General features: G+C 43.8%; 2 protein-coding genes across 2 annotated transcripts; both read left to right on the top strand.

Annotated features, from left to right (window-relative positions):
- Positions 1 to 59,925: 59,925 nt before the first annotated feature.
- On the top strand, positions 59,926 to 77,901 carry LOC310789188 (extracellular calcium-sensing receptor-like; the record flags this gene model as incomplete). Its single annotated transcript, XM_083650775.1, has 5 exons — positions 59,926 to 60,154; positions 60,381 to 60,664; positions 60,913 to 61,707; positions 62,907 to 63,030; positions 76,988 to 77,901. 5 exons carry the CDS (start codon positions 59,926 to 59,928, stop codon positions 77,899 to 77,901), a joined length of 2,346 nt encoding a protein of 781 aa, XP_083506901.1.
- Positions 77,902 to 81,464: 3,563 nt separating this feature from the next.
- LOC310789189 (extracellular calcium-sensing receptor-like) lies at positions 81,465 to 105,285 on the top strand (the record flags this gene model as incomplete). Its single annotated transcript, XM_083650776.1, has 6 exons — positions 81,465 to 81,694; positions 81,902 to 82,199; positions 82,453 to 83,247; positions 83,435 to 83,662; positions 87,124 to 87,247; positions 104,372 to 105,285. 6 exons carry the CDS (start codon positions 81,465 to 81,467, stop codon positions 105,283 to 105,285), a joined length of 2,589 nt encoding a protein of 862 aa, XP_083506902.1.
- Between the last annotated feature and the right edge of the window lie 17,001 nt (positions 105,286 to 122,286).

Consider the following 122,286-nt stretch of genomic DNA (forward strand, 5'->3'; position numbering starts at 1 on the left):
CTGTTCATGTCACACAGGATTCCAAACGAACTGGAACGAATCCTAAATGCAGAGCTTGCAAATGTAAACACTTGGTTTGCATGCAATAAACTCTCTCTGAACATCAGTAAAACAAACTACATTGTGTTTCGTTCAGGTAAAAAGAAAAATTATGCTGAACAGGTTCGTCCTAAAATAAATGGATTGAATATTGCGAGAGTTAGCTCCACCAAATTTCTGGGGGTCCTCATAGATGAATTCCTAAACTTCAAATGTCACATTGATGGTTTAACTAAACGGTTATCTAAATATGTTGGCTTGTTCTTTAAACTACGACATTATCTTCCTCATTATGCACTTCTTACCTTATATAAAACCTTATTTGAGCCACACCTTAACTACTGTAATGTCATATGGTGTAACACATTTCCCAGTCACCTAAAAAAACTACAGGTTCTCCAAAAGAAGGTCATCCGTGCCTTGTCATGGTCTGACTACAACTCTCCCACTAGTCCACTTTTCTGCCGCTATGGTCTTTTGAGGCTCACAGAGTATAATTATCTTCAAAATGCGTGTATGATGTTCCAGGCTGTGCACAAGTTAAATCTTAGACTGTGTGAACTCATTCCAATTCACCTTCCTACACACTCATATGACACCAGAGAAAAGTACCTAATCAGTGGGAAAAAACGAAAATTAAAATGTACTAGTTTCAGTGTAGTGTGTAGAGGTCCGCAAATTTGGAATGAGCTTGATGTATCATTAAAAATGTCATATTCTGTCTCCTCTTTCAAGAAAAAGTAAAAAAAATGTCTACTGTCAAATTATGTTTGATCGTAAGTATGGAACGTTAAATGCACATATATAATATTTGGGATTGTTTTGTTTATTGTTTTGTCTTGTTTGCTGTTGTGTCTGCCGGTTATGTCTTTTGTTCTGGTGGGTATATGACCAGTACCCTACCCTCTGGAAATTATTTTCTTGTCTTATTTGTGGGCCCCCTCTAATAAGCTTTTAGTTGCTTCCTTGGGGTACCCTTTCGTACACACTGATCATTGTTGTATATGAAGCATATTGTATTGTGAATTTTTTTTGTGTGTATGAATAAACAAAACAAAATCAAATCAAAAATCAATACTGCTTCCGGGGGAAAATATATACTCGTCGATATGACATCACTGCCCCAGCTAACATACAACTCATCGCCCTCCATGACAGCCAGTAATTTATGAACTAGGGGAGGTCCGGGACGAATGAAGCACTTTTTGGTTTTTTTGTCATTGTGTAAAGATTGTTTCAGCTGGAGTTATAATATTTTCATGTAAGCAACCTACACATGTCCTCTGGCAATACCAACCGTAGTTTCGTTCCATGGGTCAATACATCAGACGTCATCAGATGGCAACCAGAAGCTGCGCAATGCTTAATTTGTCCCACAGTGCAACCCGTTCTCACTCTGAGCGCGTCGCATATTGACGCTTTGTCCTGTCCCTTGTGCGTCGCGTGTTACTAACATGGTACCCTTGAGCGACACATGAAACGACTTGGGCTTTCCGACTAAACTCAATGCAAACCCATGGAAGTCATCTTTGACGCTTATGGCAACTGCTCCCCTATTAGCCTAACTGCTCCACCATTAGTCAACTGCTCGCCCATTAGGGTCTGGAGGAGCTAACCTCTCCCAGACCCTAACCCTAAACCTAACCTCTCCCACCCCATGCCTAAACCTAACCTCTCCCAGACCCTAACCCTAACCCTAACCTCTCCCACCCCATGCCTAAACCTAACCTCCCCCAGACCCTAAACCTAACCTCTCCCACCTCCCACGCCTAAACCTAACCTCCCCCCAGACGCTAATGGTGAGCAATTGACTAATGGGCGAGCAGTTAGGCTGATGGGGGAGCAGTTGCCATAAGCGTCAAAGTTGACTTCTATGGGTTTGCATTGAGTTTAGTCGGAAAGCCCAAGTCGTTTCATGGGTCGCTCAAGGGTACCATGTTAGTAACAAGTGGCACATAAGGGACGGGACAAAGCGTCAATATGCTACGTGGTCGGAGTAAGAACGTGTTGCACAGTGAAGGGACAAATAAAGCACAGGCGGGGGACTAATGTAGCGGTTGTGAAAAAGGCACAAAAACAGCCAGGTAACAATTTTTTTCTGGCATTAATTCCTTCATCTTTTGGTCATCTAAGAAACTAAGTATTATGAAATACATTTTAACTCATTCAGTGCCAGCCACTTTTGGAGAACGGATGCTCCCAGTGCCAGAGTTTTCAGAGCGTTTTCAGTGATTTCTCGAGGCCCACAGAATATTGTGTGATATTACTATGTAAACACCGAACACGCACAAGAACGAGCTGGCTCTATTGTATCATCAGCAAAAAAAAGTTTATTGATACCATTTTCCGTTCTTTAGTTATGAGCCGGAGAAGATAGGTTGTTTTCAGCGTTTTCAGGCTTTTCAAATTATTAGCTGAGATAATCCGCCTTTTGTGAAATGCAGCATTTCAAGCACATTCACTGAGTCTGAAGATAATATTTTCTGATGTAGTGACGTAGTTGTTGTGTGATGCCCTGCGTGCACCACCCCCCTCCCCCCCTCCCCCCGTAAACTCCTCCCCACACTGCACACAGCCTCACGCAACCATTATATTTTCGGAGTGCTGCGTTTGTGTGCTGCTGTCGGCTCTCAGCGCCACAGCAGGGAAGAGCCAACCCGGATTGCTGAATGGTTTGGCGTCAGGGGCTGCTTTCCTGGCTGCTAATCGGTTGGAGAAACTATACAGACAGACAGACAGACAGACAGGGACAGAGGGGCTCAGTTGTGAGCGCGGATTGACTCCTGTTCGGAGCCAATGTCAGCTCCCGCGACAGAGCAAATGGCTCTGGGAGCATGCATCGGGTTGTCTTTGATCCACGGCTTTTAGGCTGTTTCTCGGACCTGTCTCTAATCTGGACTGCACCGAGCAAGCACTGTCGCCACCTAATGAGTCCGTAAAATAGGTTATACACCTCCAATAGCTACTATAGTTGTACAGGAGCTGCGGAAGGCTTTGATCGACGTCCCACCGTCAAAAAACGCATTGGACGTCGAAGGACGTCCGTGGCATTCTACGTCACTATTTAATTGGACGTCGAAGGACGTCCATGGCATTCAATGAGTTAATATGTTATATGTTGCAAATTAATATAATTATAACGTCTATCTGTATATTTTGCTGATGTGATCAATATTTTACCTCCCTTAAATGGCTTATCCAAAGAAATATTTGAATGTGTGCATTTTTTTGCCCTCTGTCCGTGGTCCTCTTCCTTATGCGAGGCATTGTCCTGCAAGCACAGATAAATGCATAGCCTATTCAAGGCAATTGGAGCAAAGTGCTTTATTTGTCCCCCGTGCGTTTCCCTGGATGAAAGCTAAGCTAGCACAAAGGATATGCTAACATTACACACAAAACAATCATTGAGCTGTAGTCTACCGATAGGTCTAACAGATGAATAGCGTTAGCAGCATTAAATAAATAAATTCCAACACGCTAATAGAAAAATACACAGTTTGCAATATTTTACTCGCGTCTGAAAATAAGACGAAAAGGCAACGTTTTTGCGGATATCTCCGCCATCCACTGACTGGCCGAGCTGAAACTTCACAGGAAGTGAGGTACCAGGAAGTGTAACATGGGGGGAAAGAATCGTCTTCCTGGGTTTTGTCAAAGATAGTATATGAGGACAAGCTAATTCCGTCCCCCTGCTTAATTCGTCCCGGACCTCCCCTACATAATACAATTACACACATCTCGCGTTTATATGAGAGAGGCACCGTAACACGTAATTGCCGAATTTATATTTAGATAGATAGATAGATAGATAGATAGATAGATAGATAGAGTGTGCTTGGAAACAGTCCCTGTTCCCTAATGTGAACCCACCCTAAAATAGATATTGGTATGAATATAATATAATCTAAATTCTGCTCATAGCCTCGGCCTCATGTGTCTTTTTGTCTTTTTCAAATCCTTGATATTTACGTTTTCCTCGATATTTTCTTATATTTTGCACGTTATTTCCATTTGTGATTTGTGGTGATATACTGTATCTCGTTTATTCTTGTTTTGACTTAATGCCCCGTGTTAAGCCATGCTCCTTTTGTTTCTTTCTTTCCTGCCTACTGTTGTTTATTTTTTTAATGACTGGATAGTTAGATGCAGCTTTTATGTTTAACCTCCTTTATTTAATTTTATTTGTTTTTTATTTCTCTTTATATAACTTGACAACATTCAGGTTGTCTCAGTAATGTATTCTCTTACCAGACTAGAGTACGTTATTATAGGTTTGTATGTTCTTTGGATATGAATAACTCATCATGTGAGAATTTGTGCTGTATATGACTTGAGCTTGAAACAAAACCGTTTTTGAAGAAAAATATATATCATTTCCATTTTAGAAACATTTCTTTAATATTAATTAATATTCTAATCCATTCTAAATAGATATTGTGAAAATAATAAAAGATTGATTCGTTTTGAAGAAATGAACATCCTTCTATTACAGTATTCAGTACAGAAAAACAAAGGACGTGTGAGGAATGGGAGGAGTGTTTGTGTGTGTGTGTGTGTGTGTGTGTGCGTGCGTGCGTGCGTGCGTGTGTGTGTGTGTTTGGGGGGGGTGCATGGAAAAGTACCTGTGTGCCTGAAGCGTTGTTTCAATCAGTCATCATGATTAACAACAGGCATCTGAGCGTAACAGTTAAGCGGTTAAACTTGCTGTTATTGTTTAGGCACCCGGGAGATGTCGTCACCATAAACCTGCCAATTAACTTTTTGACCTATAGGGCCAAGCTTGGCAAGCAAAGGCAGCTAAGTGTTTTCAACACAATGATGACATCTGAGCCTGGGGCTGTGAAATACAGGCTCAACAGGTGTTGTGTATAGGAAATTAATTAAGCTTGTTCAATTAAATTAATTGAGTTTAATGGCAGGGGATCTTGCACTTTGAAAACATGCTAATATTAATTGGCAACACATTGGGCAGGGTTATTATTCACCACATGCTTAATTTGATACCAAGTTTGAAAAACATAATTACATCAAATTAATAGATGGGAATAAGCAGAGTTTAAGTGACCAAATGCGGCAAACCACAATTCAGATACTTATCTGAAATAATTTCTTATTGTGATAAAATGTAAACTTTTAATAGGTTAAACCTGCCAAATTTCACATTCTCAACTTCCATAACTGTTCCACACTCAGTTTAGTCAAATCTTACATGTAGACTCAGTGCAACGTGAGGTTTGTCTACTCAACTGCTAAAACAACAGTTCTGTATAGTGGCTACTACTGGGATTTATTTTGGCTTGTACCGTTTGTCTTTTAATAAGCCTTTTTGTATAACCATGACCAAAGCTTACAATAGTATATAACAAACATTACAATTAACTGCAATGTCTACAACATCATCACCATCGGCCAAATCAACTGCTGTAATGTTTGTAATGAAAACGTGCAGACTCTTAAGGCTTTTGCACACCAAGTCCGTATATTTCGTCCTAAATTGTCGCACGTTTTAAAATAAATAAAACCTGTCACTCACGTTTACACACTGACTCAGAAACCTTCGTCCGTCATTAAAGTTTTCTGAACAGGTTGGATTTTCTGCATTTTTGCGACCCGTGTGTTTTCAGATGACGGATTAAAAAAATGCATACGAAAACAAAACGTGTGTGAAAAGAGGTTTAGGCCTCATGGCATGGCTGAAAACCACGGAAACAGTATCATCACCTATTCACCTTATGTAGCCCCACCCACTTGACCCATTGTGTCACGACACCTCAAACTAACCTGGTAAAATCTAGTTTGACTCACATATGAGTCAGACTAGGTTTATGAGTCACAGGAAGTGTAAATGCAATCAGAACTTCCGATTGTGTTTACACTTGCTGTTAGTCCCTCAAGCCAGACTGTCGCTTCTACATAAGGTGAATATCTATTTGCAAGTTCCTTCTTGCAATGTAATTAGCTTCATTAAAAGGACCTTTAGGGATTTAATATGCTGGAGACTGACCAGCTCATTGGAAGAATGATGTTTAGACAGCATCTGACAAATAAAGCTATTTTCATATGTTTCTAGTTTGCTGTCAAAGTGAAAATCAACAAAGAATTCCTTATTTTTTAACTCATTCCTGCGATTGATGTTTTTACGTCAATCCGTGTTTTCACCACCATGTGATAGATCAGGGGTGGGCAATTCTTTTTTTCCTGAGGGCCATACTGACTTATATCAAGTAAGCAAAGGGCCACACATTGGAGATCTCCTGATTTTCGTGGGAGTCTCCCTATTTAACCCTCTCTCCCATTGTGATTGGTAATTTCTTGTTCATCTCCTGATATAATAGTGATAGAAATCCAATGGCTGTAGCAGATGAGATTTATTAACATAATTCTGCCTTTTATTGGGTTTTTGGGGGCGTTTTGTTTTTCTTTGAGTCCAGCATTTTGCCACAGGCCCCCAGGACTGCAAGAAATAACAGTCAATCCTTACACATGAGATTACTTTTTACCTTTTAGTCATAAAGATTATTGAAAGATAGCTTATTCCATATTCCAGACTGAAGTGTTATAGAAGTGGAGTATTGGCCAGAATGACATGAACATTTGGAGACTTATTCAGACTTATTATTATCTTGCATGTTGCGGTCAGGTGCACTGTAAAAGAAAAAAAATATTGCAATTCCACCGTGGGCCACACAGTTTGCGGGGGTAAAAATGTTGCGGGGGCTAAATGCAGCCCGTGGGCCGCATCTCCCTTCAGGAAGAAGCTCCCTAAAACACCTCCAGTCTGGTGCCTCAAAGCACTGCAATGAGGAGCTTCCCCCGAGCTTCACGCGCTGTCAGACGGACTTGCGACAGTCACTCAAAGCTGAAGAATTTTTTTTCACCAGATGCTCGTAAACGCACACAAATCATGTCTCCTTTCAGGTAGATTAGTAATCCTCTGTGTGAACCCTCACATCGTGTAAATTTCAGCAGTCAAATATGCCCCCAGACCTCCACACATCAAGCTCCAGGAAGCACCAGCCCCCCGGGCAAGAAGAGAGTGTGACCCACCATGTCCACTCTCTGAGTGCGGGGTGAATCTCTCACTCGCTCTGCTGCAGAAAAATACATTTTTCTCAGCTGTTTGGGGACAGACGGCCGTTTTCGGTAAAAACGGCCTACATTCAAGTGTCAGTAACTAAAGGCAGAAACAAACTTTTTTCCCATGAAAGTAGAGGTTCTCTTCTTTCTTTTGAGATATTCAGTGTTTACATCGTCACAGAATAAAATATTCCGTGGGTCCCAGAATATCACTGAAAATGGTCAGAAACCCTGGCGGGGAATGAGGTAATGGGACCAACATTGTGCTGTATGGAACCATCAGTGGTTAGCCTAAATGAAGCAGAATCCAGCTACTATCATTATGTATGTGTGTGTGTGTGTGTGTGTGTGTGTGTGTGTGTGTGTGTGTGTGTGTGTGTGTGTTTGTGTTGTGTGTGTGTGTGTGTGTGTGTGTGTGTGTGTGTGTGTGTGTGTGTGTGTGTGTGTGTGTGTGTGTGTGTGTGTGTGTATGTATAGTATGTATTTTTACAGATCGCGCCCAGTCATTTCTCAATATTCAATTCAGGATTGTCTTCTATCGTGTCTAGGTGTTGACTGGCATTATGATCCAATAACATGCGAAAAGAAAAAAATGAATATGGCCGTTTATCGATTGAGGCAGGCCACTCACCAGGCTGGGAATTCTGTCATTTTAGGGGCAAGGCCATCTGGCCTTCGGCATCGCAAATAAAGTAAAAACGAATCAATCTGGTGCACTTTGAGAGCAAAATGAAGGGGCTAGATCTCTGAAGAACTACACACATCACATTAATATCCTCTTTACTGTTCTGCTGCTTTACAATGATGATGAAAAAATAATAGTCTTGCTATATAAAATTATATTCTGCATACCGGTAGAATGGTAGGTAGAATACTGCTTGCTTAAATACAATGGTGGCCCATATACCAAAATCACTTCCAGGGAAGAACTCAAGTACAAAGTAACATTTGCTTTGTAGGCATACCAAAAGTATAAACAATAAAATAAAGTAACAAAAGGCAAATTTCCTAACTTTGTTTGGAATGATGTTCAGGATGTGATTATCCTAGATCTCACAATAGGTCATTTTATACAGTATAAGGTCAAGTAAAAGAAAATCATTTTGAAATGGTTACTATAAGGCCATATTGCATCACCCATTCATGTGATTGGGCTCTTTGGAATCACAGGAGTCTCAGCTTTGCAGCCATACCCAAATTAAACAATTGACTTATATTGAATTGAATTATACAATTGACCATGACTGTTTTGGCCTTCTACGAAGGCTGAGGCACTTGAACGTAGCCCCTCCCATCCTCCGCAGCTTTTATATTTGCCACATAGAGAGCCTCCTCACCTTCTCTTTTCTGGCCTGGTACGAGGGTCTCTCAGAGGCCAATAAGGCCAAACTGAGGAGGGTGATTAGCCTGGTGTCCAAGCTCTCCGGGGCACAATGCTCACCCCTCCAACGGCTTTATGACCAGAGGGCGGTGAAGAAAGCAAGTCAGATCGCGAGGGACTCAAGTCATAACCTCAGCACCTGCTTTCAGATCCTGCCCTCTGGTAGGAGATATGCTGCCCCTATATTTAAAACTAACAGGGGGAGGGCCAGCTTCATCCCCTCTGCTATTAGGCTCCTTAACAAACATAGCCCCCGCTAACCCCCCACCCCCCTCCTCTGTCAGGAAAACCTGGCCCTGTTGTGTGCTACCCCCCCCCCCTTTTTTCTTGCTAGGCATACAGGTGCACAGAACTTTTAGAACTTTTAGAGTCATATATGTATTTTTTTTTGTGATATTTTGTATGCTGTGATCCTATCCACTTTTTTATATATTGTCTTGTTTCGCTGTATTGACCTTAACAAAGTGAATTTCCCTTGTGGACAATAAAGTACAACTTGACTTGACTTGACTGACTTGACTACAGTGTGCAGAAATAGGGAAAAACAAAAAAGGCAAGAATAACATATTTTCCATGCAGGACACTGTCTTTAGGACTTTCATACCCTATGTAGCTGACATATGTCAGACATGGCTGTAAAGCTAAGACTCATGTGGTTCTAATTAGCCCAATTTCATCCAGATATCTTGATGTGAGAGGTCAAGGGACCCAATTGAGTAGTCAAATGGGCATAATTTACATTTGTCAAAAACTTTGCCGAATTTGGAGCTATGTTACACCCGCTTCCAAGGGAGCTAGCATAACAAGGCTGGTACCTATGGATTGGTCTGCATGTCTAGTATTTTTGGGTAGGCTTAGAGGATTTCTGGGTGGGCTCAAGCCCCCCAAAAAGGATCTAAAATAACCAGCAATGGCCTTTGTGCCAGGGCACAAAGGCCATTGCCAAATGTGTGTTAAAATGTAGGGCTGTCCTCGACTCAGAATTCTTCTAGTCAAATCAAATTCCACTGTCCAATACGAATAATTGACTATTCTATAAAATAAATATAATAATAAAGAATATCTTCAATAATTATTTCAACCATATCAACAATCAATGCAACAGAGTGATGTGGTGTGATATATATTTTGAGCAATAAGAGACTGTATATGGTCATGCAAGATTTGAATTGCCAACATTTTTTTTTAATTAGGCTCTTAAAGGAGAATTTCGGTTTTTTACACCACGGTCCTTATTTCCAGCTTAAAATATGATGTTTAATCACCCAAATAACTTTGGTTTCATTCGGATGTCCACAAGGGGCAAGGTCCATGCGCTCTGTAAATAACACATTTTCTGTCACATCGCGGTTCATTATGGTTGTTTCAGATCATATCTATATGCCAAGATAGGCTGTTAAGCTAACAACAACATAACAGACGAGATGCAGACGAGTCAACTCTGACCTGCCCCGGATGTGCTTCAGAAGAAGCAGTGAGAAGCGCTTCTGTTCGATAAACCACAGAAGAAGAACATAAGCACTGTAAGCCCTAGCTGACGTGGCCTTCAGGAGCGTCCCGGCACTGGGCGTGGGCAAGCTCCGACGGTTGGATGCGTCCCGTCCCATAAACACAGGACAGGACGAAAATCACAAACAATGCAAAATAAAACATACACTAAGCTATCAACAACCTGCGTTGCCGGCCGCAGCCCCATCTTCTGTGACAGGACTGAGCTCTAGAGGGCAGGCCGCGGCAGCCATCTTATAGACAGGTATGGCAGCCCGAATATCCAAAAAGGCAGACCACAGATCAAATCGACAAACAGCCAAAGAAAATCCAGATAAATATTTATCATATCTAAGCTGGCAGGGGTGATCCGTAAGAGTAGCCTATGTATGCGTGCCTGTATGTCTGTCTGTCTGTCTGGAGTTGCAAAGCACACCATTGCTCCGATCGCTGTCTGTGTCCACAGTATCTACTGTGTCCACAGTACATATTGATCAGTATCTACTGTGTCCACAGTACATTCTGATCAGTATTTACTGTGTCTACAGTAGCCTAGCTGGTTTCAGCTACAACCATACTGTAGGCTACAACAGAGAAGGTGCGTTTTTATGTTTCTTTTTTCCTGTGCAGTTTCTTTATTGAGGTCAAAAGGTGACACCATGGTCAAATAGAAGTGTCATCGTAAGTTCTGGGGTGAAGAGCAAAAACACAGGCTGCACTCTTAGAAAAAGGCCTCCTCCGTTCAGTGAAAGTGTTAGGGAGCATGATGCAACAGGAGCAGGGACGTTTCCAGTGGAAGCTAAGGGGAAAGGTGTGGAGGAGTGGAGGGAGGCATGGGCTACAGGGAGCTTGTTAGCTCGTTAGAGTGGCTGTGTAGAGCTTGAGGTGTGAGGGGACTCAGGGTTTTAGCCTGGGGCAGCTTCCACCTGATGTGTTCCTATATGGAAAACAACAACAGCAAATTAAATACCACACGGTCCAACACCTTGCTAAATCAGGTGTGGTGATTTAACACATTGAATGCCAGCCATGTTTTCATTCCTGTAGGTAAGTTGTGCCAGGGGTGTTTTTGACGATTCTGGCTCATTTTAGAAACAGCCGAGGATTCTTTTCTGTTAAGAATTCATGAACACCAATCATCTAAAAATAACTAATAGAATGTGTGCTTTCCCTGTCTAAAAGAGTTAGTTTGCAGAGTTAGTAGTTATGTAGATATTAGCCGTTGAGTACAGCATGGTTTCAGCGTCTGGAAATTTATTCAGAGATAAATGGCTTTTTGTGAAACAGTCACTTTAACCATTCATTTTTGGCATCAGTAAGACCGTCAGACATTCTAAACAATAGTTTTGAACAGTAATTTCCTCCATAACAACAGGAAACACCCCTCTCATTCAAACTCCTCCCTCCGTGTGTCTTCTCCTCCTTCCTCCTGGCTGTACAGCGGGCGTGTCAGAAGCGCTTTTGCTGCTGCCTGCCTGTGTGCCTGCCTGCCTGCTTGCCTGCGTGCAGACGCTCCTTGTGCGAGTCAAGATGGGCCGGGGAATGCGTGGGCGATGGGCAGATGTTGATTCTGGCCTTTCTGAGGTGTTTCAAAGTGTGTTTCACCTATGATCTATTTTGCAAATCGCTCTCCGCTCTCTGTGTGCTGCTGCCGGTGCGCGGCCGCTCTCAGGCAAGACAAGTCTTGAATGTAAAATCGCCACGGCATTTCCTTGAACGGCTTGGTCCCGCGGCAGTTTTTTCTTTGATTTCGGTCGTCTGGGGGAGCACTGTCAACACTTAGTGGGTCGGTAAAATAGATTATACACATTATCTTGCTCCAATAGTGATCTCGAAGATGTAAAAGTTGTTGATTGATGTCCCACCGTCAAAAAAAAAAAAATGTTTATGTAAGACGAGTAAACTCGGCTCTGGCACTTAAGCGTTGGATTATGTAAGACGAATTATTTCGGCTATGGCACTTAAGGTGTTAATTGTTTATTTGGAGTGACTCTCAAAAAATGTGTAACTTTAATCACAGGCAGGTTGCCCGTCTGTGTGCATTTTAGTCTAGGGAATCTGGGAGAAAAAATGACCCAACCTTAAACTAATTGCAACAGAAATTATTTTTGTTATATTCAGCTCTTGAAACCTTTCAAATTAACATACTAAAAATCCCAGAAAATCCCAGTAGTGGAACATTGTCAAAATTGGCATTGTCTCCACGAAGGAGATGGGCCTCTATCTTCCGACAGGCGTTATCCCTAAATAGCGCTTTGCGCACTGTTTGCACGTGCCTTAAGGCACGGAAGATAACATTCCGCCTTGCGCCGTCCGCCAGGTGTTCTGCCGAGTTTTGCTCCCCCGCCAATCAGCAAAAAAAAACATCCCCACCTCACGGGAGCTACTTGTAATGATTTATACAGAAATGTAACTTTTTCAAGGTGATATAATTGTCTGGTAGACGTGACCTCCCTGATTTCTAAGTTAAAACAGCCCCGAAATATGTTGGGGATGCAATTCTCGGCAGGCATGCGGAAACGTTCACGGCACCTGTCGCAAGGGCAAATTAGAGCCGTGCCAATTCTGCCAAAAATCATCTGCGCCCCAAAATGCCTGCGCAAACGGGATTTGGGCGGTCTTAACTACCAGAATTATTCACAGGCGTGGCCAGACAAGGCTGGGCATTACGTCAATCAAAACCAATCAGATTCCCATCTCGCAATGGTTGTTTGCGCGAGGTTGCCTCGCCGAGGCATGCAATATGCTGTAATTCTCTCCATAGCCCTTTTCCCACATGCGCTTTGTACCGCAAAATGACCGGAACGTGGTCTAATGCCTGCATGTGAGAAAGGCGCCGTGCCGGTATAAGCGCGACCCCGTCATCGCCGACATTTCACCAGTTTCGAGCCAGTCAGAAAAGTGGTATGCTCTTAAGGGGACGCAAGTGGAAACGGGTCCAGTCATTTTCCGCGACAGCGGTCCTTCAATCATGGGCGAGGAGTAGCCTACACACGTTGCTTAATGTTCCAGCGGGCATAATCTAATCATTCGCGCACATTAAAGCAAACTGGCGAAATGATCTTGTGATAGCCTAATAAGAGCAGTATGTCAGCTTGCTGATTTCCGAAGGCAACCCCGGACACATCAAACGAAGCCAGTCTGTAAAAAGTGCTTCAACGCGACGCAGGTGAACGGATAAACATCGAACCAGCAACTATTTCTCTCAGACACGGATCCCAACTTCTTCAAAGTGCATCATCTAATCATTCACGCACATCAAAGCAAACTACTTCCACATTTCGCTTCGTGCATTTGCTTTCTCTACATACATACAAGCGTTGAGCAGCTTGCAAGCCTTTCTCGCTGTGTCTGTCCGTGGCTGCTGCTGTCGAGCAGAGAGGGGAGCGGGTAAATCGGCTGTGTTTATTACGCTGGCGGCTTGACGCTGCTCTTAAGTCAAACGAGTGTGATTTATTGTGTGACAACTGACAAGGGAACTTATTTCGAGTTTTGCCGACCCCCCAAATAAGCTCCCCCCTCCCCCCGCCCCCCCAACATACAGGCAAATTCGCTGATAGATTCCCACATGCGCGAGCCGAAGTGTGAAGGGAAATGTCCGATATTGAATTACAGGTAATTTTCCGGTACGCATGTGGGAAAACGGCTCATGCGTAATAGAGTGTACTCACTCGTGCGAGGACAGAGGGAGCTTATTGACAGATCGTCTGTGGTGCCAATGACCCTTCGGGTTATGAAGGTAAATAGCCTATGTCCATTGTCCCACAAGTTTTCTCAATTAATTTCCCTCTTTGCAATGTGATAAAAGTTTCTCAGTGAGTTATAGTTGATTGCCTCACTGAATTATCTGCTAATACCCAATTTTAGCAGCATAATTTGATGTCTTGGCATGGCAAGGCTGTGCTTAATCAATGACATATCCAAAAGGAATTCCACTCCACAAATACCTCTGCGCTGGGAGCGCAGCCGTAATCTCTGTGCAGAGCGCCCAGCGCAGAGAGGTATTTGCGCGTAAGAGGTCCTTTTCAAAGCTCTTAGCGCAAAGTAATTGCGCGCTGCTGACGATAGGGTAACGCCATCTATCCCACATTTTAGCGCTGAAACGCCTGCTTTGGCTTGGGGCAGCCAATGCCCAGTACAATTATCACAGGCATGCGCTTGTGTCCGCCCCCAACTTGCATTGCACATGGCGTTAAACGAGCGCAAACACAAAATTAGCGCTTTTGGGAAGATAGAGCCCGTGATGTTTTTTCGGTGCCGTTTGTCTGACCATTTGTCTGTTAGAGGATTACAGCAAAACTACTGCTGGGCCGATTTTCATGAAACTTGGTGAAAGGGTGTAGCATAAGCCAACGAAGAACCCATTACATTTTGGGGCAGATCTGATCCGGGTCGGCTCAATGGAGGGGGCGGGGCTAGGGAAAAGGGTCCGTTGTTAGGGATAGGAAGGTCGTAGAGAGTCTGGATTGGAGAGGTGGGTAGGGGGCATGGACAGGTGTATCGGGGGGGAGTGTATGTGGGAGGTGGGAGGGAATGTGGTCAGGAAAGGGGCGGGGATAGGGAAAAGCCCTACCAAACATACTGTAACATTCTAATGTTACAGTTAGTGGAAAAGGGTGAGTTTTCATACACATCTTGTTCCCTCAGACAGCCATCGCAAACCATAACTTCATAGTCATGTCATTCACGAGTCTCGCATTGGAGGCAATTTGATTTCGGCAAGGCACAGCGCAAGTTGTAGCTCAAACATGCATATGAGTGGACAGGCTAAGTGTTCTTCATATCCGAAGGTTATGGATAAGTTGACCGCCATTTATCGTCTGTTACCAATAACAGTCATTGTCTGTTACCATTCAAAGTAGGCTAGCTTAATAAGCACTTACTAGTTAGCTAATAGCTTACTAATAAGTATAGCTTAATAATAGCTTATTAAGATACTTGTACTATCTGTTGTTATTCATGTTCTTTGTGCAAATAAACAATAAACAAAAATAAATAAACAATAAACACATGTACCACTTGTGCTCTTCTCCCTACTTATAAACTTATAACACTTATAAAGCCTCAGCCAGGCGGTAATGCAACATAAAGGATGCCAACTGCCATAAAACACACACAGAAGAAGGATTTATTACATCACTGATGACATCACAATTGCTCAAGTGACATCACTGATGACATCATGATTGCTCAAGTGACATCACTGATGACATCACTGATACATGACAATCGTGACATCACAATCAAGGCACACACGCCACCCGCCCACTTATGTTTCCTGTTAGGACCACTGCAAGGCATCAGTCTGCCAGAAAGCCATTAGAAGAAGAAGAAGACTTTCAGGAAAGACCCCGTGCCCCCTAAGGGTTTCCTTCATATAGGAACCCCTTCACCAAAACATGCAATATCCTGGTCGCTGAAGTGGTGCCTCCTCTGGGGCGTTAGGGAGGGGAACTGGTTGGAATAGCGTGATCCTCCCACGTGCTATGTCCTACCGGTGAAGCGGATTTACAGTTTGTGTCAGACCGCAATGCAGTGCTACCACCAGCCTTGCAAGTGCTAATTGCTCTTCGTTTCTATGGGAATGGCTCTTTCCAGAACACCGTTGGGGACATGATAAGGGTCCACAAGTCCACTGCCTGTCGGGTCATCTGCAGAGTTTCCCTGGCACTGAAACGCCACCTTGCTGTCCATGTTCACCTCCCTACTGAACCAGAGGCTGCGGTGATGAAACAGCGTTTCCTTCAGGCCTCCGGCTTCGCGGGCATCGTGGGCTGCATTGATGGGACCCATGTCAAGATCCAGGCACCGTCTGAGCACGAATACCTATTTGTCAACCGCAAAGGATATCATTCCATCAACGTGCAGATTGCTCGCGATGCCACTTATACAATCTTTAATTTGGTGGCAAGATGGCCTGGAAGCACCAACGACTCTCGCATCCTCAGGGAGAGTGCCCTGTACCGGGACTTCGAGGCTTGCAGAGTGAATGGGCTGCTCCTTGGCGACCCACTGAAACGCTAGCTGAAGACACCGATCATTGCTCCTATGACTGACCAAGAATGGCGGGATAACACCATCCACTCTGCAACTAGGACAGTTGTGGAGAGATGCATCAGTGTCCTCAAGCGCAGGTAAGCTGCATAATAGGCTATAAAGGCTGTCTTAAAAAAAATCCCTTGCACAGAAACTATAGGCCAATTTCTATATAGGCTACTATTTCTCAATTAGGCCTACGCCCACTTGAACTTCAATAACTGCCTTTATATGGTCTTTATTTAGACGGTATTTATAGGCTATTACCTCCATGCACAAGTAGGCTATGAATAACTAAACAAATATGTAAAGATGGAGATGGCACATCATTTGGAAAATTAAAGCTGGAGAGAGAGAGAGAAAGGGGGGAGGAGGAGAGAGTGACACATTGATAAAATTAAATTTATTTTAGCCTGGCAGCACCCTAATATTATCTGTATTTTAGGTTGCACTGCACCCTGAACGAGTATGCACCGTGATACGGTCCTCCACAACATCTGTGTCGCCAAGAGGATCCCTCTCCCCAGGCAAGATCATCAGCCGGTGCAGGAGGACGAGGGAGATCTGCAGGCCGTGGCCCCAGCAGCACATGGTGGCCGACTAGCCCGCACACAAATTGTCAACACCTTATAAGTTATATTATAGGCTAAAAGATTCAGACCTCTCTTGTTTCAAAAGGCTGGTGGTAGCGCTGCATTGGTGTCTGGCACAAACTGTAAATCCGACAGCTCTTCAATAAGTTCAAACAGCTCTCTCCTACATAATCGAAACCTCTTATCAGCTCCTTGTCATTTGACCATTTCCAATGTATTGCTTCTTTCCCAATTGCATAATTCCCGTCTAAATGTCTGCTCGTTGCCTTGAAAACAAATGGACAGAAAGGAACAGGCTTCAACAAGTCCATTACTGTAAATTCAATTAAATACTTATGTGACACACCCCAGAGGAAGGCACCACATATAGGCCAATTATAATTCCCAGAAAATGAGAAAATAGTTTCTTTTTTTTAACAAATGTTTTTTTTTCATTAATACAAAAGTTTAGGTTTTGAACTATCCATTCCACATAAAATGCAGCCATTTTAGAATTAGTAAATAAGTGTATCTTGTTAAATAAAAGTCCTTGTTGTCCAGTCCCCCCTTACCTGGCTGCCTAGGTGTGAAAAGCTTCTCCAACTTTGAGGAACGTTATCTCTGAATGTGGCTTTTACTGTAGGAGTGTGAACATTCAAATAAACATATCTCGTTCATTTCCTTTCAGATTACAATGTGTGACACATCATTTGAAAGTTTACAATCTGGCCTTTCATTATCTGTAAAAAACTGAAAAATGACCTCCGCCTACATGTGGGCCAAAATACCAGCAGCTGCTGGTATTTTGACCCACATGTAGGCAGGGCCGTAACCAGGGTCCCGAAATAGGGGAGGTCCAGCAAGGGGAGGCGGATTCGGTGGCGGGCGCCGCCGGAAAAAATTTGAGGGTTTTTTTCCCCCTTTTTTATCATCCCCCAAATCAAATGCCTGCCCATTCACTTCAATAGGAGTCCTCCCAATGCCAAATTTGTTACAGCTTTGCCAGTAACATGACAGTAAGAAAGGCAGATGTAGTGAGCAAAGATGGATGATTTAACTAATATTCCAGAGCTCTGACCTAACCAAATCTAACTGACATCACTATTGTGAACACAAAACAAAGAAGTTCTGATATAATATCATGAGTTTTGCCCCCACAAACCAGGCAAATAACCTATTTAAATTCTTTAGACGCCTGCACCTCAAAGCCTGGTACCAGCAAAACCCTCTAAATGTTGTGTCAAGCTCATCACAAAACCCTGACACCAATGCTGGTTCTGTAAACATGTTTAGACCCAAGTCCACATTTTGTCCTACAAGTAATAGCCTAACGCTTGTCTGACAGCTTTTACAAAAAAGGTTCTATATGAAGTTGAGTCTCTCCTTCAAACGACCACATATCCCTCTAAGTTCAATTTGACCATGCAGGAGAATGCAGCTTTAAGTTGGGTCTCTGGGAATGAAGACTTACTGATAAAAAGAGCGGATAAAGGTGGAGCTGTGGTTATCTGGGGCAGAGATCAATATGTTCTACCTTAAGAGACTACACACAACACCAACCAAGATTTAACAATATTTATTGAATGTAAGATTGTCTTTGGCGGAGAGCTCCTTGGCCAAAAGGGGGATCAGCCACGTGACCGGGAATCGGCCACGTGACGGATGATCAGCCACGTGACGGTGGACCTGCCATGGATTGGCAGGGGCGTCGGAACCTTCCCCCTTTAGGAAAGGAGCCTTCACCTGGTGGTACTGGGGTGGAAGCCGGGGAGGTGGTGGGTTGTCGCTGCAATGCATAGGAGACAAGAGCAATAGACAGGTAGGAGGGGCACTCCTTTTAAACAGACCGCTTGGACGAATGGCAGGCTGTTATTGGATAATTGAATGTGATGACGTAACTAGTTCCGTCTCTTGGTAGAACTTCCGTAAACTCCAATTTCTACCTTAAGAGACTACACACAACACCAACCAAGATTTAACAATATTTATTGAATGTAAGATTGTCTTTGGCGGAGAGCTCCTTGGCCAAAAGGGGGATCAGCCACGTGACCGGGAATCGGCCACGTGACGGATGATCAGCCACGTGACGGCGGACCTGCCATGGATTGGCAGGGACGTCGGAACCCTCCCCCAAAAATGTAATTGACAAGACTCAAAGAAATGTAATTATGGACTTACCAGGGCGGTGCTGAAGGGAGCCTGATAGTTAAGTGGACACAGGCTACTTTAGTAGACAGAAATGAGAGTGAGATTAAGGTACAATGCATGGAGTGAACAGGCCACCACCAGACCACCAGTAATTGCAAATGAAGTTTAACGATGAATTTTACCTTTTAAAGAGTCATGGATTTCTGGGCCTTGAGCCCGGAGGTAGGATCGGGCCTCACGTAAGAGGCATGAGCGCCAGAGGACCGCCTTCCCAGGAGTTTGGGGATCCCGGTACCCCTGCATGATGGATATGGTTGCTGCTCCTATTCTTAGGGAGTAAGAAGAGTAACAGTGGGGAGGAAGGCCACAGTGTTTCAGCAGGGAGGGCAAGTGAGAGAACCAGGGGTTTGAGGAAGACCTGGGAAAAGGGGGTACATGGTTAGAGGAAACGAGACCCAGAGGTGCAGGATCTCTAAGGTGATGGAAGAGTAGGTGAGCCTTTGAACCTTTGAGAAGTAGGCAAACCGAAGGGTTAGAGCATTGACTGGGGAAAGAAGGGTCAAAACAGCGGGTGAAGCTAGGCCTAGGATGAAGGGGGTTGCAGTTTGCTAGATTCAACAGACAAACACTATGACGACAGAGACAGACGAGGGGAGCACTGGCAACAGAAAATGTGATGAGTGACATGGAACTGGAAAACTGGATTCACCCTGGAAAGCTCTGAATTGAGGCAGGAACTATGGCGACTCGTGTACTGTTTGGATGAGGCAAGGTGGTGCTCTGCTGAAGCCACTGTGCTGTGACCGGGGATATGCTTTGCTGAAGCCACTGTGCTGTGACCTGGAATATACTTTGCTGAAGCCACTGTGCTGTGACCGGGGATAAGCTTTGCTGAAGCCACTGTGCTGTGACCGGGGATATGCTTTGCTGAAGCCACTGTGCTGTGACCGGGGATATGCTCTGCTGAAGCCACTGTGCTGTGACCAGGGATATGCTCTGCTGAGCCACTGCTGTGACCGGGATATGCTCTGCTGAAGCCACTGTGCTGTGACCAGGGATGTGCTCTGCTGAATCTACTGCGATGTGACCGGGGAATGAGCTCTGCTGACCTGACAAGTTATGCATAACAGAAAGCCGGGTGATGCTGCACTGCACATTAAAGCCATGGTGGACTGGGAGGAGCACCTTTTGTTTATGATCGAGACTGTAGCTTCGTATACATTTGCAATACCAGAGTAAATCTCGTAGAGGAAGATTGATTCCCTACTGGGAGAAAGTAGGGAACTTGTGGTGCCTCTTTTCTGCAACCATTCACCTCTAGAATACCCCCCAAAAACCACTGATGGAGCCACATCAGTGAATAACTCAAGTGATTATTTGTTGACCTTCTCAAGCAATGCAGTGACAGTGTCGGGCTCTAACCTCTTTTATTGATCTCCTCCAATAATGCGGTTACAGTGACCGCTCTTTCAAATGCGGATAGAAATTCAGTAGCTACTTGAGAGCCAGTGAGCTCGGAAAGGACGCCCACCCGGAAACCCTGTGACAAGCCGTTTAGAGATAAACTACGAACTGGGTCGGGATGGTCAGAGAGGGCTTCACAACGGCAGGTGAATAGGGGTGGAGCGATGTTTCCTCAAAAAGGCTTGGAAAGGCGAGGGAATTTCCCCTGCTGGGCCCCTCTGCCAGCTGGGCGCATGAGGCGAGGGCACACGGATTTGGGGTGGGGGTCCCTGCAGAAGCCACAAACATGTGAAAATGTACATTTAGCGAAACTGCACGAATGTTCATTATAATTGTTACAGATTGCAATGTTATTGTGAAATAGGACCTCTCTTCCTCTGGCATCATAAGAGAAAGGTTTCTCTCCAACCCCCGAGCTCGAGGATGGCATAGGGAACCCCTGAGATGTGAAGAAGGAGCGGGGCGGGGCAGCAGGTGCGTTAGATGGGAATGTCATGCTGGGGCACGTGTCGGCTGTGTGGCCGACTGCCTGGCAGGAGTAGCAGGACACTGCGCGATGGCCACCGACGTGAAGGATGAGCAGCTCAGTGTCGATGCATGACCAGTCGAGCAGGGAGTTGTAGCGGGAGATGAAGAGGGCGGCTTTTGCTGAAAACTCACGGTGATATTCGTAGAAAATGTTCCCAGCATACCGGCGCTTCAGCTCGCAGATCAGGGCAATGTATGAGTCGAGCTCTTGCCTACGGGCCGGATACATTTCACATATTGTGTCTCTAAAGACACTGAACGCCGTAACAAACTCGCAGATTCAAGATTCAAGATTCAAGATTCAAGATTTTTATTGTCACTCCACGGTACAAGTATCACGTGTGAAATTCTTGTGCTGTGGACTCCGTTTACGACATAGTACAAATAGGCAACAAGCAATGAGCAATAGGCAATAAGAAATAGGCATCAATAAGCAATACTAAGCAGCAATAGGCAATAAGGCAGAATAGCGATAAGACAAGTCAGTGGCATATTCATTGCTCATAGGTGCACATGTCATGTGCATACGTTAGACGTGTTCACACATTTTAATTCGACGTGTTTGACATACAGTGCAAATAGCATGTACCTTATTAAACATACAATTAAACATTAGGCATTGTGCATACGTTAGACGTGTTCAGACATTTTAAATTCAACGTAATTGACATACAGGTGCAAATAGCATGTACCTTGTTAGACATACAATTAAACATTAGGCATACATAATGGTAGCAGCTGCAGTACGGTACGGTACGACTACTACACTATTTGTGTATGTTAAGGAGTCTCGTGGCCTGGGATGGGATCAATAAACTTTTTTTTGCAGGTGATAGAAGAGAGTCTCATCGTTATTTGTGCGTGTTCAGTGTTTACATAGTAATTATTAAAGAAATTATATGACTTTTAAAATGCATTGCGGCCTATGTGGCACAGTACAGCACCTTTTGCCCAAGGGCCGTGGCACTCAAAGTGTTAAGGGTTAAGATGTTAAGATGTTAAGGGGCCTGTACAGACGGGGATCAGATGCTTTGATGGAAACCGCCACGTCACCCTCGCAAATTGTGCGGCTGATGGACTCAGGAGAGGGGAGGAGTATGGGCTGATTTATGTGCCACCTCAAATTGAATTCGAATTGCTCAACTTGAATTCGAAATTTTTTATTTTTTATTTGAATTGCTCTATTTGAATTCAAATTTTTTCATTTTGAAATTGAATTGCTGTTTTTTATTTTGAAATTTTTATTTTTTAATGTGAGTTGAAAAACTGAATCTGAATAGCATAATTTTAAACTGAATTTATTTGCACCATGCGATGTTTTTTCTTTCTTTATTAGTTAGCCTGGCCTAGCCAGTGACTCATAGGAATAGACTACGTGACAACCAGGAAAGACTGGTGACTACTGGAGAGTCAGTTGACAGCCGGAACAGGGACGGCACCCGGGTAGCAGTATGGGTTAGCTCCCCAGCCTGCGTCTTCCGTGAGGAAGAAGCCCAAAAACCCATGAGAGGCCTTTTAGGAGGGCCATTCAAGCCGCAAGTGGAGACTGCAGTGCCACCAAGTACTGGTACTGCATGGTGTCCACTAAGATACCATCACCTCGGAATGAGATGTTTGGAGCGGGGGAGTCTGGTGCAGCGCACAGGTCGTAGACCTGGTGAGACGAGGGAGGAACCCGGCCGGGTGGCAACCCACAGAGCCCGGTCCCTCTACGTACCAGAGCCCTCTCCCTCCCCCGGTCCCGGCAGAGTAGTTCCGGAGCAGCGGATTGAGTGGCCCTGACCGCATGACCACCTTCGACCCTCCCTATAGGGCTGACCGTGGGTAGCTACTGGGACGTAAGTTGGGGCTTGGCCAGCCCCAGCTGGGTCACCTGGGCGAGGGTGTATGATGTTGCGAGACCCGAAACATCCTATGACCCCAGGGTACATCACTGAGGATACGTCCCAGTTATGCATCCATGCGATGTTTTTTCTTTCTTTATTAGTTAGCCTGGCCTAGCCAGTGACTCATAGGAATAGACTATGTGACAACCAGGAAAGACTGGTGACTACTGGAGAGTCAGTTGACAGCCGGAACAGGGACGGCACCCGGGTAGCAGTATGGGTTAGCTCCCCAGCCTGCGTCTTCCGTGAGGAAGAAGCCCAAAAACCCACGAGAAACCTTTTAGGAGGGCCATTCAAGCCGCAAGTGGAGACTGCAGTGCCACCAAGTACTGGTACTACATGGTGTCCACTAAGATACCATCACCTCGGAATGAGATGTTTGGAGCGGGGGAGTCTGGTGCAGCGCACAGGTCGTAGACCTGGTGAGACGAGGGAGGAACCCGGCCGGGTGGCAACCCACAGAGCCCGGTCCCTCTACGTACCAGAGCCCTCTCCCTCCCCCGGTCCCGGCAGAGTAGTTCCGGAGCAGCGGATTGAGTGGCCCTGACCGCATGACCACCTTCGACCCTCCCTATAGGGCTGACCGTGGGTAGCTACTGGGACGTAAGTTGGGGCTTGGCCAGCCCCGGCTGGGTCACCTGGGCGAGGGTGTATGATGTTGCGAGACCCGAAACATCCTATGACCCCAGGGTACATCACTGAGGATACGTCCCAGTTATGCATCCATGCAATGTTTTTTCTTTCTTTATTTGCTTTGAAATTATTCAGTTTCCACATTCCTATTTCAAAATTCAATTCAAAATTTTGAGAATCTTGTGTTCAAAAATTTCAACATGTGTGTGCGCCATCCGGGTCCTCAAGGAGGAAGAGGAGGAAGGAGGAAGAGCAATCGAGCGGAGGAGGCATAGCGCCTGCCTGTATAACAGAGATCTCCGTGTCTTATCAGCGGAGACCGTTTTGAGTCCTTACCCTCATCGTCGTAACACAGCCAGTTCTCCATCTTTTGAAGCATGATGTTAGATTACAACGAGCTAGTTGTGTGGCTTAGCCTTCCAAAATGTTGCCGTTAATTTTTTAGAATTTAATACATAGAATTGGGAACGTTACATTCAATTTCATTCAGACTGTCTTTCTGGCTCAATCGCCGCCATTTTTCCCCCGGAGCGAGGGAGGGTGGGAGGAGGGAGGGTGTTTTACAGTAGTGGCTGAGAGAGCGTAGTGGCACAGTGCTCCAAGCAGGTCGCGAGGCACATTTTTTGCAACATCATCCAATCAGGGTGCATTCCCTGGCAATTCACATGGACGTGCATTGCTATGACCAGCATAGTTAAGACCAGACGTAAGCCGTGTTGGTGCAACAGGCGTAAATCCACTCTAAAGACTGGTCTTAACTAAGACCGACGTAGGAGTTAAGACCAGGCATAGTTAAGACCAGTTGGTGCAACCGGCCCCTGTGGTGTAATCTCAGTACATGATGTTGACCTGTTGATGATGTCACGGGGTCGGGGGAGGATCAGTTCCGGGTTCACGAGATTCGCTGTCATGTACTGTTCAATGATATATACTGTATAAACATCCTTGTTCAACTCAAAGTGGTCTTCTATGATTGTAGCGAACCTGAATACAACAAGACCAAATAGTTCTAGCAGGAGTGGGTGTGTGGTGCCTCGGCCAAAAAGGAGTTAGGTCAATCAGCGCTCGATTGCTCTTCCTCCTTCCTCCTCGAGGACCCGGATGGCGCACACACATGTTGAAATTTCTGAAAATTTTGAATTGAATTTTGAAATAGGAATGTGGAAACGGAATAATTTCAAAGCAAATAAATTCAGTTTGAAATTATGCTATTCAGATTCAGTTTTTCAACTCACATTAAAAAATAAAAATTTCAAAATAAAAAACAGCAATTCAATTTCAAAATGAAAGAATTCTAATTCAAATAGAGCAATTCAAATTCAAATAGAGCAATTCAATTTCAAAATGAAAAAATTCGAATTCAAATAGAGCAATTCAATTTCAAAATGAAAAATTTCGAATTCAAAAAGAGCAATTCAAATTCAAAATTCAAAATTTCGAATTCAAGTTGAGCAATTCGAATTCAATTTGAGGTGGCACATAAATCAGACCATAGAGGAGGAGAGATGCTAGATTAATATCCCTGCCCAGGAGAATATCAGATTTATTTTTGGGGGAGATTGCAGCGATGGGAGAAATGAATGGCTTACCGGAGGGGGCAACAGGGATTGCTGTAGCTAACGAGAAGGCTTGGTTCCGCTGGCCTTGGGCCGGAAGGGCTGGAAGTGGAGGGGCGGGCTGTGAGCTGGGCCCGGCGGACCCTCCACCTTCGATGAGACTGAGGCGGGTATTGATGTCCCCCACTGAGTTGGCTAGGGAGGTGACAGCGGACAAGAGGATTGACATAGCTGCAGGGTCGGGGACGAGGACGGCAGCGTTAGGGGCAGCGCTTCCCTCTGCAGATGTTGAGGGGGCAGAGGGTGCTGATGCAGGAGTAACCAGGGGAAAAGGTAGGGGGGTTGGGAATGGCGGGGGAATGGGCAGGGAGGAGGAGAGGGTGAAGGGGGTTTGGCCGAAGGGAGATGGGCTGGGTAGCTGGACTGGGATGCCATGATACTGCCCTGACGGGTCTCCGACCACTCCTGGTGGGCCGACAACTTGGCCTTGGTTGAAGTAAATCATAGGGGGTTTTTGGGCAGGAACGGCTTTCGCCTTCCTGCGTTTGCCCTTTCCTTTGCTGGCAGGTTCGGGGGTTACCGCTGGAGCTTGATCCATGGAAGCAGTTAGAAGATTCACAAGGTCTGCTCGATTTAGACTGAGATCTGGTGCTATAAGAAAATAAAGAAGTTAGGATTTAAGCATGCTGGATGTTAAATAAAGTAAACAACGGATGTTACTGAGATTATTTTATTTTTACTTTATTTATTTATTTATTTATTTATTTATTTATTTATTTATTTTTTATATAACATTAAATAAAACCATTTTTAATTTATCTATTTTATTATTATCTCTAGCACTAAGCCTATTGGATCTAATATTTATTACAAATATAATGAATTAATTCAAGCATATGCTGAAGCCAGAACCACATGCAGCTGTGACAGATAGAAAGAGCATTGAATTAAATTGAACAAGAAGCCATTTTTTGGCCTGAAGGACAGGCAACAGCAGAACTGATGATTATCGCCATTTTGCCTGAAAGCATGCAACGGGAGACGGACCGACCTAATAGTGTCGCATCTTGCATTTGCAATGCACATCTTTGGCAACACTAAACCAGCCACGCGCATGCACAGTATAGCATGGAAGGCCGGTGGCTAGCCAGGTAGCTAGTGCGCTACTCAGCATAGGCTGGAAAAAGTTTACAAGGGTTATACTTTATCTAAATGACTGGGATTGGATCGATGGATTGGATGCGTAAGAGAGGAAACATGCTATGAAAAAGAAAAGGTTGACTGGAAACTGGGACTAGAGAGGCATGTTGTTAAAAACCCGATTGGACACGGGAGAGGGATGCGGCCGCAGGCAACAGGGACAGAGTTGCTCAGGGATTGGCACCCGGCCTGAAATGAGTGCAGCAGCATTGCCGCAATGTTGACTGAAACCAGAGACTACATGCATGTTTGATAATACCCGATTGGACACGGGACCCGATTGGACACGGGCATATTTGATAATCCCCGATTGGACACGGGACCCGATTGGACACGGGCATATTTGATAATCCCCGATTGGACACGGGACCCGATTGGACAGGGGCATATTTGATAATCCCCGATTGGACACGGGACCCGATTGGACACGGGCATATTTGATAATCCCCGATTGGACACGGGACCCGATTCGACACGGGCATATTTGATAATCCCCGATTGGACACAGGAGGGAAGCGGCCACTGTTGGCAGGGACAGATTGCTCTAGGATTACACACCCAACATGAATGAGCGCTTCTCTGCAGCGCGATGAAAACATTAGCGTTAGCAATAGCTACCCACGATTTGGGCTCGCTACATTTGTGAATGAGGAAAACAGCGACTGAATGCTTGAGGGGGATCAAGCTCAAGACCGACTCACGTATGCCCAGACCGATCAGAGCTGATCTGACTTGGAAATCAGACCAAGCGGAGAAGTCGACAGGAGAGGAGATTTTGTACTCAAATGAAAAATGGAAAAAACGGATTATTTAATTTAAACGTTTCATTAAATTTTAATAAAGCAAGTTGAGTGACCCGGAAGTATTGCAAGTCACGTGACGCCATGCAGTAGGGATGTCGAAAATCATAATTGTTCTTGACCGACAACCGACACTCATTAGCCGACAACTGTCGGTTAACCGAGAAGATTAAAATGCGCTATTTTACTGTCTGTGCCCCATTAAACCATTAGGCTACCAAATGCTTGATCTTTTTTTCAGTAGAAAGCGTTTATTTTTACATCTACAAGCAGAAAAAAACACATTAACAAAACGAGAAGACAAGTTGAACCCTCCAGCCATCTAAACAAAAACATTCCTCCGATAGGCTATACTGCTTAGAGCTGCACGCATTGCATATTAAGGACACATCAATTGACACGCAGCCGCCCCGTGAAGTAGTGTTTGAGCGGACGACAGCCCAGGCTGCAGGGCGCACTGACAAAGTGCGCAGCATCACTACAGTATCTTCTCTTTTAGCAATAGTCTCACTAATCCCACAGTGGTTTACCTGCTTTTGAGATCTGCAAAAAATAGTTTGCTTCTGTCTCACCCGTTCGCTCTCTCTCTTCACACACGCGGCGAGGGCTGTGCTCTCTGTGTCTGGCAGGGCTCCACAACATTATAAAAACGAGTCCGCACTCCGCACGCAGTCTCTTGTGAAACAATTTATCCGAACTGCCATGTGTTGGACAGTAACGTTAACGTTAATTGATACTTTTCAATCGTCAATTTTTGTAACACGGTAAAAACTACTGTTTCATCATTGAGTGCGAGCGTATGCATGCGTGTGCCTGAACATGCACTGCAGAGAGGGAGGGAGAGAGTTGCCAGCTGCAGCAAGCACGCCACGCACATGCACACGCCACGCACATGCAAGATGTGTGTCCCGGCCGTTAGACCGAATGAGACAGTGAAGAAAAAGTAGGCTAATGACAGCACACACGGAGTTAACAAAACTATAGAACATGTATGAGCTGATTGTTTCGCTGGGTGTATTAATCATTCTGAAATGGTCACAGAGCACATCTGAGCTGTGTGCTCAGACAGGAGCAGCAGAGGGGCGTGGCAGTCAGTGCGCTCACTTCACTTCTGTGGCTGCAGCAGGTGTTCAGCTGTGTGTGTGCTTCGCTGCGGAATGCGTTTGATCAGACATCAGGTAGATAAAATCAACATGAACCATGGGTTTATTTCCAAATCTAGCTTGATTAATACTTGCCCCATCATTTAATATACTTATGTTACATTGCTGACCACGAAGGAGGGGGGGGAATCGCCACATTGGCAACACTGTTATATGCAAATTAACATGGTTAACCGTCGACATCCCTACCATGCAGCCCAGAAAGGAAAATTCTCATCCACTTGCATGGGGACCCCGGCAGCTGTTAAACCCAGGGGAATGTTTTCCGGGTGTCCCTCAAAGTATAAAATTACTCTTTTAATTATCAACTAATTTTGTATGAGGCATTTTTTCTTCAGAAGCCACTAAGAGCCGGACACGGGTGTATTTTCTGGGGCTTCATGAACGCGCATTTGGCCACGGGAACGTGGATCGTCAGCGTCATCACTTCCTTGTTGTGAACTGAGCTAATCCTCCGTTAGCTGTACTATACAGTCCGATTTTGGATTTGATTAAGATATGAAGTAGTTATTTTACACGAGTAGCCCACCGGAACATGTGTAGAGATGAGTAGGCTACTGACCGAAAACGGAGGTTTGGGATTAGGTGTGTTTTCTGTGGTTATTATGACATGGAGATAGAGACAGTAAGCTAACACTATTAGCGTGCCACTATTAGCTTGCCTTGGTTTATAAGGTAGTGTGCTGTTGTGATTGTCTATTGTCTAATAAACTATTTTAAATGGTTTGCCCTGTCCTTGATTCCAATTCAATTCCCTTGACAGTATTGCCAGTGGCTGCTGTAAGCATAAGGGGGGCAGACAGTGATAACTGATTGCTGTTTAACACATTGACTGCCAGCCCTTTTTTCAATGCTGTAGGTAGCTTCTGCCAGGCCGTTTTTTGAGGATTCTGGCTCATTTTAAAAGAGCCGAGGATTCTTTTCTGCTTGGAGTTTGTGAACACAAAGTTCACAAAAGTACTAATAGAATGTGTGCTTTCTCTGTCTAAAAGAGTTAGTTTGTAGAGTTAGTAGTTATGTAGATATTAGCCGTTGAGTACAGCATGGTTTCAGCTGTCTGAGAGTGAAAGCTGAGATAATCGCAGTTTTGTGAAATTCAATCAAACAGGCAGAACAGTCACTTTAACCATTTATTTTTGGCATCAGTGAGAGATCAGACATCCAAACAATATAGTTCCGAACGCCCTCTCCTTCAACTCCTCCCTCCGTGGGCGTGTGGCTTTCAGCCTGCGTTTGTCACAAGCGAGTGGTCGCTGCAGCCTCGCTCCCTGGCAGCGAGTTTGAGCAGCCTCCCTCCCTGGCAGCGAGTGTATGAGAATGAGGCTCGTTCGTTTCTGGGTTTTCGGAATGCGTGCGATTCTGGCCTTTCTGCGGGCGTTTCAAAGTGTGTTTTACCCATAATATATTATGCAAATTTGCAATCCCCCGTGTGCTGCTGCTGGCGCGGCCCGAGAGCGGCGAGTCTGGTGACTGATGACTGTAAAATCGGCAAGCCATTGAGAAGCCTTCAATGCCTTCAAGCCTTGAGAATGGAGGAAGCAGCCACGGGAGGCGGCTGCTTTTGGTTGACTTTCTCTCTGTCGGGAGGGCACCGTCGCCACCTAGCTGGTCGGTAAAATAGATTATACACATTCTCTTCCTCCAATTCTGCTATAGGAGACGTAAAAGGGGTTGATCGATGTCCCACCGTCAAAAAAAAAAAATGTTTATGTAAGCCGAGATATCTCGTCCTTGGCACTTAACGGTTGGATCATGTAAGCCGAGATATCTCGTCCATGGCACTCAACGTGTTAACAGACTTGAGTTGAGTATGATATGACATCTCTGTCAAAGTGCTGTAATGCTAAACATTTTACCAGCTATAGGTCCTTGTCAGGCAATCATTCAATTATTGCTTTTATATTATTTTGGTTGTGACCAAGTCAAGGGAACTGGCATCCATGTGCAGACGTTCTACATTCAATTGCTCCATTTAAAAAATACATTACCATGATCCCTTTTCCATAAACCTTGATGTGTACATCACTGATATTAACCTTTTTCATATCAAGGACCCCTCACTTTTATGGCATCAACAACATCTAAGCAAAACAGTCAGTTGAACTATGCTGGTCTGTACCCTCTCTAATCTGTTAATCCTGCCTCCATTGGCTCTGTTAAACAGATCTATAATATTTCAGTTGAACTCAAAGATAATAGTAATATGTACTTACATTTAATCAAACAATAGATAGCCACATAATGTCATTAGCAATAATTGCACAGTAAGAGCAGATTTAGAAGTGGGTATACTCAATGATGACTGAAAAATAAGTGCTAACATCTTTGAAATGAATAACAGATAGTCAGTAGCAGGTAAGGCATATCTATGATACATTAACGGACTACATCAACTTCTGTATTGACAATGTTGTTGAGAAAAAAGTAATTCGCCACTATCCCAACAATAAGTCGTACATCACAAAGGAGGTAAAAACCATCATCAACAAAAATAAACTGGCTTTCAAAAATAAGGACAGGGTTGGGGTGGCAGCTGCCCAAAAAGAACTTAATAGGATGCTGAAGAAGGCCAGAGAGAAGCATCGGGCGGCACTGGAGGAAAGTGTCAGCTCAATGGACAGCAAAGGGCTTTGGGACTTCATGAAAAGTATCACTAATATGAAGCCTAGCAGGAAGCAGATTGTTACGTTGAATGATGTGGAAAAAGCTAATGATTTAAATGATTACTTCCTCAGATTCAATACAGACTCCTCCCAGGCAGCTGGAGAGGGATTCAATATTGACACTATCACATGTCATTCCTCTGATCGTCTTATCATTGATCCTAATCAGGTTCAATCTATTTTTAGCAAAGTGAGCATGAAGAAATCTAAGGGGCCCGACGGTCTGCCAACCGTCATTCTAAAAAAATGTTCTGCTGAGCTTGCCGACGCATTGTGTCCTTTATTTCAGAGGTCAATTGATAGTCACACTGTTCCTGATCTCTGGAAAAAGTCTATTGTAATTCCAATTCCTAAGGTCTCTTGCCCATCCTCTAACAAAGATTATAGACCCATCGCTTTGACTAGCTGTGTCATGAAATGTTTTGAGAAAGTCATAGTCAACTCTCTCAGGCTGGATGTGGCACCTTACATTGCCCCTTGCCAGTATGCGTACAGGGCTGGGCGCAGTACTGAGGATGCTATCGTCAGTGTGACACATCTTATAAGTAAGCACTTAGAGAGGCCTGCGGCATACGCCCGGGTCCTATTTGCTGATTTTAGCTCAGCGTTCGACACGCTTAGACCTCATGTGCTTGCTCAGAAGCTGTTAACCATGCACGTTAACCCGTTCATTGTTAAATGGTTTTACTCGCTTCTATCTATGAGACCGCAACAGGTCACGGTTAATGGTTCTCTTTCTAGCACCAAATTTAGCAGTATGGGGGTGCCTCAAGGGGGCGTGAGCTCTCCCTTCCTTTTCACTGCCTACACAAATGACTGTAGGAGAAGTCATTCAAATAATACTGTCATTAAATTCTCAGATGACACAATAATCTTGAGCCTGCTGTGTGCAGATGACTGTCCCTCAGTGTATCACAGGGAGATTTCAGCTTTTGAGGCCTGGTGTGAGGAAAACAATTTAATCCTAAACACATCTAAAACAAAAGAAATGATCTTTGATCCCAAAGCGGTCAAAGTCCACGACCCAGTGGTCATAGGGGGGAGCTGCATTGAACAAGTTAGCTCCTACAAATACTTGGGTGTAAATATCGACAACTTGTTCAAATGGAATATACACGTTGATTATTTGTGTGGCAAATTAGCACAAAGACTCCACTTTCTCCGAAGGCTGAGACTGTTTGGAGTAAGTTCCAAGATCATGCTAACTTTCTACAATGGAGTGTTGGGTAGCCTAATAAGGTATGGCATGGAGGCATGGTTCGGCACCCTCTCTATCCAGTACAAGTCTAAAATCAACAAAATGATAAAAACTGCTATGAAGATCATAGGGCAGAGGGACTTCCCCCCCCTCCAGACCATTTACGATAAGAAAGCAGTGAATCTGGCTCTTAAAATTTTGGATGACCCCACCCACATTCTATATCTTGACTATGAGCTACTACCTTCTGGAAGGCGCTTCAGAGCCTGTAGCTTTAAGAGTAACCGCTATAAGCGCTCCTTCCTCCCAACATCTATAGCCTTATTAAATAAACTGCCTGTCCTCCCACTAGGGGGTAGAGCTCTGTCCTCTGTGAGGTCAGAGCCCGGCTACCCAGGAACCCTCCATTAAGAGCCTGACGACCCAGGAAACCTCTGGATTAACGTTTCCTGGTCGTGAGAGGACAGAGCTCGGTGATTCTGGAACCCTCCTTAAAGAGCCGGATGATCCGAGAAATCTCTGATGGTATTGGTGTGGCATAACATGGTAGCTCACTCTGAGCTCGGCTGTCCCTGCAGCCTGTCTGGTCATGTGATATTTATCTTGCCTTAGTCAGTTTTATATTCATTTTATTTCATTTTATTTCTCTTATCATTTTATCTTTTTATTTCTTTTACCCTTTACTGTGGTTTTAATGTTTTTAGTTTTAAGTAACCATGGTTTTATGATGGTTTTGGTTTGATATGCGGTTTTGGAATTGTGCAATACTTGAAGTGCAATATTTGAATACTGAAGTGCAATATTTGGTTAGGTAGAGTTGTTAACTCGTAGCCCAGGCTGTATCATGTACTATGTTGTCCTCTTGTTTACACGCTGTTTGTCTTCAGATGTACTGTACTGTCTGTTACGTTTGTCATTGCCCTATTGCTGCTGTACAAATGCCTAAGACAAATTTCCCTATGGGACAATAAAGTTAAACTCAAAAAAAAAACTCTATATAAGGCCTGTCCAGCAAAGTCATGGCATGAAGTCAGACCAGTTACCACAACTTCAATAATACTTAGTCAATTATCGTGTCATTATCAGATTGGTGGCTGTGCAACAGCTAAATGCTACTTTCTGTGGTTAACACAGACACACACACACACACACACACACCGTTTGTATTTTAACTAAGATACCAAGGTGTTATTGGAAGTTTTGATAACACTAGCCCGTCTGGTGACAGAACTAAACAAGTCAACTCGATGCAACGTGACACTGCACGTTTTTAGACTATCATAGACATTGCATCAAACTCAATCACAATAAAACCTCTCAATAAAACTCGGTGGCATCTAACAATTAAAAAGTATTGTAACGTATCCGTTATCTCAGGAGGCAGAGGCTTCTTGATGGTACAAGGGTCTTTATTCACAGTTAGTTATATTACAACTCTCAGCGGTTGTCACGCTCCAAGCTAGCAGCTTTCCCTCCAAGTAGTGTGTGTAGACTGACGCGCATGCTCAGTTCACTCCGGAAGTATCCCCACAGCATAGTGTTCCCCAATACAACACTCCCACACATCAGTTCCTATCTGCAGTCGAGACACTACCAATGCTCACCCCTGTATGTGTACTGCTGATTCGCTACATACTCCCCGCCCAACAATAAGGTCAACGCCCACGTTGATAACACATCACACACCCCCTTGTACCAAAACATCTTTTTTTTTTTTCCTTTAACAGCTTCTTTGTTTTTTCAATCACAGCATGTTGCACTCTCAGACTTCCCCACATCATCTCCCCCACAATATCTCATGCCATGCACATCATTTACTTTCGGTTACAACATTTCCAACCACCATCTCCTCCTCTTTTTTTTTTTTTTTTTTTTTTCAAAGTCCCCCAAGTGTCCCATTAAACACAGTCCTCACACTCCCTGTGGTATCTCCACACGTCCTCCTCGTATCCGGCCCAGTAGAAAAGTGCACTAACATTGCGGAGCATCTTCTCAGGCTCGTCATGTCCCGTACGGCCCCTGTGCGCCCACCGCACAACCAACCCCTGCAAGTATCTGGGCACAATCGTCTGCCTCCCCTCAAACCCTTGCCCTGTTCTCCCCAACAGCCCATCTTCATCCAGCAGCAGGTCGGAAAACATGCTCCACAGTTCTTTCTTGGCACCGGAAAACATGTGAGTTTCCCCCACGGGGGGCCGGCGTCCGGCCGCCACCCACGCAAGCACCGGACCGATCTCCGCGTCCTCCGCCTGCCTGCGTTTAAACTCCCCCGCGTCAACATCCATGATGGTCATGTCGTCGTCCTCCAGGTCCACATCTGCACAGCCCCCCTCGTCTTGCCCTCGCTCGTCCTCCCGTCCCCCTCCCCCAGGGGGCGGCGTGTTCAGGACCACAGGGGGAACACAACCGGCCTCGCTCTCCACCTCGGCTTTCCGCACAGCAACCGTGGGGGGCGCAGTGCAGTTTCTGGCTAAGTGCCCAGGCGAACGGCAAGTCCAGCAGAGTCTCACCTGTCCGCCGCCTGCACGTCTCTCTTCTCCCGCTGCCCTCCGGTCCCCGACAGCCTTTTGACACTCTCTAGCCAGGTGTCCAATCTCGCCGCATGCCCAGCAGGCTCCCTGCTGTCCATGTCGTTGTCCCGCATACCCGGTCCGTCTCCCGGGACCGCTTCTGCACCACCTCGCCACGTGGCCCGGCTCTCCACATGTCCAACACAGTCTCTTTTGCGGCTCCGCGTGGGGCCCGTGCTCAACTGTGACGCGGTATACAGTGATGTTATTGACGTTTGGTTGCTCCCCTGGAGCGGTGGGAGGGTGACCCATCTGGACTACCGGCCCCCCTGCAAACGTCAGTGTGCTCTTCCCTAGGTCTACTGTGCATTGATTTAGCGTTAAGTAGTCCTCCCCCAAGATACAGGGCCCCGCCATCTCTACTACCCATACCGGAAAGTTCACTGTCTGTCCCCCCACAGTTATCATCACGGACCCCCTTCCCCTCATCGGCATCAACTCACCGGATACTGTCCTCAGCAGCTGGTCCGCTGGCTGCTCCAGAAGCGCTCCCTCTGGCATCATGTTGTAGTTCACCAGCGTTGCCGTACACCCCGTGTCCACCAGGGCGACACAGGGCTTCCCTTGCAGGCGGACCTGAACATGGCAGCCGTTCATCGTGTGCGGCCCGTTCTGCATGTTGACAGCGCCGGCGATGTCGTCTGCTTCGGGGGAAGGCGACGCCCCACCTCCCCGTCTGTACCGCTGGGCCCCCTCCAACGGTGACGTGGCCATAGGGAATATGACGTAGGGGGCCCGTCTCGCCCCTCTTAGACGGGCCCCGCGCCGTTTCCCTGGTTCCACGCTCCTCCGCGGCACTCTCTGGCCCGATGCCCGGGGCGTCCACAGGTCCAGCAGCGCATGGCCCCAGGCCCCCTGGCCCCGGTATTGTCTCGTGGGGTGGGCTGCAGGGTCGCTCTTTGGAGCAGTTGTTCTGTTAACTGGCGCACCGACTCAGATAGCTCTTTCACCATGTTGCCTTGCTCTGCCAAGGCCGTCTTCCACGCTGGCTCTTCTTGTAGCTGGCTCTCCGCTGCCATTCTCACCACTGGGGCGGCCTCCATTATGCTGCTGCTCTTGTCCCAGCCTTCCACTGTCTCTATCTCCAGTGCCAGCCCCAGCGCTGCTCCCAATGTTTTCGGGTGTCCCAGCGTTACCTTCTGGCTTAGGCTCCGTGGCTCGATGGCCTGGACAAAGTAGCTTAGGGCTAGTCCATCCAGCGTCTCCGTCGGTAGCTGGCTGTATGCGCGCCGGCTGAGAGTCTCAATGTCCGTTGCCAGTGCACGTAGTGACTCACCCTGTCGTCTGCGTCTGTTACACAGTTCTGCGGCTACGATGGCCTGCTCCTCGCATCGGCCGAAACGTCTCTGCAGGGCCGCCATCACAATGTCTAAGTCTTTTGTGTCTGCCATTGCTGCCACACATGTTATAGCTTCGCCCTCGAGCGACATCACCAAGTGACTGGCTCTCTCTTCCCTCGACCAGCCATTCATGTCCGCTGCTACGTTAAACATTGTGCAATATGGCTCCCACTCGCCTTTACCGTTGAATTTTGGCGGGGTGATTTCCTTTCTTCCCCGCCGCTCGCCGTCTTTTGCCGCCTCGACCCGTGTCCCGTCTTTGTCCTCGGGCCGTAGGCTGGCTCCGCTGGTCTGTGGCACAGTCTCCATGGCTACAGCGGCAGTGTCAACCCGCTCGATCTCCACTCTCACCGGTCCCGGTTCTTCCGCTCCTTCTCCCGCCTCGCTAGCTTGCCTGCTAGCTCCCTTGGGCTGCGGGCTAGCTTCCGTGGCTACGGTGCTAGCTCTGTCTGGCTCGGATTTTATTTTCACCAAACCCCAGGCTTTCTGTTGTTTTTCTTTCTTGGACCCCTGTGGTAGCAGCTGCGTCTACCCAGACATCATCCTCCTCGGCCGGCTGGTAGTCTGCCCCGGCTCTCGCCTCTCCCGCCTCTCGATTGAGCCGCTTGCGCTCTTTCTTCAGGAACTTGTTAACCATTTCGCTAATCTGGAGGCAATATTCACCGTTTAAACTTCTGACGCCAGTGTAACGTATCCGTTATCTCAGGAGGCAGAGGCTTCTTGATGGTACAAGGGTCTTTATTCACAGTTAGTTATATTACAACTCTCAGCGGTTGTCACGCTCCAAGCTAGCAGCTTTCCCTCCAAGTAGTGTGTGTAGACTGACGCGCATGCTCAGTTCACTCCGGAAGTATCCCCACAGCATAGTGTTCCCCAATACAACACTCCCACACATCAGTTCCTATCTGCAGTCGAGACACTACCAATGCTCACCCCTGTATGTGTACTGCTGATTCGCTACAGTATCGTTAAATACTGGGTAAAAACAATTAGCACATTATCACGTTTTAGTCAGCTCTCTAAATCCCAGTACTGTATATTAATGTGATGTCAACAACTCAATCAATCTATATTTATATAGCACCAAATCATAATGACCACTCAACAGGTAGAAGACTATGGACTCAAACAATTGAAACAATATATCGGCTATTAGATTAGAGAAAAGACAACATGTAAGCGATGGTGTTGAAGAAGAGACACATCTTTCAAAGCTATCTTTCAAGTTTATTATGAAGACACTAATAAAAACAAAATCCTCCGATCAATCCTGATCCTGACCCATATAGCTGGGCATCAGCAGCTGGCCTAGAGAGCAGTCCTATAGTCCTCTCGGTCGTCAGTCACCCTGCGGAAACAAAAACGTTTTATTAGTCACGGTTGATGTAAATATTTAGAGCTCATTAGCCTATTATGCTAACGTAAAATTTCCATGGAGTTATAGCCTAAAAGGGCTTGTTAGCCGTTTGACATAGCCTACAATTCCAACAGCAATAAAGATGTGTTCAAATATGCATATAACCCCGTAATTCTTGTATCATCTGGCCACATACAAGCTAGGTCTGTGAGAAGACTAGTCGGCTAGCCTACTTACTCAGCTGTACCCAGGAATGTAGACCTATTTCCCCTCAGACGAAACCCTGCTAGCGACCCCGTTCGTTATTGTTCAACAAACATGCATTTTATCCCAGATGTCTGAAATGTTCTCCTCGCTTCTTCATCCCGCAATGAATGAGTGCACCGGCTTTCTACTGCGTTGATTGTTGATCGCGTTGACTGTTCATATTGAACAAATATATACAACGAATATACAAACACCCGGCAACCCCCCGGAAAGTTTCCTAACATCTGTGGCTATGAGGTGAGTAGCCTACATTACATGTTTGATTTGAACGTTTATGAGACGTAAATCTCTCTAGACCCGTAACCCCCACAGGAAAAAGGGGGTTCATTTTCAAGACATTCATGCAATGAACGTCTTGGTCCAAGGCTACATTTCCATAAAATAATTAATAATATGAAAAGAGTATATGTACAGTTTGTAAATGTTAAAAAAAATGTGAACACTTTATCTATTGATGATAGGATTGCTGTTTCCAGTTCTGCGTCTGACACATCTTTTTCGCCTGAGTTGGTGTTGAGCACAGAATCTTCTCACCGACATTTCCGAGCATCTCACTCTGAGCACCTGACTGCTGCAACGCCGTGGAAATCTCGGCATGCGTTTTACAAGCCTCAAAAAGATGCCCGAATATCATAATGATCCTCCAGTCCGGCCATGTTACCTGTTTGTTTTGCGGGCCCTCCTAGTAAAGCTCACGTCTCTTCCCGCCAGGTGACTTCCGGGTCATGCAACTTGCTTTATTAAAATTGAATGAAACAGGAAACGATCATTTTCCGTTTGTTCCATTTTTCATTTGAGTACAAAATCGTAAATTGAAAAAACAAGTCGTTATCCGTTTTTTTATTTTGGTTTTGGAAACAAATAGGCTACTGATAAAAATAGTCGTTTTTTCATTTTTTTTATTTTTTATTTTATTTTGAAAAACGAATGAACGAATGATACACGGATTGTCCCAAAATGCCTATAGCATTTTTATGTAATTTTGGTAGTATATAAAATGTATACATTTTATACCGAAATTACATAAAAATGCATCCAAACCTCCAGGTTGACCCATTATCAGTGGCATAGACTCAATTTCTGAACCTGCTTCACAATATATTGATTATTTCATAAAACCATTTGTCTCCTCTCTCCCATCCTATATCCAGGATACTACACCTGTCCTCACCAATGAGATCAAAAACATTGGTGATGCTTTCATGGTCACTATGGATGTTACAACCCTATACAGCAACATGAAGCATGAGGAAGATGTTACAACCCTATACAGCAACATGAGGCATGAGGAAGATGTTGCAAACATATACAGCAACATGAAGCATGAGGAAGATGTTACAACCCTATACAGCAACATGAAGCATGAGGAAGATGTTACAACCCTATACAGCAACATGAAGCATGAGGAAGATGTTACAACCCTATACAGCAACATGAGGCATGAGGAAGATGTTACAACCCTATACAGCAACATGAAGCATGAGGAAGATGTTACAACCCTATACAGCAACATGAAGCATAAGGAAGATGTTACAACCCTATACAGCAACATGAGGCATGAGGAAGATGTTACAACCCTATACAGCAACATGAAGCATGAGGAAGATGTTACAACCCTATACAGCAACATGAAGCATGAGGAAGATGTTACAACCCTATACAGCAACATGAAGCATGAGAAAGCCTTGAAGCAGTAACACATTTCCTACAAGCCAGAACAGAGGGCCCAATGAATTCATATTGATGCTAATAGAGTGAACCCTTAACTCATTGAGTGCCAGCAACTTTTGGAAAACGGATGCTCCCAGTGCCAGCCCTTTCAGAGCGTTTTCAGTGATTTCTCGAGGCCCACAGAATATTGTGTGATATTACTATGTAAACACCGAACACGCACAAATAACGACGAGACTCTATTGTATCATCAGCAAAAAAAAGTTTATTGATATCATTTTCCGTTCTTTAGTTATCAGCCGGAGAAGATAGGTTGATTTCACCAAAAACAGACGTTTCAAATTAGAAGCTGAGATAATGAGCCTTTTGTGAAATGAAGCATTTCAAGCACATCACTGACTCTGAAGCTAATATTTTCTGATGTAGTGACGTGGTGTAGTTGTGTGGTGCCCTGCGTGCCCCACCCCCCTCAACTACAAACTCCTCCTCCGTGGGAGTGTCTCTGGTGGCTCTGCTCGAATCTCTGCTACCTGCGTCAGGCGACGAATCTCTGCATGGAGCTGGGATAAACTCATCCCCACACCAACACACAGCCTGCATGCCGGCGGAGCTGGGAGAAACTCATCCCCACACTAACACACAGCCTAACACGCACCCAGCGTCTATTTTCGGAGCGCTCCGTTTTTGTGCGCCGGCTCCCAGCGCGACACCGAAAAGCCAAACCGGACTGCTGAGAATGGTTTGGCCCTTCGGCGTCAGGTGCTGCTTTTCTGGCGGCTAATCGTGTGGAGAAACTATGCAGCAGAGACAGAGGGACTCAGTTGTGGGAGCGGATTGACTGCTGTTCGCAGCTAACGTTAGCTCCAGCCAGAGCAATCTATACGGCTCTGGCTCCAGCATCGGTTTCCGTTTCATCACGGGGGTTCTTCTGCTGTTTTTCCTCACCTTTCTCTAATCTGGAGAGCACTGTCGCCACCTAATGGGTCCGTAAACTAGCTTGTACACGTTCAACATCCATACTTTCACAGGAGATGCATCAGGTTTGATCCATTAGACGTCATTGGCACTCTACGTTACTATTTGAATTGACGTCTTTAGACGTCATTGGCACTCAATGAGTTAAAAACAATGTGTTTGTGTTCCAGGACAAACTGTTTAGGCAAAAACGTGGCACAGCTACGGGCGCCAGCTTTGCCCCCAACTATGCCTGCCTTTTCCTGGGACTCTGGGAGGATAAGTTCATCCTGGGCCCTTCCAACCCACATCGGGACAAGATTATCTGGTATGGAAGGTATATAGATGACTTAATATTTTTCTACAATGGTGAGAAGACCTCAAGGAATTTCATAGTCTTCTCAACTCTAACAGTGTGGAACCCTCTTTAGATTACAGTCAAACGGAAATCAATTTTTTTTACCTCAAAATTACAAAGACACCTTCAGGAGAATTACACACTACAATTTTTCATAAGGAGACAGATAGTAATATCATATTGCATGCTGATAGCTTCCATCCCCCTCACCTCATTTAAAATATCCAATTTGGACAGATCCAACGTCTTCTGTGATCAAGAGGATGATTTCCATTCAAAAGCTGCAGAAATTGAGCATAGGTTTACGGAGCGGGCATACAAACATAAGGGGCTCTATTCTCCCACAGGCCATCGGCGCTATTACGGGCCTTAACCGCAAAAAAACGTGCCTTGCGCCTGTTTCGGCAAGATAGCAATAGGCTTTAGGCTGCCAAATGCGCTTTAGGCCGAATGGGCGTGGCGCAGTCCCAAAGTGGGCGTGTCGGCGCTAAATACCAGCCTAGTGATATCTTGGGACCTGGCGTACATTTAGCGCTTTGCGCTTTTGAAAAGCAGGCCTATTCTGTGCCTTCACTGCCTCTTCTCTGTCACCCTTCTCTCTCTCTCTCTCTGAGTTCCCAGCATGCATTGTGTTTCTCCATTTCGCTACTAAATAGCAACCAAATGAGCCAAAATAGATATAAAAGGTAGTTCTAAATTAATGTGTAATGGTAACACAGCCTGCCATTGTCAACATTTCAATATTGGACCAAATAAAACATCGAAATGAAAACACCACCCTATGTGAAACATATATGTCCTCCTGGGCCTATATATACCCCTTGTCGAGTTAACGTGATTTAGAGAAGTAACAGCGGAACGCGCTTCGGAACGCGCTTCTAATGGCATCTGCTATACTGTGATGTCCCTCCAATAACTTGGTCCTATTTCACATTTAGTTTTACAATAAAAACACATTTATGCAATGACTTGACATAATGTAGGCTATATTTATGTGCATCATCCTTCCTGCAGCAGGCGAGAGAAAATGATATCTTTCTGGACAAACTTTCACCAATCTAATAGGCTATATTTTTCTAGCTGATGCATAGAACATTATTTTCACTTTGATATTGCTATAGTGTAGCGTATTTACATGCTTGCAGTATTTAAACTGCAGTTAGATTGGTTTGAGAAGCATCATAATATGGAATAATAGCCGATATATGGAGACAGACGGGATGAAGGGAGGTGGGGGGGGGGGGGGGGGGATCAGAGGCTTGGGTTTCGTCTGGTTTTGCGGGACCAGTGGAATTGGAGCTAAAAAGGCAAGCGTGCCATTCGTTTATTGCACTTATCCAATGAGCATGACAGTGCATAATTTTACGCCTAAAAGGCGTGGTTGTAATGCTTTGGGCTGCATCTAGCGCCAGCACGACGATATCAAGTGCGCCTGTCCACGCCCACTGCTTTGATCTGCGCCTGCCGCTCGGCCTAGAAACTGCGCCGATGCAACGATAGGGCCCAAGGATTTGGAAATGTCATACCTAAAAGGATCTCATGTGTAAAAGACACACACCATCAAACAGTTCAGTTTTTTTTGTGCCCACTTACAGCACAGCCTACCCAGATCCACAGCATCATCAAACAGAACTGGAAAATACTACAGAGTGACCCATCTCTTCAAGTTCGCTGAACTTCCCTCCTTTGCCACTAGAAGGGCTCCTACCCTACAGGACAGATTGGTCCACAGCCACCTTTCACCAAAAACCTCTTGGCTTCACAAACCTGTGGGCAACTTCCCTTGTGGCCATTGTTGCCATTGAGACAATGGGCTCTATTCTCCCACAGGCCATCGGCGCTAATACGGGCCTTAACCGCAAAAAAACGTGCCTTGCGCCTGTTTCAGGAAGATAGCAATAGGCTTTAGGCTGCCAAATGCGCTTTAGGCCGAATGGGCGTGGCGCAGTCCCAAAGTGGGCGTGTCGGCGCTAAATACCAGCCTAGTGATATCTTCGGACCTGGCCTACATTTAGCGCTTTGCGCTTTTGAAAAGCAGGCCTATTCTGTGCCTTCACTGCCTCTTCTCTGTCACCCTTCTCTCTCTCTCTCTCTGAGTTCCCAGCATGCATTGTGTTTCTCCATTTCCTACTAAATAGCAACCAAATGAGCCCAAATAGATATAAAAGGTAGTTCTAAATTAATGTGTAATGGTAACACAGCCTGCCATTGTCAACATTTCAATATTGGACCAAATAAAACATCGAAATGAAAACACCACCCTATGTGAAACATATATGTCCTCCTGGGGCCTATATATACCCCTTGTCGAGTTAACGTGATTTAGAGAAGTAACAGCGGAACGCGCTTCAGAACGGCTTCTACTGGCATCTGCTATACTGTGATGTCTGCTCCAATAACTTAGCCCCATTTCACATTTAGTTTTACAATAAAAACACATTTATGCAATGACTTTCATAATGTAGGCTATATTTATGTGCATCATCCTTCCTGCAGCAGGCGAGAGAAAATGATATCTTTCTGGACAAACTTTCACCAATCTAATAGGCTATATATTTCTATCTGATGCATTTAGAACATTATTTTCACTTTGATCTTGCTATAGTGTAGCATATTTACATGCTTGCAGTATTTCAACTGCAGTTAGATTGGTTTGAGAAGCATAATAATATGGAATAATATAGCCTATAATGGAGACAGCAGACTGGATGAAGGGAGGGGGGGGGGGGGGGGGCAGAGCGCTTGGCTTTCGTCAGGTTTTGCGGGATCAGTGGAATTGGAGCTAAAAAGGCAAGCATGCGATTCGTTTATTGCACTTATCCAATGAGCATGACGGTGCATAATTTTACGCTTAAAAGGCGTGGTTGTAATGCTTTGGGCTGCATCTAGCGCCAGCAGGACGATATCAAGTGCGCCTGTCCACGCCCACTGCTTTGCGCTGCGGCTGGCGCTCGGCCTAGAAACTGCGCAGCTGCAACGATAGGGCCCAGTATTTCTAAAACAGACAGATTTGTAGATGTGTTCACTAATAGGACATATAAAATAAATCAGTTTGCCAATTGTAACACTACCTTCCTGGTGTATCGTCTTGAATGTTCATGCGGGTTCTTTTATGTGGGGAGAACGAAAAGGAGATTCGAAGACAGACTTGGGGAACACAAAACTGCTATTCGCACAAAAAATCCAAAATACCCTATGGCCATTCATTATAATGATGCAGGACATGGAAACCCCTCCTCTCTGAAAGCTGTTGCCCTTGAGGTTATCCCCTCTAACATAAGAGACAGACTAAAGAAACTCCTCCAACAGGAAACCTTTTGGATGTTGACCTTACAGGCAGTGTTGGGGTTAACTCATTACAAAAGTAATATATTACATGTAATATATTACCAAACCACTACATGGTTTGGTAACCTGTCCGTTAAACTTAAATCACAACTCCAAAACCTAATTAAGAGGGCTGGTAAAATTATCGGTATGCAGCCCCCATCTCCTCTCCAAGAGATCTTTGAGGAGACGGCGAGGAAGCAGGGCCTCAAAATTACCTGCGACCCCAATCACATCCTCCATAAAGAGTATGAGATGCTGCCGTCAGGCAGAAGGTACAGGTTACCAAACTGTAAATTGAACAGGTATAAATTTTCCTTTGTCCCACTGTCCATTAAAGCACTCAATAGTAAGAGATAACGCAGACCAACTTAGTACAGCTCATCATGTTCTATTTTTAGGGAAGCGGTGCAATATTTAATAATTTTTCATTTCAACATTTTTCTCTTTTTTTGTGGAGGGCTGGTGCAATACTTTACCACTGCGTACGCTTGATGTATATGTACACTGTAGGAATTTAATGTTAATTGTCGTCTGATTGCACTGTCTATATGTCAATATGTATATGTCTAACGCTGTGTCTCTTGATGCCCAAAAAGAATTTCTCCCAAGGAAGACAATAAAGGCTAATTCAATTCAATTCAATTCAATTCAATTCAATTCAATTCATATTACTTTTAGCAGTAACTCAGTAATATGACTTATTATTTATAGGATTTCAGTAATATTATATCAGTTGCTTTGTCAAGTAAATTGAGTTACTTTGTTTTTTAAATCAAAACACATATTTCAAAAAGATACAATCATTTCCTAATCAAACTGTGTTTTTATGCAAATAACCACTATAGATGACAATAACAAAGGAAAAGGATAACATTTAGAATTTTGGATTGTTTACACTGACTTCAAGGGGGTTGAAATTATTTTTTGGGATGGTTCCGGGGCGGCGATGTCATTCTGCTGCTGCTGTTGTTTTGGTGAAAGTAATCTAATAAGTAACGAGTTACTCTACACAGACAGTAATATTGTAAAGTATTACTTTCAAATGAAAGTAACTAGTAATATTTAGTATATCACATTTTGAAAGTAACTTGGCTGCTTACAGGCCACAACATCTCCAGGCCTAAATGATGAAAATGATTTTCTGCCATTCCTCTGAGTCCCAATTCAGTAAATATGCATTTACCCACTAATTGATCTATATACTTTTTACTGTTTTCTGCCTCGAGCACATTGCAAGTTAACCTGACATACTTTGGCTGTACTTGTCTTTCTGATTGCTTGCTCTATTTTTCGTCACTGCACAGGTAACTAGATAGATAATTTGGCCTTTTTGGATACTACAAATTTTATTGGGCCCTATCGTTGCAATCGGCGTAGAAACTGCGTTTAAGGCCTGGCGCAGCCACAGTGGGTGTGGACCAGCGCACTCGATATCTTGGTATCGGCGCTACACGCAGCCTCAACCATTATAACCACGCCTTTTAAGCGTAAAATGATGCACAGTCCGCTCATTGGAGAAGTGCAGTAAAGAGTCACACGCTTGCCTTTTAAGCTCCAATTCCAGGAGAAATCCAGTAAAACCAGACAAAGCCAAGCCTCTGCTCCCCCCCCCTCCCTTCATCCCGTCTCTCTGTCTCCATATATAGGCTATTATTCCATATTATTATGCTTCTCAAACCAATCTAACTGCAGTTTAAATACTGCAAGCATGTAAATACGCTACACTATAGCAAGATCAAAGTGAAAAGAATGTTCTAAACGCATCAGCTAGAAAATATAGCATATCCCTATATGATGAGATTAATTAGATTGGTGAAAGTTTGTCCAGAAAGATATCATTTTCTCTCCCCTGCTGCAGGTAGGATGATGCACATAAATATAGCCTACATTATGTAAAGTCATTGCAGAAATGTGTTTTTATTGTAAAACTAAATGTGAAGTAGAGCCAAGTTATTGGAGCAGACATCACAGTATAGCACATGACAGTAGAAGCGCGTTCCGCTGTCACTTATCTAAATCACGTTAAATCGACAAGGGATATATATAGGCCCAGGATGACATATATGTTTCACATAGGGTGGTGTTTTCATTTCGATGTTTTATTTGGTCCAATATTGAAATGTTCTACAATTGCAGGTTGTGTTACCATTACACATTATTTAGATCTACCTTTATATCTATTTCGGCTCATTTGGTTGCTATTTAGTAGCGAAATGGAGTAGCGCAATGCATGCTGGGACATTTCACAGGCAGTGAACTTACAACTTCTTTTTCCTATGGGAGTGTGTTGTGTCTGTCTGAGTGAGGGAGTCAGAGAGAGACAGAGAAGAGGCAGAGGAGCGCTCCTCGCAACTGGCGCACTGAATAGGCCTGGTTTCAGAGAGAGACAGAGAAGGGTGACAGGGGAGAGGCAGAGGAGCGCCCCGCTCAAATGGCGCACTGAATAGGCCTGGTTTTCAAAAGCGCAAAGCGCTAAATTTACGCCAGGTGGGAAGATATCATTAGGCCGGCATTTAAGGCCGAAATGCCCATTCTGGCCCATTCAGGGAGTGCGCCACGCCCATTCAGCGTAAAGCGCATTTGCCAGCCTAAAGCCATGTTGATATCTTCCCGAGACAGGCGCAAGGCACGTTTTTTTCCGTTTAAGGCCCATTTTAGCGCCGAAGGCCTGCGGGAGAATAGGGGCCATAGTATGCACCTAATCCTTTTTTCATGTTACTTTTGTCTTCCTTGAGACTAATTGAAATTGCATTAGTTGGACATCTTCGGCATCTGATTTAGTTCCCCTTTTCAGTAATCACTGAATGTACCTAAAATATATCACTTTTTGTTATTGTATTTGTACTTTTTTGTTCACATCTTTGATGATATGCTTGTATGTAACCTTTAACCCAGGCTCTTTGGCACCACCTTTTGGCCCCAAGGCCTCATGTGCTGGGTGGAGTGTCACAACAGCTGGTATATATTCCAGACTGATTATGTGTTAACCAGACCCTGATGAAGACCTAGCAGGTCGATACACGTTGGTCTGTCTATTTGCCTATGCTCGATTCAAATATATATTTTTACTTGAAGACGCTGGGCCCTATCTGCCCAAAAGCGCTAATTTAGCGTTTGCGCTCGTTTAACGCTGTGCACAATGCAAATTGGCGGCGGGCACAAGCGCATGCTTGTTATGCCTCCGCCGGCGATAGCCAGGCCGGAGGCATTATGGATCCGGGTTGTCCGTACGAGGTTCGTTAACGCGATATCTGAGGAACGACTGGACGGAATTTCATCAAATTTGCCTCAAACATCTACTTAGACTCAAGGATGAACTGATTACATTTTGGTGGTCAAAAGTCAAAGGTCAAGGTCACTGTGACCTCTCAAACGCCATTTTCAAGCTTGTTAACGTGATATCTCAGGAATGCCTTGACGGAATTTAATCAAACTTGTCTCAAACATCGACTTGGACTCAAGGATGAACTGATTAGATTTTGGTGGTCAAAGGTCAAAGGTCAAGGTGAGCTCTCGAACGCCATTTTCAAGCTTGTTAACGCGATATCTCAGGAATGCCTTGACGGAATTTAATCAAACTTGTCTCAAACATCGACTTGGACTCAAGGATGAACTGATTACATTTTGGTGGTCAAAGTTCAAGCTCACTGTGACCTCTCACACACCCAATTTCCAAGCTCTGTAACGCAACATCACAGGAGCGCCTTGACGGAATCTCTTCCAATTTGCCTCAATGGCGATTTGGACTCCAGAATGAACTAATGCGGAGGCATAAATCCGCATTGCGGTCGTTCTAGTTATAATTGTAATGGCGTGCCACATGCAAAAGCAGGCGTTTCAGCGCTAAAATGTGGGTATAGATGGCATTATCCTATCGTCAGCAGCGCACAATTATTTTGCACTAAGAGCTTTGAAAAGGACCTCTTATGCGCTAAATACCTTGCTGTGGTGGGAGCGCACTGTAATCTCCGTGCAGCGCAATGTCATTATGCACAGCCTTGCCACGCCAGGACATCAAATGATGGTGCTAAAATTGGGTATTAGCAGATAATTCAGTGAGGCAATCAACTATAACTCACTGAGAAACTTTTATCACATCGCAAAGAGGGAAAATAATTCAGAAAACTTGTTGGACAATGGACATAGGCTATTTACCTTCATAACCCGTAGGGTCGTTGGCACCACAGACGATCTGTCAATAAGCTCTCTCCATCTCTCTCTGTCCTCGCACGAGTGAGTACACTCTATTACGCATGGAGGGAATTACAGCATGTTGCATGCCTCGCGCAAACAGCCATTGCGAGATGGGAATCTGATTGGTTTTGATTGATTGCCTGGCCACACCCGTGAATAATTCTGGTAGGTAAGACCGCCCAAATCCCGTTTGCGCAGGCATTTTGGGGCGCAGATGATTTTGGCACGGGCTCTAATTTGCGCCTGTGACACGTGCCATGAACGTTTATTGCATCCCCAACATATTTCGGTGCTGTTTTAACTTAGAAATCAGGGAGGTCATGTCTACCAGACAATTATATCACTTTTAAACAGTTACATTTCTGTATAAATCATTACAATTATGCTCCCGTGAGGTGGGGATGCTTTTTTTAATGCTGGGCGGGGGTGCAAAACTCAGCATAACACCTGGACAGCGAACTGCAATCTTCCCTGCTTTAAGGCACGCACAAACAGGTGCGCAAGCAGTTAGGCGATAGCGCCTGTACGAAGATAGGGCCCGGAGTGCCTTAGTTTTATTCCATGGTAGTTTGCATCAAAACCTGGGGACTGACATCAAGCAAGACCTCCTGGATTCTGTTTGTCTAATACTATTACCTGCCCCACTAATGAGCACCTGTCGGATGAGCCATCAGATCCATGCTGCGCTTCCCTCTTCTGCTGTATACTATAATATGATGAGTGTTTTATTAAAGTGTATCACTCAATACAAACATAAAGGCTTTGATAGAACCAAAAGCCTATGGCTCCTAGTCTGCAGATAAAACACATTGACAAAAGCCATAGTAATTTAGGTCGCTTTCACATATAAACTGGTGGACTCGGTGCGATTCGGCGGGTGAAGTTGCAACATTGTTTCATTTTTCATTTGGTCCCGGTTAGCTTCCACGCATGCAATTTACCAAGCGCACCAAACTTGCTGAACAATGTCGTGTTAGAAACGGTCACTCGTCTATTGGACAGAATATAGAGGGGAAATCTCTCCTCTTCTGTTGCCTTGCTTGCTGAGGGCTGGCTGCACACAAGTGAATCCGTGAAACACAACCCATAGAGAAACCACCTTTATGCAATCTTGGGATTTTTTTTTTTTTTTCCAAAATGTTTTTATTTACAGTTTGTTATCTTTACAATACATAGACAAAACAACACCAACAACACAACAACAACACCAACACCCACACCTCTGCTCCTCCAATTTGTACATGGGTAATCTTAAACCATTTTTTTTTAAGTTTAATACCATACAAGTAAAGAAAAATAAAAATAAAAACAATGTATCAAAAAGACATTCTGGGCCCTATTCTCCCACAAGCCTTCGGCGCTAAAACGGGCCTTAAACGCAAAAAAACGTGCCTTGCGCCTGTTTTGGGACGATATCAATATGGCTTTAGGCTGCCAAATGCGCTTTAGGCCGAATGGGCGTGGCGCAGCCCCAGAATGGGCCAAAGTGGGCGTGTCGGCCTTAAATCTCGGCGTACTGATATCTTGGCACCTGCCTTAAATTTAGCGCTTTGCGCCTTTGAAAACCAGGCCTATTCACTGCGCCAGTGCACTTGTGCCTCTCCCCTGTCACCCTTCTCTGTCTCTCTCTGAAACCAGGCGTATTCAGTGCGCCAGTGCTCTTCTGCCTCTGAGTCACCCTTCTCTCTCTCTCTCTGACTCCCTCGCTCAAACAGACACAACACATAGCAGCCACGCAGCACCCAGCTTCCCATAGGAAATAGCAGTTGTAAGTTTACTGCCTGTGAATGTCCACTCCCAGCATGCAATTGGGTCCTCCATTTCGCTACTAAATAGAGCCGAAATAGATATAAAAGGTAGATCTAAAATAATGTGTAATGGTAAGACAACCTGCAATTGTCGAACATTTCAATATTGGACCAAATAAAACATGAAATGAAACACCACCCTATGTGAAACATATATGTCCTCTTGAGCCTATATATACCCTGTGTGGATTTAACGTGATTTAGGTAAGTGACAGCGGAACGCGCTTCGGAAGCTTCTACTGTCATCTGCTATACTGTGATGTGCGCTCCAATAACTTCGCCCTACTCCACATTTAGTTTTACAATAAAAAAAACACATTTATGCAATGACTTTACATAATGTAGGGTATATTTATGTGCATCATTCTACCTGCAGCAGGGGAGAGAAAACGATATCTTTCTGGACAAACTTTCACCAATCTAATAGGCTATATTTTTCTAGCTGATGCGTTTAGTACATTATTTTCACTTTGATCTTGCTATAGTGTAGCGTATTTACATGCTTGCAGTATTGAAACTGCAGTTAGATTGGTTTGAGAAGCATAATAATATGGAATAATAGCCTATAATGCAGACAGACAGGCTGGATGAAGAGAGGGGGGGGGGGGGCAGAGCGTTTGGCTTTCGTCTGGTTTTGCGGGATCACTGGAATTGGAGCTAAAAAGGCAAGCGTGCGATTCGTTTATTGCACTTATCCAATGAGCATGACGGTGCATAATTTTACGCCTAAAAGGCGTGGTTGTAATGCTTTGGGCTGCATCTAGCGCCAGCACGACGATATCAAGTGCGCCTTTCCACGCCCACTGCTTTGATCTGCGCCTGCCGCTCGGCCTAGAAACTGCGCCGATGCAACGATAGGGGCCAGCATCTTCTGGAACTGCACTGCCATCACAAAACCTAATTATGCTTCGTCTTCTGCTAACTTTACATTACCAACATAACTTATGAAAGGCATCCAAATATCTTCAAATATATGTTGTTTAGCTTTCAATATGTAGGTAATCTTTTCAAGTGGAAGATTTGTCAGCATCTGTCTAATCCATTGAGTTGAGCTTGGTCTGTGAACCATTTTCCACAACAGTGCAATAAATTTTTTAGCATTGAGCAAACCGAGATCTATAAATTTAATTTCACTTTTACTATAACTGTGATTCTCTGGGTATAAACCTAACAGAAAATGCTTAGGGTCCAGTGAGACTGGTTTTGAAATAATCTCCTCGATCATGCTTCTTACCTCTTCCCAAAATAACTGAATTTTCCTACATTGCCACATGCAATGAAAGAGAGTTCCTCTTTCCTCTGTACATTTTGTACATGTGTCAGGTATGTTTTTGTTATATCGATTTAGATCCATTGGGGTCACATACATCCGCATTAACCATTTGTATTGTATCAATTTAAGTCGTGAATTTATAGATAGAGTATGAACTTCCTCACAAGCTGTTTCCCAATCTTCCTCTGAAATTTAAAGTTCTAAGTTTTCCTTCCACGCATTCAGCTTATATCGTGAGTTCTCAGGTGAGCGAGATGTAAGTAGACAATAAAAACCTGATATGATTCCCTTTCTCAGACTGTCGCCTGTCATCCTTTCTTCTAAATTTGTTTGTAGAGGTTTGGTCAATATATTGTTTTGCTTTGTTCTAACAAAATTCCTAATCTGAAGATATTTGTAAAAATGCCTTCTATTAAGATCAAATTTACTCTCCAGCTCTTCAAAAGACATCATATCATCTGAATCGGGCATATAAATGTCTTTGATAGTTTTAAGTCCCTTAGAGTCCCATATTTTGAACGTTGCATCTGCCCTTCCTGGTATAAAAAATTGATTCCCCCATATTGGACTAAATTGAGACAACACTTGTGGTTCATTTAGATATTTTTTAACATCATACCATACCTTTATCATATGTTTTACAATTGGATTTTTAGTTCGTTTTTTTAATTTTTTAACTGTATCTGAATATATATATGAGGGAAGAGGTAACTCCAGACCGTGAGATTCCATCTCAACCCAATGTGGAGAATCATTTGTGGAAAAATAAAACATAATAGATCTCAGCTGCACAGCCCAATAATACCACAGAATGTTTGGACATTTTAGCCCCCCCCTATCGTACGGAAGATATAATAAAGTCAAGCGAATTCTTGCCCTCCTATTGTTCCATATAAATTTAACAAACAACTTCTTTATAATTGAAAACAGGTCTGAAGGCGGTGGCAATGGAATGTTTTGGAACAGATAAAGTAGCTTTGGCAATACGTTCATTTTTAAAACATTAATCCTCCCAATCAAGGATATTGGTAATGACATCCATCTTTCAATTGATTCTTTAATTCCTGCTAATATGGGTTCGTAATTAGCTTCAACAACATGCTCTAACTCAGGCAAGATTTGTACACCCAAATACTTAAACTGCTCCACTACATTGAATTGAATTACTTCTGGAAATGGGTTCCTTCTTTCATTTTCATTTAGAAGCAGTATAGAAGACTTGGTATTATTCACCTTATACCCTGACACTTCACCAAATGTTTTTATCAGCTTTGACACGGTTGGAATTGATTGCTTTAAATTTGACATGAATAAGATTACATCATCAGCGTACAAGGCAATTCTATGTTCTGTCGGCCCTACCGAAATTCCACAAAATTGTGGATGTGAACGTATTGCTATTGCTAAAATTTCAATGGCTAACGTAAACAATAAAGGTGAAAGTGGACACCCTTGACGGCAACCTTTACTGATCTTTATTGGTTTTGAAATATTCCTGTTGGTTAAGATTTCAGCTGTAGAATTTTTATATATTATTTGAACCCATTTTTTGAAGTTATTCCCACATCCAAATCTCTCTAATATTTTGAAAAGATAGGGCCAATGTACTCTATCAAATGCCTTTTCGGCGTCCAATGATAGTAGTGCTGTGTCTGGTGTTCCTCTGTTACAATGAATAATATTCAATACTCTCCTCACATTGTGAAAACCTTGCCTTCCCATTATAAATCCATTTTGATCTTTATTGATAACAATTGGTAGTACTAGTTGTAAACGTCTAGCTAAAACTTTGCATATTATCTTGAGATCAGAATTTAACAAACTTATGGGCCTCATGTTCTCACATTTATTAGATGGCTTGCCTGGCTTTGGCAATAAAGTAATTAGGGCGCTATTCATAGAAGATGGTAAGCTATCATTCTCAAATGCCTCCAGAAACATTTCCAAGAGTGGTGCTAGCAGCTTATTCTTAAATTTCTTATACAAATCAATTGGAAGTCCGTCAGGGCCTGCACTTTTGCCAGACTTCATATTATCAATGGCCCCCCCAAGTTCTTCTACATTAATTTCTAGTTCCATGCTTTCTTTATATTCATTTGGGATCTTTGGTATAACTTGTCCATCTAAAAACGCATTAAGACTTTGTGAATTAACTTCATTCTCTACCCCATATAATTCACCATAATATCCTCTAAAGGCATTATTAATTTCGATTGGATCTACAATATTATGCCCATTGGATATAATGGTTGAAATCGACGTTTTAGTTTCTAATTGTTTAATCTGCCACGCTAATAATTTTCCCGATTTATCACCTTGTTCATAAAATGCCTGATTGAATCGTAATAGACTAGCTGCAGCTCTAGAGGTAGATAGCTTATCATATTCAGCCCTTAAAATAAGTAATTCTTTTTCTAATTGCGGGTTTCTGTTCTCATAAACTCTCTCTTGAAAGGCCTTTATCTTATTTTCCAACTTTAATCTCTCTTCTCGTGCCTTTTTTGATTTTGAACCAGTATAGCTAATAATATGTCCTCTAAGGAAAGCCTTAAATGCTTCCCATTTTATACCTGCAGACGTTTGCGTAGTATTCATTACAAAAAACTCATCAATATGTTTTCCTATATATTCCACAAATTGTTCATCTTGTAACCATCTATGCTGAAAGTGCCATCTACTAGGGTCTTTGGTCAATTTTGCATCCACATATACTAAACAACTAGGTGCATGATCTGAAATCACAATAGCATCATAGAAACAGTTATGTATTTTGGATCGTGACTCTGAAGAAATTAAAAAATAGTCAATTCTGGAAAATGTCTTGAATACACTAGAATAACAAGAAAATGACTTATCTTGTGGTTTCATTTCTCTCCATATATCCATCAACCTTAGTTCTTTAATAAAATTATGAATAACTGCTCTACTCCTATTATGTGATTGATCTATTCCTGTTGATCTGTCCATACTTGGCTTCAGTGTGCAATTAAAGTCACCTGCTATTATATATTGTCCTGCCAATGTTGAGAGAGTAAGGAACAGATCCTCAAAAAACCTAGGCTCATCGGTATTGGGGCCATACAAGTTTACTAAATTTAAATTTTCTGAAAGCATAGAACCCTGGACTATTAAATATCTTCCCAATCTGTCTTTAATTACGTTTTTTACCTGAAATGGCACTGTCTTATGGATAAGTGTCATCACTCCCCTGGCCCGAGATGAACATGATGCCATGTATACGCTACCCTGCCACCTCCTCATAATCTTTTTATTATCCTCCTCTAAAAGATGAGTTTCCTGTAAGCACACTATTTTGGAATCCATATCACTTAATTTATTCATGACCTGTTTAACTTTCCTAAGCTGTTGAAGACCTCTGCAGTTCCAAGAAACAAAATTAAGTTTTACTCCCTGAGACATTTATAACAAAAAACATTAGATTACCTAGTAATATGAAAATAATAGTAAGATAGAGCAGCCTAACACACATGAATGTTACAACCCACATCCAACACCAACACAAACTCCCCGTTTCCCACCTTCGTGAGAACCCTTCCAAACACTTAAACATGTCGACTTCCGTTATTATCAAAAAAAAAAAAAAAAAAAAAAAAAAAAAAAAATGGGCCAGGTGACGCGTTTCGACGCGAAACGCGTCACCTGGCCCAATATTTTTTTTTTTTTTTTTTTTTTTTTTTTTCATTTATTTTTTTCTCTGGCTGTGAACAAGCAATTTCAAAAATTTCAACGGATTCGAAATTTAAGATTTTTTAAGAATTAATATATATTCATATTCCCCATCGGTAAACCCATCCTTTAAATACCTTATGCTTAGATTTGTTTAGATAAATGGAACTATAAAATGTCATTTGTGTGTATTTATGCACACTCCCATGTGAATTATATCAACGTAAATTGTGAGTCAGCTCAAAGTGCATACACTTCCAAAAACAAAGCAGTTTAAATTATAATAATTATGTCGTAATATTGATGATACCAACAGCTATCTGCATTCCTTCAACCAAGTGCCAGATTTCGCGCTCTTAAAAAATAAAATAAAAAATAAACTTAAATTCCACTCTATTTAACAACCTGTGCCTTTTTCTTTCTTTTTTACCGTGTTTAACACTCTTTTGCTTTTAAATGTCATATTTTCCCTTCTTAGAAACTCAAATTACACTCTTTTTACAACCTTTTTTTTTTTTTTAGTATATATATATTTACTGTACTTTTACTTTCTTGTGACACATTTCTCTTTGGAATGCCCAACATCCCCAAATAGTTATTGGTCCCCTTCAACCACGTGAGAGATTTTAACACTTACAGAGAAAAAAGAAGAGAAAAAATAAAATAAGATAATAAAAATCAAATTACACTTTTTTTTTTTTTTTTTTTTTTTTTTAAACCATGTGTTATTTTGTTCCTTATTTTTTACAGTACTTAAACACACTTTTACTTCAAAATGATATACTCCTTCTTAGAGTGCCAAACAATAACATTCTCAAAGAAAATAATACAAACAGAAAAATTAGAAAAATAAGCCTCTCTCTAGTGCCAACACCTTTTTTTTTTTTTACAGTGTAATTTACTTTACTTTTTTTTTTTTTTTTTTGAGTGTAGTGTGTCCGTTTTGTATGTCCGTATACCTATGCATAGATGTATATACGAGTGATAGTAACCTACGTTATATAAACCTCCCCAAAAGTGTAAACAACAACTGTAATTCAACTTAAATTTCAAGGCACAGTGTTACTGAGTTCTGTTGCTAAATAGCCATTAACGTTACCCCTCCTCATTCCGGTGCACCGTCACTTCAGCAGGCTGTCTCCCATGGCCACCGGCGTCCCCCTGAATCTTCTTGACAAAGTCCTCTACCTCGGCTGGGGTGTTGAAAGTGTGGGTCCGCTCCTTGTGTGTCACCAACATTCTCGCTGGATGGATCACTCCGTGTCGGATCCCCATGTTGCGCAGCTCCTGGCGAATCGGGTCGAATCGCTTCCTCAGTTGGATTACTCCTGCAGCCAGGTCCGGGTAGAGCCACACTCGCTGGTCTTTGTACCGAATGTCCCCTTTAGCTTTTGCCGCTTTGACAACCGCATCCTTGTTCTTGCTATTAAGAAACTTCATTATTAGCGTTCTTGGTGGCGCCGTGGCGTCTCTCATCGGGCCGATCCGATGTGCCCTCTCCAACATAACTGCGGTACAGCCCAAAGTTTCTGGGATCCACTTTTCCAGGAAAGCACACGTCTCCCGTCCCTCGGCACCTTCGGGTAAGCCTACCAATCTCAAATTGTTCATACGGGATCTAGACTCCAAGTGTAAGAGCTTGTCTTCCATTGTTTTGGATTTTGACTCGAGTGTGAGTACTTTAGCCTGCAGGCTCGTTAGCTCGTCTTCAGTGCTTGATACCCGTATTTCTGCCTGTGCCACTCGCTCCATACAGTCACTAATCTCCTTCCTCATGCTGTTTATCGCCGTACCAATTCCATCAAATCTTAATGAAAAGTCAGCCTTCATGGAGTTTATTGCTGCCAGTATAGCATCGGCCTTTTCGCCAGCTAGCCCTTCTTCTCCAACCCCCGCCATTGCTTCTTTAGCCGTCTGAGCTTCTCCGCTAAATGTAAACTCAGTTAACTTCGGCTGCCTCGTCGTTGGTGGCGATGAGCGTCTATTTCTAGCCCTATTCCTGCCCCTTCTTGTTGACATTACCTTCACGCCAGCTTTTTGATCCTCTTTGTCGCAAATGAGAGTGTTTTCAGTAGTTTTATATTTAGTTAGCAGCAGAGCAGTCTGAGACACGTCCTCTTACGTGGCCGCCATAACCGGAAGTCCATCTTGGGATTTCTGGTTTTACTTCTGTGTTACTATCAAATAAATATTTTACAAGAATGCGCCCAATATGAGCAGCAGATGACGAGGCAGCGAGCTGTTGGGTCCAACATCATTCTGCAGATGAGAAGAGGGAGGCAGCGCAGTGCGCACCGACCCGTGTGCGCGCCGCAGTGTTTTGCTTCCTTCTACCGCCTTCTACTCATGATGCGCTGCCTTATTTGTTCTTGTGCTTGGCTCGGTTTGCTTTCACACCACAAATGAACCGCGCTAGAGTTCACTTGCAAACAAACCGAGACCCACGTTTTCAAGCGGACCAGAGTTTGCTTGTTTGTTCCGCAACAGAGTTCGTTTGCGCCTTCACACCACCCCAAACGAAGCGCACTATCCGAGGAAACAAACTCTGGCATGGTTAAAGCGGACCAAACAGCTTATATGTGAAAGCGACCTTAGACTCAGGTGTGCAAAAACTACTAGGTTAAGAAATTATCGCTTATCAGACATGAGAAGCAGATATTTGTTGGTTATAGTATCAGCTGAAAAAAGCCCCCCAAAAGTCTATACATCCCCCGAAATCTATAAATCCCCCCTATCTGAAGAACATGAGGGGGGAATTCCCCCCAGTTTGCAAAGTGAATTTTAAGCCCTGAATCCCTCAAAAGGAAGACTAAAAATTTGGAGATCCCGGGCTTCCGTGCTTTTAGGGACTTACGAAAACCATCCACCGGTTCCGCCTCAGCGCATGGCGGGCGCTGGATGTGAAATTTTAGAGACTCCGGGCTTTCCGAGACTTACAAAAACCACTGATCGGCTTGGTCCAGCACCACTGCGGGCACTGGATAGAACTCTTGTTCAGCCAAACGCTTACTTCGGCGTGCTCAGTCTCTTCAGCGACTTACGAAACCGACCGGGCTTAGCCTCGCGGCACAGCGGCCACTGGACAACCGGCTTACTTTGGCGTGCTGTACTCACATTTGGCCTAATTACTTCGGGCCTCGGCGCTACAGCGGGCACAACCGGTTTTAGAGCCCCCGTGCACAACCGGATTTAGAGGGCCGCCGGGCCAGGGAGAGGGTGATGACGCGCTGACCATGGCAATATATACTGCCACGTCATAGGCTCAGCAGCGACGTCATAACGGACGTCATATTGACAGGGGCTGATTGACTATTGAGGATGGGGTGATGAGTCAGGAGACACACGTCATGACAGACATCACGCTTGAGAGCTGACTGCTATTGTGATATGTGGTAACATGACAGGTCTCCATATTGAAACTAGGTTGAGACCCTCATTTGTGAATTCTTTTTGGAATTACTCTTTTTCATTGTACAATTAGATAATAATTAAGGAAACACTTTATTACATTCCAAATGAGTATTCTGGTCCTTCAAATAGGGATTTCAAATACATGTCTAATTTGCATTGTTTTGCACAGTTTTGCCAGGCCAAGGCCAAAAGAGTCATGCAATGGTTAAATGTCATTTCAAATTGCGATTTGAAAATGGATTTCAGATTGCGATTTGGAATCTTAATTTCAAATCCATTTTCAAATCGCAATTTCAAATCGCAATTTGAAAAGCAATTCCAAATAGCAATTTCAAATAGGAATAAGGAATTGACCTTTTAAAATGCCCAATTAAAATATGTATTCGTAATTTCATTTTTAAATTGACTGTTTAAAGCAGCTACGAGCAAGATTTTCAATTGTTATTAAACAGTCTCAATTTAATATGGATGCCTCACATCTTACCTCTAATAGCAGACGAGACCAACGCAGAGTAGTCTCGCTTGAACGCCGGGTGAATCGGCCAGTGTTGTCTTCGATGATTAGTCTGTCTGCGGCCGGGGCAGATCAGGAAGTGAAATTAAACGGTTTGCGGCAGCCACTTCGGCCATAACCACAAAATAACTTCCAAACAAACTGTTAGAATATAACGAGAGATGTTCGTGAGAGTAGCAAGCCCCTGGATGTAGCGAGCATGGCGTTCTCCTTGTTTACGGTCTGTTGCTAGGCAGAGCGAAACGGTTGGAGGCAGGCAGCTGCCGTAAACCGTTTCATTTCACTTCCTGGTCTATCCGGCGCTGGAAGACAGACACAGACTCTATAATCATCAAGAGAGCAATCTCCGATTCACACGGCTTTGGTCTCAGCTACTATTATAGGTAAGATGTGATGCATCAATATTACATTTAGACTGTTTAATAACAATCGAAAATCTTGTTCGTAGCTGCTTTAATGGGTGATTTTGAAAATCCCTTTTCAAATTGAAGTATTTATTGATGGATTAATACTTCATTTGTGAATTATTTTTGGAATTACTCTTTTTAATTGTACAATTAGATAATAATTAAGCAAACACTTTATTACATTCCAAATGACCCTTCTGGTGCTCCATATACAGTATGACCCTTTCAAGGTACATCACAAATAGTCCATTTTGCTGCAACTCGACAGCGCTGCTTAATCCAGAACCTTACTGCCGGGAACTCTTGAGAGTAAAAAACTGGTCCATTGGAGTGAATGGAGATGTCGCGACTCTTCTATATATACAGATCTGGGACAAACATGTCACTCTCAAAGAGAAAGGCGCCGGTAAAGATGAAAATAATAAATAAAAATACTATCTAACTATTTTCAACTTTCTATAATAAAATTTGATCTTGATAATAAAAACAATTATTCGAAAAAACGAAATTCATTGCCCATCCCTAAATTGTATGCGACTGAATAGGCTACTACTCATAAGATACAGCCAAAAACTCTTTGGCTGTATGTAAATTAAGAACTTTCCAGTTTTGCACCTCCCTCCTCTGTCCTGGCCTCCCTGTGGAGCTATGGAACATCACTGTCCATTACTATGTGTCATGCTTTAATATCTATAAATACTGATGCAAGCTCTGTTCTGCTCCTGTTAGGGCACATCTGCTGCTGCCCTGCCGTTTGTCTCTTAAGGTCCTTATACACATCCTTTTTTTTCTTCTTGTGCGATTCATTTGCAGCGTTTATTTTTTCGGACCAGGGATGATGTTTCAGAAATTTGCTTCTGACGTGTACACATCTGCTGTGATTGACAGGTGGGTAAAAATGTGCATCACAATTTTGTGCTGAATAGTCATATCACTCTTGGCCTTGAGTATGATGTCGACCCAAAGGTGGACAGAGCAGGGTTGGGCCCTTCTGCAGCTGCTGCTGGTGGCATCTCTCTCTGGGGCTGAGGAGCCGGTGTGTCGGCAGATAGGGGAGCCGGAGATCCCCCAACTGTCTAAGAATGGGGACATTATTTTAGGTGGAATCTTTGGTTTCCATGCAGCTGGAAAGGCAGACAGGACACCTACACGTACAGACCACCACCACTGCAGTGCACAAGGTAAATAATACTGTAGCAAGCTGTTTGACATAAGTAAGATAGAAGATTAGAAGAACTGAGTGGGTACATAGATATACAAAATGAATAAAAAAAAAGGTATCACGCTGAGTTGTGAAATAAATGTTTACTCATATAATTTTCACTTTTAATTTTGTTTCATTTCCAAGACATACTGGCTATAACACCAACTGCTTATAACTGTTTGGGTCAAGTTTGTTTCTCCCAGCGTTCCAGATTACTCAGGCTATGCTCTTTGCCATTGAGGAGATTAACAACAGCACAGACTTGCTGCCTGGCATCTTTCTGGGCTACAAGATCTATGATTCATGTCACTCCTCTCCAAGGGGAGTAAGGGTGGCACTGGCCTTGGCTAATAGTAATGAGGATATATCCACAGCCTCCATGGCACCCTGCACCAGACCAGCCCAAGTGCAGGCCATTATAGGAGTGGACTACTCCTCTACTTCCATGGCTATATCCACTGTGATTGGACCTTTTCATATCCCATTGGTGGGTGTGTGTTTTTTTACACTTAATGTACAATCATGTAATGATCTGGGCCACAGTTTGATCTATTTATTTTGTTTAATTTCCTTGGTGATAATAAAGTAATTATACTGCAAATTGTCTGACTGCTCAGAGTTTTAGGCAGTTTTAAGAGCATTACTGCTAATGTGATGTGGTCGATGTTTTCCTGTGTACATTGTTTTATAATTTGCATCCTCATCTTGGCAATATCATTCCTTTCCACTCCCTAGATCAGCCACTGGGCCACCTGTGCTTGTCTCAGTGACAAAGTCCGGTACCCATCCTTCCTCAGAACAAATCCCAGTGACTTCCACCAGAGCAGAGGTCTGGCCCAGTTGGTCAAGCACTTTGGCTGGACTTGGGTCGGGGCAATTAGAAGCAATGATGATTATGGCAACAAAGGCATGGTCATATTCACAGAGACGGCCCAAAAGCTGGGCATCTGTCTAGAGTACTCTCTATCCTTCTTTAGAACAGATCCACGAGAGAAAATACAGATAATAATTGACATTATCAAAGCTTCCACTTCCCAGGTGATTGTTGCATTCCTCCACTATGCTGATTTGCAAATACTAATACATGAGATGGCCTCCCACAACCTGACTGGGTACCAGTGGGTAGGCAGTGAGGCCTGGATCGGTGATCCCGACACTGTAACTAAGAATGGACACCACATCCTGGATGGTGCTATAGGGCTGAACAACCCCAAGGCCCATGTCACAGGCATGAGAGAGTTCATTTTGGATGTAAAGTCACTCAATTCATCTAGTCATGAATTGTTCACAGAATTCTGGGAGACGATGTTTGATTGTAAGTTCAAGCAGAGGAAGGGCTCAGGAGGGAATCAGAGATACTGTACAGGGTCTGAAGATCTGTCTGTGCAGCAAAACAGTTTCACTGATATGACATACATGCCCATCTTTAACAATGTCTATAAAGCAGTGTATGCTGTGGCTCACGCACTGCATAGTGTTCTTGGCTGTAAAGAAATATGTGGCAACAAGGTACAGCCAGATCCATTCACGGTGAGTTGATCACTGAAGGCTGAATGATAGTTACATCATGTGCTTCTCTTTTTTTGCTATACTTTTAATTTTTAATGGTATTGTTTAATAAATTCTTGCATGTTAATCATTCTGCAGAGCTTACAAGGTGGTTTACATTTAATGGAATACGTAAAGTAATATCTATCTGCTTAGATTTTGCAGCACATAAAAAAGGTTCAGTTCAAGACGAAGGAGGGGGAGAATGTTTACTTTGATGAGAATGGAGACCCAGCAGCAAAGTATGCAATCATAAACTGGCAGCCGGACGAAAATGGGAGTGTGGAGTTTGTGACTGTTGGTCTTTACGACACATCTCTACCTGCAGAAAAACAGCTAAATCTGCACACTAAGTCCTTAATTTGGGCACAGAACTCAGAACAGGTTAAAGGAGAATTCTGTTTTTTTTTACACCCTGGACCTTATTTCCAGCTTTAAATATGATCTTTAAGTCACCCTGACAACTTTGATTTGCATCAGCAGAAACGATAATCAGTGCTTCTCTTCTTCATCTGTGGTTTTCTCTTCTTCTGTTACCAAACAGAAGCACTTCTCTTCTTCTTCTGAAGCACATCCGGGGCAGGTCAGAGTTGACTCAGTCTGTTGTGTAGCAGCCAGCCTAGCATAGCCTATAGATATGATCTGATTTCAAGATTATGGACGATTAATTTCGATTCAATTGCCGCTCGTATGGAATAAGACCATATGGATTACAAATAGCAGAGGGAGATACAGTAAAGCGGGAGGTGCTATCTATGTGATGGACAGCAAACAGAGCAGGCTGTCGGCAGCACGGGGGTACGTTACATCACTAATTCATGTTCTCTCTATTATATAATAAGCATAATGAGCCGCTGTGTGTCGGAATAAGCTTTTGACTAGACATAAATACAATCATTTCAGATGCCCCATTTTCCTCGTTTTCAGGTTGCAGTTCAAACTGATTATCGTTTCTGCTGCTGCTAATCAATCTGAAGTTGTCAGGGTGACTTAAACATCATATTAAAGCTGGAAATAAGGTCCAGGGTGTAATTTTCTTTTATTCTCCTTTAATACCGTATGATCACTCATGGAATGGGATTATTGTATCGTAATGTCAATTTCATCAGAATTCCAAATGGTGACCTATAAAGACAACAGCACATCAAAGTGTCTCTCATACTGCTTTTTTGTTCATGCAGGTGCCTGTGTCAGTGTGCAGTGAGAGCTGTCCCCCAGGAACCCGTAAGGTCCTCCAGAAAGGAAAGCCAGTCTGCTGCTATGACTGTATACCATGTGCAGAGGGAGAAGTCAGCAACACCACAGGTACTCTAGTATTATTTAATGGATCAAGTAAATTCAATATCAGCAATCAAATAAATATTCAAATGTAATACCAGTATTTATATCTTTATATACAATACAATTATAGTAATAAAGGAGTTAATCATCAGTGCACTTGAATATAAAATTTGGGAGTACTGTGAAGTCTTGTTCTGATTCATAGAAAATGGTTGAGTTGCATTATGTGATTATGATGTAAACACCATGGAAATTAGTTGTAGATAATGAATAACTAACATCCATCATACATTTTTATGCCCCCGCTGGCGATATCTCATGAACACCTTGACAGAATTTCGTCACATTTGGTTCAAACGTCCACTTGGACTCAAGGATGAAGTGATTACATTTTGATGGTCAAAGGTCAAAGTTCAAGGTCACTGTGACCTCACGGATGCCTTTTCTAGCTTGTTAACACGATATCTCAGGAACTCCTTGACTTAATTTCATCACATTTGGCTCAAACGTCCACTTGGACTCAAGGATTAACTGGTGAGATTTTGGTGGTCAAAGTTCAAGGTCACTGTGACCTAGGGCTGTCCTTGACTCAGGATTCAGCCAGTCGACTCAGATTCGACTGTCCAATACGAATATTGGACAGTCTATATATATATCAGGATATATATATATATATATATATATATATATATATATATATATATATATATATATATATATATATATATATATATATATATATATATATATATATATAATTTTAGAATATCTTCTGTGATTATTTGACCACATTAACAGTCAATTGTGGCAACTCGACGTCGGGATAATGGAGTCTGAATGAGACATATTTATTTTTTAAATTAGGCTTAGCCTATTTTTTTATGTCACCCTTTAAACATTAAAACAACAACATGTAGCCTACATGAATAAACAAATGAAAGTGTAAAGGACATTGCCACTGCTTTCAAATGACATGTCCATAGGCTACAGTTCTTCTGAAGACTAATAAGACCTAAATAAGTCTAAACAAGAAATAACATCAATTTAGATGGGGGGAGAGACAAAGCATCGTGTCATGAATCAATGCCACTGGTCACCCTTCACGCAACTTTTCAAGGAACCACAGCTTGTCAAAATAAATACTCGTCCCATTGGCTCATTGGCTCACGGAGCATGGGCGCCTGGCCAATCCCGGCGCTTAACTGCTGTGTAGGCGGGCACAGGGCATGGCCTGCCCAAAACCGCGATGGGTTCCGTAATAACGCTTCACGTCTCTGACTGTGTGGGTTTTACAAAATGCAACCCATGGAAAAGCATTAAAACAAGCTTGTGAGTAATTCTCGTAATGCCATTCACCCTCAATCTGTCACTCAAACCTAGCTTTATCCTGCTCTCCGTCTGTACCTCCCCAGCGAGGAGGACACTATACCTGGAAAAGACACATGGGCGGACGCACTGTGTATTCTGATATCGTTCTGGCTGTGACGTGAATAGATCAATAAAATGTTTTCGAGTTATACCTAGGCTGCAAACTTGTTTAAACATGCAAATCGAAGTGGTTTCTGACGAGAATAAAGTAACGTTAACATGACATTATCTCACCCTCTTCTCATCCCCTCTCTGGGCAATGGGAGACAGTGGGAATCCCACTGCTCGGCCAGCAGAGAGTGCTTGCAAGTCGGACTGATAACATAAACAACATACAGTAATTATCCAGGTAAGATATTAATAATGTAATGACACATCCAGCGAGAAACTAATTATAATTAAGACGTGCCAACTTTGACAACGTTGTGTTCAGTATTTTAAGAGCACAGCACACCACTCTGACTGGAGGGGAGGGAGAGAAAAAAAACATGACGATGTTCGATGCTCGACTTGAGGAAAATCCACAAGACTTGAGGAAAATCCGTCCACTCAGGGGTCTCTCGACTGATGATCATATCGTCGACTTTTAGAAGACAGCCCTACTGTGACCTTACAAATGTCATTTTCTAGCTCATTAATGTGATATATCAGGAACGCCTTGACAGAATTTCATCACATTTGGCTCAAGCGTCCACTTGGACTTAAGGATGAACTGATTACATTTTGGTGGTCAAAGGTCAAGGTCACTTTGACTTCACGAACGGCATTTTCAAACTCGTTAACGCGATGGCCCCTATCGTTATAGCAGCCTATAAACTGCGCTGAACGCCCAGCGCAGTGGGCGTGGACCAGCCCACTCGATATCTTGGTGTCGGCGCTACACGCAGCCTTAAGCATTACAACCACGCCTTTTAAGCGTAAAATTATGCACAGTCTGCTCATTGGTGAAGTGCAGTAAAGAGTCACAAGCTTGCCTTTTAAGCTCCAATTCCACGGAGAAATCCAGTAAAACCAGACAAGCCAAGCGCTCTGCTCCCCCCCCCCTCCCTTCATCCCGTCTGTCTGTCTCCATATATAGGCTACTATTCCATATTATTATGCTTCTCAAACCAATCTAACTGCAGTTTAAATACTGCAAGCATGTAAATACACTACACTATAGCAAGATCAAAGTGAAAAGAATGTTCTAAAGGCATCAGCTAGAAAAATATAGCCTATCCCTATATGATGAGATTAATTAGATTGGTGAAAGTTTGTCCAGAAAGATATAATTTTCTCTCCCCTGCTGCACAGGTAGGATGATGCACATAAATAAAGCCTACATTATGTAAAGTCATTGCAGAAATGTGTTTTGATTGTAAAACTAAATGTGAAGTAGGGCCAAGTTATTGGAGCAGACATCACAGTATAGCACATGACAGTAGAATCGCGTTACGCTGTCACTTATCTAAATCACGTTAAATCGACGAGGGATATATATAGGCCCAGGATGACATATATGTTTCAAATAGGGTTGTGTTTGGATTTCGCATTTTATTTTGTCCAATATTGAAATGTTCTACAATAGCATGTTGTGGGAACATGACACATTATTTAGATCTATTTCCATGTACCTTTCTATCTATTTAGGCTAATTTCAATGCAATTTATTATCAAAATGGATAAGCCCAATGCATGCTGGGAGATTTCATGTCTGAATGTTGCAGGGAAGGCAGGCAGTGAATGTTTGCCCACAATGATCTCGTTCCTTCACTGCACAGGTAGGATGATGCAATAGCCTCTGAATGTCACGGGCTCAGTCAAAACTGTCATGTTAGAAAAAATTGTCATGTTGTTAAAATATGTACCTACGGTAGAACAACTTATTTTTTCTGAGAGAGAGAGAGAACCGGCAAACTTTTTTTCAAGCAGTCCGTATTGTGCTTGTCAGACTGATGAGTAAGAGAGAGGGAGTGACACAGAGAGAAGGGACAGAGGAAAGGGCAGAGGAGCGCTCTGCGCAACCAGCGCATTGAATAGGCCTGGTTTTCAAAAGCGCAAAGCGCAAAATTTACGCCAGGTGGGAAGATATCATTAGGCCGGTATTTAAGGCCGAAACGCCCATTCTCGCCCATTCAGGGAGTGCGCCACGCCCATTCCGCCTAAAGCGCATTTGGCGGCCTAGAGCCATGTTGATATCTTCCCGAGGCAGGCGCAAGGCACGTTTTTTTGCGTGTAAGGCCAGTTTTTGCGCCGAAGGCCTGTGGGAGAATAGGGCCCGATATCTCAGTAACGCCTTGACCGAATTTCTTCACATTTTGCTCAAACGTCAAAGTCTGGACAGACATGGATGTGGACTGCTCACTTGTTGGCAGTGTTGGGGGTCGCTACTCAAAAAAGTAATATATTACACATTACTCGTTACTTTAAAAAAAGTAATGGCTTACTTTACTAAATTACTCCTTGGAGCAAGTAATCCGTTACACTACTAATTACATTTTGCATTACTCGTAAACATCACCTGAGATGCATTGTCAGTTAACAAATCCCTATCCTAATGAGGAGTCCATACACAAAATCTTTGTTTCTGAAAGACGGAGACAACTCCAACTTTGGACGAGTCCACACGAGACGCCAGGGTTTATTATTCACCCCAGGTGTGCGTTAGGCGCTCTGCCATCAACACAACACAACACTTACATAGCCAGCCTTCAAAATAAAAGCTATCTGTACACTATCTACAAAATAATGTGAATCACAGACTTCACCATAGCAATAGCTTACACTGGTAAAAAATGTCATCTGACAATGCAGCAAGCCTGTTTATCTCTGCTTTTCATCTTACCTGCTGCTACACAGATCGACTCAGCATGGGTCCCGTTAGCTGCTAGGTTTGTGTCATTAGCAACATGTTGCCTTGCGGTGCTTGGAAATATTTCATGTCCAGCGGTGGATAAATTGCTTCTGGCCTGGGCAATGTTTCCACTTTACCATCACAGTCATGTCCTTTCGTGTAATATATTAGAAGTATGTGCATAATCCACTCGTCAAAAGTAGTAGACTGCGCGCTTCCGCACACTGTCACTATGTTTATGCAACCATTTGTAGTTTGTCGTCTTAAGTAATGGACCGACACTCTTCAGCTTCGTTTGTGTGGACTTGTATTGCCTGTCAACGCACATGGATTTCTCATTGGTCATGGACATACAGCAGTGTTCGGTTACATGCTGCCACTCCGACGTGCTGCCACTCCGACGTTCTGCCACTCCGAAATATCGGCACTCAGAAAGGGATCATGTCTATGTTCCCCGGGTTCTATATTCCCCGTTTTTCACGCCAAACCTAACCTCCCCCCATGCCTAAACCTAACCTCCCCCAGACCCTAACCCAAAACCTAACCTCTCCCACCCCCACGCCTAAACCTAAGGTCGGCATTGCAGCTTCTAAGGTGAACGACCGCCAGTCCGAATAATGGAAGTTAACGTTCGGAGTGGCAGGGCTTCGGAAAGGCAGTCAGTAGCCAGCAGTGTTCGGCAGAGCAGACACAGCTCTACAGAAAAACCAGGAAGTGTTAGCTTAGCGTACAAGCTAATGAGGCTATCGATAGCCACCACGTTGACAAGATATAACCCATACAGCACGTTCAGGTAAGTACAATGCGATCGCTACATACTGTCATACAATCCAAAATAATACCATGATAGCTGTATCATTAGAGTACATAGTTTTAACCTGTTTAACATAACGCCGTGTTCCATGCAACCTACCCTGGCAGTAATCATCTCTTTCTGGCGCTTTGGTGACGTAGCAGCTATAAATGACTGGTCAGTGCCCTGGCACAAAAATAACCAAAATAACTCTGTTACACTCCCCCCTGCTGAATTCCACTGGCTCACACTCTTTCCGGAAAAGATACAGTAAATTAAAGAAACAAACAAATTACTGACCAGTTAGTAAACAGGTACTCAGCATAGGCACACTAGAGAGATCAGAGAGAGAGAGGGGAAACAAAATCACATAAATACAATATACAGAAAACTAATGGAGGAAGTAGACCCTGTGTAGCCACACGAAACCCAGCCAGGAGACTATTCTTTGCAAGAATTAGAGGAGAAGAAGGCCGGCCAAACCCCCTCAACCATCTCATGCAGGTAAACAAGCCTGTTACATGTCTAATGCACAATGTGATTACACAAACCCTCCTTCAATAGCAACACCCAGACAACCATCCCCCATGTGCACCATATCTGAGCCCAAACCTCGTTACACAGGAGTATAAAAATAAACATTCTACATCTCATGAAAAATAATTAAAATATAAGACCCATTATACACATTGATGGCACAACACACAAGAAAAGTGATTTTATTTCTCTCTCCACATTCTCCAATAGAAACAAAACATTCATAATCAACATTCTCAACAGAGAAACAATTTACATCCCCACTTCATTTGTCCCATCATTTCAATCAGCCTCGACACAGGTTTAAACAACCTCCCCGTTCTAGACTGGACGCTTTGTGACCGGGTCAGTGGGACTGGAACAGCAGCACTGGGTAGTGTGGGAACGTGTTCACTCGGCCTGGCAGCATCAGCCAGGGCAGTGCAAGATCTGACACTCCGATTGGACTCCACACCGTCCGACTCAGACACCAGCCGATCAAATTCTGTTTACAGTCAGCTGTTGTTGCGCAATCGATTGAATGAAACACGTGTGATGTTTTCTCCATAATTCTGCAGATTCAAACCCGATCCTGATGAAAATTGAAGAACTTATGTAACACAAGACTTAAGTGTTTGATTAGTAACTGTAATGTGATTACTGGATTTAGGAACCATACACTACTCGTTACCAACACCACTTACACTACTCGTTACCGACAAATGTAACGTGATTACAGTAACGCATTACTGTACAAAACGCAACACTGCTTGTTGGTGGAGGCATTTATCCGCGGTGTGGTCGTTCTAATTTATTACATAATTAATCTGAATCCTTTTCGGGTTCAAAAGGGGCTGGAACCTATCCAAGCAAACATTGTCTGTAAAATTATGAATCAATTAAAAGCAGCTTTCATTCTCCCTCATATATTTTCTCTAGTCAAATACAATATTTCTCACATGGCCAAGATGATCAAACTTGGCCCACCACCAGGACTTTAAATGATATGTTCATATGTGCTGTAACGAGTACATTTCCCCACTGTGGGATTAATAAAGGCAATCAATCAAAACCCAAAAATGAAAATGCAGTCATTATCTACCCACCCCCATCAATCACTAGAATACCATCCTACTACTATAATTGGGGAGCTGTATGTATGTCTGTCCGTCTGTCCAGAGTTGCTCCGATCGCCTGCAATCGTTGCCAAAACACTTTTCAGGGGTCTGGCATGTAAATGGCATGGAAAAACGTGAAAGAATTGCAAACATAGGGGGCGCTATTGCAATGTTTTAGGTTTTAAGTGGCCATAACACACACACCATTGCACCTGACGGATCGCAGTGTCGAATTTTGTGAAATTCTGACAGTGCCACCTACTGGCAACAAAAAAGTGTTTTTATCTTGAGAACCATTCATCTGATTGACTTAAAACTTGGGGATTGTGCTGCTGGGAACCCAATGGAGTGCGCTACCCAATTTCATAGTCATAGTGCCACCTACTGGTAACACAAAAAGCGGTTTATCTCCAGAACCGTTCATCCGATCGACTTCAAACTTGTAGAGTGCGCTACCGGGAACCTGAAGGAGTGTGGTGCCCAATTTCGGACACATGCAGGGTTTGAGTTGTGTGGGGCTTGGCTCCCATTTAGAGAGTCTGAGCCTGCATGAATAAGAACACCTGTAGGGGTCCCACAAATTGAGATGTCCTGCATTTTGCGCAAGAGAGACTGACAGAGAGAGGGAGTGCACACGCGTGAGAGAGAGCATGTGAGAGAGAGAAAGAGAGCACACCTCGCCATCTAGGCAGCTGCTCCTGTTTGTGCATAAAGATGGCACCACACGCACACTGAGGCTCCGGGTGAGAGATATGCATGATTAGCGCGGTTAAAGGGATACGTCAAAATTGTTGGAGATTCGCCTATTTGACATATTGCCGATATTGTAGAATGTGGATGCTATTATCTACAATGTGTGTGCATTACAAACAGTGGTAGAGCCCTCACAGCTAGCACTACAATGGCAGTCTATGGTGCTTTTGCCTACTCCTGTTTAGTCGCCCAAAATACACAATCCAGCAGCACCAGAAACACTCACATGTACAGTACATGTTGTGACTCGTGTACTCAAACTCCCTGAATGCGAGCACACTCACAACTCGAGTTCCATTAGGGTGACAAAGTCACAAGACTAATAGAAGAACCAGGCCAGCACTCCAAAATATCATTTCAGAAATTTAATAAGTCACCTGGGACGGCACACAACGAATGTTTCAGCGTCAAGCCTTCATCAGCGTTGTGTTGTGTAAGGCGGAAATGACGACTAAATACATACAGACCGGAAGTAGAATCTATAATTCAATAAAGGTCTATACAGGAAATGCGTACATGTGTAAGCCCACGTGTTAGAGAAGGACATGAAAATACTGTTACAAAATACATGTCATGTATACATAATATGACACTTAAAGAATATACAAAATCTTACCATAGAAATACATACAATTATAGAAACCACACAAAAAATAAAAGGTTAAAAAAGCAACCTAGGTCTCTATCGTTGCATCAGCCTATAAACTGCACCCGGCGCAGCGCAGATTAGTGGACGTGGATCGGCCCACTCAATATTTTGGTGTCGGCACTACACGCCTTAAGCATTATAACCACGCCTTTTAAGCGTAACATTATGCACTACCTGCTCAATGGAGAAGTGCAGTAAACGCATCACAAGCTTCCCTTTTAAGCTCCAATTCCACAGAGCGATCCAGTCCGGTCAGAAAAGCCGATTGAAGCACTCTGAGCTCCCCCCCTCCCTGTTTCATTCCCGTCTGTCTCATATATAATATTCCATATTATTATGCTTCTCAAACCAATCTAACTGCAGTTTAAATACTGCAAGCATGTAAATACGCTACACTATAGCCAGATCAAAGTGAAAAGAATGTTCTAAACGCATTGGCTAGAAAAATATAGCCTATCCCTATGTGGCCTGTCATGATGAGATTAGATTGGTGAAAGTTTGTCCAGATTAGAATGATATCGTTTTCTCTTGCTACCTTTTCTTCTCCAGTGCTACAGATGATGGACATAAATATAGCATACATTATGTAAAGTCATTGCGTAAATGTGTTTTTATTGTAAAAGTAAATGTGAAGTAAGCCAAGTCTTGTTGGAGCGGAGCGGACATCACAGTACAGCCCTGTTGCAGCTGTCTCTCATCTAAATCACGTTATATCTGCGTGGGATATATATACCACCTAGGTTACATATCGTCGCTGTCGTTCCAGGACCTCGAATCTCCAAAACAGCAACTTTTCAGGAAATAAAAAAAACCTGTTTGCTCTTAAAATACTGAACCAAACATTGTCAAAGTTGGCACATGTCTTAATTATAGTTAGTTTCCCGCTGAATGTGTCATTACTTTATTAATATCTTACCTGGATAAGCTCAAATGATGTTGTTTATATTATCAGTCCGAGTCTGAAGCACTCTCTCCCGCCCAGTCAGGCGGGAGAGAGTCGTATGCTCATGCACGAGCCCCAAGCTCCGGGCCGCGGGGGCGCGCGCAGCAGCAGCAGCAGCCCTCCTCGCCTCTCATGGCCGGGGCATTGGGATGAGAACAGTCTGACATAACGTAGCATTAACGTTACTTTATTCTCGTCAGAAAACACTCCGATTTGTATGTTAAAACAAGTTTGCAGCCTAGGAATAACTGGAAAACATTTGATTGATCTATTAACGTCAGAGGAAGCCAGGATTAGTCAAAACGATATGAGAAATATACAGCACGTCTGCCCTGTGACTTTTCCGGGTTTACTATCCTGCATGGGGGGGTACAGACGGAGGTAGGGGACAAATTTTGAGGTTTGACTGACAGATTGAGGGTGAATGGCGTTACAAGATTTACTCACAAGCTCGTTTTAATGCTTTTCCATTGGTTGCATTTGTTAAAAACCACACAGAGACGTGAAGGGTGACCAATGGCACTGATTTATGACAAAAAGTAAAAAAGTGAAAAAAGGGACATTCAAGGTCCTGGCACAACAGCAACGATGTTTCACAGAGGGTTGTGTTTGGATGTCTATGTTTTATTTTGGCCAATATTGAAATGTTCGAGAATTGCATGTTGTGTGAACAGAAACATTATTTCTATCTACCACTTTAGGCAATTTAGGCTGATTTGGTTGATATTTCTTCTCGAAATGTATTAGCCTCAATGCATGCTGGGAGATTTGAGGGAGTGAGAGAGAGAGAGGGGGGGAGAGAACAGCCTCTGAATGACAGGGGCTCAAAACTACGATATAACCACTTTTTTGGTTCATTGGTCTTTGTGCCTGTCTGATGCGCGAGAGAGAGGGAGTGAGAGAGAGAGAGAGGGGGAGAGAGTGTGAGATGGCAGAGGAGAGCTCCGCGCAATTACAATATCACCGGCGCACTGAATAAGGCCTGGTTTTGAAAAGCGCTAAGCGCTAAAGTAACGCCAGGGGGGAAGATATCGTTAGGCTGGTATTCAAGGCCGAAACGCCCATTCTGGCCTATTATGGCACTGCGCCACGCCTCTTCGACGTAAAGCGCATTTCGGGGCCTAAAACCATGTTGCTATCTTCCCGAGGCAGGCGCAAGGCGTGTTTTTTTTGCGTTGAAGGCCAGTTTTTGCGCCTAAGGCCACTGCAAAGATAGGGCCCCTAGTGCCTGCCAAGGAAAACAATCTGACAAAAAACTGCCAGGGAAGCTGGCCAACCTAACCTGCAGCTATTTAGACCAATAGAATCAAGGTATAGGCCCTGTGTCTGTAATCCTACTGTGACAGGTATGACCCACAAGGTCAAAAGTATACACACTAAGGGCCATGTAGAAAAAGTACAAAATAGAAATATTTAGAAAAATGATAAAAATAACTAGAGGAAACAACCTAGCAGTAATTCCTCTAAGGCCTTTAGGATGTTTCATCTGCAGAGTTTGAATCCAAAAAGCTTCTCTCTGTAACAGATCTCTGTCCCTATCACCACCTATTTTTAAATGTGCTACAGTTTCAATGCCCTGGAACCTAAGAGAAGACACATAATGGCCAGCAGAATTAAAGTGCCTTGCTACTGGGGACAAAGAGGGCATTCCAGAATTGATGTATACCTTGAATTCCTCAAGCTGAGCAAGTGACCCAGTGAAAATGAAAATATATCATCAATAAAACGTAACCAGCATTTTAACAAGGAACAAAAAGGGTTGTTGTGATAGACAAAGTCTTCTTCAAACCTACCCATAAAGAGGTTAGCATAATTAGGAGAGCAGGTACTCCCCATACTTACACCTTGACATTGTAAATAATAAGCATTTTCAAGGATGTTGAGGATCAGCTTACCCATTTCTACTAAAAAGCTTGTGGGGGGCGAAGGATCTGTCAGGATGAATACGTTTATGCTGCAGAAACACCCTGTTTGTTATACTCTTCCAAAGATTCATAAGAGCTGTGTGGAACCTGTACCAGGCAGGCCCATTGTGGCAGGTCTGGAAAGTTAGGAATAAATAAATGCAAGGTCAACAGTGTTGGGCAAGTTACTCTGGAAAAGTAATTAGTTACTGATTACTGATTACTCCTTAAAAAAGTAATAAAAGTTACTTTACTGATTACTTTTTCAAAAAGTAACTAGGTACGTTACTAGTTACTTTACTAGTTACTTTTATTTTTATTTTTACCCCAAATACCGTCTAGCATGTCACTCTATTAATTATTTTCGCTTTGGTATTATATAGGCTATGTTAAACGAAAAGCCAAAGGCATTTTACTTTGAAATTCGGTTAGAAAGAACAGGAAGTGGTGTATTAAGACTGGCTAGCTTCACACGAAATGAAAGTCAGACAGTCACACAGATAACGTGAGTGAAAGATGCTGTTACTGTCGGAAACTCGGAGTGGTAATACAACAGCCTCAATGCAAACGTTTCAAGCTTCGTTGCTGAAAGAAAAGTGATGATCTGTCAACATTCCCTGGGCCGGCCCGTCTGACTACGGTGAGAAAGGCTTTATACAACACTGACTTACCCAAAGTGTATCTGTTAATCCAGTGAACACACCCAAGTCTACCTCACCCAGCGTTGCCTTCAATTTAGCCTCCATCCCCGCATATTCTCTCTCGAGGTAGCCAGGTTTCTCTTGCTCGTCTCCTTCTTCTGACTCGGTTTGTTTTGAAAGCCAGCGTGCACGCTCTGACGCTGCATCGCGCACACACACTATATGACTATATGTGTGCGCCTGAGTCCGTGAGGATAAAATGTTTTCTTTTACATAGAAAACACTGCATTCTGTCAGGCAATGATGTAACACAATAACACATGCGTTACTTGGATTAGTAACTGTAATTAATTACTGTTTTGGAAATTGTAACGCCTTATATTACTTAGTTACTAAAAAAGTAACTAATTACAGTAACGCGTTACTAAGTAACGCGTTACTGCCCAACACTGAAGGTCAATGGGGTCACGCTCCTGTATGTACAAGCTGACTGATGCTCACTAAAATTTTATCCACAGTGCACACACACACACACACACACACACACACACACACACACACACACAGTGCACACAAAGTACATTTCAGTGAGCTTCAGTCAGCTTGTACATACGGGAGTGTGACCCCATTGACCTTGCTTGCATTTTTGCCTAACTAGCTACTATGAGAAAACAGGATATATTGTGCTGAGAAATAACTCTACCCACATCATCATTGGTAAGTAGCAAATAGGCTAGACTTTCAAAAATGTGAACTATCCCTTTAAGTAAATATATTTCTTAATTATTGCTAGTGGCACACGTCGGCTGTCGGCTTCCAGCTGCTCAATTAAACTCTTGTCTAGGGGTACCTTATCATCACACCGGCTACTGTAAGATGAATGGACAAAGATTACAAGAAGATTAGGCCATTGACCATTGAATTCAGCTGAATTACCTGAGCCTTCACGCAGGACGTTTGGCACCATCTGGTCGCCACTCTTCCTTCAGCTGGCATCCTGGCCCGTCCCAACATCGGAACAGCACTGTTATCTGTGCAGAAGTTAGAGCCGTCCAGGCCTCACTCATTCAGTGGTGCCGCGCCAAAGCAAGACTGGAAATATTAGTTCATATGAAATGAAATGAAATGTATTCACACACACACACATACATATCATCATCGTCATCATAATCATCACTAACATCAGGTTTACACTGTGAGTGTGCCAGGTCTCCCAGGAAGCTATTTAAAGCTTTTGGAGGGAGCCTGATCTCATACAAGGCCTACAGGTATCAATGGACAAAACATACATACGTAAAACACACGTATCACATGACGCTTAATACAACACATAGAACATAGGGTAGCTTCTGCTAGCCCGTCGTTCTCCTCGTGAATACTGTCCTTCTCACCCCGGAAGCACTTCCCTCCAGAAGCAAGCGGCAAAGGTTGCCCTGTGAAGCCTTCTTAAAGTCACAGTTTCATAATTCCACCAGGCAATTCAACAACATTCAATGATCAGACAGCCATGAATACATAGGTAAACATTATCATATTTGAGTTAATGGGATACTGCCTACTTTCACCTAACGATCCGTAACACTAGGCATGAACATTATCTTACACATTTTATCTCACTTAACTTGGTTTGATTTGCAAATAAAACTGATATATAAAACATTTGACTGATAGATTTTCAACATTCCATCTAGAAGAGAGATAACGCCCAGAGCAGCCAACGTCTGTCTTGCTTTATTTTTTACAATTTCCTGAATCAATGTATATCGGCAGTGATAGCAGCATTTACATCCTTACATAATGCTGGATATTTTAATAAATAGTATTGCATCATATTTTATTTGTTAGATTTTTGTAGTAATGTCTGTGATGCTCTCTCCAGATCGGAGATCAAATGTTCAGATTAAATTTATGAACACACAGATTTGAAAGATTTTGCAACTTTTTGGTTGAATAAATAAAACAATTTCAATTAGATGGAAATGGACAATGGACACATGGATGTCGACTGCTCATATATCTGCGGTGCAGTCGTTCTAGTTTATCCCTAGCTCCGGCCGTTTTTTTCATAGCCCCACCCCCTTCCTTGCTCCCCAACAACTCCCACCACCCAAACCCCTTCCCACAACCCCTACCCACCCCTAGAATCCCGACTCTACGACCTTCCTATCTCTAGCTACGGCCCCTCTTCCCTAGTCCCACACTGTTTCCTGACCACGCCCCCTCCCACCACCCACACCCCCCTCGCCACTCCCCCTACCCACCAGTCAAACCCCCGACTCGACACCTACCTATCCCTCGCTACTGCTCCTATTCCCTAGCCCCGCCCCCTTCGCTAAATGTCTATGAGTGACTGAGTGAGTGTCCTGACTTTGGCATCTTCTGACCCTACCCTGCTGCCACCGCCGTGGGAAAATAAGGGAGCGACTCAGGAAATCTAATATCTGTTTTGATTTTAACTTGTAGATTCCATCACCTGTGAGCGATGCCATCCTGAATTCTGGTCAAACGAGAAAAGAGATGAGTGTGAAAAGAAGGACACAGAGTTTCTATCATATGAAGAGATTATGGGGGCACTGCTCACGGCGGCGGCCCTGTTAGGAACATGCATGACTGCTATGGTGGCTTTCATCTTCTTCAGATACAGGAAGAGCCCCATAGTCAAGGCCAACAACTCTGAGCTGAGCTTCCTGCTGCTCTTCTCCCTGGCTCTGTGTTTCCTGTGTTCTCTGACCTTCATCGGCCGGCCCTCTGAGTGGTCCTGCATGCTGCGACACACAGCATTTGGGATCACCTTTGTCCTCTGCATGTCTTGTGTTCTGTTGAAAACTATAGTGGTGTTACTGGCCTTCAGGGCTACACTTCCAGGGAGTAATATCATGAAATGGTTCGGCCCTGCTCAGCAGAGACTCAGTGTTCTGGCGTTCACTCTCATACAAGTCCTGATTTGCGTACTTTGGCTAACTATCTCTCCTCCTTTTCCTTTCCAGAATTTTAAACACTTTAAAGACAAAATCATCTTAGAATGTGCATTAGGCTCAGCTGTAGGCTTCTGGGCTGTGTTGGGGTATATAGGAGTCCTGGCTATGTTATGTTTCTTTCTAGCTTTTTTGGCTCGGAACCTGCCTGATAATTTCAATGAAGCCAAGTTTATCACCTTCAGCATGCTGATATTCTGTGCAGTCTGGATCACCTTTATCCCTGCGTATGTCAGCTCTCCAGGGAAGTTCAGTGTTGCTGTGGAGATATTTGCAATTGTGGCCTCCAGTTTTGCACTGCTAATCTGTATTTTTATTCCAAAATGTTACATAATCTTATTGAAGCCAGAAAATAATACAAAAAAGAACATGATGGGTAAAATGCCATCAAAATCATCATGACAAGTGAATATAAATATAAAATAGTAGGATGACAAGAACTTTCAATAAAAACACTTTTCATTCATTAATGCAGTATAGGCCCTATTGCTGTGCTTGTTATTTGGATTAAATTCAGGTGAGCAAGATACAATATTAATAATCTGAAATTATTAATATTTTATGAAATTATTAATTATCAAATGTTTTTATCCTTAATAAGGATAAACCTGGGCACCACCTGTGTAATCACAGGGCTCAGCTGGAATCAATTATAAGTTGTCTCTTTTCCGGAAGGTGTATGTCTTTTACCCTTAAACAGTGATTTACCACAATTATACACCAAATCACACTGAAACAGTTGAATTCAATTAATAGTTAAAGGACATGGTGCAGGTTGGAGACCACATTGCATTAATATGTGAAAGGGGTATATTGTAATGGGATTTGGGGGAAAAAAACTTTTCAATCACACATAGCTGCGTTTAGACTAGTATTTGTAACCAGCAGGGGGCACTGGTCCATTGCATGGAACTACCTTTTGTGATGTCACAGGGATGCAAAATAGTCACCTTCAGGTGACAGTCACATTTTCAGCCCAAAATATGAAGATTTCTGAGTGGTTTTATGTCTGCCCAGGTATCTGTCACCTTTGTTCACTCTCCATGACTTTGCATCCCTGTGTCAGCCCCAGCAGAACATTCTCCTCTTGTGATGTCACTCCTGTTGTTATGTCACAGGCCCATTTATAAAATGCCACCTTTTCCTCCATATTTATACCCTGGGGGCCTGTGGGGGGGGATGTCTGTCTTTTTGGAGTGTTTTCACTCTAATCATGAGCCCAAAATGTCAATTCAGATTTTTTTTTAACCTGAACCATGCTCTTTAAGAGATCAAGTTAAAAGTTGACACTATTTATTATATGTAAAATAAACGAGGGATATTGGCATTACAATCAACAAGCTTCTTCTATAAACTGAGTTACATTCTAATATCATTGACCTGTACTGCCCTACAAATCATAACCGCAGTAACTACGCCAACACTGAAACTGAGAAAAATGGCTTTAAAGTTTTTTGACTGTCCAGCCAAATGAGATATAGGTTGAAAAGTGGCAATGCGCTTATTAAATATGTATACGTTAAAGTATTTGTTGGGGGCAAAACAATTATCACTGATGAGGAGAGATTTATTTGACAGTGATCTAACATTAAGGAGTGCGGCTTTAATATTTTTAGAGCCTGGAACTTGTATCGTTTGCTTTACAAGGGGAATGGAGATTAAGTCTGATTTAGAGACAGATCGTGTTGAGGGGAAAGTATTATGTCTGTATGAAATCAAGACAGGAATTGAATGGAAGTCAGTATTTAAGCCGTAGACAGTTTCATTGCTAGACTGCTGTGGGACCTTGTTCCTATCGGAACAGGCCGGGATGGTGGGGGGGCTGGTCGACGCTTGTGGACTTGGACCACGGAGGGGGGGGCAGATTGGGGGGGTCTTGGACAGGCGGGGGTGGGGCATGTCGACGCTTGGGGGACTGCCCTTTGGGGAGGGGCAGAGAGCGTGGTGGAGAGAGGGTGTCAGTCAGCACCCTCAGCGCATGGCGGGCACTGGATGTAACGCTTGTTCAGCCAACCGTTCAGCAACCGGTTTTAGAGCCCCCCAAAAGGAAGGAAGAACTAAATTTTAGATACTCCGGGCTTTCCGAGACTTACAAAAACCACTGATCGGCTTGGCCCAGCACCACGGCGGGCACTGGATAGAACTCTTTGTTCAACCAAACGCTTACTTCGGCGTGCTCAGTCTCTTCAGCGACTTACGAAACCGACCGGGCTTAGCCTCGCGGCACAGCGGCCACTGGACAACCGGCTTACTTTGGCGCGCTGTACTCACATTTGGCCTAATTACTTCGGGCCTCGGCGCCACAGCGGGCACAACCAGTTTTAGAGCCCCCCGTGCACAACCGGATTTAGAGGGCCGCCGGGCCAGGGAGAGGGTGATGACGCGCTGACCATGGCAATATATACTGCCACGTCATAGGCTCAGCAGCGACGTCATAACGGACGTCATATTGACGGGGGCTGATTGGCTATTGAGGATGGGGTGATGAGTCAGGAGACACACGTCATGACAGACATCACGCTTGACTTATGGTGAGAGCTGACTGCTATTGTGATATGTGGTAACATGACAGGTCTCCATATTGAAACTAGGTCGAGACCCTCATTTGTGAATTATTTTTGGAATTAGTATTCTGGTCCTTCAAATAGGGATTTCAAATACATGTCTAATTTGCATTGTTTTGCACAGTTTTGCCAGGCCAAGGCCAACAGAGTCATGCAATGGCTAAATGTCATTTCAAATTGCGATTCCAAATTGCGATTTGAAAATGGATTTCAAATTGCGATTTGGAATCGCAATTTCAAATCCATTTTCAAATCGCAATTTCAAATCGCAATTTGAAAAGCAATTCCAAATAGCAATTTCAAATAGGAATAAGGAATTGACCTTTTAAAATGCCCAATTAAAATATGTATTCGTAATTTCATTTTTAAATTGACTGTCTTGTCTTGACTTGTCTCAATTTAATATGGATGCCTCACATCTTACCTCTAATAGCAGACGAGACCAACGCAGAGTAGTCTCGCTTGAACGCCGGGTGAATCGGCCAGTGTTGTCTTGATGATTAGTCTGTCTGTGGCCGGGGCAGATCAGGAAGTGAAGTATTTATTGATGGATTAATACTTCATTTGTGAATTCTTTTTGGAATTACTCTTTTTAATTGTACAATTAGATAATAATTAAGCAAACACTTTATTACATTCCAAATGACCCTTCTGGTGCTCCATATACAGTATGACCCTTTCAAGGTACATCACAAATAGTCCATTTTGCTGCAACTCGACAGCGCTGCTTAATCCAGAACCTTACTTCCGGGAACTCTTGAGAGTAAAAAACTGGTCCATTGGAGTGAATGGAGATGTCGCGACTCTTCTATATATACAGATCTGGGACAAACATGTCACTCTCAAAGAGAAAGGCGCCGGTAAAGATGAAAATAATAAATAAAAATACTATCTAACTATTTTCCACTTTCTATAATAAAATTTGATCTTGATAATAAAAACAATTATTCGAAAAAACGAAATTCATTGCCCATCCCTTAATTGTATGCGACTGAATAGGCTACTACTCATAAGATACAGCCAAAACTCTTTGGCTGTATGTAAATTAAGAACTTTCCAGTTTTGCACCTCCCTCCTCTGTCCTGGCCTCCCTGTGGAGCTATGGAACATCACTGTCCATTACTATGTGTCATGCTTTAATATCTATAAATACTGATGCAAGCTCTGCTCTGCTCCTGTTAGGGCACATCTGCTGCTGCCCTGCTGTTTGTCTCTTAAGGTCCTTATACACATCCTTTTTTTTCTTCTTGTGCGATTAATTTGCAGCGTTTATTTTTTCGGACCAGGGATGATGTTTCAGAAATTTGCTTCCGATGTGTACACATCTGTTGCTGTGATTGACAGGTGGGTAAAAATGTGCATCACAATTTTGTGCTGAATAGTCATATCACTCTTGGCCTTATGTCGACCCAAAGGTGGACAGAGCAGGGTTGGGCCCTTCTGCAGCTGCTGCTGGTGGCATCTCTCTCTGGGGCTGAGGAGCCGGTGTGTCGGCAGATAGGGGATCCGGAGATCCCCCAACTGTTTAAGAATGGGGACATTATTTTAGGTGGAATCTTTGGTTTCCATGCCAGCTGGAAAGACAGACAGGACACCTACACATACAGACCACCACCACTGCAGTGCACAAGGTAAATAATACTGTAGCAAGCTGTTTGACATAAGTAAGATAGAAGATTAGAAGAACTGAGTGGGTAGATATACAAAATGAATTAAAAAAAGGTATCATGCTGAGTTGTGAAATAAATGTTTACTCATATAATTTTCACTTTTAATTTTGTTTCATTTCCAAGACATACTGGCTATAACACCAACTGCTTATAACTGTTTGGGTCAAGTTTGTTTCTCCCAGCGTTTCAGGTTACTCAGGCTATGCTCTTTGCCATTGAGGAGATTAACAACAGCACAGACTTGCTGCCTGGCATCTTTCTGGGCTACAAGATCTATGATTCATGTCACTCCTCTCCAAGGGGAGTAAGGGTGGCACTGGCCTTGGCTAATAGTAATGAGGATATATCCACAGCCTCCATGGCACCCTGCACCAGACCAGCCCAAGTGCAGGCCATTATAGGAGTGGACTACTCCTCTTCTTCCATGGCTATATCCACTGTCATTGGACCTTTTCATATCCCATTGGTGGGTGTTTTCTTTTTTACACTTAAAGTACAATCATTTACTGTAATGATCTGGGCCACAGTTTGATCTATTTATTTTGTTTAATTTCCTTGGTGATAATACAGTAATTATACTGCAAATTGTCTGACTGCTCAGAGTTTTAGGCAGTTTTAAGAGCATTACTGCTAATGTGATGTGCTCAATGTTTTCCTGTGTACATTGTTTTATAATTTGCATCCTCATCTTGGCAATATCGTTCCTTTCTACTCCCTAGATCAGCCACTGGGCCACCTGTGCTTGTCTCAGTGACAAAGTCCGGTACCCATCCTTCCTCAGAACAATACCCAGTGACTTCCACCAGAGCAGAGGTCTGGCCCAGTTGGTCAAGCACTTTGGCTGGACTTGGGTCGGGGCAATTAGGAGCAATGATGATTATGGCAACAAAGGCATGGCCATATTCACAGAGACAGCCCAAAAGCTGGGCATCTGTCTAGAGTACTCTGTATCCTTCTTTAGAACAGATCCACCAGAGAAAATACAGATAATAATTGACATTATCAAAGCTTCCACTTCCCAGGTGATTGTTGCATTCCTCCACTATGCTGATTTGGAAATACTAATACATGAGATGGCCTCCCACAACCTGACTGGGTACCAGTGGGTTGGCAGTGAGGCCTGGATCGGTGATCCCGACACTGTAACTATGAATGGACACCACATCCTGGATGGTGCTATAGGGCTGAACATCCCCAAGGCCCATGTCACAGGCATGAGAGAGTTCATTTTGGATGTAAAGTCACTCAATTCATCTAGTCATGAATTGTTCACAGAATTCTGGGAGACGATGTTTGATTGTAAGTTCAAGCAGAGGAAGGGCTCAGGAGGGAATCAGAGATACTGTACAGGGTCTGAAGATCTGTCTGTGCAGCAAAACAGTTTCACTGATATGTCATACATGCCCATCTTTAACAATGTCTATAAAGCAGTGTATGCTGTGGCTCACGCACTGCATAGTGTTCTTGGCTGTAAAGAAATATGTGCCAACAAGGTACAGCCAGATCCATTCACGGTGAGTTGATCACTGAAGGCTGAATGATAGTTACATCATGTGCTTCACAGATTTTCTTTTATTTTTTTACTTTATTTTTTATTTTTTTTGGTATTGTTTAATAAATTCTTGCATGTTAATCATTCTGCAGAGCTTACAAGGTGGTTTACATTTAATGGAATACGTAAAGTAATATCTATCTGCTTAGATTTTGCAGCACATAAAAAAGGTTCAGTTCAAGACAAAGGAGGGGGAGAACGTTTACTTTGATGAGAATGGAGACCCAGCAGCAAAGTATGAAATCATAAACTGGCAGCCGGACGAAAATGGCAGTGTGGAGTTTGTGACTGTTGGTCTTTACGACACATCTTTACCTGCAGAAAAACAGCTAAATCTGCACACTAAGTCCTTAATTTGGGCACAGAACTCAGAACAGGTTAAAGGAGAATTCTGTTTTTTTTTACACCCTGGACCTTATTTCCAGCTTTAAATCTGATCTTTAAGTCACCCTGACAACTTTGATTTGCATCAGCAGAAACAATAGTCAGTGCTTCTCTTCTTCATCTGTGGTTTTCTCTTCTTCTTCTGTTACCAAACAGAAGCACTTCTCTTCTTCTTCTGAAGCACATCCGGGGCAGGTCAGAGTTTTTCAAGATTCAAGATTTTTATTGTCACTCCATGGTACAAGTACCACGTGTGAAATTCTTGTGCAGTGGACTCCGTTTACGACATAGTACAAATAGGCAACAAGCAATAAGTAATAGGCAATAAGAAATAGGCATCAATATTCATTGCACATAGGTGCACATGTCATGTGCATACGTTAGACGTGTTCAGACATTCCAAATTCGACGTTTTATACAATTTTTGTGCAATTTATTTATGTGCAAATAGCATGTACCATATTAAACATACACTAAAATTTACAATTAAATGTTAGGCACCTTATTAAACATACACTTAAATTTACAATTAAACGTTAGGCATCCGTAATAGTAGCAGCTGCAGTACGGTACGGTACGACTACTGCACTATTTTGTGCATATTAAGGAGTCTCGTGGCCTGCGGGAAGAAACTGTTCCTCAAGCGATTTGTGCGTGTTTTTGGAACCCTGTATCTCCTCCCTGAGGGTAGCAGGGAGAACAGGCTGTTGTGGGGATGGTTTGTGTCTTTGATGATCTTCAGGGACCTCCTGAGGCACCGCTGGTTGTACAGTTCGTGCAGTTCTGGCAGTTCACCTCCTGTTACCTGCTGGGCCGCGCGCCTCACCCTCCGTAGCGCTCTGCGGTCCATGGTGGTACAGTTCCCGTACCAGGCGGTGAAGCCGCCTGTCAGCAGGCTTTCAATGGTGCCTCTGTAGAAGTCCCCGAGGATTTCTTTCCTCAGCCCGAATTTCTTCAGGCGCCTGAGTCCGTGTAGTCGCTGTTGGGCCTTTTTGACAACAGTGGCGGTGTGGCCGGCCCAGGTCAGGTCCTGGTGGATGTTGACTCCCAGGTACTTGAAGCTGTCCACCCTTTCCACCACTGTGCCGTTGATGGTGATTGGGGGGTGTGCGCCCCCCCCCTCTCCTGTAGTCTACAATGATCTCCTTGGTCTTGGAGACGTTCAGAGAGAGGTGGTTGTCCTGGCACCATTGTTCCAGTACCCCCACCTCCTCTCTGTAGGCCGTCTCGTCGCCCCCCGAGATCAGCCCCACGACCGCTGTGTCGTCTGCAAACTTCACAATTGTGTTTGAAGTTTGAGTCGCCACGCAGTCGTGGGTGTAGAGGTCGTACCAGAAGGGGCTGGAGACGCACCCCTGGGGCGCTCCTATGCTAATGGTCAGTGGGGAGGAGGTGAGGTTGCCCACCCTCACCACCTGGCGGCGGTCTGTCAGGAAATCCAGGATCCAGTCGCACATTGCCGTGTTTAGTCCCAGGTCCTTGAGCTTGTGTACCAGCCTGGAGGGTACTATGGTGTTGAATGCTGAGCTGTAGTCCACGAACAGCATTCTTACATAGGTGTCCTTCCCCTCCAGGTGGGACAGGGCGGTGTGGAGCACGTGTGCTACTGCATCCGCTGTGCTCCTGTTGGGGCGGTATGCAAATTGTAGCGGGTCGTGGTCCGGGCGGAGTGTGGGGCGGATCTTTGATATGACCAGCTTCTCAAAGCACTTGCTGGCTATTGGCGTGAGGGCTATTGGGCGCCAGTCGTTGAGGCTGGTCACTTTTTGCTGTTTGGGAATGGGGATGATTGTTGCTGCTTTGAAGCAGGGGGGGACTCGTCGGAGGGAGAGGGACTGGTTGAAGATGTCTGTGTATACGGGTGCCAGCTGGTGAGCGCAGGCCTTGAGGACCCGCCCGGGGATGCCGTCCGGGCCTGCCGCCTTGCGTGGGTTGATACGCAGGAACGACCAGCACACTTCATCCTCAGTGATGGTGAGAGGGCGGTCTGGATCTGTGGGGGTGGGGGGGGTGGGTGGTGGGAGGGGGGGGTTGGTGGTTGGGTGTGAATGGGAAGGGGTGCTGAGGGGTGGGAGGGGGGCGGAGGGGAGTTGGTGGGGGGGGGGAGAGGGGGGAGGGTGGTGGTCGGGGGGGGGGGAGGGTGGTGGGGGGATGGAAAGGGGGGAGGGGAGGAGGGGGGGGGGGGGTGAGGGGAGGGAGGGAGGTGATGGGGGGGGGAGAGTGGGAGAGGGGTGGGGGAGGGGAGGGGGGGGGTGGATGGGAGGCGCTCTGGCAGAGGGGTCGAATCTAGCGTAGAACGCGTTGAGTTCATCCGGTAGGGTGGGTGACGTGCTGGGGTTCTGTCGTTTCACCTCTTTGAAGTCAGTAGCAGCATGGAGGCCTTTCCACAGGTGTCTGGGGTTGTTGGTGTCCAGTTTTGACTCCAGCTGCCTTCCGTAGTCTCTCTGTGCTTTTTTAATAGCGGTCCGGAGGGCATATTGTGCCTGCTTGTATTGATCTGGTGTGCCTGAACTGTAGGCGGTGGTCCTGGCGTGCAGGGCAGCCTTGACCTCGCTGTTGATCCAGGGTTTCTGGTTGGGCATTATTTTGACTTTCTTTGTCGGGACTATGTCGTCGGTACACTTCTTAATGAAGCATGACACCGTCTCTGCGTACGCGCCCAGGTCTCCTGCCACTCTGAACTCCTCCCATGCTACTTGGTCAAAACAGTCCCTCAGGATGTCGTCTGATTGTTCTGACCAGCAGTGGGCGGTTCGGAATGCTGGGGGCTGTTTTTTCAGTTTGTGTTGATACCTGGGCAACAGCAGAATGGAGGCGTGATCTGATTTGCCAAAGGGTGGACGGGGTACGGCCTTGTAGCTGTGGCGGGTTGACTCAGTCTGTTGTGTAGCAGCCAGGCTAGCATAGCCTATAGATATGATCTGATTTCAAGATTATGGACGATTCATTTCGATTCAATTGCCGCTCGTATGGAATAAGGCCATATGGATTACAAATAGCAGAGGGAGATAAAGCGGGAGGTGCTATCTATGTGATGGACAGCAAACAGAGCAGGCTGTCGGCAGCACGGGGGTACGTTACATCACTAATTCATGTTCTCTCTATTATATAATAAGCATAATGAGCCGCTGTGTGTCGGAATAAGCTTTTGACTAGACATAAATACAATCATTTCAGATGCCCCATTTTCCTCGTTTTCAGGTTGAAGTTCAAACTGATTATCGTTTCTGCTGCTGCTAATCAAACTGAAGTTGTCAGTGTGACTTAAACATCATATTAAAGCTGGAAATGAGGTCCAGGGTGTAATTTTTTTTAAATTCTTCTTTAATATCGTATGATCACTCATGGAATGGGATTATTGTATCGTAATGTCAATTTAATCAGAATTCCAAATGGTGACCTATAGACAACAGCATATCAAAGTGTATCTCAAACTGCTTTTTTGTTCATGCAGGTGCCTGTGTCAGTGTGCAGTGAGAGCTGTCCCCCAGGAACCCGTAAGGTCCTCCAGAAAGGAAAGCCAGTCTGCTGCTATGACTGTATACCATGTGCAGAGGGAGAAGTCAGCAACACCACAGGTACTCTAGTATTATTTAATGGATCAAGTAAATTCAATATCAGCAATCAAATAAATATTCAAATATAATACCAGTATTTATATGTTTAGATACAATACAATTATAGTAATAAAGGAGTTCATCATCAGTGCACTTGAATATAAAATTTGGGAGTACTGTGAAGTCTTGTTGAGTTGCATTATGTGATTATGATGTAAACACCATGGAAATTAGTTGTAGATAACGAATAACTAACATCCATCATGCATTTTTATGCCTCCGCCGGCGATATCTCATGAACACCTTGACAGAATTTTGTCACATTTGGTTCAAACGTCCACTTGGACTCAAGGATGAAGTGATTACATTTTGGTGGTCAAAGGTCAAAGTTCAAGGTCACTGTGACCTCACGAATGCCTTTTCTAGCTTGTTAACACGATATCTCAGGAACTCCTTGACTGAATTTCATCACATTTGGCTCAAACATCCACTTGGACTCAAGGATTAACTGGTTAGATTTTGGTGGTCAAAGTTCAAGGTCACTGTGACCTCACAAACGCCATTATCTAGCTCGTTAACGTGATATTTCAGGAACTCCTTGACTGAATTTTGTCACCTTTGGCTCAAACATCCACTTGGACTCGAGAATGAACTGATTAGATTTTGGTGGTCAAAGGTTAAAGATAAAGGTCACTGTGACCTAGGGCTGTCCTTGACTCAGGATTCAGCCAGTCGACTCAGATTCGACTGTCCAATACGAATATTGGACAGTCTATATATATATCAGGATATATATATATATATATACGTATATATATATATATATATATATATATATATCTATATATATATATATATATATATATATATAGATATAGATATAGATATATATATATATCTATATATATATATATAACTTAAACATTACTTTCCTAACTTTGTAAAACAAAATGTAACAAACACAGCTATAAATGTAGTCAACTATTTATTGAATAACTGTGCAACACAGCAACAGTGCAACAATGTAATTAAAGCTATATGCTTATCCAGCTTTGTAAAACATTCAAATGATCTGTAAATGTTAAGAGAGAAAATTCCATTATCATGTAGCAAAACTAAGATGGCTAAATCACTAATCACGTCAGTAATTTGAAATCCATTGTAAAAACAATAACTGAGCTGAAACTGAGAATAAACCAATAGCTTCACTAGCTTGGTTTTACTTTTTGGTAAACATTCAAAAGAAGCAGGGGTCATCTTTTTGTAATGGTATAGTGCAAATGGGAATTTAACATCCAATACAAAAGCAGTTGAATAAACATAGCTGGGTAAAACAACATGCAAACATAAACATATTTATAATGGTTTAGTGCAAATAGGAAATTAGGAAAAGTGCTGCACAGGCGCGTAGCCACGGGTGTGCTAGGGTGTGCCAATGCCACCCAGACAGGCCGCTGGCACACCCAAAAAAAATGGGGTAAAAAAGGTTTTTTGTTTTGTCTGCAAAACACATGTCAACGCTGTCATGCACTGTGTCCAACTGTCCGCCTGCAAGTAAATCCATAGAGAAAATAAGTAGCAAAGAGCGTTCCCATCTGCAACGAAAATCACTTCCTTGTTTGCCTGAGACGCATGTGTACCCATGCGTCTCAGGCAAACAAGGAAGTGATTTTCGTTGCAGAGAGGTAACCCTCTTGGAACCACTCTTGCTGGTTCCTCTCGCTATGGATTTACTTTGAAAATGACAGTTTCGCGTACTTTGGATTATTATTTGATGATCGCATGGTGAGTACACAAGTCACAACATGTATGTGATTGTTTCTAGCGCTGTTGTGTGTGCTTTTGGGGGAATGAACGGCGGTAGCATATTAGAGACTGCGGCGTGTCCCTTCGCATTTAACGTTAGCCAGGAGACTTTTCAGTCATGCATCTGCATGCGTCTCAGATTTCTAATAATATACGGGTCCACACGAACATGCCAACCAAATTTGCGTTCTTTCCCGACTAGAACACTCATTGGAAAAAGTAGGTGAGACTTTTTTGAGATACTAAACAAAGTGGTTTTACATGTTGCCAAAAAATACAATTTAATTGACTGCTTCTACCTGCTAATAATGAGTGCGAAAAGGAGCAAACAACACACAAATATTCCTCTAAATCTGGTTTGAAAAGACCCAAAAAAAATTTGGCGCCGGCCTTGCGGCCGCCACCAAATAGTCCGCCCCCTGGCACACCCTGGCTTTCTGTGGCACACCCAATGAGCCGAGTCTGCCTACGCTACTGGTGCTGCAGTGCAGATAAGAATTTAAAATCAAAAGTAAAGTAAATAAAGGAGCTGAAACTGAGAATTAAAACAAAACAAACCAATAGCTTCACTTGGTACATATTCAAAATAAATAAGAGTCAGCTCTTTGTTATGATTTAGTGCACTGCAAATAGGAATTGAACATCTTCTACAAATCACAAAAACAGTTGAACAAACCAATGGCTTCACTAGCTTGGTAACAACAAAATCAGTATTCAAACAGAGGTAGTCTACTTGTCAAGTTCTCTTTTTTTACCACTGAAGTGGGCAGAAGGCCCTTGTATTGCTGCCTATTCAGAAATCAGAAACTCAGAGAACATTTCAATGATTTTTTTTGCAGTGTTGTGGTCAAAGTCACATAGCACTAGAGCTGCAATAATTAGCCCATCGACAGAAAAATAAAATTAATAGACAATAATTTTGATAATGTTTAGAGTAATTCCTAATTCGTGTAAAGAAAAAGTCAAAATTCTCTAATTCCTCCTTCTTAAATGTGAATATTTTCTGGTTAATTTACTCTTCTATGACACATAAACTGTATATATTTGGGTTGTGGACAAAAGAAGACCTTGGAGAATGTCATCTTAATTGAGAAAATAATTGACAGCTTACTCGATAATTAAAATAAAGTAAACATTAGTTAGTTGCAGCCTTACACCACTCAGTGTCCGTGACAGTGACCTGCTCAAGCAGATCCAGATTTCTAAAGCTTCTCAAGCTCAGGCTTAAGCATCAGGGGCAGGTTCTTGTTCAGGAAAGCAAGCATTTCTGCTCTCTCGGCTGTCAGTCTGTTTTGCTTCTCATCTATGATGTTGGAGACTGTGCTGAACAGCCTTTCACTGTCTACGCTAGTGCAGGGCGCGCAGAGGTACTGCCTGGAAACCGCTGGCGGTTGACTCCCCAGTATTTGTATGGGTCGTGTGTGTCAGGAATTGTTTCCTCAGTAAAAAACCCATGCAGTTGGACAGTAGTGCTGCAGCTGGTTGCTGCACCAGGATCTTCCTCACGCTCCCCCCGAATTTTGGCAAATTCTTTCATGAAGCTGCCCCTGCTCTTGCTTCTGCTTGCTTCTGCTGCTTCCAACCGGGGGGCCTTTTCTGGTGGCTCCACTGGCTCCACTGGCTCCGAAGCCTCTGATGCTCCATCAGCTGTCACTGTGGTGGTCCTCCTCCTCATGTCTTCTTCCAGTTCCTTGGCCAGTGCATCTTTCCCACGCTTGGCACAGTCTGCACTGGTAAAGAACCTGAGAGGGGTGGAAAACAAACAAAACAAAAAAACACATATTAGGTTCAATAATAGACTCATCAAAGACTCAAAGTAATACATAATAGAAAAAAGAATATCACAGATGGTTGCACATTTATCCTTACTTTACATCTCAAATGTAGCTTAGTAGTGTATGTAAAATCTATAATGTGTATGTTATTTAATATTGATCTTTTATGAGTTATATTCAATTTATATCCTAGCATCTCTCATCATATTTAACATTTGCAGCATAGTATACTAGTCTGTTTCACAGAGTGTGTGTGTGTGTGTGTGTGTGTGTGTGTGTGTGTGTGTGTGTGTTTGAGAGAGAGATAAATAATATAATGTAATAGGTTTAGAGTCTAACCTGTCCTTATATCTCGGATCCAGCAGTGTGGGAAGTGTGTAGAGAGGTTCATCTTCTACGGTGCTGAAGCGTTTGTCAACGGCTTCTAGGAGGGTCTTTTTCATGGTTTTAATCCAGAGTCAGCCTCGCTTTCCGTGGAGAGGAGACGTTTGAGAACGGTGACACTTGGGATAACATCAGCAGCGGCGGCGGTGGCTGAGCTCACCTTCCTAGTAAACTCCTCAAACGGTTCAAGACAGGTCCTTGTTTTGTCAAGCAAGGCCCACTGGTTTGGCGTGAGTGTTGTGGGCAGGGCATGGTCAGCAGAATAGGCAGACAGGGTTCGCTTCTGTTCCAGCAGACTCTCTATCATTAAGTAGGTGCTATTCCACCTCGTGTTGACGTCTTGCTGTAGGCGTTTTTGTTCCATCTGCATCTCGAGCTGGATATCTTGCAGCCCTGAATATGCAAGTGGAGAGTGTTTAACACGTTCACTGCCATTGACGAGATATCTCGGCTTACAGAATCCAACGGTTGACTGCCAATGACGAGATATCTCGGCTTAAATTTTTTTTTTTTTTTGACGGTGGGACGTGGATCAACGCTCCCCACGTCTCCTATAAAAATATTGGCGCCACCGAACGTGTACAACCCATTCCACCGACCCACTAAGTGGCGACAGTGTTCTCCAGACTAGAGGAAGGCAAGCAAAAAGCAGTGTGAGGAAGCCATTCTCATGAAAATGGATTGGCGAAAACGCTTTCACTTTCGCGCTTGGGAGCTGGCGGTGGGGTTTTGCAAATTTGCATAATAGATTACGGGTGGAACACACTTTGAAACACGCAGCATAAATAAGACCAGAATCGCAAAAGCTTCATCAAAGCTCTCAACACAAACCCCAAGAAACGAGCGAGCCCATATCCAGACTTGCGCAGCGGCCGCCAGCAGACAGGCACAGCAGCAGCAAAGCAGTGAGCCTGGTGACGCGAGGTTACAGCAGCAACAGAAACGAGCTTGTGACACGCCCGCTGCAGCCAAGAAGAACACACACGGAGGGAGGAGTTTGAAGGAGAGGGGTGTTTCCTGCTGTTATGGAGGAAATTACTGTTCAAAACTATTGTTTAGATGTCTGACGTCTTACTGATGCCAAAAATGAATGGTTAAAGTGACTGTTCTATCGAATTTCACAAAAAGCCGTTTATCTCAGAATAAATTTTCAGACGCTGAAACCATGCTGTATTCAACTGCTAATGCTTACATAACTACTAACTCTACAAACTAACTCTTTTAGACAGAGAAAGCACACATTCTATTAGTTCTTTTGAGATATTGTGTGTTCACAAAATCCTAACAGAAACGAATCCTCGGCTCTTGAAAGATGAGCCAGAATCCTCAAAAAAAAAACTTGGCAGAAGCTAACTACAGTATTGAAAAACGGCTGGCAGTGAATGTGTTAAAATGCCCAACAATCTGTCTCCCACTTGCAACGGCATCACTCACACTACGCAGGCCCGGCCCTAGCCATCTGGGGGCCCTAAGCAGGATATAGATCAGGGGCCCCCTCCCAGGGGCGGGGGATTGGGGGCATCCGCGCTGGAAGTACTTTTAAGTAGGGGGTGCTGTAAGGAGGGGACTTTCGGTGCTGCCCGCCAGGGCAGCGCCGAAGAAAATTTGACGTTTTTGGACTTTTAGCCATATTTAGAAGAATATTTAAAACAAACAAACATGACAATGACGCTCGTTTGTAGCCCTATCAGTGTCAAGCAAGCGTGTAGAACCCAGCAGCCATAGGGGTTGCCAGGTCAGTTAAACCAGGGGTTCCCAACCTTTTTTGTGCCAAGGACCGGTAGATACATGCAGGACCGGTTGTCAATTTTAATGGTTTTAGTTACATATATATTTACTCACCAGGTGGCGACAAAAGGTAAATAACAGCCTTTTGTGTTGTATGTAGCCTACAGTATTTATGTTTTTGTTTAAACTACAAACATAAATAAACGTCAACCTATGTTTTAACTACCACACACAGCATATAATATTATAGCCTATGTTTATTTAAAACCTTTTTTTTTTTTTTTTTTTTTTTTTTGGGGGGGGCCCCCCAACTCCCGGGGGCCTAGGCAGCCGCTTGGTTCGCATATAGGGCGGGCCGGCCCTGACACTACGTTGTGACAGAAGTCCCTCGTTGACGACAAGCTGCATTGTATGTGCCGCGCAGCCTAAACTGCGCACTCCCAGCTTTTCCATTGCACTTTTCATGTTGCTAGCGTTGTCCCTGAGAATAACGTGGACTTTGTTCAACGGTATTTGCCACTTATCAAGCATTTCCCTTAGGGCAGCTGCAATCGCATCGCCGGTGTGTGAGTCACGGAAGTTTGTTGCATTTAACATGGCACTGTGTCGCACACAACTCGCGTCCAGCCAATGTACCGTTAAACTTAAAAGCGACATGGGGGACACGTCGGAGCTCCAGACATCTGTAGTGAAGCTCATTGCTTTGACATCTTTTAGATCTTCTGATGTGCGTTTGTACATTTTCTTGTACAGTTCAGGCAGATAATTCTTTTCATTTTACCATTTGGTACCGTGGTTCCAGGTGCTTAATCAAGAGTTTGAAACCCTTGTCCTCGACGACCAAGAGAGGCTGCCCATCCATAACGATGAAATCCAGTACGCTTTCCGTGATTTTGGTTGCTTTCACACTATCCGGTGGAAATGTCTCACTTCTTTCCTTGGTCTCCGTCAAAGTTAGCTGCTTCGTCCTGTCTCCTTTTGTTTTTTTCAGCACGTTAAACTCGCCATGCTCTTTAGCATGATATCTCTGGAGATGCTTGATTAAGTTGGTTGTGTTATAATGTGTTGTCACCACCTCTCGGAACATTTACTTTGCAGATATTGCAAGCAGCTGTCGAACTTGTTGGCGTAGCTAGCGTGAAAAAGCCCCAGATAGGGGATCCTTTGCCTCGCTCCATGTGTTCATGCTGCTACTACTAGCTTGTTTGGAAACAACAGCGCATGGGCGCTGTGAGCACGTTGCGAGCGTATGACGTCACACGCTGCACAAACATAGAACTAGAGTGAATAGAATGGCCCCTATGGATCGGTCTATGGATCGGGCCATTTGCCACAGATACCCGATCTAGAATTTTGTGCTATATCGGCGCCGATACCCGATCCAAGTATCGGATCGGCGCATCCCTAGATATATATACCACCTAGGTTACATATCGTCGCTGTCGTTCCAGGACCTCGAATCTCCAAAACAGCAACTTTTCAGGAAAAAAAAAAAAACCTGTTTGCTCTTAAAATACTGAACCAAACGTCGTCCAAGTTGGCACATGTCTTAATTATAGTTAGTTTCCCGCTGAATGTGTCATTACTTTATTAATATCTTACCTGGATAAGCTCAAATGATGTTGTTTATATTATCAGTCCGAGTCGGAAGCACTCTCTCGAGCCCCAAGCTCCGGGCCGCGGGGGCGCGCGCAGCAGCAGCAGCAGCAGCAGCCCTCCTCGCCTCTCATGGCCGAGGCGGGGGCTTGGGCATTGGGATGAGAACAGTCTGACATAACGTAGCGTTAACGTTACTTTATTCTCATCAGAAAACACTCCGATTTGTATGTTAAAACAAGTTTGCAGCCTAGGAATAACTGGAAAACATTTGATTGATCTATTAACGTCAGAGGAAGCCAGGATTAGTCAAAACAATATGAGAAATACACAGCACGTCTGCCGTGTGACTTTTCCGGGTTTACTATCCTGCATGGGGGGGGGTACAGACGGAGGTAGGGGACAAATTTCGAGGTTTGACTGACAGATTGAGGGTGAATGGCGTTACGAGATTTACTCACAAGCTCGTTTTAATGCTTTTCCATTGGTTGCATTTGATAAAAACCACACAGAGATGTGAAGGGTGACCAATGGCACTGATTTATGACAAAAAGTAAAAAAGTGAAAAAAGGGACATTCGAGGTCCTGGCACAACAGCGACGATGTTTCACAGAGGGTTGGGTTTGGATGTCTATGTTTTATTTTGGCCAATATTGAAATGTTCGAGAATTGCATGTTGTGTGAACAGAAACATTATTTCTATCTACCACTTTAGGCAATTTAGGCTGATTTGGTTGATATTTCTTCTCGAAATGTATTAGCCTCAATGCATGCTGGGAGATTTGAGGGAGTGAGAGAGAGAGAGGGGGGGAGAGAACAGCCTCTGAATGACAGGGGCTCAAAACTACGATATAACCACTTTTTTGGTTCATTGGTCTTTGTGCCTGTCTGACGCGCGAGAGAGAGGGAGTGAGAGAGAGAGATGAGAGGACATCCAGATGCTGATGTCATTAAGGCAGGCAGAGATACGCGAAGCGATATGGGTGTCAGAGAAAGATAAATAGAGCTGTGTGTCGTCTGTGTATGAGTGATAGGAGAACCCGTGGGAGGAAATGACGTGGCCAAGAGATCTCATGTAGAGAAGAAAGAGGAAAGGACCTAAGACAGAACCCTGGTGGACACCCGTGGTGAGAGTGCAGGGGTCAGATAGAGTTCCTCTCCAGAGGACCTGAAAAGAGCGGTTAGATAGGTAGGAGGCGAACCAGGAAAGTGCAGAGCCGGTGATACCAAGGTCGGATAGGGTGGAAAGTAGAATTTGGTGGTTGATGGTGTCAAAAGCGGCGGTATGAGAACGGAGGAGAGTGATGAAGCTTTGGCGGAGTGAAGGGCGGAGGTGACAGAAAGAAGAGCTGTTTCAGTAGAATGTGCAGGTTTGAATCCAGATTGCAGGGGGTCAGAGAGATTGTGAAGGGAGAGATAAGAAGATAATTGGCCGGATACTGTGCGTTCAAGTGATTTGGAGATGAAAGAGAGGAGGGAGATGGGGCGGTAGATGTTGATGGCGGAGGGGTCGAGGGACGGTTTCTTGAGAAGTGGTTTGATTATGGCTGTTTTTAAGGCAGAGGGGAAAATACCAGAGGAGAGGGAGGAGTTGATGAGGGAAGTGAGAAAGGGAGATATGTCAGGGGAGATGGACTGTAGGTGAGATGAGGGGATGGGATCGAGGGGGCAGGAGGTGGCACGGGCTGATAGAATGATTTTGAGGAGATCATCTGAGGAGAGGGGAGAGGAGGAAGACATAGACGCAGGAGGTTGTGAGGAAGTGGAGGGGGTGAGATAGGTTGGTGGGGGAAATGATGAGCTGATGGTGGCGACCTTGTTAGTGAAGAAGGATGAGAAATCGTTGGCAGAGAGGGAGGAGGGAGGGGGAGGGGGAGGAGGGTTGAGGAGGGACGTGAAAGTCTGAAATAGTTTGCGGGGATTGGACGCAGAAGATTGAATAGAGGAAATGTAGAAGGAGGATTTGGCAGTAGAAACGGCAGAGGTGAAGTTGGAGAGGGAGAAATGGTAAGAGGCGAGATCATTGGGGTTGCGGGATTTTTTCCAGGTTCGTTCTGAGGTGCGGAGTCGGGTGCGGTGAGTGAGGAGGGGTTCAGTCAGCCAGGGAGCAGGGGGGAGGGGCGGGCGGTAGGCATGGGTCGATTTTCGGTTTTACCGGTTCGGTTCGGTATACGAGCCCAAACCGGTTTGATCACGTGCAAACCGAAAAAACCTAAAAAAAAAAAAAAAAATTTTTTTTTTTTTTTTTTTTAAGTTTTTTTTTTTTTTTTTTTTGCCAGTCCATTCTGATTGCACTATTGTTCGTATTAGCCTCTTCTCAAGTTGCACTAGTAGGCAAAAGTCTTATTTTGTTTATTATGTTGATGTTTGAAGAAAAGTTAAGCTGAATAGTTATGAGAAATAAAAACAGTGTGTTGTTACAGTTAAAAGGTTCTGCTTATTTGTATTCAGTGTTCGTGCTGGTTGGCAGCATACCAGCTTAGAGGTGCATTATCGCCACCAACTGCAGCCGCTTTGATACGTTTTTTGGGGGAATATCGAACCGGTTTCAAAATGTTCAAACCGACCCATGCCTAGGCCCTATATTGTGTGAATTTGTGAGTTTTGAAGTTTATAAGGCAGCTCAGCTGTAAGCCAATCCATTCTGATTGCACTGCTTGTGTTTTTATTAGCCTTTTTCTCAAGTTGCACTATAGGCAGAAGTCTTATTTCATTTATTATTTTGATGTTTAGAAGAAAAGTTGAGCTGAATAGTTATGAGAAATAAATACAGGGTGTGTTTGTTACACAGGTGTCCTGCTTCTTTTTATTCAGTATCATTGCTGGTTGACAATACCAGCTTAGAGGTGTATTATCGCTATCAGGTGGACTGAAGTTGCACTACAGACAGTTATGGGCCACACTCGGGAGCCCTGCTTGGAAAAAAAAAAAAAAAAAAAAAAAAAAAAAATATTAAAAAAAAAAACGGTATACCGGTTCGATCCGGTTTAGACAGCAATATCGAACCGGTTTTAAAATTTTCAAACCGACCCAGCCCTAGCGGGCGGGTTTAGTAGAGAGTGGACAGAGGGAATCAAGGGCAGAGGAGAGAGAGGATAGGAGAGTGAGAGAGGCTTCGTCTGGGGATAGAAGAGAGAATTGGTCAGCGGAGGGGAGGAGGGAGAGGGTAGCGGAGGATAGGGACGTGGGTGAGAGGGATTTGAGATTACGGCGGGAGGTAATGGGGAGGGAGGGGGGAGGGAGAGAGTTAGGAGGGGAGATCGGGAGGGAGAAGGAAATGAAGAAATGATTGGAAACGTGGAGAGGGGTGACTGAGAGGTTGGAGGTGCAGCATGAACAGGTGAAAATGAGATCAAGGAGGTTGCCAGCTTTATGGGTGGGGGGGGCAGATAGGGACAGATCGAAAGATGAGAAGAAGTTGAGAAAGGAGGTAGAGAGAAGTGTTGACTGTGGGATGTTGAAATCCCCCATGAGGGTGAGTGGAATGTTGTTTTCTGGGAAGAAGGAAAGAAGGGTGTGCAGTTCCTCTAGGAATGTGCTGAGGGGTCCAGGTGGGCGGTAGATGACAATGATGATGAGCTTGATAGGTAGGGTAATGGTGACGGAGTGGGATTCAAAGGAGGAAATGCAAAGATGGGAAAGAGGTGAGAGTGATGGGGGGGAGGGGAGGTGGCTGCGAAGCCGTCTGAAGTCATTCTGGGGGTGTGCATGCGCAGTGCACCGCATGACGGATGTTAGCAGAGATGACGTTTGAACCGAGTTTGTTTGGGTGAATCCCGTCTGATTTGAAAAAAAAGGGGCAGTTCCAGAGCAGATTGATGTTGTCGATGAAGCAGATGTTGAGTTTATTGCAGGTGGATTGGAGCCAGTGGTGGAGACTGAGGACTTTGCTGGAACGGGCTGTGCCATGGAGGAAGGTGGGGGTGGGACCGGAGATAAAATTTTCCACAGGTCTTTAAGAACGTGAGAAGATGTGTAAAATCCTGTTTGGTCAGCTCGGACTGTTCGCGAGCAGTGTTGTTGGACACCACATGGACGATAACACGGATAATGGAGGACGGGAGAGAATTTAGCAGATTGGGGAGCATGTTTAAGATGGTGTGAACAGTGGCACCGGGGACGCAATGAGTAGCTGCGTTGAAAAAACGGATATTTCTAGTGATGGAGTCACCGATAATTAATGAGGTCGGGGAGAAGAGGGGGCGAGGAGATGGCTGAGGATTACAGGTGGGCATGAGGAGAGGACTGGCTGCGGGCTGCTGACGAGGGAAGACGCCAGACCTAGATTTAGCAGCAGCCTCCTTCAGCAGCTTGAGGCGAGAGGAAGATGTCGACCGGCGGTTAGATTGGTGACTAGAGCCAGGTTCGGGGGAGGGCTGGGCATTTCCAGTGACCGGGAGAGAGAGGAGATGGTGATACTCGGACCAGCCATCTCAGCAGAGGGGGTGGTGGCGATTAAACGACGATTTTCAGACGGCAGCCCGGCAGCCCGTCTTTATTGTCACACAACACACTACAACACATGCACGGAGGGCCACAACACACACATGCTGACGGTGGCCGGTGAAATTTGTCCTCTGCATTTAACCCATCCTGGCTTTGTCCTTTCCTCCTGTGGCAGGCCAGGAGCAGTGGTCGCTTTCTCGTACAGCGCCCGGGGACCGACTTCGGATGTTGTCATCACTGGTCGGATGACGATGACGATCTGATCTTCTGATCTTCTGCATGTTTTTAGTGGGGGTCGGTGGCAGGGTGGGGTGTGAAGTTGAGGTTGGACAGATCCAGGGGGGGGTGGAGAAGGTGACGATGATGGCGACAGGCTGTTGCGAACGGGGAGGAGGGGAAAGTCATGCAAGTTGAGGATGGAGAATCTATTTTCCATGAGGAGCGGAGGGGGCTGGACAGGAGAGAACTCTATCGGAGCCTTGGGCTTGGCGCCGAGGTGGATCCAGCGCTCGGTAGCGCCCAGGGATGAGGCAGTGGAGTCCAGCTCTCGGCCATCCAAGGCAAGAGTGTTGACGCCGATGAAGACCTCGGGGTCGGGGAGACCAGTCCAGGGCCCGGGGAGGCGGCAGCAGGGCAGGTGGAGACAAGGGACTCGAGGTGGATCTCTTCGAGTCCCTTGCTACTGGGGACTTTTCATCCTTGTTCCTAATCTTACTTTTGTGTTCAGAGTTGCAGAGTTTTAAATGCCTTCTGGTCTTACCCACATAACATAAGCCACACGGGCACTTCAAAAGATAGACAACAAATTTAGTTTTATATGAGATTCTGCTCTTGATAAAGAACTTTTTACCAGAGTGTGGGTGTAGAAAAAACTGACCCCTGATCATGGCATTACATTGCACACAATTGGAACAAGGAAAATTACCATTCGATACATTAGACGAAAAGTGTGAAGGACGTGTATGACAGTCAGCTCTGACTAACATGTCCCTTAAGTTCCTTGCTCGTTTGTGAGCAAAAATGGGAGGCTTAGTGTAGACATGGCCTACTTGGGGGTCACTACACAAGATGTGCCAATGTTTCAAGACACACTTTTTTATTTCCTGGGAAACAGGAGAGAAGGTTGTAGCACAAAAACAATATTAAAATCATGAGAGGAAGTTTTAGGTTCCAACAAGTCATGTCGCTTCATATTTCCAACTTTCTGGAGGCTGTTATGAAGGTCAGTAGTACTAACCCTTAGCTCTGAATCGTGAACAGAGTTCAGAAGCCTGTTCTTCAAAAGAAATGTCAGTACTGCAGATCCTCTTTATTCGTAGAAACTGGCTAAAGGGTAAACCCTACCTTGGTCATGAGTTGTTCAGACTTGTTTACACAAGCATCCAGAAAGGATACAGACTCAAGACTGAATTCTAGTGAAAATTTTAAAGAGGGCATTCTAGAATTGATGTATACCTTGAATTCCTCAAGTTGAGCAAGTGACCCAGTGAAAATGAAAAATATATCATCAATAAAACGTAACCAGCATTTTAACAAGGAACAAAAAGGGTTGTTGTGGTAGACAAAGTCTTCTTCAAACCTACCCATGAAGAGGTTAGCATAATTAGGAGAGCAGGTACTCCCCATACTTACACCTTGACATTGTAAATAATAAGCATTTTCAAGGATGTTGAGGATCAGCTTACCCATTTCTACTAAAAAGCTTGTGGGGGGCGAAGGATCTGTCAAGATGAATACGTTTATGCTACAGAAACACCCTGTTTGTCCAGTTTTTTATACTCTTCCAAAGATTCATAAGAGCTGTGTGGAACCTATACCAGGCAGGCCCATTGTGGCAGGTACACAGGCCCTTACAGAACCTATTTCTGAACTGATTAGATTTTGCTGGTCAAAGTTCAAGGTCACTGTGACCTCATGACCACCCGTTTCAGGCTCGTGAACACGGTACCTCATCAACTCAAATTTCATAAAATTTGGCTCAAACATCCATCTGGACTCAAGGATCAACTGATTACATTTTGATGATGTTGATAGGTAGAGTTCTTTCTCAGCACGATCCATCTTATTTCTCATAGTAGCTCTGGAAAGTTGGGAATAAATAAATGCAAGGTCAATGGGGTCACGCTCCTGTATGTACAAGCTTGATGCTCACTAAAATTTTATCCACAGTCACACACACACACACACACACACACACACACACACACACACACACACACACACACACACACACACACACACAGTGCACACAAAGTACATTTCAGTGAGCTTCAGTCAGCTTGTACATACGGGAGTGTGACCCCATTGACCTTGCTTGCATTTTTGCCTAACTAGCTACTATGAGACAACAGGATGTATTGTGCTGAGAAAGAACTCTACCAACATCATCATTGGTAAGTAGCAAATATGCTAGACTTTCAAAAATGTGAACTATCCCTTTAAGTAAATATATTTCTTAATTATTGCTAGTGGCACACGTCGGCTGTCGGCTTCCAGCTGCTCAATTAAACTCTTGTCTAGGGGTACCTTATCATCACAACGGCTACTGTAAGATGAATGGACAAAGATTACAAGAAGATTAGGATATTGACCATTGAATTCAGCTGAATTACCTGAGCCTTCACGCAGGACGTTTGGCACCATCTGGTCACCACTCTTCCTTCAGCTGGCATCCTGGCCCGTCCCAACGTCGGAACAGCACTGTTATCTGTGCAGAAGTTAGAGCCGTCCAGGCCTCACTCATTCAGTGGTGCCGCGCCAAAGCAAGACTGGAAATATTAGTTTATATGAAATGAAATGAAATGTATTCACACACACACATACTGTACATATCATCATCGTCATCATAATCATCACTAACATCAGGTTTACACTGTGAGTGTGCCAGGTCTCCCAGGAAGCTATTTAAAGCTTTTGGAGGGAGCCTGATCTCATACAAGGCCTACAGGTATCAATGGACAAAACATACATACGTAAAACACACATATCACATGACGCTTAATACAACACATAGAACATAGGGTAGCTTCTGCTAGCCCGTCGTTCTCCTCGTGAATACTGTCCTTCTCACCCCGGAAGCACTTCCCTCCAGAAGCAAGCGGCAAAGGTTGCCCTGTGAAGCCTTCTTAAAGTCACAGTTTCATAATTCCACCAGGCAATTCAACAACATTCAATGATCAGACAGCCATGAATACATAGGTAAACATTATCATATTTGAGTTAATGGGATACTGCCTACTTTCACCTAGCGATCCGTAACACTAGGCATGAACATTATCTTACACATTTTATCTCACTTAACTTGGTTTGATTTGCAAATAAAACTGATATATAAAACATTTGACTGATATATTTTCAACATTCCATCTAGAAGAGAGATAAGTAAGTAAGTAAGTAAGTAAATTTTTTTTATATAGCACCTTTCACAGAACAAGGTCACAAAGTGCTTCACAGTTCACATCATCAAATACAGTTAAAACAATGAATCAGCAATTTATCAAACAACAGTGAATCATACAGAAATGAATGAATCACATGCAACACAAGTAATAAACAGTGAAAAACAAGAGGCTAAGTAAAAGCCAAACTGAAAAGATGCGTTTTTAGCTGCTTTTTAAAAATGTCGATGGAGGCAGCACATCTTAAGGATAGTGGAAGGGCGTTCCACAGATTGGGGGCAACAGATTGAAAAGATCTGTCACCTTTAGTTTTAAGCCTCGAACGAGGAACAGCTAGAAGGCCCTGGTCCGAAGACCTAAGTGGCCTGCTGGTGGAGTAAGGATGTAACAGATCACAGATGTAGGTAGGTGCTTGACCATGCAGGGATCTAAAGGTGAAAATAAGAACTTTAAACTGGATCCTGAATTTGATGGGCAGCCAGTGTAAGTGAGCTAAAATGGGGGTAATATGGCATCTCTTAGTGGACTTGGTCAACAGCCTCGCAGCAGCATTTTGGACCACTTGTAATCGGTCCAAAGATGCTTTGCTAAGGCATGTAAAAAGAGCATTGCAGTAGTCCAAACGAGAAGATACAAAGGCATGTATAATAATTTCTAGCTCAGCTTGAGAGACAATAGAACGGAGTTTAGAAATATTTCTAAGATGAAAAAATGAAGTCCGGCTCACATTCTTAATATGTTTGTCTAAGCACATGTTTTGGTCAAAAACAACTCCAAGGTTCCTGAGATTAGTTCGCACTGAAGATGAAAGAGACCCCATACATTGCGCAACCTTAGGAACAATACTGTCCGGGGCAACAATAAGGACCTCGGTCTTATCAGGGTTCAACTGGAGAAAGTTATTGGCCATCCAGTCCTTAATGGCTGACAGACAGTTGAACAGGACAGATAGATTGTCCATTTTATCTGGCTCGAAAGAAATGTGCAGCTGAACATCGTCAGCGTAACAGTGATAAGCAACACCTTCAAATTGTCTAATAATCAGACCTAGGGGAAGCATATAAGCCCCGAATAAAATAGGACCCAAAACCGATCCCTGGGGGACCCCGCAGGACAGGACAGCAGTGCCGGACATATATGGACCAACAGACACTGAGAAACTCCTGTCCGCGAGATACGAGGAAAACCAGTCAAGGGCCGTCCCAGAGATACCCACCCACTGACGAAGCCTATCGATCAGAATGCATAACGCCCAGAGCAGCCAACATCTGTCTTGCTTTATTTTTTACAATTTCCTGAATCAATGTATCGGCAGTGATAGCAGCATTTACATCCTTACATAATGCTGGATATTTTAATAAATAGTATTGCATCATATTTTATTTGTTAGATTTTTGTAGTAATGTCTGTGATGCTCTCTCCAGATCGGAGATAAAATGTTCAGATTGAATTTATGAACACACAGATTTGAAAGATTTTGCAACTTTTTGATTGAATAAATAAAACAATTTCAATGAAATGGAAATGGACAATGGACACATCGATGTCGACTGCTCATATATCCGCGGTGCGGTCGTTCTAGTTTATCCCTAGCTCCGGCCGTTTTTTTCATAGCCCCACCCCCTTCCTTGCTCCCCAACCCCTCCCACCACCCAAACCCCTTCCCACAACCCCTACCCACCCCTAGAATCCAGACTCTACGACCTTCCTATCTCTAGCTACGGCCCCTCTTCCCTAGTCCCACACTGTTTCCTGACCACGCCCCCTCCCACCACCCACACCCCCCTCACCACTCCCCCTACCCACCAGTCAAACCCCGACTTGACACCTACCTATCCCTCGCTACGGCTCCTATTCCCTATCCCCGCCCCCTTCCCTAAATGTCTATGAGTGACTGAGTAAGTGTCCTGACTTTTGTATCTTCTGACTCCGGCCTGTCCTGCTGCCACCGCCGTGGGAAAATAAGGGAGCTAGTCAGGAAATCTAATATCTGTTTTGATTTTAACTTGTAGATTCCATCACCTGTGAGCGATGCCATCCTGAATTCTGGTCAAACGAGAAAAGAGATGACTGTGAAAAGAAGGACACAGAGTTTCTATCATATGAAGAGATTATGGGGGCACTGCTCACGGCGGCGGCCCTGTTAGGAACTTGCAAGACTGCTATGGTGGCTTTCATCTTCTTCAGATACAGGAAGAGCCCCATAGTCAAGGCCAACAACTCTGAGCTGAGCTTCCTGCTGCTCTTCTCCCTGGCTCTGTGTTTCCTGTGTTCTCTGACCTTCATCGGCCGGCCCTCTGAGTGGTCCTGCATGCTGCGACACACAGCATTTGGGATCACCTTTGTCCTCTGCATGTCTTGTGTTCTGTTGAAAACTATAGTGGTGTTACTGGCCTTCAGGGCTACACTTCCAGGGAGTAATATCATGAAATGGTTCGGCCCTGCTCAGCAGAGACTCAGTGTTCTGGCGTTCACTCTCATACAAGTCCTGATTTGCGTACTTTGGCTAACTATCTCTCCTCCTTTTCCTTTCCAGAATTTTAAACACTTTAAAGACAAAATCATCTTAGAATGTGCATTAGGCTCAGCTGTAGGCTTCTGGGCTGTGTTGGGGTATATAGGGGTCCTGGCTATGTTATGTTTCTTTCTAGCTTTTTTGGCTCGGAACCTGCCTGATAATTTTAATGAAGCCAAGTTTATCACCTTCAGCATGCTGATATTCTGTGCAGTCTGGATCACCTTTATCCCTGCGTATGTCAGCTCTCCAGGGAAGTTCAGTGTTGCTGTGGAGATATTTGCAATTGTGGCCTCCAGTTTTGCACTGCTAATCTGTATTTTTATCCCAAAATGCTACATAATCTTGTTGAAGCCAGAAAAGAATACAAAAAAGAACATGATGGGTAAAATGCCATCAAAATCATCATGACAAGTGAATATAAAATAATAGGATGACAAGAACTTTCAATAAAAACACTTTTCATTCATTAATGCAGAAGGCCCTATTGTTGTGCTCGTTATTTGGATTAAATTCAGGTAAGCAAGATAAAATATTAATAATCTGAAATTATTAATATTTTATGAAATTATTAATTATCAAATGTTTTTATCCTTAATAAGGATAAACCTGGGGCACCACCTGTGTAATCACAGGGCTCAGCTGGAATCAATTATAAGTTGTCTCTTTTCTGGAAGGTGTACGTCCTTTTACCCTTAACTCATTGAGTGCCAGCCACTTTTGGAGAACGGACGCTCCCAGTGCCAGAGTTTCAGAGCGTTTTCAGTGATTTCTCGAGGCCCACAGAATATTGTGTGATATTACTATGTAAACACCGAACACGCACAAAGAATGATGAGACTCTCTTCTATCATCTGCAAAAATAAGTTTATTGATATCATTTTCCGTTCTTTAGTTATCAGCTGGAGAAGATAGGTTGATTTCACCAAAAACACACGTTTCAATTTAGAATCTGAGATATTCAGCCTTTTGTGAAAGGAAGCATTTCAAGCACATCATTGACTCTGAAGCTAATATTTTCTGATGTAATGACACCTCAAAAATAATTTCCTTCAATAAAACAGTGAAAACAAAGCAGCAGCGCTGGCCCCTGCGTGCGCAGACCCTACACCTTCTTGCTGGTCTTGATTTACTGCTGGTGGGCATCAGATATTCTAGCTTGTTTGCCTGTCTCTGTGCATCGAGCCTGCTGCTGTCTGGGTCTGTGTTTACTGTCAATGGTTGTATGCTGTAGTGCCCTGCGTGCCCCACCCCCCTCCTCCTCCTCCTCCGTGGGAGTGTCTCTGGGGCTCTGCTGCGTTTGCTGTGCGTTTGCTCTGCACTGAAAAGTGCGCTGCACCCCGCTTTTTCACAGCCTGTCGCCGGCTCCCAGCTGAGAATAATGTAACTTTTCAGAAAGACGCTGGTGTCGGCAACTAAATCATATGGAGGGGCTATCGCAGCGGAGATGGGGGACCTCAATTGTGGCAGCAGATTGACTGCTGTTCACAGGCACAGCTAACGTTATGCTTCATGCATCCAGCACTTGAACAGGGCAGTCGCTTTATTTCTCGCTCTCCCTTATCTCCCTTCTTTCCCTCTGCCTGCAACAACACCCAGAGCAAACTTGCATTCGTCTACTCGAAATGACAAATATGGATTCATTGGATTTACTAAGCTGGTCTCTCAACGCAAATCAACTAAACTTTGAGGAATGCGGGGTCCGGGGAACCCCCACCCTCTGCCCAGATGGATCTTTCGCCGCGGGATACGGGAAGACAACAGCGATTGACCCTAGGCTGTGACGTCATGAAAATTGAGATGGGCGGTCAGTGAATTTGAACTGTGAATTTGAACTGTGAAAAATGGATTATATCTGGATATATCATAGAAATTCCACTGATCTGCAATAAGGAGAATATGAACTAAGTTGGGAATCAGAGACTTGACACCTGCTGTTGACTTTCTGGGCTGTGTGACCCTGGTCTGTGTGACCGAAAGGAATTCCAGGCAACCAAAACATTTTATCCTAATCTGGACTCTCGTACTGCCAAGGACGCAGCTCTCCTGATATTTCATCTGCAACTGAGCTCTTCCCCCCCAAATCCCCTGCCTTGTTCCCTGACAGCTCTTGCATCATCCACCCCCCCCCCCCCCCCCCACCCCCTCTTCCTCCGATACATTCATCCCATCTGGCGCTGATGACAGCGAGCCACTTGCGTTGTTTGAGGAGCTAGTGCAACGGTGGCGCTGCGCACGCGGCGACCCGGCTGAGGGCAGTAGATGGTCCTTTGGAATCTGTACATAATGCAACAAATGTTTATGTATTGTATAATATTGAAGTGCGCCTTTATTACTTTAAAACTAGTAATAATGTATCTCAATTCTGAAGTGTGCCGTTATTACTAATCTCAAACTAGTAATGATGTTGTAATTATCCACTACTGTCTGATGTGAACCAAAGTGCCCTTCTGGGACATGTATTAAACGGATTGATTGATTGATTGATTGATGCGATTTCCGTTTCCCATGACTTCTTCTCTCTTTTTTCCTCGCCTTTCTCTAATCTGGAGAGCACTGTCGCCACCTAATGGGTCCCTAAAATAGCTTTTACACATTCAACATCCACCATACTTTCACAGGAGATGGATCTGGCTTTGATCCACGTCCCACCGTCAAAAAACGCAATTGACGAACATACTCGTCCTTGGCACTCTACGTTACTAAACGAATTGACGAACATACTCGTCCTTGGCACTCAATGAGTTAAACAGTGATTTACCACAATTATACACCAAATCACACTGAAACAGTTGAATTCAATTAAAAGTTGACACTATTATGTAAAGGTCAAAAAAGTGGCGACAAGATAGCTCAGCAGGCCAATATAAACAGTAAATAGAAAAAAGGAGCTTCTTGATGCTTATAGAAGGATTTAATAAAGAAGTAATGTACAGTTATACTTATTCAGTTAATACAACGTACATCTTCAAGATAGGACAAGGGCACAAGGGACGCAATGCGTTTCAACCTCTGGTCTTCGTCAGGCTGTAGGCCAGTCCAGTCTGCTACTCGGCAGGCCAACAACATCCTAGATGACCCCTCGCATGTACTGCACTCCCAGTTTGAGCTCTTACAGTCAGGAAGGAGGTACAGGGTCCCTTTGTGCAAGCACAATCGTTATAAAAACTCGTTTGTCCCTCAATCAATTAACCTTATTAATGAGCAGCTAAGAGGGGATAGACGGACCTGAGGACCATGTAGCCTACTACAGATACTTTCTGTACTTGCGACCTGTGTGCGTGTGTGTGTGTGTGGGAGAGAGAGAGAGCGTGCGCAACTGTGCATGTGTGTGTGTGGGTGAGTGGCACATCTAGGGTGGGAATGTGGGTGGATGCTAAATGTGTGTGTGGGGATGATGTCACATGTCATGATAACTGTCATGATAAATCTTATGTTATAGTAGATGTGTTGATGCCCATGGTGATGGGCTGGTGTTCCTGTATATGTATCACTGCTACTGTTATCTGTATGCTGCAGCTTGAGCTTGTCGTCCACAACAAGTTTCTCCTAAGGGAGACCAAATAAAATAATCAATCAATCAATCAATCAATCACCTGGGGATAACGGGCGCGCTTGTTCAACAACGCCTGCACCTCCTCCGAGCGTTACATTGAGTGGAATTGGCCTTTTTATGCCTCCGCCGGCGATAGCCAGGCCGGAGGCATTATGGATCCGGGTTGTCCGTCCGTACCAAGGGGCAAACCCGCCCCCTTTCTCCTGAAGACGCGGAAGTCTTTATTTAAGGTGTAATTCCTCAAATGGCCACTTGAGGCAGGGCTCAGTAGTCCCGTTGTTCCGGTTTAAATGCCCCACTTCTAACTGTAATTAAACATATTACAGCCCGGTCCTCAACACGGTTTTGGTCTATATAGCTGATTTCACCTTTTCATAACATGTGTGGCGGGGTGATATATTTAGTCTAGTAGGAACGGGGGTCCCCGCGCACCCGAAAGATATATTTTTCTAACATAGATTTTTGTACTCCTCAAGGTGTCTAATAAACACATTTTGTTGTTACCCCGTTGAAATAGTGTCCCATGGGTCCGTTTGGCGGCCATCTTTGCGGGCATATTGCGATGTCTGATGAAAATGGATAAGGGTCATAACTTTTGAACTAGACGTCATACAGAGACAAATGACACCACTTTTCTGTATGATTTCTGCATGAGGAATTGATTGAGAGGGTTGTTTTAATGATTTTAACAGGTTTGGTATAGTAAAACTCAAAAACATTTGAAAAAAGTGTCTAATTTACTCTCAAAATCTTGCAAAAGAAATCTATCTACATATTAGTCCATGGGCCAGAAGGGTTGGGAATAATGCTCATATTGATTTTTGGTAAGGTATACATCTCTAGAGTTAGAAAATATGTGAGAGCATTGCACCAATGGTAGCTAAATGTGTGTTATCACTCGATTTATAACACCATGCAAAACATAATAGTTGCGGGACTTTTAGGGACATTTGAGGCTAAGTTCATGCAAATCAAGTCTAAAAGCACCAGATTTTGCCCAGAATTAGCCCAGGGCATGCTCTAACAATTGAGCCAGAGTGCCCGAGCCGGTGACCCCTGGGGTCACCATGGCGGCCAGATCCAATATGACCACTGTCCAAAAAAGATTTTGGCTATAACTTTTGAAAGAGATGAGATAGAAATACAGACTTGGGGCCCTATTCTCCCACAAGCCTTCGGCGCTAAAACGGGCCTTAAACGCAAAAAAACGTGCCCTTGCGCCTGTTTTGGGACGATATCAATATGGCTTTACGCTGCCAAATGCGCTTTAGGCCGAATGGGCGTGGCGCAGTCCCAGAATGGGCCAAAGTGGGCGTGTCGGCGCTAAATACAGGCGTACTGCTATCTTCCGACCTGCCGTAAATTTAGCGCCTTGCGCCTTTGAAAAGCAGGCCTATTCAGTGGGCCAGTTGCGCGGAGCGCTCCCCTCTGGCTCTCTCCCTCCCCTCTGGCTCTCTCCTCTGTCACCCTTCTCTGTGTCACTCTCTCCCTCTCTCCTACTGACAGGAGCAGGCATTGGTGTGCGTTTACCAGTTTATTGTGAAATAAATCCTTCCGCGTTGAGTTACTGTCACAAGCCTGTGTGACAACGCGTCCAGCCTGGGTAAAACAACTCCGTGTACCGCTTTGAGGCTGCAGGCAGTCTGACAGGCACAATACGACTGTCTCTCTCTGACTGCCTGTGAATGTCCCAGCATGCAATTGGGTACTCCATTTCGCTACTAAATAGCAACCAAATGAGGCGAAATAGATATAAAAGGTCGATCTAAAATAATGTGTAATGGTAACACAGCCTGCAATTGTAGAACATTTCAATATTGGACCAAATAAATCATCGAAATTAAAACACCACCCTAAGTGAAACATATATGTCCTCCTGGGCCTATATATATCCTTTGTCGATTTAATGTCATTTAGATAAGTGTTAGCGGAACGCGCTTCGGAACGCGCTTCTACTGTCATGTGCTATACTGTGATGTCCGCTCCAATAACTTGGCCCTACTTCACATTTAGTTTTACAATAAAAACACATTTATGCAATGACTTTACATAATGTAGGGTATATTTATGTGCATCATTCTACCTGCAGCAGGGGAGAGAAAACGATATCGTTCTGAACAAACTTTCACCAATATAAAATTAATCTCATCATATAGGGATAGGCTATATTTTTCTAGCTGATGCCTTTAGAACATTCTTTTCACTTTGATCTTGCTATAGTGTAGCATATTTACATGCTTGCAGTATTTAAACTGCAGTTAGATTGGTTTGAGAAGCATAATAATATGGAATAATAGCCTATAATGGAGACAGACAGACTGGATGAAGGGAGGGGGGGGGGGGGGGGGGCAGAGCGTTTGGCTTTCGTCTGGTTTTGCGGGATCACTGGAATTGGAGCTAAAAAGGCAAGCGTGCGATTCGTTTATTGCAGTTATCCAATGAGCATGACGGTGCATAATTTTACGCTTAAAAGGCGTGGTTGTAATGCTTTAGGCTGCGTGTACCGCCAGCACGACGATATCAAGTGCGCTGGTCCACGCCCACTGATTTGCGCTGCGCCAGGCGCTCGGCCTAGAAACAGCGCCGATGCAACGATAGGGGGCTTGGTGTCTATCTTATGTTTTTTGACCATTAGAAAGGTGTTGGAATGCTTATCTTTTCTAATGAAGATGTGTGTGGACCCCTAATCTGCATATTTCCAAGATGGCGACTACCTGAATATGAGTTTTAACATAACTGTTGATGCTTTTAGTAAACTCGGTGTCCATTTTATGGTTTTTGAGTTTTAGAAACACATTGTAATACTCAGATGTATGATTTAATCTATCTATAGCACTCTACTTTGCATAGTAAATAGGCTACCAATATGGAACAATTTTTTTTTTACATACACTTTCACCCAGATTGAGTGTAGACTTGTAAGAATAAGTTACCATCAAACTGGTGGAAACAAACAATCTACAGTATGTATCTTACAGATTTTATTGAAACAATTAGACAAATAGAGTAGAACCCATTCCCATTGATACAGGTAATAGCCAGTCTGTGCATCAATGCTCTCCATAAATGTGAAATGCTATCAATACTGATCAAAGGTGTTTAGAATTTGAACAAAATATTACAATATCAGTAACAAAAACAACAGAACAAAACATATATTGGTGCCTATATGTACAAGTGAGTAGTAGCCTACTTATGTCCATAGGTTGAATTGAGTTAGAAGTGCTCAGTCCTTTTGATTTACCAGGGTGACTGATTTTGCATAAAAGACTTCAGATGACAAGTGGTTTTTGTTTATATCCTTATATCCACAGCCAGATTACTCACAGATTGTTGTCTCGACCCAGGCACGACCCAGGTACAGGCACTCTTGCATCCACATTGAGGTGCCACGGGCTCCAGCTTTACAGTATTCACAGCACCCACTACATGACTTTTTGCAGAAGCAGCAGAGAATGATGACTCAGGCTTTACTGGCATCTGGAAGATGGGTCCAGTAAGGTTCCAAAGTCTTTGTCATGGAGTCCCAGTACCAGCCCCACGTACTGAACTCTGGATGTTTTGCTGGACAGAGGTTGCCTGATTCCAGTAGAAGCTGGCCTGCAGCAGTCCCCATTTTACATGCTGAATCAGTGCATCTTGGGTGGGAGGCAGGTTCTCTTGATGCATTTGAAAAAAGCCAATGTCTAGCATCATCTACTTGGCTGGAGCCACAGCTTTTGCTGTACATGACAACCCCAAGGTGAGGGTGACCAGGGTTTTGGGATGAACTCCTCCTTTCTACCAAGAAGGATGTTATACCTTCCAACAGATCTGAATATGACATATCTGCACTTCAACCTTGTAACCATCCTGAAGCAGACACTACAGTAGAATGATTTATAGCACCTGGCACATGCTGGGCCAGTAGCCATAGAAACTCAGGATCCATACGTCCGACAGTGATGTTGTAATACTTGCAATACGCTTCTTCTACACATTAGGCCTCACAGAGCACTGGATCGGCTTCACATGTGGAAAGTACATTTATGTTCACAAAATCTGCAATGTTCTTGGTCCCCAGAGATCACTGGCATTACATCTCTTCCATGTGCTAACATGATGTGATACTAGATCAGCCTTCCAGGGCTAAGGGAAAAGGAGTGGATGGGCAGCTTGGGAAGCAACATGCGGATCTCACTGAGACCGTGGATGCCTTCACCTTGGAGCCTGAACCGATCAACTCAGATGTCCATGTCCAAAGACTGGAAGCATTATGGTTGTTGTCATGTCCAGCAAGAGCTGTGTCTCCAGCCAAGAAGAAGCCAGACATCCGCTTTTCTCAAATGGTACCAAGTCCCTTGAGAACTTGCCTCCCACCCAAGATGCACTGATTCAGCATGTCAAATGGGGACTGCTGCAGACCAGCTTCTACTGGAATCAGGCAACCTCTGTCCAGCAAAATATCCAGAGTTCAGTATGTGGGGCTGGTACTGGGACTCCCATGACCAAGACTTGGGAACCTTACTGGACCCATCTTTCAGATGCCAGTAAAGCCTGAGTCATCATTATCTGCTGCAGCTGCAAAAAGTCATGTAGTGGGTGCTGTGAATGCTGTAAAGCTGGAGCCCGTGGCACCTCAATGTGGATGCAAGAGTGCCTGTACCAACAATGCGGTCAAGACAACAATATTTGATTAATCTGGCTGTGGATATAAGGATATAAACAAAAAACACTTTACACTCAATCTAACTTAACCCCCCAAAGCCATGGACATACCTAAGTGTTACTCACTAATTGTTTCAATAAAATATGTAAGATAAATACTGTAGATTGTTTGTTTTCACCAGTTTGATGGTAACTCATTCTTACAACTACAAAAGTGTATGTAAAAAAGAAATGGGATAGCAGCCATATTGGTAGCCTATTTACTATGCAAAGTAGAGTGCTATAGATAGATTAAATCATACATCTGAGTATTACAATGTGTTTCTAAAACTCAAAAACCATAAAATGGACACCGAGTTTACTAAAAGCATCAACAGTTATGGTAAAACTCATATTCAGGTAGCCGCCATCTTGGAAATATGCAGATTAGGGGTCCACACACATCTTCATTAGTAAAGATAAGCATTCCAACACCTTTCTAATGGTCAAAAAACATAAGATAGACACCAAGGCCCCTATCGTTGCATCGGCGCTGTTTCTAGGCCGAGCGCCTGGCGCAGCGCAAATCAGTGGGCGTGGACCAGCGCACTTGATATCTTGGTCTTGGCGCTAGACGCAGCCTCAACCATTACAACCACGCCTTTTAAGCGTAAAATTATGCACCGTCAGTTCATTGGATAAGTGCAATAAACAAATTGCATGCTTGCCTTTTAAGCTCCATTCCAGTGGTCCAGCAAAACCAGACGAAACCCAAGCCTCTGATCCCCCCCCCCCCACACCTCCCTTCATCCCGTCTGTCTCCATATATCGGCTATTATTCCATATTATGATGCTTCTCAAACCAATATAACTGCAGTTTAAATACTGCAAGCATGTAAAAACGCTACACTATAGCAAGATCAAAGTGAAAATAATGTTCTAAACGCATCAGCTAGAAAAATATAGCCTATTAGATTGGTGAAAGTTTGTCCAGAAAGATATCATTTTCTCTCGCCTGCTGCAGGAAGGATGATGCACATAAATATAGCCTACATTATGTAAAGTCATTGCATAAATGTGTTTTTATTGTAAAACTAAATGTGGAGTAGGGCCAAGTTATTGGAGCGGACATCACAGTATAGCAGATGACAGTAGAAGCTTCCGAAGCGCGTTCCGCTGTCACTTATCTAAATCACGTTAAATCGACAAGGGATATTTATAGCCCCAGTAGGACATATATGTTTCACATAGGGTGGTGTTTTCATTTCGATGTTTTATTTGGTCCAATATTGAAATGTTCTACAATTGGAGGTTGTCTTACCATTACACATTATTTAGATCCTCCCTTAATATAGGTTTTCGGCTCATTTGGTTGCTATTTAGTAGCGAAATGGAGAAGCACAATGCATGTTGGGACATTCACATTGCAGTGAACTTACACCTTATTTTTTCTATGGGACTCTGAGCGAGGGAGTCCGAGACAGTCGGTATTGTGCCTGTCAGACTGTGAGGAGAGAGGGAGAGAGTGACACAGAGAAGGGCGACAGAGGAGAGAGCCAGAGGGGAGGGAGAGAGCCAGAGGGGAGCGCTCCGCGCAACTGGCGCACTCTGAATAGGCCTGGTTTTCAAAAGCGCAAATCGCTAAATGTACGCCCGGTCGGAAGATAGCAGTACGCCGGTATTTAGCGCCGACACGCCCACTCTGGCCCATTCTGGGACTGCGCCACGCCCATTCGGCCTAAAGCGCATTTGGCAGCGTAAAGCCATATTGATATCGTCCCAAAACAGGCGCAAGGCACGTTTTTTTTGCGGTTAAGGCCCGTTTTAGCGCCGAAGGCCTGTGGGAGAATAGGGGGCCAAGTCTGTATTTCTAGCTCATCTCTTTCAAAAGTTATAGCCAAAATCTTTTTCGGACAGTGGTCATATTGGATTTGGCCGCCATGGTGACCCCGGGGGTCACCAGCTCGGGCACTCTGGCTCAATTGTTAGAGCATGCCCTGGGCAAATTCTGGGCAAATTCTGGTGCTTTTAGACTTGATTTGCATGAACTTAGCCTCAAATGTCCCTAAGTCCCGCAACTATTATGTTTTGCATGGTGTTATAAATCGAGTGATAACACACATTTAGCTACCATTGGTGCAATGCTCTCACATATTTTCTAACTCTAGAGATGTATACCTTGCCAAAAATCAATATGAGCATTATTCCCAACCCTTCTGGCCCATAGACTAATATGTAGATAGATTTATTTTTGCAAGATTTTGAGAGTAAATTAGACACTTTTTTCATATGTTTTTGGGTTTTACTATACTAAACCTGTTAAAATCATTAAAACAACACTCTCAATCAATTCCTCATGCAGAAATCATACAGAAAAGTGGTGTCATTTGTCTCTGTATGACGTCTAGTTCAAAAGTTATGACCCTTATCCATTTTCATCAGACATCGCAATATGCCCGCAAAGATGGCCGCCAAACGGACCCATGGGACACTTTTTCAACGGGCTAACAACAAAATTTGTTTATTAGACACCTTGAGGAGTACAAAAATCTATGTTAGAAAAATATATCTTTCGGGTGCGCGGGGACCCCCCGTTCCTACTAGACTAATTTGGGAACTCGCCCGTTTACATTTGATAAGGGTTTAAAGTTATGCATAATTGAAGGCGTGCCGAGTGAGTGAGCGCTGCTCTGCTGGAGAAGAGCCTGGTGACGCGAGGTTAGCTCTGCTGCCACAGCACAGCACAGCTACACGGCCACCATCACGGTCCACGGGCACCACAGAGCTGCACCGCAAGTTATGTGGACTGCTGACCCGAACCACCAACCGTTGATAAGTACAGTACGGGTCCGAGGGATTTGAAACAAAGCGTTCTGGGCACAACTGGTCGTGACATCAATCTGTACCAGATGGCCGATGTCTATTTGGAGATTTTTAAGGAAGGGTAGGCTACTGTGGCTAACAATAGGCTAATTGTCTGACCTGGTGGTCGCGTTTGTGGTGTTGCGGTCTTTTTGTCAATATTATACAGTAAATATGTTTTCTTGCGATGCAGTTGGTTGTATTAAACGTACCTCAAGGAAAGGTGGTTTCCACTTTTTTCGGTGAGTGAATAAAGTAGGTGGTCACTGCTAACGTTGTACCATGGACTGTATACATTCTGTGCTAATAATGCTAGCATGCTAACATCCTTTTCACACACACACTGAATATACCGAAATGCTAGATTTGATCATGGACTTAACGCTAATGTTAATCAAAAACGGCCGCACTCATAACGGTAAGGTGTGTTTGACCTAATTGAAATATTAACGTTAATGCCCTCACATTTCAGCGTGGTTACAGATAAACCTATTTAACGCTAGCTAGCTACAGTAGATTTTTGGAGGAGTTAATGTGAATGTCATGACCTAGTGAGCGTAGTATTATACTGTATATTATACATAATCCAGATGTAACCTAGCCATAGTTAGACGTTAAGAGGTTAGCGTGAATGTGACTGAGACCTGACATTACTGGCTTGATATCATATTCCAGATGCAACCTAGCTAGATAAGCTCCACACTGCTGTATCAAGCCTTGATATCATATTCCAACGTGAATTCAGCTGAGGGGTTCGCTCCAGAACGAGACTGTTGCATTCAATATTTGTACACGTTACTGTGCAGTAGTTAGTGCAGGCTAGTTAATTGTTGGAAGTAAGGTTTTTGAATTCTAAAAGGCTCACAGCACATGTTGTTTCTGACTTGGATTGATTAATCAAAATTTTCAAAATCTTTACTACTGTACTGTCCATTAATAGTGACATCAGGTGACAAGCTGAAATGTCAATTCTTATAGCAAATCTAGGTAAATTTCAGACTTTAACGTAGTGTCCTGTCTTGTCTGAAGTGAATACAAGTGACCTATATTTTTCAATCCTGTCTTTGAATAAAAGTTGTACATTGTGTTATACTTGAAAACCATGTCTCTGCTCCCTTATTTGTGTTCACAATTACAACAAATCTGTATGGTTTATCTGTAGGGGTACGGTGGTGCAGTGGTAAGCGCTGTCGCCTCACAGCTCGAAGGTCCTGGGTTCGATTCCCACCTGGGACGCTGTGGGCGCTGGAGTTGTGACCCCCCCATATCTTCAGTGCCTACTGCCCAGGTGGGCTATCTCGTCGAAAGGGCCTTTCTGTGTGGAGTTTGCATGTTCTCCCCGTACCCCCCAGGGGGTTCCTCTGTACATAACCCCCCACTAAAAACATGCAGAAGATCGTCATCCGACCAGTGACGACAACATCTGAAGTTGGTCCAATGATGGTCCAATGAAGGTCCCCGGGCGCTGGAAAGAAATAGCGACCACTGCTCCTGGCCTGCCCCCTGGAGGAAAGGACAAGCCTGGATGGGTCAAATGCAGAGGACATATTTCACCGGCCACCGTCGGCATGAGTGTGTGTAGTGGCCGCATGCATGTGTTGTAGTGTGTTCGTGTGACAATAAAGACGGGCTGCCGTCTGAAATCGTGTTTTTTTTAATCGTGTTGGCATTAAACCATGGTATTTCCTTGGGTGATATTCCATATTTGTCATTAAACCTAGCTGTTCACATCTGCATTTTCTACAAATTGTGCTAAATTTGCAATGATAAATCAAAGCCACGTGAGATATCACAAGTACTTTTATTAAAACACAAAACTAAATAAAATGCAAAGAGAGGTTTCCTTCTCTAACTATTGGTGTGTTCACAAAATATTTACACAATGCGATTTTTTATAAATAATCATCAATAACGTGGATAATGATGACATCTGCAGCTGCTAGACGAGAGACAGAAGACCAGTCCACTTGAAGGAGATCCACAAGACCTTGCAGCACGCCACAATGCCACACTCACCCAAGATAAACGCTGCTGTAGGGGTAAAAAAAAATACAATGTATGCTTCAGGGAATGACGTGAAAAAGTGACATAATGGGGTGGTTATACATTGATTCACAATCACGTTAATATTGTTTCACTAGCTAATATCTGGCCATAATTCTGCAATTGCCCACTATATGCTTAGTACATTATAATAGCGATAATATCAATATCAGATCAATCTTTGGTTAAACTTTTATTGTAGTTTCGTGTTAATTTAGCCTACCTCAACGTAACGTGAATGTGGAACGACGACTCTTCACCTCCTCACGGGCCCAACCGGAGCAAGGAGAACAGAAGTGGATGTAGCCTGTTAGCTAGCTTGCTAGCAGTCTGACCTAGCTTCAGTTAGCTTGAAGAGAACTGGCGTGTGACAAACACGCCCATGGCGTGGGCGTGTTTGCACTGGCGTGGGCGTGTTTGTCACCGCGTAAGATCACCCCCATAGGTTATGCTAATCGGTGCTCATCTCACGCTCCACCCTCTCAACCCCCACCTTCGCACTAAAACCAAAATGGCAACGTCCAGTTCGTTTATGACTTGAACTCAATTCAGAAGAAGAAATTCAATGGGGTAACGACGTCCATTATTTTTACAGTCTATGGTCCGTACGTACGTCCGTACGTCCGTCCGATGTTTGTTAACGCGATATCTGAGAACGCCTGGATGGAATTTCATCAAATTTGCCTCAAACATCGACTTAGACTCAAGGATGATCTGATTAGATTTTGGTGGTCAAAGGTCAAAGGTCAAGGTCACTGTGACCTCTCGAACGCCATTTTCAAGCTTGTTAACGCGATATCTCAGGAATGCCTTGACGGAATTTAATCAAACTTGTCTCAAACATCGACTTGGACTCAAGGATGAACTGATTAGATTTTGGTGGTCAAAGGTCAAGGTCACTGTGACCTCTCGAACGCCATTTTCAAGCTTGTTAACGCGATATCTCAGGAATGCCTTGACGGAATTTAATCAAACTTGTCTCAAACATCGACTTGGACTCAAGGATGAACTGATTAGATTTTGGTGGTCAAAGGTCAAAGGTCAAGGTCACTGTGACCTCTCGAATGCCATTTTCAAGCTTGTTAACGCGATATCTCAGGAATGCCTTGACGGAATTTAATCAAACTTGTCTCAAACATCGACTTGGACTCAAGGATGAACTGATTACATTTTGGTGGTCAAAGGTCAAAGGTCAAGGTCACTGTGACCGCTCAAATGCCATTTTCCAGCTTGTTAACGCGATAGCTCATGAATACCTTGACGGAATTTCATCAAATTTGCCTCAAACATCTACTTAGACTCAAGGATGAACTGATTACATTTTGGTGGTCAAAAGTCAAAGGTCAAGGTCACTGTGACCTCTCGAACGCCATTTTCAAGCTTGTTAACGTGATATCTCAGGAATGCCTTGACGGAATTGAAATCAAACTTGTCTCAAACATCGACTTGGACTCAAGGATGAACTGATTAGATTTTGCTGGTCAAAGGTCAAAGGTCATGGTCACTGTGACCTCTCAAATGCCATTTTCCAGCTTGTTAACGCGATATCTCACGAATGCCTTGACGGAATTTCATCAAATTTGCCTCAAACATCGCCTTAGACTCAAGGATGATCTTCCCCCACTTCGCTATATCACAGAGTATTTGCGAGGGGTTTACACCCCATGGCTGTATGTGTTTCTCTTAGGGTTTAAATTTCATTTCATTTTATTTTGTCCAATATTCAAATATTCCAGGATGCATGTTGTCTTACAAATAAATATGATTTCTATCTAACTTTTTAGCTAGATTTGATGGTTTTCTTGGACAAAGTTTGGGTTAGGTAGGGTTTGAGCTTTCTTAAAGCTCATAGCTTTCTGGGAAATATCCAAACAGCTGGTGTTTGAAAAGGAACACAATTTACATTAACCTTAACATGAATTGAAACACACTCACCTTGAATTCTTGTAACGTTACAAGTCACAATGTCTGTCTTTGAGGTGCTTCAAAGTTGGAAATGTTTGGAATGAATAAAAACTGCAACCGCAGTGGCACAGGCTGTCAGGTGACTTCCGCTTGTAGAGACTGCTCACACGTGCCACCTGGCGGCTCTTTTGCGCACTGCAGCTGCTGGTGAAAAGGGAGGGGGGGAAATCACCCTAATTACTCAGAGAGGCCGCAGTAGGACGCAGCAAGCCGCTGCCCCGCCGCAGCGTTGCGTCTCCCTGGTTATACAGACCTCTGTACTAAACCATATCGAGTGTGCTCTGAAACACCTTTGGTCCTCACACGAAAACGCTGTCATTCTTCCTGCATTACTGTTTCACTCCTCACACGTCAGTCATTGCACAATACAGCGTCACTCGTCAGTCCTCAGTCATCAGTCATCACTCGTCAGTCATCAGTCCTCACTCGTCAGTCATCAGTCCTCACTCGTCAGTCCTCACTCGTCAGTCATCACTCCTCACATCTCACACGAAAACGTTGTCATTCCTCCTGCAACGTGCCTCACTTATCACTCAAACTAGCTGTCAGTCATCACTCCTCATGTCTCACATGAAAACGTTGTCATCCGGTCATTTGGTTGTTCTTCTGTGTGTGATGGGGAAACCGCAAGAACGCCTCCGTGAATTGAGCAACAATTTTTTACAACTTCACTTCTGGTTGAGTGATTTTGCCTTCAAAATAAAGGCGCAAGTTTTTTTAATTTACAATATAGATTAAAGTAGTAATCTATGAGACCCAACATAATTAACATAGTAACACTAAGAGCGTTCCATCCAGCGCCCGCCTCAGCGCATGGTGGGCGCTGGATGGAACGCTTGTTCAGCCAACCGCTCAGCAACCGGTTTTAGAGCCCCCCAAAAGGAAGGAAGAACTAAATTTTAGAGACTCCGGGCTTTCAGAGACTTACAAAAACCACTGATTGGCTTGGCCCAGCACCATGGCCGGCACTGGATAGAACTCTTGTGCAGCCAAACACTTACTTCGGCATGCTCAGTCTCTTCAGCGACTTACGAAACCGACTTAGCCTCGCCGCACAGCGGCCACTGGACAATCGGCTTACTTTGGCGTGCTGTACTCACATTTGGCCTAATTACTTCGGGCCTCGGCGCCACAGCGGGCACAACCGGTATCAGGGCCGCCGGGCCCGGGAGAGGGTGATGATGCGCTGACCATGGCAATATATACTGCCACGTCATAGGCTCAGCATTGACGTCATAACGGACGTCATATTGACAGTGGCTGATTGGCTATTGAGGATGGGGTGATGAGTCAGGAGACACACGTCATGACAGACGTCACGCTTGACTTATGGTGAGAGCTGACTGCTATTGTGATATGTGGTAACATGACAGGTCTCCATATTGAAACTAGGTCGAGACCCTCATTTGTGAATTCTTTTCGGAATTACTATTTTTCATTGTACAATTAGATAAAAATTAAGGAAACACTTTATTACATTCCAAATGACTATTCTGGTCCTTCAGAAAGAGATTTCAAATACATGTCTAATTTGCATTGTTTTGCACAGTTTGGCCAGGCCAAGGCCAAAAGAGTCATGCAATGGCTAAATGTCATTTCAAATTGCGATTCCAAATTGCGATTTGAAATCGCAATTTCAAATCCATTTTCAAATCGCAATTTGAAATCGCAATTTGAAAAGCAATTCCAAATAGCAATTTCAAATAGGAATAAGGAATTGACCTTTTAAATGACCAATTAAAATATGTATTCGTAATTCCATTTTAAATTGACTGTTTAAAGCTGCTACGAGCAAGATTTTCGATTGTTATTAAACAGTCTAAATTTAATATGGATGCCTCACATATTACCTCTAATAGTAGACGAAACCAACGCAGAGTAGTCTCGCTTGAACGCCGAGTGAATCGGCCAGTGTTGTCTTGATGATTAGTCTGTCTGCATAACCACAAAATAACAAAATTACTTCCAAACAAACTGTTAGAATATAACGAGAGATGGTCGCGAGAGTAGCAAGCCCCTGGATGTAGCGAGCATGGCGTACTCCTTGTTTATGGTCTGTTGCTAGGCAGAGCGAAAAGGTTGAAGGCAGGGAGCTGCCATAAACCGTTTCATTTCACTTCCTGGTCTATCCGGCCTGCCGGAAGACAGACACAGACCCTATAATCATCAAGAGAGCAATCTCCGATTCACACGGCTTTGGTCTCAGCTACTATTATAGGTAAGATGTGATGCATCAATATTACATTTAGACTGTTTAATAACAATCGAAAATCTTGCTCGTAGCTGCTTTAATGGGTGATTTTGAAAATCCCTTTTCAAATTGAGGTATTTATTGATGGATTAATAATTCATTTGTGAAT

This window comes from Poromitra crassiceps (genome assembly GCF_964638095.1).
Source record: "Poromitra crassiceps genome assembly, chromosome: 14".
Classification (NCBI taxonomy): domain Eukaryota; kingdom Metazoa; phylum Chordata; class Actinopteri; order Beryciformes; family Melamphaidae; genus Poromitra; species Poromitra crassiceps.